At 44.1% G+C, this 127,433-nt stretch overlaps 1 long non-coding RNA gene across 2 annotated transcripts; it reads right to left on the bottom strand.

The window, feature by feature from the left end:
- Positions 1-52,665: 52,665 nt before the first annotated feature.
- LOC144369018 (uncharacterized) lies at positions 52,666-111,607 on the bottom strand. 2 transcript variants are annotated; one of them, XR_013428431.1, is made up of 5 exons: positions 111,285-111,607; positions 104,654-104,777; positions 57,924-58,057; positions 57,561-57,687; positions 52,666-53,969 (listed from the first exon to the last, which is right to left on the bottom strand). It is a non-coding gene; the product is annotated as an uncharacterized LOC144369018 (long non-coding RNA). The 2 variants fall into 2 exon arrangements; XR_013428430.1 differs by lacking the exon at positions 104,654-104,777.
- Between the last annotated feature and the right edge of the window lie 15,826 nt (positions 111,608-127,433).

Raw genomic sequence — 127,433 nt, 5'->3', positions numbered from 1 at the left:
ATTAAGACATTAATTTGGTATTTTCCATTCATTTTCAATATCTACACTATAGGAAATTGAAAATATCAGAAATAACCCAGTTTGAAATGATAACTTTCATGTCAAATAAGTACAGTTCTTTTTCACTATCACAAACATGCTTTATACTATTAATGATGTCGTTATTATTATTAACATGTAGCATTCATTAATACATTATATTAGGAGATATAGAAATACCAGTTGATTTCACTTAATTAGATAGAGTGATAAATGTGAAAGGATGGTATTTTGGTGAATTTTATTTTTTTATTTATTTATTTTTTTTTTGGTGAATTTTAATGGACATCTTCAGCTCTGAGAAAAGGCAGTGGTATTACCTGGATATCATTTGTCCTAAAAAGTTCATGTGCTGAATTCTGGATCATGAGTTTAGTGATATTAAGAGGTGGTACCAAATGAGAGGTAAATATGTCACTGGGGACATGTCCTGAGAAAAGGTGAATGATAATCTCATGAAATGAATTATATTTCACAGTAAGGGTTAAAAAAAAAGCTATATACTGTGGTGCACATGTGTACTTTCTTTGGCCCAGGAGGCTGAGGCTAGAGGATTGTGAGTTCAAAGCCAGCCTCAGCAATTTTGCGAGGCCCTAAGAAACTTGAGAAGACACTGTCTCTAAATAAAATATTAAAAGGGCTGAGGATATGGCTTGAGTGCTCCTGGGTTCTATTCCAGGTGCCTTGAAAAATAAATAAATAAAATAAAATGAAAAAAAAAAGACTTATGAATGTTGACACAAGGTTTTAATCCCAGAAACTTGGGAAACCTAAGCAGGAGAACCATAAAGTTGAGGTCAACTTTGGCAATTCAATGAAGTCCTGTCTCAAAATCTAAATAAATAAGGTCAGTGAGGTTGCTCAGTGGTACAGTGCCCCTGGGTTGGTTCAATACCCAATACCATAAAAAAGAAAAAAAATAAAGAAAATGTGAGTTGTCCCCAGCCTTTGGTTTCCTGTCTCATTTTGAGATCCTTCCTTCATATTTCCCTTTCTGCTACTATGTCATATTGTGATGCAGTCAGGATATATGGATTTTCCATCCATCAATATAATGACCCCAAAATCTTTCTTCTTTATGAGGTAACCAGTCTCTGATATTTTGTTATATTTAAATAAAACAAAGTGCAGATACAGGCTAAGGGGGTGGTTTCTTTAGAGCTGGATCAATTAATAGTGTTGTGGTATCAGAGTCCATTTGATTAAAAGAAATGAGTGAGGTTTCACATTTTCTACTATATATGGAATATAATTATAAACACACTGGAAGTGATTAAAGGGAGAATTTAAACAAGGTCATTATGTCAGTCAAGAATAGTTTTTCAAAGAAACATCAAAATATGTCAAGGACAAGAGCTCACTGGGAAGATAAGATCTGGGAAAACTAAGACACCTGAAAGTGGTGGGGAGAAGGGAAGAAATTTAGATGAAAATTGTAAATTGGAACAGTTTCTTAAAACAACAATTATTATATAACACTGTTTATGTGGGTTTGTCAGCATGAGTAGGAAATACTTGACTATATCTGATCTAATGATTATCAGGCAAGATTTCACATTAAAATAATCTAGGTAAACATCTCAACTATGTAATCCCTAAGACCTGTTGCAGAATCAAAATTTCAGAGGAGGTTTTTGTAAGATTTAGAAACTCCACCAGTGATACTCATATACACCCAGATTAAAAACTATTAATCCGATAGATTAAGAATGTTAATTGAAAGCATAAATTCTCAGAAATTTTAACTAAGAAATGAGAATCTGAGGGCTGGGGATGTGGCTCAAGTGGTAGCAAGCTCGCCTGGCATGTGTGCGACCTGAGTTCGATTCTCAGCACCACATACAAGCAAAGATGTTGTGTCCGCCGAAAACTAAAAAATAAATATTAAAAAAAAAACTCTCTCTCTTTAAAAAAAAGAATCTGATAAAATATCCTTAATAACGATTTTGATTATTCCATAGTTAAGTAAAAGTGTTAATTTTTTAATTGAATATATATAGTATATATATATATATAGCATATATATACACACATATTATATATGTCAATATATGTGTATATGTGACATATATACTATATATAGTAAATATATATAACTCCAATTAGTCAATTAACAAATGAAAAGTGGTATAATGAAACATTTTTGCAATATGAAGACAATCACATCTGAAGAAAAACAAATGTTCAATAACATTATCAAAGGTCTATATCAGTGATAATCAGGGTAATGATATTTAAAAATATAATATTTCACTTTATTAGCATTGACAAACTACATAGTGTTTAGCTTTGCATTGGTAAAGGTAGTGTGAAAAGAAAATATATGCACATACAAACTATAATGTAAAATGTTAAAAAAAGAATAACCCAATTAAAAAAGAGTCAATAGACCAAAATAGATATTCTTCAAAAGAAGTTGTAAAAATGGCCAACAGATATATTAAAAAAAATTCTTTGAGTTATGAACTCACTTCAGTAAGGACTATTTTCAAAAACCACAGAATACAGCAAGTTCTAGTAGGATGTGAAGGTCAAAGAAACACTTGGTCCCTGGTGACGGGAACGTAATTTAATGCAACCACTATGAAAAACAATATGAAGATATTTCAAAGAATTAAAAATGGTATAATCATATGATCCAGCAATACCACTTCTAGGTATATATCCAAAGAAAAAGAAATCATTATATCAAAGAAACAGTATGTCTGTACTCCCATATTTATTGCAATACTATTCACAATAGCAAAGAAATGGAAACAACTGAAGTGTCCACCAACTGATGAGTGGATAAAGAAATTGAGGTACATATTCTTTCTGTGGAATATTTTTCAGTCATAAAGATAATGGAATTCTGTCACTTAAAAGAACAGGGATGGAACTGGAGATCATTAGTCAGGCACAGAATTGAAGTCAGGCACAGAAAGACAAGAATTGCATGATCCCATTTATATGTGGAATCTAAAAAAACAAGTTGATTTCATAGAAATGAGGAGTAGAATTCCCCTTCCTGGTGGCTGGGAGAGTAGGGACAGGGAAGGGATGGGGAGGAGATGATCAGTGGTTAGTGAATTACAGTTAAATAGGAGTAAGAAGTCCTAGCATACTATTGGTCAGAAAAGTGAGTGTAGATAACAATAATACATTGTACATTTTGAAAAGTTAGAAGAAAGGACTTTGAATGATTTTACCATGAAAAATTAAAAAAATATTTGAGATAAATATATTTAACTTGAACATGCAATGTATACAAGTATCTAAACATCACATAGTCCCATTTTATTATGTGTAATTTTTATGTTTTATGTATCAAAAAATAAAGAGGTAAAAAGATTAATTTAAAAAACATTTTGTGGAAAAAAATTTATGAATTTATATAAAAAATTAAATATAGTAAATGTGAATAATTTTACTTCTAAGAAAATGTCCTATAGATGATATGATCCAAAATTCTGGAAAAGCACTTAATTCACATAAAATTAGTTATTAAGTATTTTCACATATACAGTGAATTAAAGAAAACCAGACATGTGTATTAACATGGATAAATGTTATGAATATATGAATGTATATAATATTGATAAGTAACTTAAAGGGATGCTATGTATTAACATGATAAATATTCAACATAATCCATGAAAGAGATGCTAATCAGCTGTTACAGTGTTTAATATGTGAAGGAGCATAGCAACATGATAAAGAATGAGTCATAAGTAATTGAGTTATAGAGTTATGTTTCTTGAAAAATTGAATCAAATACTGAAACACCTTATGACTTGCTTGAACTGAAGTGTTTGCTATTATTTCTTTGTAAGTTTTAAATTTATATTATAAAATATACCTTAAAAGAATGAGGACAGACCTTGGACAGCTCCTATAGGAATATAGTGAGCATGTTATTGCAGCAGTACCCTGTGAATTGAACACAATGATTCTAGAAGGGAGTCCAGCAACATTGACACTAAGGATAAAAAGAGTAACCTCTGTCTGTTGGGATTTCCTATTCATCTTAAGTTTCTTAGACCCATGATAAAATGAAGTTAAATGGGGATTCTCACTAAAGCTGGAACTACTCAGGATAAAGATTTTTGTCTGTTTTGTTTACTTCTGAGTCATCAGTAAGTATCTAAACATTTTTTGTCTTATAGTTGCCCTTCAAATATTTTCTGAATAAAGAAATCTGATAGTGAGAACATTCTATTTTAGTCCCAAGAACAAGGATCATTAAATATGTTTCTATGCATGTGGTTTGAACAGTATAGGAAAAATTCACAAATAAAATAAGTATATATGAAAAGTATATTTTAGAGCAAGATTTTGATGACCAAAAATTGAGTTTACATGCATTCCCAGTAGCTTAGTCCTATCACTGAAAAAGACCAGAAGATTAGGACTATAAAGACATACCTAGGTGCCCAAAACTCCTAAACGATATGTGACAATGCACTGATTGTTCTGGTTTGCATCTCAATGAACAAAAGGTAGCGCTATAAGGAGATTGTCCTGCTTTCCCTATACTTTATCAAGATAAATAAGGACAAGAGATATTTGAAACATATCCATTATCAAATTTCCTGTAGTGTTTAAAATAATGTGTAGACCTTGAACTTTTCAGTGTTTTCTATTCGCAAAATATTCCAAACTATAGAGGCAATTTCTTTTTTTTTTTTCTCCAAACAGACTTTTATTTTTGCAAACAAACAGTAACTTGGATCACGAATTGAAAGGAGGGACTCGGGTGAAATATTCACAAAAGAAAATCTGAAATCCACAAAGTCGATAATCTTCAGGGCAAAGAAGCAAAAGTTGATTATTTGTGAAGCCGACGGTGAATAATTTTTTAAAAAGTTATTCAAGCTGCAGAAAATTACATGGATTCATATTTATGTTTTAGCACCAGTAGTAAAATTACTTTTTCTTGTGAATCCACAGTTCGGGGTTTTAAAATATAGATCTCTTAAAATGCACCAAGCAACATTCCAAGGATTACAAGAAATGTTTTATTTATAATGTTTGCATGAGGCTAGACGTGGGCCCATCTGTCTTGTCCAATACGGTTTCAGAACCAAATGTGCAGATATTACTAGGAGACCCAGAGACGGCGCTCACTCTCCCCTGCCTGGTTCCGGCGGTCACCATGAGTTTGCTTGCTGGTCACCATTCCACACTCCGCCACACTGCCCTTCACTTGACGTCCCCACTGCTAGGTCTTCTGTCCCTTTTCTCGTAAATTCCTGCAGGGTGCACACAGCAGTGACTACTTATTCTACCGCCCTCTGCTTTACACTGGAACATGTCCCATGGGCAGGGGATGCGGAAGCCATCAAGGACAAGAAGGCGATCACCGTCATTCTCGTCATTCTGCATCTCTCCCTTAGGGAAAGGGCTCGGGGACAGGAGTGGTCCCCCAAAGCAGGCTTTCTCTGCACTGTGCGGTCTCTCCCGTGCCCCCGTTCATCCCTGACCTCCCCTTTCTCCTGCGGCCACTCTTCTGCTCTCCGGTCCACTCAAGCTAGTTGGGAGAGTGCCTCACATTCTTTCCTCCATCGTGAAGAGCCCCACCAGAGCCGGGGAGCAGCTCCTGCAGCCGTGACCCACCTTCCCAAGGACTCCAGGTCTTAGGAGCGCGGGGCTGAACTCTGAGCCAGGGGCACCGTCCTGCCTTCTCCCCAGGAACTGGAAACCGTAGGCTGAGGAAGAGCCCGCGATCCTCCAAGTGGGGCCTGGGGTGATCCCCAGTTGGCGGCAGGTCACCTGTCCATGCCACGCCCCCATCGAGGACTGAAGAGGAGAGGCCGCCAGGTTCCCTGAGGGAGATCTTTCGGAGAGATGGAGACTATTGGCTGGATTTTACCACAGAGGGCGATGGCTGAGTAAGTGACCCGAGGAGAACAAACGCCGGACACTCCTGCCTCTTGGGACTTTCAGATAAACCGTGAGCAATGGGGACAGGACTTCGGAGTCGAGGTGCAGTGCTGGCTGTTTAAACTTGGTGCCCCAGCCCCCCCCCAACACGAGCCCGCCTCTAGTCAAATCCAAATGGAGAGGCGAGCCCCGGGCTCCGGCCCCCACTGGCCAGAGACCTCCAAACAGGTCAGAGTCTCCTGACGTACATTCCCAAAGTCCACGGTGATGGACATCATGTTTAGGCCAATAAGTGAATGAATAAATCAATGAATGATAACCCACAGGTTCCCAGGACCGATCACCACCCTGGAGAAGGCGGCCCCCGGCCAGGCCAAGAGGTCAAGGAGGCAGCGAGGAGGAGCCTCTGCAGCTCCACTATCACTCCTGCTACTGTCACCTGAGGCTCTGAATCCCACTGTGCGGTCACCTCATTGGACACATTCTGCTTCAGGAACCCGCTAAGGGTCCGAGAGTGGAGAGGGGACATACAGGTTGTACCTTCCTGCCCGAATGCTTGGGACAAGAAGTGCTTCAGGTTTTGAATGTTTTCGGATTTTGGAAAATCTGCAGACTCTTCATGAGACGCCCTGGAGAAGGGTCCCACTTCCAGAGACGACACTCGCAGATGTCTCACCTGCTCACAGATGTCTCACCTGCTCACAGAAGTCTCACCTGCACTTGTGATTCGCAGCCTAAAGGCCATTTTATACAAATGTTTTAATCATGTGCAGGAAACAGCGTCACAGTGTGGAACCTTACCCCGGTGACACTATGTTGTCCCTTAAGAAGATCTGGATTGTGGATCCTTTCAGATTTTGTACTTTTGGGTCACCGATGCTCAGCCCGTGGTCATGATGCTCACTATTTGCACACCAGGCGTGCACACACACACACACACACACACGCACATATACACATTACCTTCAATTCTTACAACCTTCCAAGGAACGTGTCCTATTTTAAATGTAAAGAAACTGAGACCTGGAGGATCAAGAAATCCACGCAGATGAAGCAGCCCTGCCAACACCCAAGGGGCCCTGCTCCTGGGCCACCTTCTGCTACTGCCCACGGCCACTGTGCCGTCACCAGCAGGGCACAACACTCTGGCAGACCCAGAGTTCAGCCAAACTGTGACCAGCAAGGGGCAAGGGACCTGGGGAAATTTCACGCTGTTCCTATCAACAGTCCATCCGGCCTTCACACCGACATTAACAAGATGTTATCTAAGTTTATATGGAAACTCAAAATAAATAGGAAAAGCCAAGGTGGTTTCTTAAAAAGAACAAATTAGAGAACTCACTTTAGCTGATTTCAAGACCTATCTCAAAGACAGGGGAATCAAAAAGGAAAGACTTACCAATGAATGGAACAGAATAGAGTCAAAGACGACCCACGTGTACGTGGTGCACTGATACTGTACAGAGGTGCTAAGCGATCAGGAGAACGAGTCAAGTCTGTGTGTCTGTCCATCTGTAACAAACTGTGCCAGGACTGCTGAACATCGACCCGGGAAAGGAAGGATCACTCTACCCTCAGCTCATCCCATCCATAAGAGTAGACTCCAAATCCATCACAGAACTAAATATAAAAGCTAAAAACTATGAAACATTAGAAAAATAAAAGAAATCCTTGTGACTCTGGAACACTTCCTACTTAGACTGGACACCCACAAGCACGAATCACACAGAAAATAATGAGACATTTCTTCAAAACATAAAATCATTTGCTCTTTTGAGGGCCACGGCTAAAAAGAAAATGAAAAGAGAGGCCACAGACTCAGAAGAAATCCTTGGGATATGTTTCCCAACAGAGAACTTACATCTTGAAGGTATTTTAAAAACTCACACAGTAAAGTAGAAAATCCAGCATGAAATATCTGAACAGGGCACTTGGCAAGTGAAGAAATACCATGTTAATAAACACACGAAGGCAGGCACATCACTGGCCGCACACGCCAGGAGCGTGGCTAAAATCCAAGGCTGGTGACAGCAGGGTTGGCAGGGACGTGAAGCAACTGGAACTCTCGCACGCTGGTAGCGAGAACCGAAAAAGAGACCACCACTTGGGAACACTGTTGGGCAATTTCTTTAAAAAGTTAAATCACCTCCACCCAACCATGCAACCCATCCATGCCATTTTTACGTGTCTACAGAAGGTGTGTTCAAGGATGTTCACAGGAATTTTATTTATAATTTGTCAAAATCTTGCCCCAAAACTCACAAAAATGTCCATCAACGGGTAAATGAATAAGCTGTGGTATATCCATAAAGTGGAACACTACCCATCAAAGAAAAGGAATGGACTTCGGATCATGGCCACATGAAGAATCTCGCAATAGGCTGAGAAAGGAACCAGACAGGGGAGTACATGCTGCATCATTCCAGTGTGAACAGCTGGAGGAGAAACCCACCTGTAGCTCCAGGTGCAAACTGGCTGGAGCAGGGCAGGGCCGGGAGGAAGAAGCGTGTGCAGGAGGGAGAGGACGTTTGGTGGTTCCACAGCAGGGAACTCTGCCCTGCATTGGATCCGTGGACATGGAACCCAGACATGGAGGGCCAGCTGTATGTTCCTAACAGAAATAAGGCAGAGCACATTCAGAAAAGGGAGGGGAGAGACAGCACAGCTGTCCGTGCCGCTGTGGAGACTCAGGGATTGCAGTCACTGCCCTTGGGCATCTAGAGGGCCAACAGATGCAAGAGAAGCTTCTGGGAAGTCTCACTGCCCACACCAGGATGAGCTGGTGGAATCCAAAGACTGCCAACTTCATCTGAGAACAGAAAATCATTCCCTAACCCAGAAAAGAGCCAAAAATAAACCCAGCTGTCCTGCAGAGGGGCCCCCTGGTGCCGGAGGTGGTGCTGGGGGGTGGCAGAGGGACAGAGACCAAGGCCTGATGACACCTCTTCAAACTGAAGAGTCCAGGATTCTGCAGGGATGGAGCCTCTGTCATCCGTTGTTGGCCCAGGAAAGCCCAGAGCCAGGATCTCTTTCTTTCTCAGACCTCGATCCCTACCAAAGCCAAGGTTGCTCCCTACCAAAGCCAAGGTCGTGGGCACTGAGGGGCCGTGCTGCCTCTGCCTGGAGCCCGTCCTCCAGGGTCTGGCCCAGGAGCACTTGTGCTGAAGCTGGGGTCCTGGGGTTCTGCCCCTGTGCAAGGCACAGGCTGCTGCAAGAGGCTGGTCTGCAGTCGGCAGGGACAAGTGTGGCTGGGTGGAGACACCAGTCGTGACCTGTGGGACGCTGTCCCACAGCCTCGGATGGCATCGACCCACGTCATCACCTCCTGTGGGAATGCTGAGGGGGGCACAGTGACCAGCACAGGGGCTCATGCCCTCATCCCTGCATCCACTCACTCAGGAACAGGAGCCACTGGGGCACCAGGAACGCTCGTCCTGCGTTGACCCCGCTGCCTGGTACTAGTTCATGTGCTTTCCCTGACTTGGGGAGCAGGACGCTCGGAGGTGGGGACGCATTTGATAAAGGAAAGCAGAAGCCAGGCCCCCGGGCTCCTGGGATTCTCACACTGGGTCAAGGTTGGACTGAAAACCAGCTGCGTCTTCAATTACTAACTTCTGACTGCTCGGAGGGCTCGGGCGTCAGACTTCCTACTAAAACGAGACGCCGGCTGGAGACGGGCCCTGCACAGGAAGGAGCGTCCCCCCAGGACTCCAGCAACCCTGGCGGCCAAGCAATTTGCTGCGTCCTCTGTCCATCCGAGCTCTCCTCTGTGGACAGCTCAGGGGTCCTTGGCACCTCCACCCCGTGCCCAGCTGAGCCAGCTGTGGCCCCACGCCCTGCCCTCCAAGCACACTGGCTCAGGGGGCAGAGACGCAGCGCCTCTCCCAGTCACCAAGTCGAGGGCTCTCGCCAGCTCTGACCTCACCGGGCCTCGGTGTGAGGGGACAACAGGAGGCCATGCTGCCCTCGCTCCAGCCCCAGTGTGCAGTGGAGAGACCAAGAAGCCACCCAGGCGGGCAGGCCCCAGGCGTCCTGGATGGCAGAATGGTCCCCTTGACAAGTGACATCATCAGAAACAAAGGGTCGAGCCCCTGCCCAACAAGCCATGTCAGACCCCATGCGGCACCAAGAAAGACTTAGCCCCACGTCCAGGGGCGCTCTGCTCAGGGGCAGCACTGGGCAGTGGCCACTGTACAGGCCCCCGAGGTGTGACTGGAGGAGTCCAGCCGTGGTCACTGCCCCCAGTGTCCTCCTCTGGTCCTCATGCGGTTGGTCTCTGTACACATATTACAGGTGCCTGTTTTAACTAGAAAATGCAGAATTAGTCTTGCCCGACTTAGAGCCCATTGGAAAATAAACCATAAACTGTGAAGTGTTTTCTTCTTATATTTTATATCAAATTCATTTAATAAAACCTCAAGTCCAGGCTTTTCTATTTTAAATTTTTTTTGGTCTTTAGCTATTGTGCCTAACTTTAAAATATGGCCCCCAAAATAACATGACTTCCTTTGCAACAAGCCAGATATTAAGAGAAAACCAATTTTTTTTTTTAGATTAACAAAAGGTAAAATTTAGGTATTTTCTCAAATGCAAGTAATTTTATAGTTGAACTCATATCTCGGTTGGACCATCTGAATTAGATAGAGTTGATCTGAATTAGATAGAGTTCCTTTTAAAATAAATTCAGTATCATGACTTTCAAGGGCGTTCAATAACAAAAGGAAGTAGATAAGAAAAATTCCCTATCTGTATTTCTAACCAAGACGGCTCTGAAGACTAAATAAGTTTCACGGATAATTAATATCTGCATGAAGACTAATGTGCCTGAGGGAAAAAACTCTGTTTAAAGTGTCACACAGACTTCCTGAACATCCCTACTTGGGCCCAGAGTAGTGGCTGGCCCAGCCAACACACCTGTCCCAGAAACCACACAGGTGAGGGTGGCTCTTATCAGACACTCTGGCGTCTGCCCCAAGTTTCCTTCAACAAAAACCTGCCCGTTTTCTCTCATGGAGAGTCTTGTCTTTTATGTGATTATTATTTACTGTCTCATGATGAAAATGAAAAATAAAGTAGAAAACAAATATCATATAAATGTACGAACAACAATTCTCAAGATGAGAAATTCTCAACTGAGAGTGGCCGTGATCCCATCTGCCTGGCTGTCCCCAAGGGTCCTTTTACGTGCCATGTTCACATTGGGACACAAGCAACATGGGTGCTCGTCTTAACCCAGACTGGGCCGCTCTCCCCCTGGCTCGTGGCAATCAGGCCGGGGGCCGGGGTCCTGCAGGCTGCCCAGGGTCCCAGGAGCCCTGGGAGGTGGCTCGGCTGGGCTCCACGCTCATGCAGGCTGTCTCCAGAGGCTCAACGAGGTTCACTTGCCTTTGGAAGGAGAGCTCTTGCCTCGTGCAGTGAGCTTCCGGTTGCTTCCCGCCAGGACCTCACGACGCCTGGACGTCCCAGTCCTGGTGAGGACCAGCAGGCCCAGTAGATGGACTGGATTTCCACTCGCAGTTTCCCATCAACATCTCATCAGTACTTTCTTCCACGGAGAGCCCTGCTCCACATAAAACTCGCCTCTTGGTGGCAAAGTAGCAATTTCTCAAATTCAACGATTGCTTCTGAAGGGTACCACCTGCATCTTCATGAAGACGTCTTCCTTATCAACTTGGCCCACTTGGCTGGCATTTACATGGTTGTAGGTGGACACGATATCTTTATTTTTTATCTTTATGGGGTGCCGAGGATCTAACTCAGTGCCTCGCGTGTGCTAGGTGAATGCTCTGCCCCTGCACCACGGTTCTGCCCCTGCGCCACCGCTCTGCCGGAGCCACCGCCCAGCCTGGCTCTGTTCCATCTGTGCCAACCTGCAGAGTCAGGACTTGGGCCCTAGGAGCTCTGCCCCACCGTGTTGTTGACTGGAGTACATCCATGTGTATGTTGGCAGAAACGCCCTGCAAATACATATGTAAACAATCGCATGTTTGCATCTAGGTGCTCCACACCCCTTTCCGGCTGTTCCCAGCGTCCACATCCATGCACTCTGCCCACTGCAGACCAAAAACACTCAGAGAAAACCTTGCGTCTGTTCTGAGCATGAGGACTTCTCCTCCTGTCATCTTTCCTAAATGACACAACATAACAACCATTTACACAGCATGCTCATTGCCTTAGGCACAAGTTGACCAAGAGATGACCAAGCACCGGGTGGGTGTGCCCAGGCTACCTACAAACAGTTCGCCTCTCACCTAAGGAACTGAGCGTGTGCAGGTCTGGCCTGGTGGGGGGCCTGCAGCCAGTCCCTCATGGACACCAAGGGAGGATGCCTATTTTCTGATATGTTTCTACCAACTGTATGTATTGGTCCTTTTGATGCTCACATTGCCCAGATTCAGGTGGCAGAGCTCCTCGTCACAGCCCCTAGTCCTTCGACTGCCCATTCGTGTCTGCAGTCAGCAAACCGCCCAGCAGTCCCGTGACTGTCGTCTGTGGCTGCACGAGAGCTCGGCTTATTCCCTCATGAAGATGATCGATCATACACAGGCATTCCAGCTTTTAAACATTTCTATAACACAAATATCGGTGGGGTCCGTGCTGTATCAGGTAGCTGGATTGCAAAGACGGTTACGGCACATCGCCTGTCCCTCACAGAGCTGTGGATTAGAGCAGCCGTTTGTCAACACAGCATCAGGAGCCACCTATCACCTGCCTAGAGCAGGGAAGCTTGCAGAACACCAGGATTTTTCAAGAAGCCAATGGGAATGAGTTCAAGGTGAGCCCCACCATGCCGCCAGCATCACTGTACCCGGCGGTCAGCAGGCCCAGAGCAGCTGGAGTGCTCAGCGCCGCACAGGGAGGTGTGCGCCATATGTATGCATCACGGTCCAAAAGCATGCTGTCCAGAAGGGAAACGCGTCGCCAGAGAGCTGTGAGGAGATGCGTTCTCACAGCACGTCAGGACCGGAGACGAGAGTGTGGCCAAGAAGTTCTCAGCGAGGAGGGAAATGTCAGCTGGCTCCAAACAACGACAGAAACTCACCAGTGTCGCGAAGAAGGAACGAGAGAGGAGAGAGAGAAGGAGGGAGGGAGGGAGGGAGGGAGGCCGGCTGGACAGGCATCCTAGACAGGGAGACCATCTTCAGCCAAAGCATGGAGAGGGGACCATTTCCTGAGCACAGTGACAGGTTGTGTGGTGTGCTTGGAAGTAGCCGGGAAAGCTGGTCGGGGCCAGGTGCTGATGCCAGGACAAGAAGTCCAAGTCACTCGTCACTGGGCTCCAGGGAACCCCCAGGTGCCCAAGCCTAGTGACGTGGTCAGATCCAGAGGAGATGGGAAGACGGCCAAAGGGGAGAGGAAGTTGAGAGGAAAAGATGGTCAACGTCTACCAGGTCCAGATGAAAATCACTCCCCCAGGGCGTCCCCTGAGCCTGCCAGGGAGAGGAGGCAAGCAGAAGGTGCTTCCAGAAGCTCTCCAAGGTGACACAGGGGTGACTTAGTGAGTGACAAACTGTGAGAGACAGAGAGGAGGAGGTGCCAGTCATAAACAGGAAGTGGTTGAGACACCGTCCCATTTGCCAACCAGCCGGGTCGGGGTGCAAGCTGATCAAGAATTAATACTGAGCGTATTTGCAAACAGGCCTGTTGCAAAAAACCTGTCTCGGTGAAGTGAACTCCTCAGGATTCCATATTCGAAATACACTCAGGACAGCCGACATGTGCAGCCTCCGCATTTTAGATTTTTAATGTCCCATTGATAATAAATTATGGATGTCCAGGACGCCTGCAGGCCGTCCCTAAAGACAACTTCCACGCCCTATGCACATACTGAAACCTCACCCGAACCTGCCATCATGTATAATTAATACATGCTAATCAAAAAAAAAATTAAAGTTAAAAAAAAATAAGAGTCTCAAATCTGAGGTCTAGGTTTCCTAGCAACCAGAGTTCCCTTGAGCAGAGAAAAACTGACATTTTTTTTTCCTTCAGTAAACACTATGGGTGGCTCTGCCGCAGGGGAAATGGCCACTACAGGCTGTGACTCAGAGACAGTGAGGGGGTCCCGCCAGCAGGGGGCGTCCCACCCTCCTCCTCCCACAGCGGTCTCTGGGAATCTCGGGCTCATTCCCAGCCCTGACCATTCATTCCTCCTTCCTCCCTCTCAGGGCACTGGGGAAACTCCAGCAGCTCCTGCAGGTGGCTTCCTAGAGGGCCAGGGAGGAGGGTGGAGCGCTGCCGGCCGGAAGGGTCAGTGGGAAGGCGGAAGCCGGACCCCCCAGGGCGGCTGAGCCTGTTGAGGTGGGGTGAAAGCTGTGGTTGCTTTGGACAGCTGGGACCTGCAGGAAGGGCATCGTCACCCCTGTCAGGACTGCCCCTGCGTTTGTGGGAAACGGGGAGATTCTGGAGGATGAGGAGCACTCTGGGGGATCTCAGCCGGCATGACATCCGGTCACCTCGGCCTTTCACGCCACTCTCCAGCCTGTACCGTCACTGGACAGGGACAGCAAGGGATCCTGCCCACAGAGACGCAGGGATGGCACCCAGGACGAGACCTTGGCCCACAGCCTCCATCTGCAGGTCCAGCCTGCTTCCTTGCTGACACGGTGCTTGTTGGACTTGTCCTTGGAACAAGGCGCTTGCTGGCTCGGTGGCTGGCTGGCATCAAACCTCTGACGGCGCTCACTCTGCCTCTGTGTGAGAGTCCCGATGGCACATTTTATAAGTTCACCCGTCAAGCTCCTCCACAGAGATGTTGGCCAGCTGCTCGCTGTCGCTGCCCGCCGAGAGGGACCGGTTGAGGTAATTGCCCTTGTACAGCAGGCCGGCCGTCACGTGGTGGAACGGCATCTTCTCCCTCTCGCTGGGCCGGGGCCCCGCAGCCCGGCTGCCGAGGCGCCTCCGCGAGGCGCGGGGCTTCCTCTGAGGCCCGCAGGCAGGGGGCGGCCTATAGAGGCAATTTCATGAGCACAATTCTAACATTACTCCCATTCAAAGACAAGAATATAAAATGTCCAAATAAGGATTCACTAGAGTTCTGTGCTATCCCTGAGAATCTCTTCTAAATACCAGAAATGATGAAAGTATTAAAACTATGCTTAGTAAAAAAAACTTATAGGTTTGATAAATACATACCTATCATTAAAGAGATATATTAAATGTAATTAAAATTGTGCATTTAAAAATATTTATTTATTGGCCAACAAATTCATATTATAGTGATGGGTGTTGACCTTCTAAAAACTATTTTAAAATTAAATTGTACCTAAAATTGACATATATCCATATACATTAAATATATAAAGAATCTTTAAAGTGGATATCTATATCTCAAAAAATAGCAAAAAAGTATCCCTTAGTGTTAAAAAGCCTTGGTTTCAGGAATCTTTCCTTCTCATATCCTATGCAAATACTAAAATCTGCACTGTCCCAGGCCTTTATATTAAGTGTTGTGGTATTTGGATATAAGCTATGCACATCCATATATATATATATATATATATATATATATATATATATTACATTGTCCCCAGATTACACATGACACATAATACACTTTAAATACTTTGTGAATATTTTTCATAGTGTATAATTTAGGGATTAATGAGAAAAAAATGTCTATATAATATACAGACTTAATAAACTTAGTATTCTTTTTGCTGAATATGTTGTTCTGTGGTTGGATATATCTGGAGATACAGAACTCACAGATATATAGGGCTGACTTTGCACAGAAAAAATATTTCTCATACATAACATATTCCCATTCATAAAAATAAGTTTCTTAATTGCAATTTTGTTTAATACTATGTCAATGATACTCTCTGAATAATACCATCTTTTTTCTCCCTCAAGATGGTCTTTTGCATCTTTTTTTATTAATTCCTGTAAACTGTTCAAAGTTGATTTTTATGATTAATACATTTGAAAATACTGACACATTCAACTAAATCTTGTCTGTGGACCATGAGTTTTTAATTGATAAAACAGTCTGACCCACTTATACATTGATACAATAGAATTTCTTCTCTTTCTATTTCTCTCTCAGTCTTTTTTTCTTTAGTCTCCTCAGATATAGCCATGTTAATTTCTGCTTTGTTGTGATTGCTCTAGCCGGTCCAGGACCATGTGAATTTCAGACAAATGTAAACCAAAAACTACAAGTTATATTGGAAGAAATCTCACCTGGAACTGTTGGGGATAATAGAAGCTAAGTAGATTAGAAAAGGAATGAAAGGAAGGGGACAGGAACAGAAAGACAGTGGAATGAATGTGACATGACTTTGATATGCACATATATGAATACACTATGGTGAATCTCCACATTGTGTACATCCACAAGAGTAGGGTCCTAATTAGAATAAGATATACTCTTTGTATAAATAGCTTCTACTGTGATATATAACTAAAAGAACAGTTTTAAAATTCTTAAAACATAAACAAAAACTCAGCAGCAATGAAGTATGGGACTCATTTGGAAAAACAACAATTTCCAGTTTTTCTTTTCTGGGACTTGTGAGAGGATCTTGCTTTTATCTCACAGACAGAATAAATACTTCCAATTCTTGAGTGTTGGCAATGTGTGATTAGCCTTCAAACATTAATGTGCTCTCACAGAAATTGAAAACAGAGTGGTAGTTCCCAGAGAATAGGAGAGAAGGTGGGGCAAGTTCATTCAGCAGGTACTAAGTTATAGCTAGTTAGGTGGAAAAGGTCCTGGTGTACTGTGTATCTAAAAAACTAGAAAAATGAATGTTGAATGTTTCAGTGTTTTAGTCATTATGAAATTGTAAAGGGTTTAGTAGACAGGTATGATTGCCCTGATTTAATTACATAATGCATACCTACACAGAAAAATAAGAGGATCCCCCAATTTCTATGATTTTATGCATCAATTAAAATTTAAAAAAACAAATATAAAGATTGGAAATATTTTAAAAAACTAGAAGAAAAAATGAACAAAGACCAAGCATTCATAAATTATGGGGGTCAATTAAAAGTAAAAACTCATGGACAGGTCAGTTCAAGTAACCATGAAGTCTGGTAAAACAGGCCTGCCTTTGACAGTCTGGGTTTCAGTATAAGAATCATATTTAATTTCTTACATACGTCTCAGTGTGCTTAGTCTTTACTTAAGATTTTTTTTTCCTTTGGATACATTCCTCCCTGGTCCCCAGATTAAGTAGTTCTTAAACATATACTTGAAGTCACTTATTTATTTTATCATTCTTTTTTATTTCCCTCCAAACCCCTAAAATCCCTTTCTAAAACTGAAAAGAGTAAACACTCCAAGACTAAAAGATTTCCCCAGCTGGGATCAAAAACTAGCCTGACCCAAATAGCCTCCTGCAGATCTCAGCATGTTCTAATCTCTAGGACCAGACACCTTGGATAAAAATATTGCTCAACATTATGGATTCGACTTTACTTTGGCTGTCTGAATTTGCCATCTTTGAGGCCCTCTGAAAGTGGTATCCTTTATTCAATACTTACTGTCAGCCTAATTTTTTCCATGCAATCAACAGATTCAAGTATATATATATATATACTAATACATAACATTGGGGATCATTTTCACATCATCACAGAAATATGAAATATAATGTGCTCCACTTCAATCCCCACTGATTCCCTTTCCCTCTTCTCCTCCCTCCCATTACTTTTCCTGTACTTTGCTGGTCTTCATCATATTTGCTTACAATTTTTTTTTTCTAATTAGTGCTTATTAGATAAACATAAAGGTAAAATTTACTGCAGCATATTCATGTATGTACACAGGATATGATAGTTTGGCCAATTTTTTTCTGATAAGCAGTAGTCTTCACTCAGCACTTTTACTTGGAATAATATTTCATTGGTCTGAAAACTTTCCCCCAATGAAATATGCTTTACTTTTAACTTCCTTTCACAGCATGAAAAACTCCCCTAAAACAATAATGTAAATAAGAATTTTTTTAAAAAAATGTTTCATTTAAAGGAGCAAATGCCTTGTTCTAATTAGCAGTCACGAATTCCTAAAACCATTCTGTAGTAATACAAAAATGTCAATATATCATCTATTTTCTTGACTAATTTTTGATTCATGCATATTTTATAACCATATATTTTGAGGCGTATACCTTGTTAGCACTACTGGTTATTTTAAAAGGCAGCACTGTCATCTACTTTCAAAGAGAAACTCTTTCCAAGTGTTCTTTGCTTGCGCTGCTCATGGTGAGAATTTGCCATAAGAAGTGTTAGCAATGTAGGAGATGTCAAGGAAGCAAATGGTATTATTCTTCCAAGTAAGCAGTGTTCAGAGACAAGCTTTAACATTCACATTGGGGCCACTTTTGGTTTTGGAGGGACTTTGTGTACTTCTCTGTAATTTTTCTTAGAAAAGCTTTGATGCAATTCGTCTCCAAACTGTTCTTTTTTTTTTTCTTGCCCAGATTCCAATATTTTCATCTGCCACACAACAATATTCCAATCTTTGATCCCCCAGCTTCTTGACATCCAAGAAAGCCCTATTCCTAGCCTGTGGCCCTCATTATTGCCATACTTGCAGGTGTTTGTTTCCTAGATGGAACCCAGAATGACCACATATTCATTGCACTTCTAGAATGTAGGAGACTTGAATTCTCTGGATTTTAAGAATTTTGATGGTTGGAAAAAATTTGGAATTCTGTCCACAGTGTACTCAAAAACTGTGTATTTTCCCTCCCATAAAGCCTCAGTACATAATTAATAACCAATCAAGGAAGAAGTTTCAATATTTGTGCTAAATGATGAATTTTAAATATTGTCATTTATTAATATTTGCCAAATATATAAACAAATTTTAACAAAGTATTTGCTAAAAATATTGTTTTCCTCTTTATAAACTGTGAGTAAATTTTGAGTGTCAAACTATGGGATTACGAATGGGACAAAATATTAGATTCCCTCTAAACTGAGAATTTTTATTTGAAAAAATAATCTTTACTAAGATTTTCTAATGGTCAAAACACTTCAACATGTGCTTGCCCAGCATGTGTGAGGTGCAGGGTTCGATTCTCAAAACCATATATAAATAAATAAAATGAAGATCCATTGACTAAACAATATTTTAAAAACAATTATATTGTGAATATAAAGCATATCATTGGATCAAACTTTTAGTACAATGAGTTATTGGATGAAAAACTTGAGCACATAATTATTACTTAAAAAGACAATGCTCAGGGGAACAGATTTTTTTAGTTATTTATTGCATTGAGTGTATATGAACAAAATATAATATGACATAATCTGAGCACACCAGTTCATTCTTCTTTGTTATTTTATTCTTTGGATTTGAATGTTATGAACAATGGTGAACTGAGGAATACTATATTTTCTAAAGTTAAAAGTATCAAAATTAAAATGATCCAATATATAAGATTACAATGCTCTGGGCATTTGCAATAGAGTTGTTTAAACAGTCAAAAATCAATCAGAATAAAAATGATTTTCTCTATAATATATGGATAGTTGAATTATTCAGCATAAATGTTATAATTTGTGCTTAGAAAACTTAACAATATGAGCCACAGTTTATTTCATTATTAGAAATAATCAAGCACTACCTTCACCAACATTTAGTTTGTATTTTTGGTTGAAATTTATTGGTATTGACAAAACTTAGTCTAGAAGAGAAAGGAGATAATAACAGTAACGTTAATTGAATCACTACATACTGTTGTGAATAAGAAAATTTTTGTTGCTTCTTGAGTTTGGAATATTTGTGATATCTAATTATTCTAAAGAGTACATGTAAATATGTGATTTCTAGAAAATACATTTTTTCCAACCATTGTGATTTTTCAACTATCTTAGTGTGCTAATTACCTAATTAACTGGGATAGATAGTTCAATTATAATTCTGAAGTTCACTGTGGATGCATAATTATTTTCATAATCATTAACTTGGCTTAATCACCTTTAACACTAGTTTTGTAGGTCCTCAACTAATTAGTTTTACTAGCTAATTACTGAATATACAGAAATTTGACTTTCATTAAGATCTGATAATATCTATTGTTATAAGGATGGAAATGTTAGAACATCAGGTACAGGACACTAGACAAAGTCCACTGAAGGTCAACTTTTGTCAAACTCAGAAATTCTAAAACATAATTGATTTATAGAGACACAGATAGGTGCACAAACCAGGCTCTCATTAGTCTCTAATAGAATCTTTGATTGTGTCTACACATAAACTCCCTTCCATGTAAATTAAATATTTTTGAAAAGTCAATTTTGCAGCTTTAACTGAAGTGCTTTTTGAAAAAGTTAAACCATTAAGGGAAAAAAATGTTAATGGATAACAAAAACACTCAGTAGATTTTTTGGAAGTCAGTAAAATTTTAATCAAGTTTTTTCTATATTTATTTTTTAGTTTTAGTTGGACACAATATCTTTATTTTACATTTATGTGGTGCTGAGGCTCGAACCCAGATAGGTGAACACTCTATCAGCCTCAATCAAGTATATTTTTTAATTTTTTTAATGTTTTTATTTTACTTCTATCTCTGACAAATTTGTCATAATCTACTTTTTTCATGTTTTTATGCCAACACACACTTGAAAAACCAGTCATAACTGTTTCACTTTGCAATATGATATTCACTTTGAAAAGTCAGACCCTGAAAGTCATTTACTTTGGCAAATCATGTTCATTATAAATTCTGGAACCAAGTTCAATAGATATTTGTTCCCTTTGGATTATTACTTGGATGTAATACACTGATTTGGTCCCCAAAGATGAAACAAAATATTTACATATTTATGAAAAATAAGTAGTCAAATATATCTGAAATTATGCACATGAATGCCCAATGGCACATACACTATAATTTATATTTATAACTTCAGAAATATTGCCATCTGTCTTGCAAATAGCAAGAGACCAGCCTAAAACATATTTAATGTGATTCATTTATGTTAAACTTTACCATCTGTACATTAAAATATAAAATAATTCATATAAATTATCCAAACAATTGGGGAATTTAAAGTAATTTCCCCTTTATCATATTTGCTTCAACCAGAAAAAAAGGGGTAGTTTTTACAGAGAAGAATTTAGGAAATATTTAAAATATTTGCTAATGTCAAACAGCAGGAAGTCAGAACAATTAACAAAATATAAAGCAAAATCCAAATAAATGCAAGAGATATTCTAGCTGCCACTGTCTGATGCATAATTTGATTCTACCCCCACCAAACCCTAGTAATAAAGACAACATTCAGAAAAAATATTAAACAATTTGGTCAAGATCAAATGACCCCAAATCCATAGAATTTGTGCCACTTCTTAATTCCAAATTTTTTACTTCCACTATGTTGTAATGTTGCTTCTCACTCTGAGTAAAAATTCAGAGTAAAGAAATAAAAAAATGTGTCTTCCTTAAAGGAGGGATTTTATTTTATCACAAAAACTAAATGCAAGAAAAATGGCCTAAATAAGTAACAGAAAACATTTATAAACCATATTCATTAATGTAAGCTTAATCACACAAAAATTGGGGCCATTAATATGAATTAAGTGAAAGTTACAAATTTTGAGTCATTCTTTCACTTCTATATATCCAGATTACTTCAATTCAGAAACAAAAATTTTGAAATTTAGAAGATACATAGGAAGTATCCACATACTTAGAATTATTATATACTTGTCCTCCTTATTAATTCTAGTGGGGTAAAAAATATTCACAAATTATATTTAAAAATTCATATAAGTAGTGAGATACATAATACATGTCTGTGGTACAGTTTCAAGAAGTTTGAAGAGTACACTGTATATTGTAAGATCATAAATACTCTTTTTCTCAACATCCTCTTTCCCTCTCCAAAGGCAACCATCCACCTTCAGTCCTTGATTACTGCTATTGAAGAAATATCTACAAATGTATTAGTTTAAACTATTATAGCACATATCAAACTATTTATATTGCCTTCCACTTAGAAGTATTTTTCATGTAAATAATTTTCAGTGTGTACAAAATTTTTCCTTGCATGAATATTTTCTAATTAATTTATCCTTTCTCGATACATGCCTGATATTTTTATGATAGGCTTTATTTCTTGCTAAAAAAAGAAAAACTCGCTAAATAATATTATCCATATATGATAACACATGTCTAAGTTTATAAAAGACTGCATCAATCAATGTTGCAAATTTGTTGTTCTAGTTTGTATTTTTATTCTACTCTACAGATCATAGATGTTTAACTGTTTTGACTTCTTACTGTTGCCATCAGTAAAGTTCTCTTGATACTTAATCTCCTATACTCTTGACTTTTGACATGTACCTTTCAACTTAATATTAGTAAGGAGGTGAGGTTTATTTTCTCACTCTTAATTCTGAGCTCAGTGTTATAACTATGTGCCAAGGAGATGCTGGTAGAAGGAGATAAGCAAAGGCTTGAAAGACAGTTTCAATATTTTCTTGTATGACTACATTTACCATGAGAACATTCTCACAGTAGCCTTTTGGAGAGATGTGAGTGAAACCTGAGTGTTAATTGGGTCACTCCAGCCAGTAGCAGGCCAATAGATATCTGACTCAATAAAAGCACTGGAGAGCAGACTAGGTCAGAAGAACTAGCTAGCTTAAATGACTTACCCATAGATTTCAAAGCCAGAGGGTTGGGGGGATGAGAATGAGACTATTTAAACTATGTCACAGGCCCAAGGTAAAATTTGCAATTATTATTGCCTTAAGTCAGGTGGGAAAGGATACTATAAAAATAGAGCAACAAGGAAAATTTCTTTATGCATATTCCAATTTACCTAACAAATGGTTAGTTTCTCTTTTTGAGGGCAATGTTAGCTGTCATTCCAGAAGATGTGGCCTAGAGAAATTTTTAAGAGTACGCATCATATGGACTAGGAGGAGAATGGTAACAGTGAGTTGACTGCACAGAGTAGTGAATTTCTATGTTGAAGTTTGTGCTAAAACTTCCTCTGTATGAATTGTGGTATCATAACCAAATTTTTATTTAAACTTCTGAGTTTGATTATTCATTTTGACAGTAATGAGTTTTGAAAGATTTGGAGTGTCAAAGATATTTGTGTGATAATGTAATCGATTAGGATTACTTTGTGTAGGCAGTGGTTTTATAATCTAACAGTCATTTCCTAAAAGGCAACAGTAATTGAATCTCTGTAAAGGAAGTGATATTTCATTAAGTGGGTTAGCAAGATTTTTAGCATGCCTTTGATGGGAGATAAAATTTCATGTATAAAGGAAATTGTATTATAATTAATAAAAAATAAAAATGTGAAGTATCTTTAATAAAAGCAAATGAAACAATGAATTAACATCCTCTAATATAATAAACCCAATTCAAATTAAGTAGTTTTTAGTAGTTTCAGTCATATTATAGCGTTTTCCCCCCATCTTTTCTCTACATTGGCAATATTTTGCATTTTGATTAAATTAAAACATCCATCTAAACTTTTATTTCCTTTTTGTGTTAATTTATATTGTTCTGTTCATGTTGGACTATTTTCTGGCTCAAAAGATTCTCATAACATTTTATTATTCTTATATATTCTCTAGCTTTTCCTAATAAGTTTTCTACTTCATAAATATCAAAACTAGTTTATGGTATGTTCTTGAGACATATGCTTTAAAAAGCAAGGAAATCTTTGGAAATGAAATAGCTTGAACAATGCAAATGGAAATAATTTCCCAAATATTAGTTTCATTACATTTCTGTTTTGTTTTTAATTCTTTGCCTCCAACAAAAATATAGTCACTAGATAAGTAATATTCCCCCCAGAGAATTGCTAAATATGCTATTATGGATCAGGAACCAATTTATTCTAGTGAATCAGAATTTGGTACAGATAGAACTTGAAGAAAATAAAAAATGTTACTGAAAGCTCTTCCTCTGTGATTATTTAATACATCAAAATATGAGATGAAATTCAGGCATAAAGAATCAGTTAAGATAAAGTAACATTTAATGCAATATGAAAGTTTATCATTGAAATGATTATTACAATATATGGTTTATTACATTAAAAATGGCAATGATAATTTATGTTTATTGAGCCAAGGACAGTGCTAAATGTAGATAAGTAAAATTATTATCATTTATAGATTATAAAGTTATGTGATCAAGTAATTATATAAAAGGAATGATGCAACTGACCAGTGGATGAGTCAGAATTAAAGGGTATTGGTGTCAACAGCAGCAAGAGCTGTGTGCATGTGTGGCCTCTCATTACTGTATTACTTACCAGGCAGGGGCTGGCCAAGCCCTTTATTTGACATTTCATGAGGAGATTTTGCACATTGTAGCAAGATAGGTTGTTGATCTACATATCAGAAGATTGATTGTCACAGCATAGATGAACAAATATGTATAATAGGGCTGCAGTGTAGCTCAGTGGCAGAGCCATATATTTAACACGCCAGAAGTCCTAAGTTCAGGGCTTTTATTTACATCTCCCAAATAAAAAGTAGGGTAAAAGGAAAAGCAGAAAACACGTGAAAAGGGAAATCTGTCAAAGAAGAGTTAAATTAGATAGAAATAGAGACTATACAGAGAAAAGTACTACACGTTGTGGAAATTAGTATTGCACTTTTCCACATATTTTCAACATTTTTCTCCAAAACAAGTGCTAGATTTTCACCTCATATCCTCTGTGAAGTCAGATGCTTTGCTCTGGTTTGAATGTGTTCCTCAAAGCTTAGATGTTGCAAATGTAATTCCAGATGCTACAGTTTTGAAGAAGTGATTATAATATTACTACTAGGGAAATGTTTTGTCGTCGTGAGAGTTAATTTTTCACAAAAGTGAGTTCGTCTGCCTCTATCTTTTCTCTCTGTCTCTTTTTCCTTGACTCTGTCTACCTTTGTGTGTTGCCTCTGCCACAAGATGACACTTCATTAAGAATCTTACCAGACTTTCTAGCCTTCATGAGAAAAAAATGTGTGTTCTTCATAAACTACCCAGTCTCAAATGTACTGTTATAGTATGTGAAACAGACTAAGATATGATTTATATATTTATTTAATTTTTTTGAGAGAGAGAGAGAATTTTTTAATATTTATTTTTTTAGTTTTCAGCGGACACAACATCTTTGTTGGTATGTGGTGCTGAAGATGGAACCCAGGCCACACGCATGCCAAGCAAGCGAGCTACCGCTTGAGCCACTTCCCCAGCCCAAAGATATGATTTACATGACTTGTTTTTTAAAAGAAATGTAAGTGGAAGGTACACATGAATTCTAGGGGGAAGCATTAAGACCAGTGACTTATTTACAGTGCTTTTCCTCAATTCTCCTGTGATTTGTAAATATATAACTATGACAAACCTCTATGCTACCAAAATATACTAAACACATTGAACATACAGAATTCAAGGGAATATTCTAATTTATTTATTAAGCTTCAAAATATAAGAAAATCTGTACACTTACAGTGATAAAATTAGAAAAATCTAGGGAAATATTCACAGTTAAAAATAAATTTTAGTGGGCTGGTATTGTGGCTCAGCAGTAGAGTGCTCGCCTAGCATGGGCGGGACCTGGGTTCCATTCTCAGCACCACATAAATATAAAAGCATTGTGTTGTGTCCATCTACAAAAAAGATTCAAAAAATATATATATATTAGTTATATTTTTGTTATCATAAAATAAGAAAACATTAATAAATAATATATTAAGATCTATTTATTTTTAGATAGTTTTTAAAAATTTATTTTTTTTTTTTAGTTCTAGGTAGACACAATATCTTTATTTTATATTTATGTGCTGCTGAGGGTGGAAACCAGTGCCTCATTAATGCTAGATGAGCGCTCTACCACTGAGCCACAACCCCAGCCCTAGTAATTTTTATTTCATATCAATTTCACTTTACTATGTTGTCTACTCCAACACACTTATATAACTCAGAATTATAGAATTTGTTTTCAGTAATATGTATTTATAATAATTGTTATAGTACTTTAAGTATCAGGATACCCTATCCTGGTAATCAAAAGTTTATCCTGAAAAAAAATTATAGTAAAGGTTAGCTCACAGATTGACGAAATAGAAAACATCACTCACTGTCTCAAGTGAAGAATAAATGTTACATGTGTAAGAGAATTGTACTTCACCATACTATTTCAACATGAACACATGTTGTGTAACATTTGTGTGGCTAATTGAAAGATTAAATTGCTACTTCTTTGAAAAAAAATCAATACAAATTGTCGAGAAAATATAACTTATTTTACTTTCTTAAAGCCAGATTTGTATGGGATCATTTGCTATATTTTAAAAATCAGGAACAGACCAGTGTGTACATTTTTTTTTACTGTTCATAGTTGATTTTTTACCTAAAGGGAACTTTTTTCAAATAAATTTTTTATATTATGCACTCTGAAAAAAATAGATTACTTATGATTCATAGTGTAGCAATCATCAAGAGATAATTAGAAACAAATACCAGAGGGCCAAGGTTTGAAGAAATGCTATACAAAACTACATTTGGTTTGAGGGAACACTTTAGTCTAAAACTTATGAAGATTTACTAAAATACCTGACTTTTTTTAAAAAAGTATTCTTTCTACATATTCTTGTACATTATGTGAATTGCAAATTCTAAGTAATAATAAGAAAAGAAATCTCTTAAGCTTTCTAAGTAGACATACAAGCTACTTAGAATATAGAAGATTCAAATATATTAAATTTCTCATCTCTAATACCAGGAGCTAAAAGATTGTATGAAGAGACTCCTCTACTAAAAAAATCATAGAACAAGTTAGTATTATTTTTTCGTATATATATATATCACTTTCTCCAAGTATAAATATAATTTAATATATTTTCACTAATTCAAAATCTATATTAAGGTGCAACACACCTGCAGAAAATACTTAACAGAAGACAACAGAATAGTAAATTATAGAGAAAATGTTTTGATATGATACTGGAGACAATGAAGAGAAAGTTGAGTGGTGAATAATCAACCACCAAATTACAGGTAGTGTGTGTGTGTGTGTGTGTGTGTGTGTGTGTGTGTGAGAGAGAGAGAGAGAGAGAGAGAGAGAGAGAGAGAGAGAGAGAAAGTCAAGAAGTTCAAATTGATTAAGGATTAGAAATTCCAATGCCAAAGCAAATAAAATACTTTCTTTAGAGAAAATTACCACAAGAGGACTCAAAATTACAATCTAAATCTGAATATATTAGCCATCTCAGCAAAATATAGGAATTAAGGCAGTTTGATTAAAAAATGCTTTTAAATACAGCATAATGTGAATAAATTTATTGGAAAACAATTATCTTAGAAATCTTGCCACACACACTCACACTATATATATGTTTTTAGTTTGCGATCAGACTATTGTTTTTATTAAATCATCTGAATTTCCAGATTAAAACTATATGTCATATATGTTACAGAGGATCGTATGAAATTCCATCAAGCAGGCACCAGTTCCTAAAGGAAGCTACCATAATATTCTGTAACCAACACTTGAAAGAATCATTCTTTATTCTTTAACTTTGCAACGAGTATTTAGTAAACAAGAATAACTGCATAAACCATAACTGAACATGTTAATAAATCTCCACAAACTCAACACACTTGTGTAAAAAACAACCTGTCAAGAAACAGAACATTGGCAGCACCCTCAAAATCACCCTGAAACCTCTACAACAATGTGCTCAGAAATGATGACTATATTTTGATATCTGCCATATGTAGATTTTACCTGTTTTACCTTCATATAAATGGAATTAAATTATGTAAACTTTCTTTTACTTTATTTAGCTCAATAAACATCAATTTGTGAGCAGTATCTATATTATTGCACATACTTAAAATCTATTCATTCATTGCCTCACAGTATTTTATGGTATTAATATATAACAATTTATCTGTTTTGATTTGGAGAACTGTTTTGTAATGTCTAAGTGGAACTATTATAAATAGCATCACCATGATTTATATCCATTCTAAAAAAATATATGCATTATGGGAAGAACCATACATCTGTAATGATTCTTAATCTACAGAAGAGTAGTAGAAGATATTTAAACAAAATTTCAAATGATATTAACACAATTAGTTGATAAAGCATTGTACGTCAAGTATTAGCAAATAAGGAAAACATTTTAAATTTAAAAGGAAATTTAAATACATATTTTTATAATTACATCTTATTATAAATTCCTACATGCTTTAAATACATAAATTTTACAAAATTACAAGGATTTTAGCACAACTGGGAAGATATTTTTTGTGTTTTGGTATATAATTATGATCTCCTTTCAAATTTATACAAAATACAACCCTGGTATTTAGTCAGATTTAAAATGCAGAAAATGTAACTTGCTGTCATACCAACTTTCATCTTTTTACTATACATTTTTGGTCATCAAAGGCATTGATAAATTCCATAAGAGTTCCTTGTAAGAGCTCTGACTATATCAGTAAAGTTTTGGTTTGTTTTGTTTTATTAAAACTTGTTTCTGGATGGCATTCAGTTTATCCTCATGCAAAGGAAGTGACAAGGATCACTACTATGTTCATACATAAAAATGACCAAAAGTTAGAGACAAGGAAAAAAAGGGAGAAGGAAGCAATACAAACGGAATGGAGCTCTCATAAGGAAAAGAGGATAGAGAAGGTTGAGTTTAAACTTAAAATCAAAGGAGTACTGAGAGTTGACTTCTACTTTTGGTGGAATGGATGTCATAATTTTAGCAGGGTGAATTAATGGTGTGCTGGAACCAAATTCTAATTACAGAATTTTTATTAGAGAGTGGAATTTAAAAGAAAGACAGTCAATGCACTGTGTCCAGGGCCACTTAGATGTTTTGTTATAAGGAGAGTAAAGATAACTTCCAGTGAGCTGCAGGGTCAAAAGGAAACTGTAGAATAATTGCAGCCTGCTCCTGGTGATTGCCTGATGATATGAATATTCTAGAAGGAAGAGGAAAACAAATGGCCAAAGAGCAAAACAATTAAGGACCACACTTTCTTATTTATTTATTTAGGTACCCAATTGAACCCAGGGGGCTCAACCATTGAGCCACATCCCCAGCCTTTTTTTATATTTTATTTAGAGAGAGGGCCTCACTAAGTTGCTGATGTTGGCTTTGAACACTCCATCTTCCTGCCTGGGCCTCCCCATGCACTGGATTACAGGTGTGCACCACTGTGTCAGTCAGTTCATCCATTTTAACAGGAGAGAAAATAAACTGTAGGGGCTCAGTTGTACTCAGAGGAAAAGATTTGGTGGTGAAACATGAGAGTGTGATTTTGTTCCCTTTATTTATTTTCTTTGACAAATGAATAGGGAAGTAAGGTTTGAAAAAAAAATAAGAGGAAGAAGATGCTGTTTATCCATAAAGAGATGAGAAATAGTAAAAGAGGAACTCACACAATAGGAAAATAAGTTTCTAGATGTGGTCACAAATTGAAGCTAAGATAATTCACAATGATTGTGTCTCTCCCTTACCAAAACTCAGCAACAGTGTCTAAAACCAAAACTAAGTCTACTTGAAGTGAAAACATTTTGGTTTTCACTAACAAAAATTACAAATAATATTAACAAGATTAATAGATAAAGCATTTTTTGTCAAATATTAGCGACTAAGAAACTTAAATTTAAAGTTTAAGATGAAACTTAAATATATATTTTCATAATAATTATAAAAATATAAGTGATATTTTTGTTATTTTAAATCAACAAATCACAATAAGCTATACAAGTAAAGCAATGAAATTGATAAAAGTACAGTGAGAAATGATAAAATATTGTTACTAAATATGAAAATAAATTACAGGGATTAAATATGAGTTTCTTAAGAATATTTTGTACTGGGAATGGAATTATTATCAAGGGTATGTTATCTTCAACATATTTATTTAAATCCAAGGGAAACAGGTTAATTCCCATCAAAGTTTAAATTGGGCTGGGTGCCCTGGTTTATGCCTATAATCCCATTGACTCAGGAGGCTGAGTCAGGAGGATTGCAAGTTTGAGACCTGCCTCAGCAACTTAGAGAGAACCTGTCTCAAAATTCAATAAATACATACATACATACATACATACATACATACATACATACGTAAAAGGTGTTGGGAATGTGTCTGAGGTTACATGGTTAAGTGCCCCATGGGTTCAAAATCTAGTACCAAAAAGAAAAATAAAAACTTTAAATTAGTCCAACATAACAAAACAAAGTGAAGAGTCCTATGAAGATAATATTGAATGCAAAATAATTTTTAATGGATGTTTAAAATCACTAATCCAGAAGATATCTAGAAACATCTCATTAGATAATTAGGAACATACATTTCCATAATTATTTAAGTTATTTCAAACTTATCTCTTATAGATGAGGTCTTACCAAATAAAAATTTTTTAAGAGAGAATGACTAAAAGAAAATACCATATAGTAACAGAATAAAATTAAAGTTATTGAAAAATACCACTTTATCATAAATTCAAACACATTAAATCAGTCATAAGCTATTGGTGCCAGCATCATACCTAGATTTTATTCCTTATCATTATAAAAAGTATAGAAACATGAAAAAAGTGAATAGAAGAATACAAAATAAGACTTAAAAATAAAATATTACTTTTCTGTTTGTGAGGACTCCTGAGAGCCACGGCCGAGTCTGTATGGCGCCGCCGATTCACACACCCTCCAGTAACGAAAAGTATTCAGTAATAGCCTTTTGCTGCAACTTTTTTCCTGATAATCCTTCCTCCTCTGAACTTTCTTTTTTCTGCAGGCGACTGCGGCAGAATAACCGGCGGGTTGCGAGCAACTTGTGTACATTGATACAGCAGGAGTGGGAGCCCTTTTTTGTAGGACAGGAGGGGTATATATACATTCCACACAGCTTATCTTAATTAACATGAACTAGATACAGCAGTCAACCAATAAGGAATCTCCACACTTAATGGCTCGCTGGCATTACTTCACAAATCACTCCCTCTGGCAAAATTCCAGGCGCCATCTTGACTTGTTTACAGACCCTAACAGAGGACTGTGAGAAGAAGGGATTAATTTTATCAATTAAAAACTGATCAGAAGTCAGGTGTGGTGGAGCACCTGTAATCCCAGTGGATCCGGAGTCTGAGACAGGAAGATCACAATTTCAAAGGCAGCCTCATCAAAAGCTAGGCCATAAACAACTCTTTGAGACCCTGTCTCTAAATAAAATACAAAATAGGCCTGGGGATGTGGCTCAGTGGTTGATGTCAATCCCTGGTACCAAAAAAAAAAAAAAAAAAAAAACCACTATCAGAAAATCATGCCTAAATGATAAAGTTCCATTTATTAAGCAATAATAAATTGCTTTCAAATATATGTAATGGGTTGGCAAACATTTTTTCTTCCTTCCTCTCTTCCAATTCTTTCCTCCATTCTCCTCATAAACTATTTTTAAAGAATACATATTGTTTAGGTTTTCAGAAAAATTCATTAAAACTAATTACATGGTGTTTTAGTTTTTTTTTTTTTTTTTTTTCTGCTGTGACTTAAAGGACCTAACCAAAACAACTGTAGAGGAGGAAAAGTTTATTTTGGGGCTCATGGTTTCAGAGGTCTCAATCCATAGACAGTCATCTAGTCCTTGGGACTCCAGGTGAGGCTCAACACCATGGTGGAAGAGTATGGCAGAGGGAAGCTGCTCACATAATGATTAGAAAGCAGAGAAAGAGAATTCCACTTTCCAGATACAAATATATACCCCAAAGCCACACCCCAACTTCCATCTCCTCTAGCCACACCCTACCACTTCAGTTACCACTCAGTTAATCCTTATCAGGGGATTAATTCACTGATTGAGTTAAGACTCTCACAACTCAATGATTTCTCCTTTGAATCTTCTTGCATTGTCTCACACATGAGGTTTCTGGGACACCTCACATCCAAACCATAACTTGTAGCATAAGAGGAAACAATGGAGACTCTTCCCACAGTAGAGGGTCACATGTCAATGGACCCTAATTCCAAGCATGTTGAACTAGTGGACATGTAAACAGATTTGGAAAAGTGATATTCATCTTATACATCATTGAAAGCTCCATATGCTTTAGTATATGCAAAATATAGAGGGGAAAATTGAAATAAAAGAGGTTAAATTACTATCTCAATTCTTTTGTGGGTGTAAGGGGTATGGTCAATACATAAAATTGTCAGATTTCAAATAAAAACTCAGTCTTTACTGCTTTGTACTTATTATACCTTTTAATGATTCATAAAGGCATTCTTCTGATTTGAATGGTTCTGTGTTGTTGGAGCTCTGATAGATGTTTGTTGTAGCTCTGTGAAAATTTGTGGCTTTGCTCTTAGTAAACCTTAATATGCACCTTTAATTTTTTGGTATGTATTAGATATTTTGCAATATAACATTAACAATACCACAACTAAATTCCTTTGTTTTATAGACAAAGAAACTAAGATAAAAATCCTTAAAATAGCACCTGAATTTTCAGAGTAAGTAACTAATTTATATGGGAAAGAAGCCATTTCACTGCACATTCTCTCACTGCTTTGTTTCATTACCAAACCAGTGGTAACTAAAGGCCCTTGGCTGAGATAATTATTAGATAACAGTGAAGTTTTGACATATATTAACACAATTAACAAATGACTACCTTATATATACCAATGACATACAGTGTTCCAGGCACTGAATATTAGCCTTCAACAAAACAAATAGTAATAAAAGAAATTTTATGCATTAAGTTTTGCCACTACATACTCCTGAGCCTGGAGGTATAAAGTAGCTAACACTAAAGGTTGCAGATTAAAAAAACAAAAAATCAATTGTTACTTGAAAAACTGGTCAGACTCAGGTAAATGCTACATAATGATAAATTTGGAATAGTATTTGCTAAATTCAACTAACTGGAGTTTATCAATCCACCAGGCCATTTCTCACTGTAAGCATTCAATTCTGAAATGACAAACTAAAAAATTGACTGAGAAGGATTACTCTTATGTGAAAATTTGTGGCTTTGCCTCTATGAGTTTTGCCCTCACTAGTCACAGGAGCACTTCTCCTTTGTAGTGTCTACACCAGTAAATCTCCAAGTACTCTAAACGAATAGGCTTTCATTTTCCTCTTTGCCATTGAACCAAGTTTCAAGATTTTATTTCTCTTTTCTGAGTACATAAAAAAGACAACCCATTTTTAGTAGAATGTTAAGGTCTGTAAACAAGTCAAAATAACAATGTATGCAAGTTATTAGTCACCCCCCGGTTATTTTGCTGCAGCCAGACTGCGGCAGTAGAAGAGACAAAACATAAACAAATAAGCTTTCTACAGGATTTACTAGTTGGCAACAATATTACAAAAAAAGAAAAAGTAAAAAAGAGGTTAAAGTCTGTGCCTGTGAGAAGTGGCCATTTTAATTGGAAAAAGTAATGCTGTTCCCAGAGATTCAGAAGGTTGAGATAGGACGATCTCGAGTTCAAAGACAGCTTCAGCAACTTAGTGAGGTCCAGAGCAACTCAGCAAGACCTTGTCTCAATGGAGGGAATACAATTATGTTATGTACATGCCCAAATATGCTACAACACAACTAAATACTCTTGCAAATATCTCAGCAATACTTCTGTTTGGTTCATACAATTATAACTTCACTAAATCCAAAATCCATTTGTTTGGGGATCCATGGTCTAGAAAATGGGTTCAGGTTATGAGGTTGCAAGATGGGAGTAATATGCTATTAAAAGGATATCTGTCCTTTCCTCTCTCTCCTAAAAATGACAGTCTAAAGATGAAGAAATTGAACTTCCATTACCCCCTCGAAAATTGGAGGTTCCTTTTGACTGCAGCCCAACTAACTATATGATGAGACAGATTTTAACACACTGCTTTTAAATGGAAAAAGGGTCTTAATTGACTTATATTTCAAGGATCAATTGTTCACAAATCCTCACTAAAGAACATAATTAGTGTTATAAGCTGTTGACATTATAACAATGATTAAAAAGTTTATGTTGGTCACATACACTTATGAAGCAAAAAATTAAATACCAGCTGTGTCTGAATAAACCTGTATTGCTTTCTATTTGTAACAACTAATGAAAGCACAGCTTACAGAAGAAATAGAAAGTATTATTTTACACACACAAAAAAAGAGTCTGTTTCAGAATTCTACGTGATATATTGATTCTAATGTAAAATTTATTTCATGCATTATAATTTAATTTTACTTTCTCTTTGTTTATAGGGATTAAGTGCTGAAGGAGGGTATGATGATCTCACTAATAATTCTGGGAAGGTTTTGGAACATTTGCATTCTGAGAAATTCTTAAAAAAAAATTTTCAGTAAAAGCAAACTTTCCGAAGGAAAAAAAAATTAAACTGAAATTTAAGTAAAAGTCAAAACTGCTCTTCCTACCAAAACTAAATTCCCTTGCTTTTCTACTCAACTTGATTTTAAAATTATATCTATCCAGAGGCTGGTCACAAACCTTTTTCTTTTTCCCCTTCATATCTTTCACCTTAGGTGCTTTATAAAAAACAAATGAGGATTTTGTAGTTAGATCTTTCTTCTTCTTCCTTTGGCTTTTGCTGTAGTGTCTCTGAGAGTCTAGTTACCCTCTGTCTCAGACATTCTCAACCACATGAATCATTTTTCCTTCCTTCTCATGGGGTATGTTAAATATACCAACATCTTTTGGTTTTAGCCAGCTCCAGTTTCCTTTTACTTTTTCTTTTATCTTTACATCATTATACTTTTACAGTTAAAACACACATAACAGAAATACACCCACATGCATGCACAAGCGCACACCAGTGGAAAAACATCCACAATTCTCAACAGAATCTTTGGAGCAAGACATTTTTATAGTCCAGAATTTTAGTTTTTAACTTTCCCTTGCCATGGAACAAAAAGCAATCACCCAGTAACCACACTGGAGGATTGACTTTGAGTTACTATTGGGTCTGTGCATATTTGATTCATGTCCCACATGTGATCAGTCACCACAGCCACAGCCTGTGAACACCAACTCTATTGCTTCTTGGCAAGGGAGACAACATATAAAAACATTGGTAGCTTATTCTTGTGTCTAGGTTATTTCCAAGGAAGATTGCCATTCACCTATCTTAAAATATATATTTCTCCTTTGAAAATTTTGTTATCTTCTTTGAAATGTCCAATAAACTTTGGTGGCTAATGCATTAAACTGTAAACTCCTTAGTGCCCCACTCCAATATTTTCATCGACTATGACTTTTTGTTGTTGTTATTCTTGAATATAGTAACTACATCTCACTCTTTTACTTACAGTATGCATTTAAATGTGACTGGAATGTTATGTATTTCCAAAGTTTCACATACTCAACTTATTTAAGTTACTATATTCTTAAGTTGCAATTAAGTTTTATTATGCGGTTTGATTTATTGAACCAATTGCAGAAAATGCCTTTTATAAATTCATCTACTTGTCAAACTGAGGACACTGTACTTTGTACAATACTATGTATTGATGTTAATTCACCAATGATAATAAAAATTTTGTACATTTTAAAGAGTAAAATTCCTCATTTATTCTGACACTCATTTATTCTGTTATGCATTGAATTTTGTTCTCCAATAAATATTTGTTGAGGTCCTAAACCCTACTATCTCAGAATGTGAATATAGCCTTATGTTGCAGTTTGGATGTGAAATATCTTCTAAAAAGCTCCTGTTTTGGAAACATGATATCCAATAAAGCAATGTTCAGAGATTATATTATTAGATTACAAGAGTTGTAACCTCCTGAGTGGACTAATCCATTTAATGGATCAATAATTTGAACACAATAAGTGGGTGATAACTCTAAAGTAGGTGTGACTGGAGGAAGTAGGTCTCTGGATTTATGCCCTTGGGGGGTACATTTTGTCCCTGACTTTTCTGGGTCTCTGCTTCCTGGGTGCCATGAGTTGAGCAGCTTTCCACTGTCATGCCCTTCCATTATGATGTCCTGCTTCACCTCATGTCCAGTGTAACTGTGTCTGGAAACCATGGGCTGAACCTCTGACACTGGGAGCACAAATTAAAATTCTCCTCCTCTAAGTTGGTCACAGTGAAGAAAGATGCTAACAGGTTTGGGGAATAATAGTCTACCAAGTTAGTTATATGTTTGGGTTTTGTAGAACGTATTTAACCCATTTTCATTCAACATAACATTCTTTGGGGTTTTGTGGGTGTAGACGTATTTTCATTCTTATCCCTAAGCTCTTTCAAGGCTAGCTTTCACTTTGTGGTTTGTGGTTTGTGGCATGCCTGAACTATCAATTGATACACTTCCCTACCTCAAGGAATTTTATATTGGGGGCTTACTTATTCTTTCTCACTACTGAGTTTTGATTGTATATCTGTTCTACAGTAATGCATGTAAATCAAGATATTAGGCTCAAGGATAGGAGGTCTCAGATCCTTTTCTTTCATGAATCTAAAATGTAATTTATTCCACTTCTCCATTGGTGATATGGCCTATATAATAAGTTACTCAATAATATTTGGTAAATCCCTTGAAAGAAATATATCTTGTTACTTTCATATTCCTGAAGAATGAGTACCCATTCAAATGTCATTCAATAAGTGTCTGTATATTCACTGAAGTTTCTGTAGGATAGCTTAAGTATCCTCATGGAGTGTACATGTGTACACTTACATGGGCTCCACTATATTAGGTTTTGAAAAGCATATAATATGGCATTCATTGAAATAATATTTTTAACTGGATGATATTTTTAGAGGTAGCTATTTCAAAAGTTTCATAACCTCATGGATGACATTTGCTCAAATCAAGTCATTCACTCTCCAATAAATTCATAGACAACATTTGCTTCACTTATTGTAACAACTCAGGAAAGATATTATAAATTAATGTTGACAGTATTGATTGAGCAGAGCAATGTTATTCTTGGAATATAAAACTAGGTAGCATAATTCTACCTTGCTGAATAAATTTGCAAATGCTTCTTAAGATTATTTTTATGTCTCTCACTAGTAAGGTAGATGGGTGGCAATAATTTAAAATGTTTCTCTTCCTCTTGGAGACCAGAAATACCACACTTAGATTAAAATGATAAAATCAGGGATCCAAGGTGCCAGGCCAGAGGGAGGCAGCATTCTGTGTTGTTCTGTGACCTGGGAATTAAGAAGTGAGACTATTGCTTCTCCGCAAGCCATATTCCTATTTCTGCATAGGAATCACAGCCACCCTGCCCATGCAGAACTCCAGGCCTCAGCATCAGAGTAGGTATCCCAACTACTTGCCCACACAGGACTGCTGGGTGCGCGAGCAGGATCATCAGCATCAGCACCCACACAAAATTTTGGGTACCCACCCGACAGAAATCTCACATGCAGTTCCCATACAGGATACCTGGCAGCTATCCACGTGCAGGATCTCCAGCCATCACTCCTTTGTGGACCCCCATAACCAACATGGGGTTCCATGTCACCTCCATCTTAGGAATCAGCAGCAATGGAGACAGTCCTCTACATGCCTTAGCCTGCCTGCACTGAATAACTACATACAGACTCTGAAGACAGCTACGTCCACAAGCTGCATGCCATCGACCTAGTCTCTTAACTCATTGTCCAATGCCATCGCCCAGCTCCCCCAACCCAACCCAACACCTAATCACTGAAAGCAAATGCCTCCATCTTGGTTCACCTTCATCACCATCATTAGTGGGGGCAAATACCATTTTGGAACTCCGGCTGGCTAGGTACCAAATTTCTAACTCCCCCCTCTCCCCAGCAGCCACTACCTGGCACACTGACTGCTCAACAAAAAACAGCTCTCAGCGGGGCAGCTGTGGAGTGCCCCAAAGCTACACATACAAGAGCCCAGGACAGAATGGTCCCTTATTAGGAAGCAGTAAGGGAGAGAGTGAATGTGATACAGTTTAGAGACTAACAGAGACCAGGAACTGGGAGGACCAGACACTCACATTAAAGGAGTAGGCCCCAAAATAGATCCCTGAGGTGCAGTCTCCCTTCAGAGACCAGTGGGTGCCACAACCTACTTGTAGGTGCCCTCACCCAGGACCATCCCTTCCCCCCTGAGGGCAGAAAGTCCACCTAATAACAGATGATCCCAGCAGGAGAGATATGAATCTCCAACCAAAACTATCCTTGTTTTTTCCTTCAAGACATTTTTTTAAAAATCTTTCATTCTTTCTTTTCCCTCTATATTCTTCTGTCCTCACATCCCTAACATATGTGAAACCAAGTGCTTTGAAAGAATTAGGACATTGAGGTCAGAGATAACTGAATAGTATATTACAGTTGTGTTCTACATTCTTTTCTTTTCTTATTTGATTTTTACTATTTTAACATTTTTTAAAATTTTTTCTTAATATATATGTGTGTTTGTTTTATGTACTTTACTGTCTTCTCTCTTACTTATCTACTCAAAATTACTTCCTCTCTATTCTCTTGCTACTAATCTTCCTCTTTAGATTTCTCTTTCACATTTCCCAGGATATAATAACTCTATATTCTCACCTCCTACCTCCTCAGCATATCTGTCTACACCTCACCCCTGGCTCTTTGACCAGCATTGGAAACTGTAAACCCTATTACAAGCCTACTGATTAAATTGTAGATAATAATTAAATCCACCATTGCTATAAATTGCGACCAAACTGTAAACATCTATTAGCAACTATTGGTTTTTAGGTGATACATTTTTACGTTAGGATCTGTTAGCATTGTCCTACCACACAAAGGATAGGTATTGTAAAACTACAGGGGCACTATAAGCCTACAGAGTAAAAGTGGTAATGCCTTGGATCCATGGTGCTAAAAGTGAAGACACAGGAGCACCATGAAAAGACAAGGGAAGAAAGTGCCCCAAACAAATCAAGATACTACAATATTAGAAGCCATGGACAGCACCACAGATGAAATTACAGAGAAGGAGTTCAGGATGTACATAACTAAAATGCTCTGTGAATTAATGGGTGATATAAAGAGCAAATACAGACAGCAAATGATCATATTGACAAACAGCTACAAAAACAAATGCAGGAAGTGAAGGGTTATTTAAATAGGGAGATAAAGGTTCTAAAGAAAAACCAATCAAAAATCCATGAAATGAAAGAAACAATAAACCAAATATATTAACCCCTATATTTAACATGAGTAAGAAATAATCCCTTTGCTCTTTGAAATTATAATTTATATTGAAATTATAATTTGATCCGGAATAGAACTACTTTGTAAATGAGTGCTGTGCTATTAATTACTATACTAAGATAATAGACATATACATGGACAGTCCTGAGAAAATAGGATGGATGTGTACCTTATTTACATAATACAGTTTAATGAGTTAAAATTCTGAAAGACATATTACCATTTTAAAAATATATATGAAATTTACTCTTATTCTTTTCCACTGCCTTCTATTCATTCTAATTAGGTCAACCCTTATTTGGCTTCTATAATCAGTGTATGCTAAAAGTTTAAGTGAAAGCATCACCAACAGATTAGACCATTGGAAGACAAGACCTCATATAATACAGACAAAATATATAATCTTGAAAAGAATACAGACTACACAATTAAAATGGAAAGAAAATACCAGAAGAATATTCAAGAATTATGGGATAGCAAAAAAGACCAAATTTAAGAGTTATTGAGATAGAGGAAGGCATAGAACGCCAAACCAAATGAATGAACAATCTATTCAATGAAATAATATCAGAAAAATTTCCAAACATGAAGAATAAAGTGGAAAACCAAATTCAAGAGTCTTGCAAGATGCCAAATGTACAAAATCACAGCGTATCTACATCAAGTCACAATATAATGAAAATTTCTAACATATGGAATAAGGAGAGAATATTAAAAGCCATGAGAGAAAGGAATCAGGTTACATATAGAAGAAAACTAATTAGGTTTTGTGGAGGTTTTTCAACCCTGAAAGGTAGACAATTATGGAACAACATATGTCAAGCTTTGAAAGAAAGTGGATGTCAACCAAGAATCTTATATCTAGCAAAATTAACCTTTGGATTTGATGATGAAATAAAAACCTTCCATGATAAACAAAAGTTAAAAGAATTTACAACTAGAATGCCTGCACTACAGAACATTTTCAGCAAAATATTCCACAAAGAGAAAATGAAAAACAATAATGAAAATCACCAAAGGGAGATTACACTAAAGAAAAAAAAAACAATCAAAGGAGAAACCAAGTCAACTTAAATAATAAAAAAAAATCTAGAAATACAAATCATGTCTCAAAAATAACACTGAGTGTTAATGACCTAAACTCAGTAATCAAAAAATAGATGCTAACTGATTGAATTAAAAAACAAAAGAAAGGGAAAAAAACCCAACAATATTCTGCTTCCAAGAGATGCATCTCATAGGAAAAGACATCCAAAGATTGAAGATGAGAGGTGGGAAATATCATACCACTCACATGAACTGTTGAAGCAAGCAGAGCTTTTCATCCTTGTATTAAATAAAGTGGACTTTAAGCTAAAGTTAACCAAAAGGGATAAAGAAGGACATTTTCTACTGGGTATGGAACCACCATTTGACCCAGCTATTCCTCTCCTCAGACTATAGCCAAAGGACTTAAAAACAGTATACTTCAGAGAGAAAGCCACATCAATTTTTATAGCAGCACAATTCACAATAGCTAAATTATGAAGCCAACCTAGATGTCCTTTAGTGGATGAACGGATTAAAAAAATGTGGCATATATACACAATGGAATTTTACTCAGCATTAAAAAAGAACAAAACCATGTCATTTTCAGGTAAATGGATGGCTTGAAGAAGATAATGCTAAGTGAAGTCAGCCAACACCCCCAAAACAAATACCAAATGTTTTCTCTGATACAGGGAGGTTGACTCATAGTGGGATTGGGAGGCAGAGAATGGGAGGAATAGATGAATTCTAGATAGGGAAAAAGGGGTGAGAGAGAAAGAGAATGGGCAGGGGAGTAACAAGGATGGTGGAATGTGATGGACATCATTATACAAAGTTCATGTATACAGACTTGAACTGAGTGTCAGCATACTTTATATACAAAAGGTGTGGTATTTATGTGTATTAAGAATTGTAATGCAATATGAATAATGTTACCTTAGATTAGAGTGAAAGGAGGGAAAGGCAGGGGATGTGGGGATAAGAAAGATAGTAGAATGAAACAGACATTATTACTGTATGTATGTATGTGATTGTATGATCAATGTGATTCTACAATATATATATATATTCAGAAAAATGAGAAATTATATCCCATCTATGTATGATATTTCAAAGTATATAAGTGCATTCTACTGTCATGTATAACAAATTTTAAAAAATAATAAAAAAAGAGTTTAAGAATTATTGGGATAGAGCAAGGCATAGATCTCCAAACCAAATTAAAGTACAATCTATTCAGTTAAATAATATGAGAAAATTTTCATACTACTCAAGATAATCATACACGAACAATAAATAAAAAATTATAAATATATATGCCCCAAACAATGGAGCATCTATTTTAATCAAACAAACTCTTCTCAAGCTTGAGAGTCAAATTTACCACAACACAAAATTTCTGGGTCATTTTAACACACCCTTTTCATAACTAGATAGATCTTCCAAACAAAAGCTGAGAAAAGAAACGAGAATTCAATTATACAATCAATAACTTAGACATAACTGACATACATAGAATATTTCATTCTTCAATGAGTGAATACACTCACTTTCTTCTCAGCAGCACATGGATCCTTCTCTAAAATACACCACATATTACAACACAAAGAAACTTTTAATAAGTACAAAAAAATAGAGATACTACCCTGCATTCTATCAGCTTACAAAGGAATGAGTTAGAAATCAATGACAAAATAAAAGATAAAAGCTACTCCAACACCTGGATACTAAACAATATCTACTGAATGAACAATGGATTAAAAAAGACATCAGTGAGGAGATTAAAAATTTCTTAGGGGTAAATAATAACATTGATACAACATATTGAAATCTCTGGAACACTATAAAGGTAGTATGAAGAGCAAAGTTGATTGCATAGAGTTCATTCCTTAAAAGAAGAAAAAGTTACCAAATAAATGACCTAACATTACATCTCAAAGACCTAGAAAAAAAAGAACAAATCAACATCAAAACCAGTAAAATATATGAAATAATTAAAATCAGAGCTGAAATTGAAACAAAAGAAACAATGGAAATAATTGACAAAACAAAAAGTTGTTTCTTCAAAAAATGAATAAAACAGACAAATGATTAGCCATGCTAACAAAGAGAAGGAGAGATAAAACTCAAATTGCTAATATACGTCATGAAAAAGGAAATTTCACAACAGACATTATTTTGAAATTATTTTGAAAACTGGTACTCCAATAAAATAGAGAATGTCAAAGGCATCAATAAATTTTTAGAGGCATTTGACTTGCCCAATTGAAACAGGATGATATTCACAATTTAAACAGAACAATTTCAAGCAATGAAATAGAAGACACTATCAAAAACCTACTAACCAAGAAAAGGCCAGGACCAGATGGATGAACAAATGAGTTTATAAGACCTAAAAGAAGAACTAATTCCTATACGCTTTAAATTATTTTGTGAAATAGAAAGAGAGGGAGAACTTCCAAGCTCATTATAAGAGGCCAATATCACCCTGATTCCAAAACCAAGCAAAGACATATCAATGAAAGAAAAATTTAGACCAATATTTCTAATAAACATAAATGCAAAATTTCTCAATAAAATTGTGGCAAATTGAATACAAAACCATATCAAAAAAGATTGTGTACCATGATCAAGTGGGATTCATCCCAGGGTTGCAAGGTTGTTTCAACATAAGAATATCAGTAAATGTAATTCATCACATCAATAGACTTAAAGAGAAGAATCATATGATTATCTCTATAGATGCAGAAAAAGCATTGGAAAAAATACACCATCCATTTATGTTCAAAACACTAGAAAAACTAGGAATAACAAGAATATATCTCAACATCTTAAAATCTATCTTGCTAAGCCTTAAGCCAACATCATTATAAATGAAGAAATATTGGAAGGATTCCCTCTAAAAACTGGAATAAGACAGGGATACCGTTTTTCACCACATTTATTTAACATAGTTCTTTAAAGACTGGTCAGAGCAATTAAACTGATGAAAGAAATTAAAGGTATACACATAGGAAAAGAAGAAGTCAAATTAACACTATTTGCAAGCAATACGATTCTATACCTAGAAGACCCTAAAAGCTCAAATAGAAAACTTCTAGAACTAGTAAATGAATTCAGTAAAGTAGCAGGATACAAAATCAACACACATAAATCAAAGGCATTTCTGTCTATCAGTGACAAATTCTCTGAAAGGGAAATCAGAAAAATTATCCCACTTACAATAACCTAAAAAAAATACTTGAAAATACATAAAACAGGAGAAAGGCCTCTATACAAAAATTTCAGAAAACTACAGAGAGACATTAAAGAAGACATTAGAATATGGAAAGATCTCTCTTGTTCTTGGATAGGCAGAACTAATACTTTCAAAATAACCACACAACCTAAAGCGCTATATAGATTAATGTATTTCTGATAAAAATACCAATAACAGTCCTCATAGAAATAGAAAAAGCAGTCATGAAATTCATCTGGAAAAATAAGAGACCCAGAATAGCTAAAGCAATCTTTAGCAAGAAGACTGAAGCAGGTGGCATCACTTTACCAGAACTCAAACTATACTACTGAGGAATAGTAACAAAAATAGCATGGTATTGGCTATAAAAGACTGGTAGACTGATGGTACAGAATAGAGGACATAGAGACTAATCCTCATAGTTACAGTTATTTTATATTAGACAAAAGCACCAAAAAACATTCTTTGGAGAAAAGAGAGCCTTTTCAAGAAATAGTGCTGGGGAACTGGAAATATATACATAACAAAATGAAATTGAACCCCTATCTCTCACCATGTACAAAACTCAACTCAAAGTAGATCAAGGACCTAAGAATTAAACCAGAGACACTGCGTCTATTCAAAGAAAAAGCAGACCCAAATCCCCATTATGTCAGATTAGTCCTCAACTTCCTTAATAACACTTCTATAGTGCAAGAATTAAAACCAAAATCAATAAATGGAATGGATTAAAAACTAACAAGCTTCTTCTCAGCAAAAGAAATAATAAGTGAGGTGAATAGAGAGCCTACATTTGGGAGCAAATTTTTACCACTTGCACATCAGATAGAGCACTAATCCCTAGGGGGGGTGTGTCTGTATATGTATGCATATACATATGCATACATATACATATACCCAAAAAGCTAACCCCCCCAAAAAAACAAATAGTCCAATCAATAAATGGGCCATCAGAAGGTGTTATATAATCAATCAACAAATACATGAAAAAATATTCATCATCTCTAGAAATTAGAGAAATGCAAATCAAAACTAAGATTTTATCTCACTCCAGTCAGAATAGTAGCTATTAATAACACCAACAACAATAAGTTTTGGTGAGGATGTGGTAAAAAGAGACAGACTCATGTATTTCTGGTGGTACTACAAATTGATGCAGCCAATATGGAAATTCCTTGGAAATTCCATAGAGTATGTAGATTCCTTGGAAACCTGGGCAGGGGGTTAGCAATGATAGTGAAATGTGATGGACATTATTATTCAAAGTACATGTATGAAGACACAAATTGGTGTGAATATACTTTGTATACAAACAGAGATATGAAAAAATATGCTCTATATGTGTAATAAAAATTGTACTGCATTCTGCTGTCATATATAAGTTTAAAAAAAATTTAAAAATAACTCACAGCAGTTCAGGATTCTGAAGCAGGAGGATCTCGAGGTCAAAGCCAGCCTGAGCAACAGTGAGGCACTAAGCAATTCAGTGAGACCTATCTCTCAATAAAATATTTTAAAAAGGACTGGGGATGTGTATCAGTGGTTGAGTACCCCCCAAGTTCAAACCCCCCCCAAAAATGATATGATACAAAATGAAATGGAGAGTTCCATATATTAAAGATATTTTTATACTAATGTTTAATGTTTAATATTTAGACAATATCCCCTGTTTTTTTAATAATCTGGTTTCTTGTCATATACAGGCCACTCTCTACTTATATTGCTAAACTTATTATATTAGTATATAATAAAAAATTCCATATGTGTGTGGTTAATTAATCCTTAAATGAATCAATAAGGAAGCTAGATTATTTTGAAAGATACCAAACATCATTTTAATAGTGTTGTAATACTTTTTCTGTTATATTCTTATTTGCACTGATGATCACAGTTTGAAGCTGAAAATTTATGGAAATAAAATATAATACACTTATATATCAGGAAATTAGAAAATAGTCTTTAAATGCATTTTATTATGGTATTTGTCAATTTTAATTATAACTTTTGATTATATTTCTTATTATAAAAGTGCTTAATCCTGTGGCTGTATATTATATTGATTTTCTTAAAGTGGACCCCACAAGTTGTATAACTGTCAGACTCTACAAATTTTGATAACTTTGTTTTAGACACTGTTCTACATGAGCCTTTGTGGAGGATTATGACCCGGTATTAGTTGGCATGGCTACACCTAGACCCAGATTTTTCACTTTATTTTCATCTAATTTTTCATCCACTGTGTCTGCCCACTACTTTATTGTTTAAATTTCCTTATAATTATATCATGCACAGGAAAGTTTTTTCAGTCAAGGAAGCTAAAGAGCTGGTGTATTGCTTTCATGACAAGAGGTTTTAATCTTTGCCCCAAATCTTTGTTTATGGCAAGTAATCTATTCTTTATTAATTTCTAAGTAAACCATTACTGCAAAACATGTAAAATCATCTGCATCCTGTCATAAAGATCAACATACTATTTTAAAGTATATAATATCAAAAGATATGTTTTTATCCATCTAGTGTAGTTTCTACTTATTCATTTTAAATTTCTATAATAATTGTATGGTTAAGGAGCATTGAACCATGATAACTTTAAATTATGAATAATTGAGTATGCATCTTAGGGTATATTTGTTGTCAATATAGGAAAGCTTTTAAATGTATTTTGAGGTTGTCTTCCTACAGGCAAACACTTGCATAAAATTTTCAATATTTTCTTGGTTTCTTAGCAGTCATTGAAACTATGCTACCATATGCTTCAAATGTTTGATGTTTGACATTTTTTAATCATTTATACTGTAGGCATCATAAATGTATATTTTACCATCATTAGTTTAAGAAATTTAGCAAGCTGCTTTATAAGAAACAGCTAATATTATCTAACCAGGTCTCCATATATCTGTTTAGAATACTAACCACTGAAGTCACTAAAACAAAGGCAATAATTCTTATGATTTTCAAAATATCATCAGTATTTTATTTTTCAACAGTTTTTTTCTTAGAATATTGAATTTCACTTGAAAACTGATCCTAATTTCTGGGGAATATTTAAAGTATAATATACATGGATAGCTGCCCTCTTAAAGTGACTGGTGTTCAATTCTGACCTAACATTCTGAATGTTAAGTCACGTGCACATTTAGCTGGGAAAAGATAATCTCTTGTGAATTGACAAAAGTTTTATAAAGTTTCTTTCACTGTGACAATTTTTTTTACCTAAAATAGTGTACAAGTTATGTTAAACACTCCCATGAAACTAGAAATCTATTACCTCATGGCTATATTATAAAGTTTCAAGATTCTACCAAAAACATCCTCACCTTAAATTCTATGGCACACTTAATGGTGCAATTTGAGCCAGATTGAGCATGTCTACATCAGAAGGGCTCTCTTTATCATACCAATATGTACTGCTACAGTTTGGATATGAGGTGTCCCCCCAAAACTCATGTGTAAAAAATTCAAGAAGGCCTGGAGGTGAAATGATTGTGTTATGAGAGCCTTAACCCAATCACTGTATTAATTCCCTGACTGGTAGGGTGTGACTGGAGGAGGTGAGTCATTAGGAGTGGAGGGTGTGCCTTTGGAGTGTATCTTTGGTGAGCTGAGCTTTGTCTCTCTCTGCTTCCTGATGTGTTTCCTGAGCTGCTTCCCTCCACCACGTTCTTCCACAATGTTATATTGCCTCACTTTCATCCCCAAGAAATGGGGTCCACTTTCTAGGGACTTAAATATCCAAAATCATGAGCCCCCCAAATGAACTTTGCCTCCTCTAATTGTTCTTGTTAGTTCTTTTAGTCACAGCAGCAAGAAAGCTAACTAAAACATGGACCCATGAAATGCTTCCTGAATCCTTAACTTTAAATACTGATTCGCTTACAGTGTTGTATGTTGTCATCCCTTCTGCCCATTCTGCTTGTCAATGGAATCTAGAGATCCCCAAAGCAGTGCTTAGGATAATTCAAAAGACATGATGGACAAACAAGGTGGCATACAGGAGGTGATGTAAAATGCTAGAAATCTCTTATGAATAGGTGATGGTCTTGACTCTTGCCTGGCTCCAAATAATATTTCATTTATTTATACAGGCCCTTTCTTAAACCATTAAAAAGAAAATTCATTCTCTTCTTTTGAGGAGCTTAACAGAAATGAAGAATCAACCTTCCAAAACTCCTAAGTTCTTCACCAGAGGTGATGGGTACAAAAAACCTATGTCACAAATTTTATCTTATATACCAAGTCTCTTATTTGTCCCTAACATGTCCTAAACTATAGATGAACTATGTATTATTAAAATTCCATATATTCTGGATGGTATTACACATTCAACAATTATAAAAAACCAAAATAGTGGTCAAATTTGATCATTATTTCTTTGTTAACAAAGCAAAACTTTGATGTCAGTGGCAAAGTTTTATATACTAGAAGAGTATTGATAATATGGTTCTATCATATAATCTATACTTCAGAGGTTTCATAAGGCAATTCACAAAATCGCCCTTGCATGTATTCTATACAACTAAAATTTAGATTCTGATTATCTGTACTGCTACAGTTTCTAAAAGAACAATCAGAAGGAGATGAACAACAGATAGATGATATGTAGAAAGGTAGTTGATAGATATATGATAGGTAGAAAGGTAGTAGATAGACAGATTTTGGGGAAGAGATTTGCTCACCAAACTACTTAGCCTAAGTCCCTAAATCTGCTATACATAGTGAAACATGGTGGTAGAGTACTAATTTAAACCTGAAGACCTGAGTACAAGAAGAACCAAAGAAAAACACCAACCTATCAGAAGGTTTAATAACAGGGAAAAAAAGGAATCATGTAAATCCAAGTCTGATCCCAAAGTCCCAGAAACACTCATGTTCAAGGAAAGATATGATGAATGTCCTAGTTCCAGAAGCAAAACAGTGAACTGTCCTTCTTCCATTTTTTTTTAATGCCATCAACTAACTGGATGATGACAACCTGCCTTGACAAATGTGAGCTTTATTCTATCTACTGATTAGAGTGCTAATCTATGTTTTCAAAATTCTTGCAAACACAAATAGAAAAAATATTTTTATTTGTATATTCCTTATCCCATTCAAATTGGCAAATAATATTAACTATCACATTATCTATATGTTCTTCCTTTACTGTTTGTCTTTGTCAATTAAATGTTTAAGTTTATGCTCCTTGACACTGATATTAGATCAATTTGTTTTGTGCCAAATACTTCGAAAAGTTCACATTTCAATATTGGTTCCATGAGATGAACAGAGAAGGTAGGAAAATTGTGTTTATGTGTGTGTGTGTGTATATATATATATATATATATATATATATATATATATATATATATATATGTGTGTGTGTGTGTGTGTGTGTATATATACATATATATATATGTGTTTGCATTTACATAATATATGTACTATATATGCACATATACATAGTTGGGTGATAATTACTGCAGGATATAAACATATCTCAAAAACTGGGAGAAAAGTAACTACGGATAAAATATACCGAGTTAAATTGTGATATATATTATATGAAATTATAGAGTCTGGTAACTATAGGCAAGTAAGCAAATAATTGAATTATCATTACATTTATGCTTTCTGGTGAATTTGTGAAAATGAAGTTTAAATAAATATATAAAATATATCTGAATAGGTGACACCTATGATATTAGTAAGATAATATTTTTTAATTTATGTTTTGATTATAGTTTGGTATCAAGCTATAGAAAACAAAGCTTATGAATACACAAGCTCATTTGTGTAACATAAATTAAATGCTATTCTATGTAGTGTTCCTTTCTTTCTTAAGTCAGGAAATCAAAGCCAGGGTCTTTTGCATGTGAAGCAACTAGTCTACCATTAAGCTTGATTCTCTGTCATTTCTATTTTAAAAACCTCTGGTTTTGTTTCTGAAATCTATACAAGTTTTATTTTCAATGGTATACTATTCAAGTTATTAGAATCCCAATATCAATATGATGAAGATTCAAAAGAAACTACTTATTTTTAAAATTCAAAAGAAACTACTTATTTTTAGTTAATCTGTTCTGTCAGAAACAATCAATTAGGCATAAGAAACTTGATTCAGAAATAATTATTATTTCATATTAGATAAGAAATGCCATGGCTTTTGTTGTAGTCTCCAAGGAGAAGTAGATCAACAAACCTAAATTCTTCAAATCAGAGTGCACTAAAATCACTTATTTGAGCTATTTCAATTATTTTTCTCAAGGCTTATTACAACTTTATAAACTGAAGTGTTTATTACACAGGATTAAATATAGGTTCTAATAAAGATAATAATAACTACTTATTTCAAAGTCTAATGATACCTTTTTTTTAACTATATGAATGAAATTTGCATGGAATGATTTTTAAAAAAAAGCAAGTTTTGGGGTAAGCTAAAGAATGAAGTTAAGAATCACTATGATCATAAGTAAATCTTTTAGGTGTTTTTGCTAGGCTATAATGATCTGAGAAAAAAAGTTCAAATAATAAAAAATCATTGCATTTAATATCATAAAAAACTCTATTCATTTGGTGTATGATTTTAAACATTTCAGGCCTTGCTCCTCTAGTCTGTTGTAGAGATTTTCTGAGACATGCTGGAGTTGGAATTTCATATAATTTGTGTAATCTCAAAAGAATATAATTTTTGTGAATTTTCAGTATCACTGACATATTATGTCTTTTTTTACATGAGCAATGATGATGGTACAACAATGATGGAATACTTATCAAATCTGAATTGTACACTTTAAATTGTTAAGTAGTAAAATGAAGGTTAGATTTATTTTAGCACATAAAAATAGTAATGTTTTACTATGAAAATAAAGTTTGAAAAATTAAGCTTTGGTATCAGATTAACCAGTTTTAAATTTTTGTTTCAAAATCAACTTTTTAAATGAATGTAGTCGTTACTTAATCTTTTTGACTTCTTTTTTCTTCAACTCTGGAGTGGCTTGATTTAAGCCTCTATCTTAGAGGGTAGTTGTAAGAATTAAATGAGATATAAAAATTATGACTTTATATTAAAGACTCCATAAATGACACAACTCAAAATCTGAAAGATATAGCACACATTTCTGTAATACAGAATTTGTTAATAACTTCTACAATTCCATCATAAACTCTAAGTCGTATACATGTTTCCAAACATTTAATGTTTTTATTTTTTTGAGAATGAGAATCAATGTTTGATGACATTGTTGTTCTAAGGATCACTTCATCCTCTCAGAAACTCTATGTATGTAATAGAAATTTGCCTGAGCAATTGTCAGTTTGTGTCAGTTTGTTGTTTATATAGGTTAGAAAAATGTATAGAATCCCATTTGATATGATGCTATATTCTTAGGTACTGCACTAGTAAAATGATGACCAAGAAAGATAATTTTGAATTATATAGTAACATTCAGTTGTATCCATGCAGATTTTTGCTCTGTGGTCCACTCATGGGCACCAACCAAACATTGTGTGCCTTTATTGCTCAGAGCAACTACTTGGGTAACGTTCTGGAAAAAGGCCATCAAAATTATATTTTTACTACATTTATATTTCCCAGTTTCAACATCTATCTCTTGAAGACTTTCCTGCAAAACAGGTCTAAAGCAAATTCTGTTCTTATATTTGACCAGTTATCAAAATTAATTATACAATATGAAAACTAAATTCATTTTATGTGTGAATGCTCAAAATCATCTGCACATTATTGTATTGGGATCATGATCTCCATTTTAATAAGAAATGTATCAACTGACCAGTAATTAAGAACAAAAATATATGCAACATCTGAAAATGTGCCAATAAGAAAAACTCAACACACTAATTTATAACATACTATAAATAAATAACAGAAAGATCAGTGGAGAAGAGGAAAGGAAACAGGAAGAGGGAAGAAGGACAGAAAGGGGAAGTACTGGGGAGTGAATTACATCAAACTATATTCCGTGCTTTTATAATTATGTCAAAATGAATCCTATTTTTATGTATAAATAAAAAAGAATCAATAAAAAAAGAAAAACTGCAAAAATATTAGTTTTTAATTCCTTTGTGAAGCAAAAATTGTTACTATTTATGTGGTTCTTTCCATGATTGATAGATCAAATGGTAGAACATAGATTCTTTGCCCACTGATTTTAAGATTTAAATAATGATTAACAATGGACTTTAGTGTAAATTTTATTTCAATATTACTGCAATTTTATGTGAAAAATGCTGTTTAAATTTTGAACTTTTTAAATTTATATAAATCCCTAGATTTAAAAGAAAGTTTAACTTTAAAAGTCTATGCTTAATCAAATGTATTTTAAAATAATAAATAACTATATAATTGTTTATATTTTTGTACATACATTTGGGTATGCATGTATCTATATAGTGAATCGCAATATTTATGACAATTGTGCTCTATAAATTTGCTGCAAACACTGAATTTGTAGATATTGAGCCACTAGTCCTATGGAAAATAATTTGGGGTTTGTAACATTTTGTCAGTCAGTCAATATATAACTTTATTTTTATATATGCTTCTGTTAAAAAAAAACTTTAATTAATATAAATTGCTGGCATATTAATGTTGCACTCAAGTCAATAACACTATAACTAATGTCCTTATTAAGCTTACCTAACACACATATTTCTTCGGTGAGGCATATCACAGCCCCCATGTGCTTAGGAAAATTAGACAACACTTATGAACTGTGTTGGCCATTTCACAGTGAATTTACTACCAAAATCATCAATTTTAAAAAGCAAAAAAACAAAAACTAAAACCAAACCAAAAAAACATAATTTTAATTCATTTATTTAAAATACCCCTGTTTGTGGTTTGAGATTTGAAACAAAAACAAAGCATTACCACCTCAACTGGGAAGTTCCATGCGTCTGTTGTGACTCAAAATTATCACCACAGTAAGCATGTCTGCCTGTGAATGGCCCTTACAATGCCCCACGCTTTGATCTGGTGGTTCCAAATTAATTTTGAAGAATACAAATTTGCAAATATGAAATTAGAGAATGATAAAAATAGACTGTCACATTATAAATAAATTAGAACAGTACACTTTAGAAATGATATTTTTCTTTTTAAATAATATTTTTTATAATTTTTAGTTGTACATGAATACAATACCTCTATTTTATTTATTTTTATGTGGTGCTGAGGATCAACCACAGTGTCTCACACACGCAAGGCAAATGCTCTACCAGTGAACCACAATCCCAGCCCTACCACTGAACCACAATCTCAGCCCTAGAAATGCTATTATTCTTTGATACAACAAATGTAAACATAATGAAAATGTTGGGGGCAATAGAGATTATTCTATGATTACTAAATATCCAGATAGTAAGAAGCCAAAAATACCTATTTTATTTTTATATTTATTTTTTAACTGCAGTGTTTTATTCTGAAAATTTATTAGAAAGGCTTTTAATACAAATACATTTTCAGACTATTGGAACACTTTAAATAATTGAGAAAATTTATTTTAAACAGCTGTATCATTTCCCCACAAAGGAAGGCTAACCATTTAGTCTAACAACAGCAATGAAATCTAGTCAGATGCAATTAGAAAGAAGGGAATCTTGAATAAAGTATAAGAATGTTTTCCCAGACCATTTATTCTTTTTAGAAATAAAATGATATAATTTAAAGCCTGACATAATTGCTAAGAAAATTAATAAGCATTGATTAGGAAAGTTCAACCAATTTCCAGTGTCTCACTTTGTCTTTTCATTAACACATTTAACTGAGTAGCAGAAAAAGATATTTCTAATAAACAACAGTTCAGTAATTTCAAAACACTTGCCTCATGAAAACATGTCTAATTTACAACTTAATAAGAAGTATTGTTAGAACGTTTCGTGGCAAGAATGATAATTATCTTAAAGCATGTTATTCAAACCAATGTGGAAATATGAGGTAATTATTGATATGCTCCAATGTATAGAATGAAAATATTTGTGCAAATAATTTAATTGATGCTCAAATTATTTTTGGAGTCAGAACATATAGATACACAAATAACAATTTTTTGTTAGACCTAAGTAATAACCAAGCAAACTAAATTTTAATATACTGAACAACAAAATAATCTAGGTCAGGGGACAAAAATCAGTAATGCTCTGAATTTTAATGTCATTTGTAAAGGGTTAATATTAATGTTATAGCATGTATTTTTGATAATTAGATATTTATAGGTATTAGAAACAAGAGACTATAACTTACAGGGAAATAATGAAAGATTCTGTAAACCCAATGCAATTATAGTCCAGCCTAAAGACTCATAATTAAAAAGTAAACAACTATATGTTAGAATGAACTTTACTGCAATTCTAACTTTACCGTCAAGCAAAAGTGTTATAGTTTCTATTCAAATAGAATTACAAAAATACATAGCTGTTACTAGGTTTCATGGAAAAATTTATCATGAGTTTTGTATACACAAAGAAAAATGTTTGTTTTTCCATAATTCTTCCTCTTCCTCTTCCTCTTCCTCTTCCTCTTCCTCTTCCTCTTCCTCTTCCTCTTCCTCTTCCTCTTCCTCTTCCTCTTCCTCTTCCTCTTCTTCTTCTTCTTCTTCTTCTTCTTCTTCTTCTTCTTCTTCTTCTTCTTCTTCTTCTTCTTCTTCTTTTGTAAGGAATCCATATACCAAGCAGTCAGGTAACTTATTTCATGGGATGGTCATGGAAAAATCAACAAATTTCACAGTTTTAGATGAATTAATGAAAATAGTTTTAGATGAATTAATGAAAACAACTGCAAAAATACAAATAATGTCAAATGCCTTTCAGATGTTTCTAATGAACACAATGGAAAAACTAGTGTAGAACTTCACATTTCTTTTTTCTTTCACAAGGTCATACAAAACTATACCTTAGATTTCTGAATGTTAACTATTTAGCTATAAACTAACTTCTTAAAATGCTACTTTCCTGTCAAGAATATATTATTATTGAAAATTTCACATATTTATATTTCTAAAAATAGTATATGTGTGTTGCTTTTGATTTGTCAGTAATTTTCAGTCTAAGCTTTCTTTTGTATTATGCCAGTAAGTATATTTTTTAAAACATAGAACAAAAAAACCCCAAAAGCAATAAAAGCACTCTTTAATATTATCAAGTTAATACCCTGGTTTTATTAGTAACCATATGAACACATATAAACATTTATTTAACTCAGGAATTATTTATTTATCTATTTATTTATTTAGTGGTGCTGAGGATTGAAACCAGGGCCTTGTGCAGGCAAGGCAAGTACTGTACCAACTGAGTTATCTCCCCAGCCCAGGAATTATTAACTTAACCATACAATTCTATTAAATCTAGCAATAGAAATGAAAGAAATTACTGTTATATGCTATTACATGGATAAAACTTGAAAACATGTTAAATTAAAGAAGTAAGTGGGCAAAACTTACCAATAATATGACATATATACATGTACATATATATATGTACAGAGTCTCATATATAGATATACATTCAATCTCTGCAGCCAGAAAGTAGACTAATATTTACATATGGTAGGGAGACAAGGGTGTATGATAGAGAAGGAGAGATCAGAGTTAATGTTGATGGGTATGAGAATTTCTTGGGAGGAACATTGATGATAATGTTTTAAAATTATTGGCAGTATTTACAAAAATCTATGAATGGACAAAAAATTATTAAATTATGTGCTTTGAATTGGTAAATCTTACATATGGGAATTATACTTCAATAATGCTACTTTCTAAGGAAAAACAGAACATAAGATGTAGAACTATACACAGTCTGTCAATAATGGCAAAATAAAGTTGCTAACAAATAAATGTAATGAAAAATAAAATTGTAACCATCTGATTACTACTTAATAAAAATAGGTAAGTTTGCATGTAACTTAGTAATGGGTGTACTCCAATCAAATAGTAAATAGCAAAACCAACTAGATATTTTTTTGAAAAGTTAATAATCATATATCTGACTTATTAAATCTTTCCCAGTAATATATATATAAACACATATACATACACATACACACACACTCACACACACACACATATTATGGAAATTTCTTCACGATCCTTTTTCCAATTTTTGATTATATTTGATTCTTTATCATGCACAGTGCACTAATTAGTACTGTCCAGAGATAAAATAGAACATTTAGATGTTTTGTGTTTGTTATTAAATATAAAATAATACATATGTATAAATTATACATATATGTATGTGTATATATATATATATATATATACACAATGGGAATTAGTATAATAATATGAATGCATGATCATGGAGGCCAAGTAATCCCACAGGTAGTCATCTGAAAGTTGGAGAAACAGAAACCTCAGTGGTGTTATTTAATGAAAGTCTAAAAAACTGAGGACAGGAAAAGGAATGTTAAAAGCTTTAAACCCTGATAAGAGTCCAAAGACTCAGAAACCAGGAACTTGATGCCTGATGACAGGAGATGAATACTTCAGCTGAGAGAGAGAGAGAGAGAGAGAGAGAGAGAGAGAGAGAGAGAGAGAGAGTCAGTCATTTTTGCCTTCCTTCACATTTTTGTTCTGTTCAAGCCATCAATGGATTGGATGATCTACATCAACAATGGTAAGGAAGATATTCTTTACTCAGTTTGATTGATATCCTAGTATCTTTAAAAAATACTTCATAGGGCTGAGGATATAGCACAGTTGCTAGAGTGCTTGTCTTGCATGCACAAAGCCCTGAGTTCAATCCCCAGCATGCACACACAGACACACACACACACACACACACAGAAAAACATAAACAAACAAACAAACAAAAACTTCAAAAATGTGGTCAGTAATAATGTTCACCAGCTATCTAGGTCTCTTTTATTCACATAAGTCAAATGTAACAATCAGATGCAAATACATACAGAGAGGATATTGGTCCTACTTTTCTTTGTATAGGCTCTAACAAATTGGCCCATCAATAAGTTGTAAATTGATGTATACATCTTTGTTTACTCTTATCATTTTGAGCAAAGTAAGATGAAAATATTTCTGGAAACTTTCTGGAAATTTGTGCAAGAAATCTGATTTAACATTTAAACTATCTTTTAAATTGCTTCTTCCATATCCAGGTTATGAAACAAGATTTGAGAATATTTCTTCTCCAAATTCCAGTCAACTACACATAATTTAAAGGGAATTAATATCCTTTTGATCTTTCACAAAATTTTGAAGTCCTCTGCACTAACAGAATGTGTTCATCTTTATAAATTCTGAGGCTAGATTTCTGTAATTTAGACACTGAAAAAATGCGTTAGTAAGTTTCTGTAGGCATTGAGTCACATAAAGTAAAACACTTGTTTATCAACAGTCAGCTTATCAAAACCCACTGAGCTTTACTCTTCTTATGGACTTTCAGGTTAGACCATGTTTGCAGAATTCTTTCCAACAATTATTCCCTAGTAGAAAAATATTCTTTATGGCAACACTAACAAAAAATAAGAAAAGGGAAGTGATAATATAAAATATAATTTAAAATTTGGCAATTAAAATGCAAAATTAGTTTCAAACTACATAGAACATAAAAGTGGAAAGAAGAAAATGATAAAAAAATGAATTAGAAGAAGTTAAGAGAGAACAAATAGGAAGAGAAAGAAAGGTAAAATAGGAGAAAGCAGAATAATGAAAGAGAGAGTATATCTAGTTTAATTAAGAAAAATATATTAAATTGTCTAGAACTCTATGAATGATGGGGGGGACCAAAATAAACCTACTCAGAAAACAATATAAGCAAAATAAAAATTAACATAAAAATATTATATATTCCTCCTTGTCCATATATTTTAGATGGAGAGATTCCTTTTAAAGACTTTCAGATTTGGAATCCTCTAGGCATTGGAAGTGTAGTAAATGTTCAAGTCCTCTGAATGTCTCTAGTCATGAAGGCTGTGACTAAATAAAACATCTTTTGTGAGACACCATGTAATAATTTTTCCCATATAGAGATTAGCACTCTGTTTCAAGAAAATGCACATAATTCATGCATGTGAGCCTATCTACATGATCCTCACACTGTCAAACTCTGGCATGGTCAAAGTAATTCTGAGAAACTCCTTTATGGGTCCAGTTCCTGGACCACTAATATCAAAATTGAATGCTTGGGCTACAGTTGTGGCTCAGTGGAGCACATCTGAGGCACAGGTTCGATTCTCAGCACCACATATAAATAAATAAAATAAAGATCCACTGACAACTAAAATAATATTATTTTTTTAAAAAGTAAATGCTCTTCACCTTTCTCTGCTTTGCAGATAAGCAGAATGGCAGAATGCATACTCCAAACCCTAGAGATGTCAATGGATCTTCGACACAGCCTCTTTTTTGGACTCATACTGAATCTTTGGGTGGGTTCATACTCTCCCTATAAAACATGAAAAAAGAAAGAGAAACAAGCAGAGCCACTGCCACATCATTTGTGGGTCCTCGGAATGACTGTGTGTGGGAGAGGTGGCTGAGCCCACAAGGATCTGTTCTGGGGTGGTGGCTGTGGACTCTCAGCCTTCCACTGAACCCAGCAACAGGATCCCTGGCCCTAGCCCCCTCCTGAGTCCATATAAAAGAATCTAGCTTAAACTGAACTTCCTCTTGGTCACTAACCTCAGACTGCCAGTTCTGTTTGTAAAGCCTCTCTGCTTCTTCCCACTGTGCCTTTAGTCATCCAGAGATGGTAGATGGATTTGTCACAGTCTCTCTTCTGGCCCCAGAATGAAGTGGTGTAGACATGGTCTGACCTAGTGAAGAAGAATTAATTTTAGGTCTTTTATATTGAAAAGTTGCTGAAGTTTCTGATTTTCCTTGCTTTGAAATAAATACTCTTATTCTTTTGAAAACCAGTATTTCTGGGATTCACCTAGTAATTGCTTCTCTAGCCTTTTTTTTTAATATTTATTTATTTATTTTAGTTTTCGGCTGACACAACATCTTTGTTTGTATGTGGTACTGAGGATCGAACCCGGGCCACACCACTTGAGCCACATCCCCAGCCCCTGCTTCTCTAATCTTACACTGATATTCTCTTTCATGGCCACACTTCTTCATTATGAAGACACACACCTATTATTTGATTCAATATCCCAGAGCAGTCAGTATGTGCTGGTGCCCCTATTCCACCATTTGCCTTCCCTCACACCTGAAGTTTTAAATGTAACTAAAGATGATGAAATCATATTTTAGTTGACCCAGAATGTAACCTAATTATCAGTCACTTCTGTAACAATTAGAATTTTATTGCATCCGTACAGTTTGTACAATTATTTAATTAAATAATGTTAAATATTGTGCATTAGTAATTTCAATTTATCTGATTCATAAATTATTATTAGAATTTTGGAAGTCAAGCACAACCAGATTTGTTATTACTAAATAAAATACTATGAAAAATATGCTTCAATAATTCCCCATATTAAATCAGAGAAGGGCATTTTTATGTATACTTATTGAATTATATGCAGCAACAAACCTATTTATATGAATATTTATATTGACTCAATTTATATGAAGACTATTTTTTTAAAACATTTGTATATGTAAATTGCAAAAAGTAGCTGGACATCACTGGAACAGTTCTACTTTTTGGTACCAATTTTTGTGTTTGTCAGATTTTCATCACTAAAAGAAATATCTGAGATAATCCATTTTAGAAGATAAAAGGTTTAATTTTGCTCATGGTTTTGGTAGTTTCAGTTCATGATCAATTGGTCTTATGGTTTTGGATCCTGAAGCGAATGAAAGCACCATGGCAGGAGGATTTGGCAGAAACTGCTCTCCTCAATGCCATAAAGCAAAAGAAAGTGAGTGGCAGAGGAGCAGGCTTCCCATTCTCATTCAAAGCCATGTCCCAGTGACATCAAAGTCTCCCACTAGGTCCCACCTTTTCTCAATAGTGCCAACAGAGACCAAACTTTACACCAACGGGCCTTTGGGGTATATTTAAACTATAACAGTCATATATAAACAATGGTATTTTTATGCCTGGGTAAAAGGATCTGGCTTAAATCAAGAATTACCTTAAGTAAAGGGAGACTTTTATTTTTGTGTTTATTAGAGTAATTGAATTCACTATTAGACATTTATAGTTAATGAACAGGAAAAATCTCTGACTTGTGCAAAACTCTACTATATTTCCATCATTATCTTCTAAATTATCTTGAAAATAGGGGACCATTTTAAGATGTCTTACTTGTGTGTCTTTTACTTTAATCTCTTTATGAAATATAAAAGTAAAACTTTTTTAGTCTCAGATGTGTCATAGGTAGTTTAATAATGTTATTTGATTTCCAATCCAATCAAGAGTCTTCAGCAATATGTAATTTTGAATATAATTTTGAATGCAATAAGTTTGTGTAAATTTTTTGTTTCTTTGTAATAGGGATTGATCCCAAGGGTACTTAACCCTTGGGACAAGGTTTAGCTAAATTGCTTAGCGCCTCACTAAATTGCCAAAGATGACTTTGAACTCACAATCCTCCTGCCTCAACCTCTTAAACCATTGCGATTACAGGTGCATACTGCACACAGTAGTTTGTGTTAATTTTAAAAAAATTTAAAGGAAAAAGTCTCCTTACAAATTAATCTGTCTTTAGAAAGTATTGTTTAAATTTATATTTCTTAAAATTAATTTTGAGTTCTATCTGGTATTGAGAAACTGGACTAAATTCATAAAAGAAAAAAAGCATAATATAAATTTGGAAAATGCATAGGAACAATGACATTATATAAAACAAATGCAATTTCCAATGATTCAAATTAAGCTTTTAACTTTATAACTTTGCAAAAATGCTATTTAATCAGTAGACGCCATTCATTGAATTTTGACACTTGTTCTCCTCCTGGGCTTCAACTATCCATTAGCATACTTTGTGGTGTTTCCCATGTATATGCTAACATAAATATTTTGAGCATGTTATGGGCTAGACTGAGCTATGATGTACAATATGTTAGAAGTACGAAAATAATTAATGTTATATTCAAATTAATGATGGATTTATCAGGACATTACTGCATCAGAACTTGAGGGGCATGTGTATACAAACGTGTATTTGTTTTATAAAAATACATGTAAGTATAATAATACATATACAATGAACTATTAAAACTATGATTCAAATTATACTGTTTAAAAATTAAATAAATCAAGACCAACTGTATTATGGAGTATTCATTCCCAAATTTAACTTCCCACACTCTGATGATCTTTCTAGATTCATACACATAAACATACGTACACTTTAGACCTGCTTAAATTTTACAACTCACACTTAGTTCCTTTATCCTACAACAGAATAGCATAAGGACATTTTGAGTTAACTTATTATTCTGGTTAATATTTTACCCCTATAGATGTAGAGAGATGTGAATAAGCCTGAAGGTTCCAAGAGTTGGTTCTACTTTAATAAGTTCATATATGAAGATCCTACCACCATCTCATATTCCCTTACATTAAGGCAAAAAAAGTCAATGGCAGTTCCTCTTTCACTGGGATTACACTTCTCAAAGGTTTTTGTAGTTATCTTAGGAAATATCACTTTGCCATGTTGAATGAGTTGAAATTAATTTAATTAATTGATTAGATTAAACAATTAATTTCACCCCCATCCCCTATAAAAGCTTGATTATTCCTGGAGGTATAGGTACAAATATACCCAACAAACTATCAAACTCATTGTTCTGATCCAGGCAGCAGATGGTCTGCACTCCTTTGAATGTATGTGGCTAGTCATTAGAATGCCTATAATTTCTTAAATTGACATTATTTTTCATAGCAAAAGATTCTGTGTTGTTGTTATTTTCTTCAGCCTAGGAGAATAAGAGGAGTTTGCATTAGCCTTTAGAAGTGAGAAGTGAGTGATGGTTTTTTTTCTCCTTTCTTTATTTAATTTCATTGGAAAACAAATTATGGAACCACAGTTAAAAGTCCAAAGACCAAGTGTGAAGAAATTCTAAAGCCAGCTCAATGGTGAGTGTTATGTTAATTAGAGTAATTAAACAAAAGCATATATATCAAATCTTTATCCTCCTGCTTTTTTTCAAGTAAATAAATAATTACATACAAAATATTCTTTAGACTCATTCATTAGAGGGATGCAATAGTCCTAAGATCTACAAAAGATTATATGAGTGATGCTGTCCCAATCACCTTGTCACAGGTACTTCCCATTCATATTCCAATCACTGGCTATAGAGGGAGTTATTGGAATGTCTTGCATATGTTTGTGAATTTCTGTAACTTCTATTTTGTTCCACTACTGTTTTCTTATATTCAATAAGTGATTAAGTGCTATATCATATTGACATTTTCTCCTGATGTTAACATTGGTATGGTGATAATAAGTGAGAAAATTGATAAAAATCTGAATTATTTTCTTAATACTAAAAGAACGTTAACTCTCATGATAGACTGCCTGCCAGTGGCTCAAACAAGCATCCCTAATTAAATCTGACCAAGCCAGTGGGAAGGGGATGATGAATCACTATTAACCCAGTAGAACAGTTTTGCTTTATGGAAGTTGTGGGAGTTTTAGGCAGAATTTTTTATTGTTTTTTAAAGCATCTTTAGACATAGCCACCTGTATAAGAAAAAATTATAAAAAATCGTTTTTTATTTTGAAATTTACTTTAATGACACTTTAATTGAAACTAATGATACCTCAATTAATGTTAATGTAAATTTTTTCATTTGCAGATAGCATTATAAACTTCTGGAATGTTGCTATGATATTATTATCTGCATTAGAATGAAGAAATTTTACTTAACAATTCAATCGGTGTATTGAGAAGGTGCATGTTTTTATTGGATATCAAAATACATCTTTGTATTACTTATTATGTAAGAAAAACTATACAAGTGATGGAAAACTAATGGAGTATTTCATAAAAGAAAAGAGTAGGGGCGTTGGGGGACACAGAACAGTTGGTAGAGTGTTTGCCTCACATACACAAGGGCCTGGGTTCAAATCCCAGCACAACAAAAAATAAAAAAAGAAGAATAGGCTTCTACCAATTATGAAGTGGGAAATTTGATAACGAAAGAGTAAAGTTGCCATTATTTAAATTTGATAAGATTTGTCCATGAAACTCTAAATTATATCAAATGCATAGAAATCATTAGAAGCATATATGCACAATAATTTGAGAAATAAAATTATAATATTTTACAAAGTAACCTTAAGCAGATTTGTGGGTAAGAAGTTTTAATATCATAAATATCCTAATTATCTTATCATTTGCCCAGGTTTAATAAGTTTGATAAAATTTTAATCAAATTATCAGTAGAAATTTATCCAGAAATTTAAATTTTGATTATAAATATTATATAAAACAAAAATGTACTGAAATTATTTATACCTCTGGTCATAAACAAAGTGGCAGTTGTGGTTTGTCATTCCAACAGTGGAACTGACATAAAAGAATAAAAATTAAAACAATGTTGAATTGTAGGAAAAGTTGTACTTCTGCTTTACCTAAAGGAAGCTCAAGGAAAGATTTTAAGTTCTCTGGAACTTTATATTATGATGTATTAAATTTGTAGGTCAATGTATGATTTTTGTGTTTAACGCAGATCATGAAAAATATTATTGAAATGAAAATTAAGTGTACCTTGATGCAAATCCGATGCATTTTATATATAATACATCAGTAATATAATATATACATGTACTTCAAACAGATTAAAACTTTAATGTTGAAAACAAACTTTTAAATATCTAAGTAGGAAATATGTTTAATAATAGGGTAGGGAAGAATTATTTTAAACTTCTAATTCAACTGAGAATATATGGAAATTTAATTATGTTTAAGTGGATACTATTTTCATAAAAAGACACCCTGTGGAAATTGAAAAAAAAGGAACACATGGAGAATATATTTCAATTTTTAAAACTAAGAACATTATTACTAAGATATGATTCTTTTAAATTTTTAAAACAATCAGAAGCAGTAGAAATCTAAAGAGAACATGGGCAAAGGATATTATTAAAAATTTCAACTAAAAAGATTATATGAGCAATACATATTTGAAGAGGTGCATATATTGTCCAATACTTAGGGAAATGCCAGTCAATGTCATTATAAAATAAAGTTTGATATTCACTGTACTGACAAAAAAATAAAAGTGTGAATGTAATGGTTTATTATTGAAGGCATTTGAAAAGTGACTCAAAGTAAGAGCCAGGGTGTAGCTCATTGGTTGAGTCTGTACTTAGCAGGGGCCCGAGTTCAACAATAAATAAATAAATATATAGATAAATGGTAAATATCTGAATGAATGATGTATAAATAAATAAAATCACAGACTCAGTAGCTTAAACAATGCACGTTTAAACTTTTGCAGTTTGGGAGATCAGAAGATTCACAGGGCTAAATTCAGGGGTTTGCACTGTTGAATTTTGTTTTAGAAGTTCTAAGGAAGAATATATTTTCTTTTCCTATTTTGCTTTTAGAGATTACCATGGTTCCCTGGCTCATGTTCAGTTTTTTTTTTGAGGGTAGGGGCAGATACTGGGATTGAACTCAGGGGCACTACTCAACCACTGACTATATCCCCAGCCCTATTTTGTATTTTGTTTAGAGACAGGTTCTCTCTGAGCTGCTTAGTGCCTCCCCATTGTTGAGGCTGGCTTTGAACTCAGGATCCTCCTGCCTCAGCCTCACCAGCCACAGGAATTACAGGCATGCACCACAGCACCTGGCTTCATGATTACTTTTTGTCTCCTATCACAGCAATATTGTTTGTGTCTTTTTCTCATCAAGTCACTCTGGTGTTGTTTCCCCTGTTCTCTCTCACATATGTAAAAGGCCATAGTCATTAAACTGGATTGTAGATAAATGAAGATATCTTCTTACATTAAGTCCAGAATATTAGACACCTTAAGCCCATATTCACTCACATGCACCATCTTGCCCTGCAACATGGCATATTACAATATTATGGGGATTAGGTTATGGAAAAATTGAGCTGGCCTTTTTTTTTATGCCTATCACAGCATCCAATACTATATATTGGATGTGTCTATATCTTTCTTATTCACTATTGCTAGAGTGTCTTTAAGATAAAGAATTTAGTTTATTAGGATGGTGAGAATCATGGTAATAAACAACCTTGTTATCATGGTAGCCTCGAAAACTATTTCTTGCTCAACAAAAATAACCACTGAAGTAGGGATAAAAACATTTGTAAAGATGTAGACTTAGAAAACCCTGACACATTAATTATGCTTGGAATTTTGTATCTAAAATAAATTTATGCATATGTGTTTAGGGAGATGTGCAACAGCTCTTGGGAGCAAAACCCTGGAACCAAACACCCATCAAACTGTAGAATATTCATGCAATAAATATCGTACCTCAGCCAAATGGTACTTCTCAGTCACAAACTGATAAAAAAGGTACAAGGAATTTCTTGGAAAAGTCAGTTGTTTTCTCATGCTATGTCAAATTCAGTCTTAGAGTGGAGGAAAATATCGAATAATTCCCTTCAAAGGAAATACATATTTATAAAAATAATATTTTTAGTATAAATAATTCACCATAGTATGTTTTAAGACCAAACCCAGTTATCATTTCACTTGGGAGTTTTTCAGTTACCACAGGTAGCTTTTGTTTTCATGTTGCCACCTCCCTACCGCTTTCATCATACTCACCTCCCTGCATTATGTGTCTTTTTATAGATATATTTCTGAAACTTTATTTAGTCAGGACATATAAAGAGATCAAAATAATATTATTTTTTTATATTAGTCCCAGTTTCTAGACTATAGAGCTTTAATTATCTATATGTTTTTCTATAAAGAGTTAGGTCATAAATATCTGGGCTGTAACAGCCACATGTAGTCTGTGTCACTGCTCCTCAGTTCTTATATGCAGTATGAAAGTAAATATAGAAAATACACAAAAAGATGGGTGTGTGTATGATCAAATAAAACTGTATTAGTAAAACCAAGCCCTAGGATGGATGTGGCTCAAAGCTATCCTTTCCCCATCACTTCTCCTGGGAAAATGGAATCTAACTTGCAGACAAAGAAATGTATTGTTGGTTCAGATAACTGATAGGAAAATGGTTTTAGCATATCTGAACATACATTAATTCATATTGATATTTTTGAAATGTTTTAACAAATGTGTGAGCAAAAAATCAAGTTAGGATGAAAATCAGAGTTCTATCAGCTAAATTTTATAAATTAATATCTTAGTTTAAGTTAACGTAGAAGTGACTTGCCTCATGTCTGTATTAATATATAATGTAATTAATCTTCCTAAACCTGTTTGATAATTGTTTATTGATCATATATTATTATATTTGACATTTGAGACCAAATTGTATTGAAAGCAAACTGTACTCTATGCTAATTTTATATGAACAATGATATTCTAAAGTGGATCATCACTATTTTCACTTTTTAATTTTCAATATTCTAAATATGCTTTTATTTATATTATATTGTGTTTTTTAATATCTAATTGGTAATTTTGATTATTTTTGCATTGGTTGAATTTAATGTTTAGTGAATTAACAAATCCTATGATAATTCCTTAATATCCTCTAAAATATCCCAGCAAACTTAACAAAAAGTAATTCATAATAAGGAGCCAATAAAATAATGAACTATATCCTTAAATAGCCTCAAAAGAGAGATAAAGATATTTTCATTACAGCATTAATAGACTTTTTCAGGTTATTTATGAGAACTACTAGATAATGGTTTTTCATTTTTGTTTATATCCATAGTTTAAAAGTATATGGAATATCATAAATTGATTGGCATATATTATACAAAATAGAGCACTCTGATATTTTTATTCTCTTTTAATGTTGGCAGTTCTATTTCACTTTTTAAAATTCAGACAAAATCTATTGAAGTAATTATGTAATTGAAAATAAATGCAATGCAGTATTTGAATTCCTGTTAGAGCACACAGTGACATGAAGTTAGTGGTGCAAAGGCTTTTCCACATGTTCTCTGTTGCAAAATTTATTTACTTGTCATGCACTTATACTTTTAAAATAATTAAGTACTAAGACTTTAGAAAATTGAACAGTTGTTTGATTCCAAAAATTCTGGAGAAATAAAAAGATGTTATATTGTCTTTCTAATTATTTGAAAAAAATCATTATTCTACTGAATTCATTACATCAATGTCAATTATTTATCCTGTAATTCTTTTTATAAAGCTTTCTCAATTTTCTATGTTATCAGGCTAGTCATATTTGCTTTTTAAATGATATACTGCTGATACTACCCTGCTCAGATTCATTAAAATATTGATTTTTATAAACATCTATTTATGTGTTTCACATTCATTGAGGAATAAAAGAAAATCCATTCTTGTGAATTGATAGCACGTATTGATTCATTTAGATTTATTTGAATCAATCTAGTTGCATCTTTTATGGGAGAAGCAGTTTTACAATTTTATGATTTTATTCCCAAATCACACACATTTCTGGTCAATTCCCACAGAGAGGAATTAATTTTCTTTTTTATTTCTTTTTCTTGGAGGAGAGGGGAGTTGTAGTATAGTTAAAAATTGGTCTGCAGCTAGCACAGTTAAAAATTGGTCTACATTCATGACCTCATGTTTTTTTCTTTTTTACTTTTTGTTTGTTTGTTTGTTTCTGTATGATCTAGCACAGCACCTGAAATGTATTTGTCATGCTACCAAAATTTATTGGTTTAAACAATGACCAAGTATTTTCAAAGCATTGTGACAAACTCTGTATAAAACAAGATATTGTGTTGTATCCAAAATAATGTTGATTCAATCAGATTCTTTACAAAATAGGAACTGTTAAATGAATAGATGCTTTCAAGAACACATGAAACCAACATAGGAATAGTAGCACTGTTTTGTAAGGGGAGTTTAGGAATTGCAATCTGTACTTTTTTAATAAAATCATTTTTAATTGAACATATAATAATTTCATATGTGAAAAAATTAAATGTTTACAATAATAAGATATAAGTATCTATGTATTAGAATGGCCAAAATCTAAAATATGGACCATGTCAAATTCCAACAGGAATTTTCATTAATTGGTGCGAAGGCAGAAGATTTCAGTCTCTTTGGAAGAAGTTTCCAAAACTGACCATAGCTTTTTATAACATGAAATATCAATCCCAATCCTAGGTAGTTTCTTAAATGAGTTAGAAACAGGTCCTCCGAAAAACATGCACATAAAGATTTGGAGCAGATTCACTCATAATTCCCCATATTAGAAATAACCATGATGTTTTTCAGCAGATGATGGGATTAACAAACTATGGTGTATCTATAGAATGGAATAATCATCTTCACTAAAAACAAATGAGCTCCCAAGAACAAAAAGACATGAGCAAACTGTAATTGTATATTTTGAGGTGAAAGACATCAGTTTGAAAAGCATAAATGCTCTGATTCCAACCATACAACATCTTGGAAAGGGCAGAAGTAGGGGCAAGCACTAGCTTCCAGGAGTTGTGGGGACAGAGGTGGGATGAAGTGGTGAAGCCTGAGCGTTGGGAGAGTAGTTTAAATATTCTATATGATATTCTAGTAGTAGAGAAATGATATTTGACATTAGACAAAACAGAGAGTACTATACACACACATGAAATTATGGACTTCAGCTAATAATGTATCATCTTTGTTCATTAATTGTCACTAATATATCACATCAATGCAACATGTTAATAAGAGGACCAATTGAGGGCAGGGAGAATGGGAGTATTTAAGAGGGAACTCTGTACATTCTGCTCTGTTTCCTGAAAACCTAAATCCTTTTATAAAAATAAAGATGACTAACTTTTAAAAGCAGAAATTAGAAATATTAAATACATGGTTTATGATCTTTTTCATTGAAAAGGGAAGTGATAACTCTTTATATCTAACCATTATAACCTCTGTGATACCTTAAAAAATCACAAACTTATTTTATTTCCTTCAAGGCTATTTATATCACCCAGAAATAAAAAAATAAAGATTTAAAATTTCTAGGAGGGATTTTTCTGATGGATTGGCTATTGTATCATGACTTAATGGGCTCCTACAGCCCACCCTTTGCTCTATAAAGTTGTAGTTACGTCCATCTCTGGTCCTGTGACTTGCTTTGACCCAAGGAACAGAACAATTAAATGATAAGCAGAGGTGTCCAAAGGACCTCCCTTATTAACATGGCAAATATATCAAGACTTGGCTTTGCTGAAGTATGAGAGAAAACATGAAACTGGCAAAATGTAGTCTCAGATATCAAACTAAATTAGTAAGAGGCAATTGACTTAGAGTTATCTCTACAGTTTGAATTATTATATATTTAACAATAACTTAAGTTATTAAGTAAACAAACTTAAAATTACTTTTATATGTAGTTGTATAACAAACAGCCAGGTTGTAGTTAGTCATAAAGGCAGCCAAGCATCACAGGCAGCCAACTGATCAGATCACACCCAAAGAAAGTAAGCACCTCACCACACCATATCTATCTAAGAAATATCCTGCTGCATTCAATTAGAACATGTCTCTATTTGCCTTCCCCTTGAGAATATAATGTTTCCCTTACTTCTCATGCTACCAGGGGAAGCTCTCTGAATGTCTTTTAGTTTTTAGTATTGCGCCATTAAAAAGAAAGAAAAGAAAGAAAGAAAGAAAGAAAGAAAAAAAGAAAGAAAGAAAGAAAGAAAGAAAGGAGGGAGGGAGGGAGGGAGGGAGGGAGGGAGGGAGGGAGGGAGGGAGGAAGGAAGGAGAAGAAAAAGGTGTAATCACTTTGGAAAGCAGTGTGGAGATTCCTTAGAAAACTTGGAATGGAACCATCATTTGACCCAGCTATCCTACTCCTCAGACTGTACCCAAAGGACTTAAAATCAGCATATTACAGTGATGCAGCAACATCAATGTTTATAGCAGATCAATTCACAGTACATAAACTATGGAACCAAACTAGATGTCCTTCAATATATCACAGTTTCTTAATATATATATATATATATATATATATATATATATATATATATATACACACACACACACACACTGTATATACATACACACACACACACACACACAATGGAATATCACTTTGTATTAAAAGAGAATAAAACTGTGGCGTTTACAGGTAAATGGATGAAGTTGAAGAATAGCATGCTAAGGGAAGTAAGCCAATCCCCAAACACCAAAGGACAAATGTTTTCCTCTGATAAGTGGATGCTCATCCATAGTTGGGGGGTGGAACAAGGGAAAAATGGAGAAACTTGAGATTGGGCAGAAGGGAGAGAAGGAAGGGGAGGGTGTGGGAGGAATTTTGTGGAATGAGATGGAAATTATTAACCTAGGTTCAAGTATGATTGTATGAATGGTGTAATCTACATCATGTACAACCAGAGAAATGAAAAATTGTGCCTCACTGTGTAAAAAATTAAATTTTAAAAAATCATCCTTTTGGTCAAAAGTCTCTACTAAATTTAACTTACATAAGATTTTCTCTTAACATATCTAAATGGACTCTATTCTACACACTAGTCCTCAGCAAACTCTCTGCTGACCATAAACATGGGAGCAATAGCCACATGGATTTGCTGGGCCTTGCCCAAATTAATAGATATTACCCAGCTAATGCACTGATTTAAGAGCAAAAACAAGTAGTTAGTTTTGTAAACCCATTATACTTTGGTATAGTTTGTTATGCAGCTTTATTGTGTCAGAAAATTAATTTAGTTTCTGTTGAAAAAAATATTGCTTGTACATTTTCACTAGAACTGTATCACAGATTAAGACCCTATGTATGTTTTAACATCTTCAAAAACTGAGACTGGATATATGGAACTATTGTTAGATTAACTGTATATTTCAGTTCTAAGGGATATATAGTATTTAAATACCTGGCAAAAATAAATGGATTCTTTAGGGGAACAAAATGTCTGAAATTAATCCCACATAAAAAAATGGAGACAATAGAACAATAATGCACTAATTGTCCTTGGAATAAGAAAAAGAAGTAAATAATTTACCATATAATCTTCACAATAGAGAATTTTAAAAATTTAAAATACATTATTGCATTATATATAATATGGACTATAGTGTGTCAACTTTAGGTAAGAAAGTTTTATGTCTGAGGCCCTCCTACTCTAAGAAAGCCTATTATTTTTGCCTAGTAATAAAAATAGTAGTTTAATGTATTATCAATTAATCTTAAAGGGCATAATTTCAAGATAATGCATTCTGAATGAGGCAATGATAAGGATGTATAAATGTTATAAGTGTGCTCTAAAAAAATCAGAGTATTATTCTGACATTTATCATTAAAAATCTAAAATAGTTAAGATAATGTCTTAAGAAAGCCAAGGATTGTAGACAATTTCACACTGACACTAATTTGTTTGCTCCAAAATTCCTGTGTTTATAAGAATATATTTTCAAGAAGTAGAAGCCATTTGAAATATAATAACTTCTTCAGAATATTTCTTTTACTTTCAACTGGACTTTTGCCACATTATACTTTCCCATCTTTTATTCATTATAATGCCCTCTAGCATATTCCCCAGAAATATTTGGCTGAACATGAAAAGTAACTCACCCTGGGTAATAAAGAGTTCTCTACAATATGCTCGCATCACATAAAAGTAGATTGTTTAAAGTTAGTAACTCCATCATCTATGGGCAACTTTGAATAATATAGGAATTGTAAAATATTCCAATGGGTAGAATTTGAAAAATATATATTGTGGTAAAAAGCCAAAGTCTATATCAAATCTTAGAATTGGCTAAGTGTTGAAAAGTTATTTTAAAACATGTTTTTCACCTTTATAAGGCTAGGAACTATTCAATTGTATGTTACTAAATAATGAGAATAATGACCCAGTTAAAGCCTGCCTCTATGGGGACATGAAGAGGGTTAGGTTAGTAATCACATAAATATGGCTAGGGAATGTAAAATACAATAGTATAAACAGGCTGATTAGCACATTGGTGATGGTTTTCTTTGAACAAATCTGAAGTTTGAGCTCACTGATATTTACTGTGGTTGTCAAATAGCACACTCTAAATACAAAGATTTAAGTGACCAAATAAATTTGACGACACATTATTGGACTGTCAGTTTATTGCTTACCTCAATTTGTCTAATTCTTTTCAAAGAAACAATGAGGAAATGTTCCACAGTGGTAGGATTTCAGACAATAGAATTAAAAAAAAAACTGGACTTTTTCTAATCAAAGCCTATAGGTATTTCAAATCTGACCAATTTTTCAGCAGTAATGACCATTCATGGGTCTTCACCATTGTCTTAACATGAAAAAGCCAGTCAAATACATTAGGATAGGAAGAATTCACTGGACTACTTTCATCATAAAGAAAAAATCATGATTATTTTAGTGACATGGCCTGGCTTCTTACATTTAATTCATGTCTACATCTTTCAACATGGAAAGCGTACAATATATTCTCATATTATATTACATAATAAAGCCTTCATCAACAAACTAAATTCACAGTAAACAAATTTACATATATATATATATATATATATATATATATATATATATATTATAATTTCTCTACCAACTTGATGTTTCTTAACTCTGCATTTTATTTTCTTTCTATAGTTAGCTGTTATTGTTGTTGTTTTGCTGCTGGAAATGGAATCTGTTGCTTCTCTCATGATAAACACCTGCTTACCACTGAGTTAAAAATCCAGACCTAGCCAATAAATTTTTCCTACTAAAAAGGAGAGATATTAATATTTGTCAATCAGAAAATATTCTGCTTCCTGGAAAGCATTGATCTAACTATGAAGAATGTTTTTGATACGATGGTGCCAAAATTAACAAACAATTTTACTATTCTCTTAAAGACTTGATTACATATTATTGGATGCATTTGAAAGTCAGTGCCTGTCATAACCATGCACAAACTATTGTACATTCAGTAACATAAAAATGCCCTTTACTTATTACAATTCTACACCAATGCTTTATTTTTATAAAAAGTATTTTTTGATTCTCCAGATGGTGATATAAATATTATAGGCAAAGAAAATCAGGGCACATTTAGTGATATATGAGTTCTGGTGATTGGAATCAATGCATCTTCCCCATAAGTAAGCTAAATTGTCACCAAATGGTTGTCTGGTCCTTGCAAGGAACTTTGTCCAGCTTCTGTCTTGGATACTGTATATGTAGGAGTTGAACTTTAACCAGTGGCTGTAGCTAGATCCCACTGGACATTACAGAGCCCATTCTCTGAACAAATTCTGACCATTCAACACTGTAAAATCAGACACTCAGCTCATGATCCCCATGCTGTCAAACCCTGAATTCTGATGAGTAGCAGTGTCTAACATCCACATAATGTGTTATTCTGTATTTTTCTAATTAATGTTATAAAGTCTAGCTAAGAAAATGTTTTCCATTATTCTGAAAGAGTCTGAATCTGTGTAATTGTCAATACTTTTTAGATATCTATGTATTTTTTAAAATTTTTGTCTCTTTTTTGAACATGCATGTGTCCTATTGTGACATTCAAGGTACTTGCCAGTTTCTCTTCATAAGTCCCAATTAGCTTCATGCCATTAATATGTGGATGATCATTGGGTGTTTGTTAAGTATCATTAAGATGAACATTCTTTGAGTCTAATTTATGACTAAAATAATAGAGTTGAAATATTCATAGGGCATAATGGTGAACACTTACTTTTTATGCCAATTGAAAGCCAAGGATGTTTTATATTCTTTATTGATGCACATCAATAACAACATTTTTTACAGATAATTAGAGATGATTAAGTGCCAAAGGCTAGGTTATTCTACTACAGTCAGCTACCACATCTGGGAAAGCAGCTGTGATTTGGATTATAACCTGAAATTTTGTCCTTGGTGTCATTTACCATAATTCAGATATTTTGCACTGCTCAACATTGTGATAACATCTAAATTCAATTTGTTGATAAAACTAACCTCTGTAAAGTTTTCTGGAAAGGGAAACTATTTTTATTTGACAATGCTTTACTTTATGGTCTTAATTCTACGTTAGGAAAAACCAATGTAATTTTTCTGCTATTTGCTTGTTATGTTCATTTCATTACATACTATGGGACCAGATAAACTCCTTCATAGTACTTTGGAAACATGACCCCCACTGTGAGTTTTGGACCAATACTCCACTGGTCAAGTGGTCTCTGTAACTCTCTCTGCAAATGAAGGTTATGAAGAGGCATGGTTTTCAGTCCTTTAGTTTCATATCACTTCAAATCTCCCATTTAAGCATTATAATATCTACAGATTATTTTCCCTCAAGTACAAATGTATTGTTGTAAATTTATAAGGGAATAAATAACACATGAATACATGGTAGTGTTGTTGGGTTGCTTCTCATGGCGATATGACCTTTCCATATTTGAGTGAGATCCAAGTCATTAAACTGACATAGATCAGAGAAGGAAAAAAGATACTCTGATTCTTCAGCTGAGAAAGTTGACATCTTATTATCTTGTTTGTTGGTCTTATACAAATCTAGCAAAATTCTCCTTAACATCTCTTCTATATTGAAACACTAAGATTTACCATCCTTTCCCCCAAATATCTGCTGACTAAGGCACTGTTTATAACCCTGGACTTATTACACCTTAGAATAACTGTATTCACTTTGTCTTCTTTGTCTCTAACAATTAATTCTTATGAGTAGGTTCTTTGGTTTTAAATTTCCATAATATATTGCTGATAATAAATAGTATTAATAATAAGTACTCATGATCTAAGGTCGATGAAAATATCTCTTTCCTCCATTCCCAGCCCACATAGACAATTAATAAGAAAATTCTTATGAATTGGGGTCTTGCTTTGTTAGCTCTTTTCCTTATTCCTTACTAATTGTGTCTAAGGAGTTTCTTCTGGAGCCATCCAAGATATGTAAGTGAGGCCGCACATCCCACCTAGAACCTCCTCTTCTTGAAAAATATGTCTGTGAATCTCTGACATTTCATGTCATTTAAGGTTAGCCAGTTGTTGTGCCCTATCCCAAAGGCAATTATCAAAAGATTGTTAGGATTTTCTCTAAGTTTCCTTTCTTGAATAAATAATTCTAATTCAGGGGCAGTTGTCCTCTTATTTAAAACAAGATTTTCTAATTCAACCTCATATTTAGCCCCATGAGCCATGGTGCCACCTCATGCAATGCCCTCCAGCTTGACCTGAAGTCACAGCCCTCCTTTCCTGCTACCACGTATCAGCCAGTAATATAATTTCCTTGGCATACTTGACATATTTGCTCTGGAGGAAGAATTTTAATATCTTCTTCCTGCTGCTTTGACACAGATAATTAGTTCAAGCAAGTTAGGGTTATAAAAAGAACAAGGTTCATTACAAAAGGGACCAAAACTGTGGTAGTATTTGTAGGAAATAGAGGACGGCTCCATGAAATTTTTATCTCAAAGCACACCAAATAATAGAAGGGGCATTTCGTTTATCATACTTTTTGGCAATGACAATCAATGTTCTTTTCCAATGCCAATTTCAAATTACAGAATATCAAGTGGAACACAAAATATTTTGTTTTCTGTGCATGTGACAGGAAAATGGTATCAATGCGAACATGCTGTTTATAATGCTTCTCTGTTTATATTTTTCACATTTTAAGGCCTTCATACTCAATCTTAGTTTGTATCTAAGTTGCACTGTGTTATATACTTTTTTATAAGTATAATAGACTATGTTATCCATGTGTCCTCGTAAGGTTGAAGGTTGTTAAGTAGAAATGATCAGAAGGGTCATACCATTGAAAAGAACAGTGACAAGAGGAACAAGTATGTGCATTGTTGTGATGTGCCTTATGTAGCTTGGCTCATGATGATTGTTTCTGTGCTGAACAGACATTTTTTCTCATTACTGTCCTCTAAACAATAGAGTATATGATCTTTACATAGAATTAAGTATTGTAAGTAATGCAGAGATAACATAAAATACTGCACATGGGAGGATTCAAAAAATTGTAGCATTTTATATAAGGGACTTTTATATAAGGGACTTGAGCATCTGCAGACAAGTGTATCCACGAAGGGTACTGAATCAAATCTCCCAAAGATAACAAAGGAAGACTGTAACTTAATTTTAACAATAAAAAATTATCTTCTAGGCTTATTAATCAGGCTCTTTCAAATTGTGATCTATCATTTAATCTAATGTGTTCCATTTAAAGAGCTTATTTGTCATTGGTTCTTATTTTCTATCTTACTACTTTCAGAAAAAAAAATAGTAAAATGATAGAATCAATTACTTTTAACACAGTACATATTTAGTATCAAAGCATGGCCCCTTAGTTTATAATAATGCAACAAGCACATCAAATAAATCTGTGTTCTTCTATGATATTTATATAAAATCATGCAACAAAGTTTCCATATTATCTATTGACCTGGTTTATAATTATGAAAATGCATTGCTTTTGCAATAGCAGATTGAGGGAAAAACCTCATGCACGAGGCATTAATATAACTAAATGTTCTGGGCAGAAACTTCATTCATTGGATTTCAAGAGATCAATGACCTGTTAAACTTTATTTATTATTTTGAAAGTATAAAAAGAGCAGGTACATATAGTTTCATGATATAGGATTACATCACAACAGCCAACCAAAAGAGCACATTGATATTCAAGTCCTAAGTTGAATAAATTTAAAACAAGTAAATTAAACATGTAACTATTAAATAAACCACAAAACAATGTTAGCCATGTTTTCCTTTTATTGTGTAATTAATATACCAAAATCTGATCATCTATTCATGGATTACACCACAAAGCAGTTTGTGGGGTGTGTGTGTATGTGTGTATGTGTGTGTGTGTGTGTGTGTGTGTGTGTGTGTGTGTCTGTCTGTGAGTGTGCATGTGCATACATGTTTATGTATGTTTAATACCTGTCTGTGGCTAAATCCATAACCCAGAACACTAAAATAAAAGATGGGGAGAATGCAGGTGAGTCCTGATAGTGTGACCCTTGCCTGCTTCTATGAAGAATTTTTGCTAGGGAGAAGCTCTCTTTTTATGTGAGAGGTAAGGATATAAATAAGTAGCATTTACGTATAATGCAAAAGCCCCGTCTTTCTAGACATGTGCAATTTAGGTCAGAGTGTAGGATTTTGACAGTGGGCTGAATGTAAATACACAGTTCACAAACTGAATACATGTTAGAAATAACAAAGTGCAGCAAGAAAACAAACATGTCCTTGATAATGTGTGGGAAAAGCAAAAATACTTCTTTCAGAAGGACATACTACCAAAATTCACTACTGAGTGAGCCTGGGTGGGCATTTGGCCTATATATACATATATATACACATACATATACCTATTTATATACATATATATATACACATACATATACCTATTTATATATCTATTAAAAGGCTACCCTTCATCTTAATTGGAGGACTCAGGGGTACAATCTATACAACTGGCTAATTTAGAATTAAGGCAGGCAAAAAGGAATGGCTATAACTGGATCCAATTAAGGCTGAATATTATACTGAAAATGGAGCACCAGACTTTCTATTTTTCACACCACATATAGTAGCCTGATCCATTACCCTTTCTTGCATCTCTGGAACCAGGCAATCCTGAAGCCATTATATAGTTGGATTTAGCTATTACTAGAGTTAGTTTCCCTTTTTGCTCACAAGAATTGGAAATCTCTTGCAATCAGTTGAGTCTTAACATTTGGTAAGTGGAAGTGGAATTCTGTGTTAAATCTTAGAATGTGCAATTGGTTGAACCAATATTTGACATGAGATGTATATTTATTATGTTATAGCTGACTAGATAGATAAATTATGGTTATTGAATATTGGAACTGAAACAAGGGTTTCTATGAATGCTTAAGTTTAGAGTTAGGTAAAATTATTTCATCTATTTAACTTTAATTTGCTTTGGTGAAAAGGCTTTTAAATAAACTGGGAGAAATTTCAGTTGAAATCGAATAATCTCACATATGAATCAGTTTTTTGAGACAACTATTTAAGGCTAATTTTTACTGAAATAGTTAGTTGGAAGTAATTTATTTCTTCCATAGTTCGTTCTCTTTCAAATTTCTCTGTTATTAAGTAAATTTTGTTGTCATGTTTAAGAATTTTTTTCTACCATTATTTTTGCTAAATACGCATATACCTTAACACATTTATTTAAGGATACATTATTGACATTTTCTTATTTTCATAATTTTTAACATATTAATATTATATATTACTCTAATATTTTATTTTATAAAATTTTTTTTAAATTTTTCTTAATTTTTTTTAATTTAATTTTTTTTTCTTTTTTTGGTATTGCATACAGATTTGGCCACCTCACTTAAGTTTTATTCACAAAACAATTACAATTCTGCCAAGATGGTTTGTATTCTTTCTTCACGTTTAGAGTCTATATTTCAATCCTCTCTCTTTCTCTGGCTCTCTTTCTATTTCCATATCAATTATTTTATTTTGGTTCAAAGTCTGGCCACATATTCTTTGGGGTTTTTATTGTCTTCAAGTTGTTTTGCTGACTCATCTGATTTCAATCATATTAAAAATTAAAAACATTCAATAGGTTTTGTAGAAGAATTTATACCTCAATATATACACTTTGTTGTTAGTCTCCTTCTAGGGTCCATCCTCAGCTTCCATGTTACTATCCTAGTAACTAAAATCCACGATAAAAAACTGGAGATATTGATGAATAATGACCCAGAAGAGACTCCTAAGATTTGTCTTTGAAAGTTTTGCTTCCTCTTTTCAATTACCCATAACCATACTAATCAGGCAGTTCATTTCTATTATTTAAAAGTTTATAAATAAATAGTAAAAAAAATAATTAAATTCTATCTGAATTTTCCCTAAATCTACCAACAGAAAGAAACATAAATATTAACAAAATGCTAGATCAATAATTTTATGGTAAGCAGGTGTACTTTAATTTGGAGCATTATAAGTACTACTCAATAGTTATATTTTTACTAAAAAGAAGGAAATATACTTCATATATCTAAGCAGAAAGTATCATTTTCTCTGACTTTGATAAACTGGTTTTCAGCAAGTGTGACAGGGCAATTCAGTTGGGGACATAATGCTCTTTTCAAAAAATGATGCTGGCACAACTGGATACCCACACACAACACAGAGGAGTTGGTTGTCTACCCCATGCCAGAGACAAAATCAACTCAAAAAGGTGAGAAGATCCAGACAAACACAACCGTAAGACGCTGAGAGGGAAATGGAAGGTGAAGTCCTGGAGTAGCCAATTTCCTTAGACATGAGACCCAAAGGATAAGCCACAAAATGAAAGGATTGGGCCTCATCAAAATTAAAAGCTTCTATGCTGCAGAGGGCACAATCCTGTGAAAAGATGCTCCGAGATGGTTAAAAATCCTCTTTTCAAATCTTGTATCTGACAAGGTTCTAGTATGCAGCATATGGAGGTGGCTCTAAGGCTGAGAAATAAAAAGGCAGATGAGCCAATTAAAAAATAGACAAAAGACTTTAAATCGACAATTTTTTTCAAAGAAGAATCAGAAATGGCCAGCAACATGAAGAAATGCTCAGTAGCTCTAGCGTTTGGAGGAAGGAGCTCCGTGAGATGCCACCTCCTACCCACCAAGATGCCTATCATCCAGTCTAACCACATCACGGGGCGCACACTGATCCCCGCCCGGGGGCCAGGCTGTGGAGAACTGCACCCCTCACTCACCGCTCGCAGCGGTATAAAATCGTGCAGCCTCCTTGGAAATAGTCTTCAGTTCCGTAAAAACGCACAGAGAGACTGACCCTGTGAGCAGCCCGGCGGGCCCTCCAGACGCCCACGCAGGGTTCTCACCACTGTGACTGTGCGGAGGAGACCAGGGTGTGGTTAGATCACCAGAGCCACAGGTTTAGTTAAGGGAGAGGTGACAGGGGTGCCGAGGTCAGAGAGGAAGGAGGAGAGCCCACGGCCGGCCCAGAGGAGGAGGAAGCAGCCACATACCAAGGAACATGGTGGCCCCAGGAGCTGGGCAAGGCAAAAAGCAGACTCTCCCCGGAGCCTCTGGAAGGAGCAGAGCTGGTCTGTTCGTACCCCTGGCGTGTAGTGCAGATGCCACAAACTGAACAAAGACATTTGTAGCAGAGGTAACAATAAAGGACCAGTATTTCAAGTGCTGTATCAGCCCATTGACTGTCATTATGGTGGAATAACTGAAGCTGTGAACTTTATAAAGAAAAGAGGTTCATCGAGTTCACAGTTCTAGAGGTTCGAGGGCATGGCTCGGCTCTGGTAAGGACCGCATGGCAGATGGCACCATAATGGAGGGGTGGGAGTGAGAGGAGATCCCATCACCAGACAGGAAGCCAAAGAGCAGGGAGGAGCTGGTCTTGCCCCCTCCACCGGGCTCCACGGGCCCCAGTGTCAGGTGCCACCACGGCTCAGCCCCACCACACGGGGGCTCAGCCCCAGCCCCCAGAGGGAACCACTCAAACCAGATGACAGCCCCAGAAGATGCCCCATAAAGGTGCTGCACCAAGAGAAGAGGAAACCAGACAAAAAGGATCCGTGGCCATTTGCAAAAAGGAAACAAACCCAGCAAACACCTGAGGTAGAACACGGCGGGCAGGGGGGGACTGACCTGACAGGACACTCACACATGTGGCCAGCAGGCGGCTCTGGCACCCACGGGGACAATGTGACCGTCCCACTGAGGTCGCAGGCGCACATCCAGTGGCCGGCACTTCTGCTCCCACTAGAAACCTCCTGCACCTTCCGACAGGCAGGGAGGCTCCGCAGCAGTTTTCCTTGCAAAAGAAAAAAGTCAGATGGAAATGAAATGTCCAACCCCAGAAAACAGATGAACTCGTCCCCCAGGAAACCACGCTCACGAGTGTCGGGGATCCAGCCCACGATCCTCAAGACGGGCAGCTGGGAACACGCTGAGAAACCTTCAGAAGGAGCCTGGCCACCCAGCCACCGCGCCTGTCCACGGCCAGCTCCATCCACGTGCTCCCAGCCACAGAACACCACGAGCTCTGGGCCATGGGACACCCACGTGCTCCAGGCCACGGGAGTAGAGCCAGGACCCCAGGTTTAGCTTCAGCTACCCCAAGTTACATTCCTGCCACTTTCCTCTAGAAGCGCCCAGTCTGTGGCCTCCTGGACCAAGGTCACTTCTGGACCACGCTGCAGGGTGGAGCTACCGTTTCCCAGACAGTGACACACGGGCGCAAGTGCTGCCCATCAGCCGTTTCCTTGACCCCGGGGGTGGCCAGGGGCCACTCTGTAGACGTCTTGCCTGGGTTTCCAGAGTGTCTGGGAGATGCTTGCTGATTCTTGGCCTCTTGGGACCATCCACCTCTGGAACAGGGTGCTGAGGTGACTTTGGCCTCCGCGTCCCAGACTCCTGAGCAGGCACATGTGCATCCTGTCCCTGCCTTTCCTCACATTGGTGAAGGGTCTGAGACTCTGCCAACTGTAGATGATGGAGGAGGCTTAGGTACTGGACACCCGGGGTCTTGGTGCATGTGCCTCAGTCCTCTGAGTCCCTCCTGTCACTGCAGGGTATGAACACCAGCTCTGCAGCCATGCTGGGTGGGAAGTGGCTGTCTAGGGGAGGGGGAGCCTGTTACCTGTCCTGGAGTCCTCCCTCTTGCCTCTCGGGACCCCTGCGTGGCAGACCACCCACTCAAAGCAGGGCACCACGAGCAGCCTCAGCGTGTCTCCAGAGCCACTCTCACGTGGACATGGTCGAGGACAGCTGGTCCCAGCCTCCTGCTGTCTGCGGCTTAAGCTTTTGCTGCTGGTGATTATATTGCTGCCCGTTACTGTCCGTGGATAATGGGCAGCAGTGCCCAGTTCTGCAGAACTGCCACGTGGCCACCCAGAAGCACAATCCTGGCGGGCAGTCGGGCCATGGAGAAGCCCACAGGATCCTCCAGACAGTGGAAGCTGAGTCTGGCCCCTGGGGACATGAGCCGTAGGTCTGCGGAGGGAGTTGAGGGAGTCACAGAGGTGGGGCAGGTGGCCCGGGAAGCAGGCCCCTGTGACCCATGTTATTCTGTGGGGACATTCCACCTCACAGCTCTCCTGGACTTATGACCGAGGGTGGAGGTCATTTCTGGCTGTCTCCACCAGGAAAGGGGAGCGGGGACCCGCATGGTGCCAGCTGGTGAGGCTGCAGACAGCGTGATGGGACCTGACGGGGAACAGAAGGCCAGCTCTGGGCAGGCGAGGGTGGGAGGGGCAGAGGTGGTGCCTGCCCTGGGCTGGACAGATGACCAGCCAGGCCGGCCATAGCTAAATCTTACCCCGTGTTTTCTGCATTTCCTGGGGAGGAGGTGGGGCGGCTACTAACATTCTGAGGAATCAGACGGATGCCGTAAAAGTCGCTGGCGACCCTCGTTATATTAAAGGGAATAATTGCAGGGCCCGGGTGGCGTCGCCTCCACCTTCCCACGTGTGCGTCTCGCCTTCTGTGCCCAGCCGTGACCGCCTGGTGGGTGATGGCCGTTATAAAACTGATGGACAGCTGAGGTGGGCCCGAAAAAAACGATCACCTTCTGACACTGCTTCCTTAAGGGACACTGCGACAGGGGACAGTGACGGGCTTCTGCCTCTCTGCCAGGTGACTTTTTTTTTTTTTAATCTGTTTGGTTTTGTTTTGTTTCTAAAGGAAAAATGTTCACAAGCACCAACGTCTCTCGATTTGCAGAAAATTAATTCCGTAGATGATGTGGAAATGATGGCCGATGAAGTTAATGAGATATTACCGAAGGCTGGGTAAACAATTAGCAGTATTAGCCGGGAAGATAAACCAGCACCTGTGGCCATCGCACAGAACCGCACTAATTAAACTAAAATTACAGCCAGCCAGGGAGACAAAGGCGCGGGACGGCTGGCCATGGACGGAGCTGATATTGCAAAAGCCAAACTGATATTAAAGATGAAAGGGGGAGGGGCGTTAAAGCCACCATCTCCCCCGCCCCTGCATTGTCCCCATGAGCCCAGGTTCTGCATCTGGCCATGCTGTGGGTCTCTGGAGGTTTTGAGTCTGCATCTCCTCATGTGCATCACCTGCGTGAGTCATGCCCACCCGAGGAAGAAGCCCCTTTCTGACCCCACAGATGGTCCACCAATTCCCTGAAGCATGAAATTAGCTTCCTTGTTTCTGAGCATCAAGAGCCGCAGACCTTCCTAAGAAAAATTAGCTGCGTTCAAATCTCAGCATTACACATTAGACCTGAGACCCTCACATCCTGTCCCTCAGGGTTGCGAGGCTGCAGTTCTCATCATCATCATCATCATCATCATCATCATCATCATCATCATCATCCTATCCACAGTCTTCCTGCTTAGGAGCCTGCTGTCTCCTCCTCCTGCCTTGGGAGCCTGATGGAAATGGAGATGGGTGGACCCTGAGGCAGGTGGCCTTCCACCCAGCAGAGCCCTGGGTGAAGCCTGGGGCCTGGCTGCTGTGCTGGCCCCTGGCCTGCGCCATGGTGGAGGGATCCCGGAGAACCAGGTGTCTCTGTGAGACCCAGGGTTGGCTGTAGAGGGACACAGGAAGAGCTGGCCCCTCTCTTGAGCCCATCCAGCGTTCCCAGAGCTCTGGGTCATCTACGCCCGTGTTTGCTGACTCAGAGTCCCATGCATACGGAGGGGCCCCATGGCCACCTCTCTCCTGGGATAGCCAGGAAGCCTGCCTGGGCAGTCCCTGCATAGCCCAGATTGGTCACCAGAAGAGGGACAGGACCAGAGTCCTCTGAGAGGATCTTGGGAGGTCAGAACCAGCTGGGCTGCGTGTTCTCAGATCTTTATCCAACGGCAAGGTCCAGGGGCAACCGAAGGGTCACCCTGCACCAGCCGTCTGAGGGTGACCGTCCATGGCTGAGTGCACCTCTGCTGCCCGTGCGATTTGCTGGATCTGGGACCGGAGCCTGAACTCCTAATGCGACTCTTCCTCTAGAACGCTGCATCCTGGCTGCACAGACCCCTCCCGCCCAGGCCTGGAGCCCTTTCTGTGCCACCGTAACAGGGGCGTCGGATGAGGCTGGCTTCCTCTGCAGGCACACCGCTGGCTGCTGCCTCTGTCACATCTGGTCTTCTCCTCCCTAGCTGGACACTCATGGGTCAGCCATCGAGACTCTTCAGACTGGGCCTTTCCCTCCGGTCCGGCCATCCCCACTCTGGCTCATGTGGCTGCTGCCTCCCAGAAGCCGAAGCCCAGCTCCTTCTGAAACCCCAGAGCTCTCCTGGCTGCCATCACAAGGCCAGTTTTCTGTCTTGGCCTTCTGTTGGGTGAAGGCCGGCTGTTGAGAATCATCTGGGGAAGACATGCTGTCCAAGGGGCCAGTGGACCAGGGCTACTGCCATGTTTGACGTGAAGTCATTTGACAACAGTGTGCAGGTCTGGGCTCCGGGCATGCTGCCGTAGCCCTGGTGGGGTTGGCTGCAGAAGGCAGGACGTTGGGGACAAGCTGGAGGGGTGCTCAATGCTGAGCAGTGGCCCTGAGAATCCCACCTGAGTAGTTCTCCAAGGGCAGGAGCCAGGGACTGAGTTTCCCAGGTGTGATCCGGTCCCGCCAGGCTGCACAGCGCCCAGAGACAGGATCAATTAGCCCTCGTTAGTGACTCCTTTATCAGTGCAGCCTAAGATGCCCGCCAGCCCAGAGCCAGCACCCATCTGTCAAACACAGCATCATTTCAGGTCACAGCTGTCGTCTGCAACATTGGCGGGGCTGGAGGGAAAGCTCTTAGCGACTTCCAGCACCTGAGAACAGAGCTGAGAGAGACCTCCAGGTAAGCACTGTGATTCTGCCAGTAATTAAATAACCTTAAACTGACTCATTATCTTCAGAGTTACATGTTAATAATTTAACTGGCAAACATTTCATAAGTTAATTCTGAAGACTTAAGCAGAGACAGATTTAATTAATTCCATATTTACACTGTTTTTGCGCTTTTAACTTCAAGTGATTTCCTGCAAAGTCAAGGAGCATCTAGGCACGTTCCAGAGGTGGCAAGATGCCAGCAGCGACCAGACTGTGGGGGGCGGGCGCTCCTCAGTGGGCGAGGCCAAAGGAAGAGGCTCCTGGCAGAGAGGGCAGGTCTCTCGGGAAGGGCAGGTCCCTGCTGGGAAAGCAGTATTGATAGGAGGGTTGTCCTGTCATCTCAGCTCGTCAGAAGTCGCAAGGTGCCATGCCATAGGACATCACCTGGTGCCTTTCCACGTGTTTGTGTCCCCAACATGCTAAATGCTGGACACTGCGCTGGTGTCCAGGGATGGTTCTCGGTGTTCAGGGGAACAGGGAAGGTGGGCGCCTTATCCTTTGTCCAGAGAGCTTCCAGTGTGCAGCCTCGAGCCCTTGCTCCTCCCCTGCAGCCCACTCTGGGCCAGGGAAAGACCCAGTGCAGCTTCAGCTGTACCCAGGATGTCCCTGGAGTCACCTCCCCTGCACTCCCAGGGCATAGAGCCTCCCTCCTCTCTAGCTGGTTCCGAGTCTTCTCCTTTGTCCTGAGCGAGTCTCTGCTGAGCCCGGTGCTGGGGCTCCCGGGTTCCCTCTGGTCCTGGTGGAACAAGCATGCCCCTCTCCCCACCGGAGCACCACGTGGGCAGCAGCCGCCAGCCCTTGATCTTGTCTCCTGTCTTCCTTTGTTTTAGGAAAGGATAGACTTTGGCTCCTAATTAACCCAAATGCCTTTGCTTTAGTGAAAGCCTGGGTGAGGTTAATGATTCGACTCTGCCTCTACACGTGTTCTTTCAGAAGGTAACCCAGGCACGGGAGGGGACTGGACGGGAGGGGACTGCAGGGCATAGCAAGCCCGCTGCGGGGGCAGGGCACGGAAGCCACTCTTACTAAGGCCCGGGGAGGCTCGGATCTGCTGCTAATCACAGACACTGTTCCAGGATTGATGGACATTCAGAGTCAGGCCACAGCTGTAGGGGAGAAAGGACACAGTGGGAACCAAGCGTCAGATGTCCACGGCGGGAAGGGGGCATGGGCTGGGCTGGGTCGGTAATGACTGCCTCCTCTGCCACCTCTTCACTTAGGGCCCAGACTGAGCCCCAAGGAAGGGAGCAAAGGCGTGGAGCATCCCAGGCACGGCTGCACCGCCCTCTCTGGGAGGCCGAGGACCTGGGGGTCTGCACCCCGAGCTCCCACCCAGGACCTCCCGCTGTCCCCAAGAACACCCAGCTCCATCGTAGATACGCACCATTTCTGGGCTGCATTAATTTTTAATCAGCCGGTTGCATCCAATCTAATCATACTACTGAGGGCAGTTTCTATATTTCATAAGCACAAATAAATCCCTTCCCCATCTCCCCCGCCCCTGGTGGCAGTTTGCAAAGACCTTTGGGTAGCGGTTTTCAACCTCCATCTCCTGCAGGCATCCCCGGCTTGTAAGTACCTCTGAAAGATTCATTGTTGCTTAAATAATTGAATCTATTTAAAGAAATGAAGCCAATTAACTTTTCAGTTTATGACTAAGAAATAATTTCACTGTGTGTGGTCAGATTCGAATAAGTATCTGGGGATTCAATTACTGTTTAGAGGTCAGAAAAATGCAAGTAGCATCCTAAACTATGCAGGACAGAGCATTCGGGGCACGTGGCACGGGACACGGGCCCTTTGCACAGGATTCATGGTAAGACACCAGGCAATTGGAACTCTGTGTCTAACATCCTCAAATAGACTTTTCTACCAACATCCTGAGGCTATACTGGCCAGTGAAGGCTGTGCCCTGCTCCCGTGACCTCTGTGCTTCCTCCTGTGCCCTTTACTTCCTGCCGTAAGAAACCCAGTCCCCTCCTGGTCTCTATCTGATCTTAGGTCTCTTCTTGGGCTCTCTGTTCACATCAAGCTGTAAGTAATGGATATAAGGTAAGAAAAATGTAGAAAAGCAGGTGTCCTCCTCCACCTCCTTCAGGACAGCCCAGCACAGAAGGCCCATGCTGACCACCAGCCACACTGACCTCCGATGGCGGCCACAGCCATTCTTCCCAGCATGCACCTCTTCTGTGCCCATGCCCAGGGCTTCCGTGTCTGGTCCTGGACTCCATGCTGGGGATGGCCGAGCTCCTTTGCCCCTGAGCTTCATCCTGTGGCCGTGTGGCCATCTCTGCCACGACTCCCAGTCCAACTCTGCTCCAGCCCTTCTCTCAGATCCAGAAAGGTGGCTCAGACATTTGTGTGGCTGTCCTTCCTCCCTTCTCAAACTGAATGCCCCAAAGTGGACTCGGCCGCTGCTGGAGGCACTGCCCCCCCCCCGACCTTCCCAGCTGCCCAAGCCCCAGGTGTGGCTGCCGCCCGGCTCTCCCACTTTGTTCCGTCTCCTCGAGTTCTCTCATCTGACCCCGCCGGGTCACTGAAGTGGCTCTGTGGGCTCCCTATACCTGCTTTTGACTTCTCCACCCTGGTCATCCAGCAGCCTCCGTGGGGGATCCTCCTCCCTGCAGCCTCCTCGCATCTCCACCCACCAGGGTGCCTCTGCTCAGCCATCCTCTCCTCCCCTAGGTGACACGTCAGAGTCACCAGGGAGCCTGTCTCCACCACCTGGCCCTGCTCCTCCACACTGCACTCCCCCCGCCCCCTGGAACAGCGGATCCCTGGCCCAGGCCTCCATGTGAACAGTCGGCGGCACTTGGCAAAGGCAGAATCAGGAGACACCTTGAGGCGGGCACCTGGCCAGCTGCCTTGTTGTTCTGCAGAGGGACAAGGGAGGTGACATTTCTGGGAGAAGGGCCGAGTGACTGCGTTGTCTCCTGCAGGATTGGAAGGGTGTCAGGGTGGGGGCCTGAGGCCCAAGTCTTCATGCCATGAGATTTTACTCTCAGGGATTCCTCTGGAACACCCCCAGTTTCATGTCACTGGGGGTCATGGGACCACCCGCAGGCAGCCCTAACAAGGCAAATGCATCTCACTACCCGACAGGGCCAGTCTCCTGGAAGGAGTGCCTGTAAGTAGAGGGACACAGGGACTGACCCACAAGGCCACAGACACCTTCCCTGCCTCCAAGGCCTTCAGGACCCGGGACCACACCGTCCAGCAGACAGCAGCACGGCTTCCCTCCTGCTCCAGGTGGGCTGGGGACCCACCAGGCTGCTCCTGTGGCGTGGATTTGGAGAAGGGTCCCATCATGGCAAACCTTTTCTAGAACAACCCAGTGGGAGTGGCCGCTCCTTGGGCTGGAAGGGTCAGGTGTCCCCAGACTGGCTGAGGTCAGCCGTGCTGTGGAGTTGGGGGGTACCCTGGGGAGGGGAAGCCCAGGGGCCTCGAGCAGGTGACCCTTCCTCCCCTGGGGTCCAAGCAACGTCAGTCTCCTCCTCAAACAGTCGACCACGGGGAGAAATGACCCTTGGCCACAAACTGGAAGTTAATTGGCTCCGTTTCATTAGAGGATCTTATTATGTCAGCGCTGGCCCGGCTCTGGGCCAGAGGAGGGAGGGTGTGTCCATGGCCCTGCCTAGGGACCCTGGCACCCTGTGGCCCGGACCAGGGAATGCAGCTCCTAAGCAATGACAAAGTGGCCCTGGGCAAGACGCTGTGGCCAGGGAGGAGCCGGCCAAGATCCAGACAGAACAGCAGCCCCCAGAGCACAGTGCCTGATGGAGAAATCCAAGTTCCTCCATCGCCGAGGTGGAGATGGAGCCTCACCCCAGCATAAGCCAAGGCGAGTGTCCCCAGAGCCATGGCCTGGAAAGGAGGCCTCTACCCCCCAGCAGCTGGGTAGGTGCAGCCCCTGGACATGAGTCCTGGGCGGAGGCTGCTGGACATGTATGGGCAGCCCTGCGCAGGATGGGCCCTGAGCTGGGGGGGGTCCCCTCGCTGCAGAGCCCCTGTGGCCCCTGTGTGAGTCACAGGCCCACACACTTTAACCCACCAAGAATGGCTGAGCATGAGGCGACTGTCCTCAGATCTCCCCTCTGGGGACAGAGCTCACCTGTCCTAGGTGTGGCCTGGGCTTCTTGGTGCAGTGTTGACTGATGTTCATGTTTCCCCCCGAAACAGGCCACTAAAATCCCGAACGTCAGTGGACTCTTACCCCTTGGACCAAGCCCCACTGATGCCCGCCTAGGTCATGGGCGCACTCACTGGAAGGTGCTTTGTGTGTGTGAGATTGAGGCGGGCACGGCCGGGTGAGGGGTGGGCGCACTTCCACCCCAAGGGCCTCACTCTCTGTTTTCACACAGTCAAGTGGCTCCAGCAGCTCAAATGAGGACGACACCAAATCCTCGACGTTTCTTTAGAAACAGAAAGTGGCCTCAAGACCAAGCCGTTGGAGAAGCACTGTGCAGACGCGCCACGTGGGGGTCACAGCCCGCAGCCCCCCGCCCCTGCTCAGCACTCCCCTGTGGGGGGTGGAGGGGCCCTGATGTTCTTGCCTGGGACTCTCCGGAGCACTCAGGAAACCTTTTCCACTCTGCAGAAATGACTGCCAGCGCTAAACCGCAGCATTCCAGCCTGCGCGGGGCACACACCAGGAGATGGACTCTGCTCTCGCCGCCTTTCTTTGGCAAGGACTCAGACAGAGCTCTACTCCTGAGTCCCGAACAGAGGGGGTTCTGGGGAGACCAGCACTTTTGGAGCAAAGGTCATGGTAACCTGAGAACTGAGGGGCCTCGGTCAGTCCTGGTTGACCTTGAGGGAGGTCACAGCCCCTTGGTGACCCCTGTACCTGGGGAGGCTGTGAGGAATCTGTGGCTGTTCTACCCATGGCCTTTGAAGGTAGGACTCCATGCCCGACCAACCTCCTCAGTTTGCCTCTTGAAGCACCCAGCGACAGAGCTGGACGGAGCCTTGGTTTGAGCTTTGTCCAAACCCTCATCTCGCTGGGCCATAATCAGGTCCCCACTGCCTACTGTTCACATGAACATGCAGGACCATGGGCTCCCAGCTGGCTTTTCGGGGGCCCTGCAGGTGCAGGCCACCTGGCAGGAGGGTCTGGTGAGGTCCGTGAAAGGCCAGTTCTCTGCGCTCTCACACATACCCTGTGCCTAGTCACTGCCACCCCAGCTGACCCTGAGTCCCCAGGTCTCTTCCTGGCCTGGGACTCCTCTGGTTTGGCTTCTCCACACCTGGTGTCATCTGCTGAGCACACTGTCACTCCTCGTTCCCTGAATGATGGAGAGAAGGATCGCAGCAGCACTAACCGGGTGGAGGTGGGGGTGTTAGTGCAGCAGCACAGGATGGGGTCATCGAACCCTCTGGTCCTCTTAATGAGCTCCGAAATGACTTCTGGTCTGTCCTGAGACATGTCCCTCCACAGCAGACCACACGCCTTGGAGTCCATCCATTTTTGTTGGAACTGTGGACCGGAGTGGATGGCCCCCAGGGATTCCACCCGACTGAAGCACCCAGAGGCACCCGAAGGCTCTCCGAGTCATGAGTCCAGGACTCTGTGTCTTGAATCCACTTCATTCAGTCGTATTTACCGGTATCCCCAGCATGCCAGACCCCGTGCTAGATGCCACATTCCCAACTCAGGGCTCAGTGTCCTGTTGGGACAGCTGGATGGCACCAGAGATTAGGGAGACCAAGGGCGGACCCAGCCCACCCAGCCTCGGGAAGCTGCTGCTACGGAGGGGCTGCCAGCAGGACCCGAGGCTGGGTCCCAGGGAGCAGGCACGGGCGCAGGGACGGGCACAGGGCGGGCGGGGGAGCGGACTGCTCTGCAGCCAGGGCACTCAAGGAGAGCCACGACTCTCCACGTTCAAGGATGCTCTGTGTCCATTCTGGCAGACGGCCACCTCTGTGCTGTCGTCACCTCTCTGAATGGTGCAGCGTGATGGGGAAGGGTGGGCAGAGGAGAATTTAAACCCTCCCACCTCCACGTTTCCTGACCAACACCCCCAGGGCCAAGCGTCTTCCCACCCATCTCCTCCTGACCCCCCCCCCCGAAATTATAGAAAAGAGCTGAGCTGGACACACTGTGACCACAGGCGTGGACCGAGGTGGTCACCTGATTTCCCGGCCTGGCTGATTGGCAGCCTATCCCCCCTGCACTCACAGCCGGCCTGCCAGTTACAGCTTCGTGCAGGAGACCGATTTATCAGGGACAGGACAGTCCTGATGGTTATAAGAATCTCTGAGGGTGCTGTCTGGATGATATTAAGTGGAGCAAAGTAGGTCAATATTGTGTGGAATAATGAACTCGAGTTTAATCAACACATCATAAGCAAAATTATGTGGAGAAGCCTCGCATGTTATTGTTGCTGTTTGGTTATTTGACTACTTAATCTTTTAATATATGCACTTAATAATAAAATAATTTTACATGTAGATAGAAATCATTTTTCGACAATCATGCGGTGTACTTAACAATATGTTAATAATGCATCTTGCTGTATTTGTGGGGAAATGTCTTTGTACCGTTGGGAGACATTGGGGGCACACCCGTGGACAGCATGGTGTTCCACATGCACACAGTAGGAGCTTAATAACTTGGGCAGAGTGGAGTTCAGGTGTGTGGCTGTGCCCCGGGTCGCCAGCTGGACCTGCCCCAGGGAAGGACTTCCTGTTGTTCTGTGACACAGGGATCCAGGGAAGACTAGTTCTGTCCACTCAAGAGGCCAAATGTGACCCTTGTGCTTTAGAGGGGCCTCCTGGCTGGCGACTCCCGAGGCTGCTGCCCCCCTGAGCCCAGCCCCTCCCTGGGAAGTGAGCTGGCTGCAGTGAGCCCCGGAGTCAGGACAGGCCCGGTCAGCACCTGCCATGGATACTGCTCCTGCCAGCTAAAGGAGGTGTGCCCATGTCCAGGGGCATTTGACCCGCTGAAGCTACACCATGCCCTGGCTGACCCACCTGCACCCTGGCTGAGGGCAGGGCGGTGCGTTCTGGAGGGCGGCCTCCCTCTGAGCCTGCTCTCTCTCCCTGGCCTCTCTGGTGCCCGCCGTCTGTGAGACAGCAGAGGAGGGAGCACGCCCCTCTCCAGGGAGTCGGGCATTGGCTCTGGCCCAGGGATGGATCCTGTGCACCTAGGAGGCCAGAGCCTGGCCGTGTGGTCAGCAGCCCTCATCATCCCACCCGGCTGCTCTGCTCCCCTCTGAAAGTGACCTTCAGAGCTGGTCCATGGGCTGCAGGAAGCCAGATTGCTTTCTAGTAAAGCACAGTTTAGGCTCAGTTTCTGGGATTTTCTGGGTGTTTTTATCTTCGCAGAGAAGCCATAAAGACTCCGTGGCAGCTGGGCCGGCCACGGAGCTGACGCTGGCTGTGCTTATCACGGGGTAATGGCCTTGCTGAGCCGCGCTCAGCTCAGGCAGCGGCAGACGCAGGCGGGCAGCTTGATGGATGCGCTTCATCAGCGCCTGCACCAGGCGGGCGGCTCTGGGGTTTCGGGGGGCCGAGGTCCCGCTCCAGGGGAGGGACGGGTGGTTTCCAGGGGTCAGGTGCAGAGGGCCAGGCCAAGGGCACCAGTGGGCCTGGGGGCAGCTGAGGGAGCCCGGGGCGCTGGTGGGGAGCGGGGTGAAGCCCTTTCTCCAGCTGAGCGGACGGTCAGTTCTGACACTGCCCTGGCTGTTGGGTTGATGGGATTCGTTGGGGGAGGCCGTCTTGGAAGCCGGGCAAATCCCAGTTTCAATCTCAACTTCCTCGTGATCTCCAGGCCTCAGCAAAGTCCACGTTTTGAGCCTCATTTTCTCTGTTCGTCCAACCAGGACCCACAGGCTTCTCGTCACCCTTTGCCCTGTCACGAGCCACCCCAGACTTAGAGGCTGACCAGGAATTTCATACTGTCCTGCAGGTGGGTGGACTGACCGCTCAGCAGAGGGGGGTGGTGTGGCTTCTCTCGTGGGTGTACTCAGGTGGTGGCTGTACCCAGCCTCTCCACTCAGCCTCTTCACTCACTGATGGCCAGGGCGGGGTCACCTCTCCCTCCCTGGTGCCTACCCTCCCGGCCCGGCTGTCCGTCTCCTGGTGGTTGGTTGCTTACATGGTGAGCGCTTTTCCCAAGACTGTGCAAAGAGGACGCAGACAGAGGCCACAAACAGACCCCAGGGCTCCTGCCACAGCCTCCTCCCCAGCTGGATGGACAGCCCACCTCCACCTGGCTGTGGGAGGAGTGGCCGAGCACGACTGTGGCCATCTTTCCCCATTCTCCAAGGACTCCTGAGCACAGTAATGAGGGAAAGACGCCAGGCGCCCTCCAGCCCTGACACCGGCTCCCAGGAACTGGCCGCTCCTGTCCCTTCTGCCCGTGTCCTTCCCTAGGCCTCTAGAAACAAGAGCTGTGTCAGCAGCACCAGAGGCCCATGTCCAGCCTGTCCTCCAGCTGGCCACGCAGTGGGGAACCTGGACACCGAGGCTTTGAGTGAAGATGGCTGTCTCCACCCTGGCTGCACAGGGGGACCCCAGGGGGCCAGCACACAGGCCAGCTCCTGTCCCAGTGCCGTTCTCATTTGGTGGTTATGCACGGTTCCCAGATCTACTTCAACGCCAGCCGCGAGAGGGCAGCCCTTGGGCTCCCCAGGGAGTGCACTGCTGAGCTAGGACCCAGGGGGAGAATGCCGAGGGAGACCCCAGACGACGGGGCCCAGGTCGCAACGTCCCATGGGCACCTGTCACCTGCGCTCTGGCTCTCAAGTTCAGCCAGAGGGCACAGACGGCCATGCCGCATCACCCCGCCTGCCCGTCTCCTCTGGTGAGCGCAGAAGGCGCTTTTCTTCTCTGGAGATTCAATGCCACAGTCATAAAAGCAGCATGGTCACAGAGACCCCACTAGGGAGGACGCGGGCATGTTCGTTTCCGCAGGCCCGCCGCGGGTGATGGATATAAATAGCCGGCGTTTCAGAGGGGAGCGCTGAGCAGGTGCAAATATCACCACATCTGAAGGAAGGTGCTGCGAGCGTATTTTTCCTGGGTAATTGGGGTTATGAGCAGCTGCCCTGAGAGCGGGAGGGGTCTGCTTCTGCAGCCAGCGCCTCCAGGCTGAGTTAGTGCCGCCCCTTGCTGCCGCCAATGTCCACCAGCCAGTTAACCCTTTCTAGCTGCTGGGCGAGTGTCCCCCACCTGCACCTGCCCAGCTTCCTTCGCCCATGAGAACTCCTTCCCTGCCCACGGTCACTGTCTGAGGGTGAGGACGCAGGAGGCTGCAGGAGTCAGGGTGGGAGGCGAGGTGACTCTGCCGCAGGAAGGAGAAGGCAGGCGAGCCTGATGGCCGTTTCTACACAGAGGCACAGGTGGCCCACTCCACCCTCCCGCCTGCCCACCCCTCAGGCTGGGACAGGCTCTGGAGGGACCCTCCACCTAAGCAGGCTGCCCAGTTTTCCGCTGGCATTGGGCGAGCTCAGGAGTGGCCTGCTGTTCCAGAGCAGGAGCGGGCAGCAGAGCCCAGCTGGGGCAGTGTCTCTGGGCTCCCGGTGTGTGCGTGACCCTCCTTTGCCTCTGCTCTGGATGCTGATGCAGTGGGGAGGCCTGGCTGGGTCCTGGAGCGGGGAGGCCACTTTCCAGCAATCTTTGAAGGTCCCAGCAGGTTTCACCAAGTCCTGGGTCACCGCAGGGCTTGACAACGCCCGACCCTTTCCTGAAGAGTTGGTATTTGGAGAAACTAGATTCTGTCCATTCTGATGCAGCGAGCAGCCGATTGGCAGCTCCCGGGTCACCTCTCAGGGACCTCGGCAGCCTGGACAGGGGATGTGGGTTTATGGGAAACCTCTCTAGCAGGGCTGGGGCCTGGACAGGACCCTCCACCCTGGGCTGAACAGGGTCAGGGTCAAGTCCAAGATCCAGGTGGGGCAGGGCGGTGACCCCTGTAGCCTCTCCTTGGTTTGCAGAGAGTGTCTTCTCCCTGTGTCCTTGATGGCTGTCCCTCTGTGTGCTGAGTGTCCCGTGGCCATCCCTCTGTCTGTCCTGATCCCTTCCTAGGAGTACTGCAGTGATGTTGGGTCAGGGCCACCCTAATGGCCTCCTTCTAGCTTCATCAGGTAAGGGATGCCGGCCCTCCTGACAGCACGGTCAAATCTGAGATCCTGGCCTAAACTTCAGCCTGGGAGTTTAGGGGGACACTGTCAGCGCCCAGTCTGTATGGTCACTCAGCCTGGCCACATGACGACGAGGGGCCAGGGCTGCCGGTTCAGGAAAGGGATGCACCTCCAGGTAGCGACCTTCCCTGGCTAGCCACGGCCAGTCCCCGCGGCAGCTGTCCCTTCTACCCCTGCAGCCTAACGAAGACGGATTGCTCCTCTCACGTCTAAAGGCTCTTGAACAGAGAGCAGAATCGATTTCATATTTGGAGGCGGGAGCGTCCCCTGCCAGGCCAGCACGGGGTGCACTTGATGACAGAGTGCCACCCTCAGCAGATGCTGCTATCCGGGAGGCCGGGTGTGCGCCTGCCCCCGAGCAGAGGGCAGCGCGCTGGCCTCGTGCCCCATCACCGCCCCAATGGGTCTGAGTCAAAATTTTTTTCCCTCATCATTTTCCACGGATCTGCTGCCCCTCAGTGAAACCGTTTGCAGGTCATGAAATAGGACCCATCAGCACTTTCAGAACTCATTTCCTCCACGGCGTCTCCGAGCTGGGAGTCTCAGCCTCATCAAGCACTTCCCTTGCTCAAGAACCTTCGGAGGCTCCCCATTGCCTGCCCTCCTGCAGAAGCCGTGCTTCCTCCCCTGTCTGCAAATGGGACTTACATCTCTGAACAGCTCAGCTACTCCCCACCGCACCCCCACTTCCTGGGGGTGCAGTGTCTCACCTTCTGCCCCAGCTCCCTCCAGCTCCCTGCCTCTCTGGGTTCCTACTGCTCCTGCAGCCTGAGCCAGTCAGAAGGTGGCTACTCCGGGATTGGTCTCACAGGCCGGAGCTCCATGACGCCATTCTTCTCTGGAGCTGCAACAGGCAGGCAGTGAGGAAAGGGCTCCCACGTTCTCCAGGAAGTCACTAGGGCTTTGGCTCTGGCTGGACAGGGGTCTTTTCAGGCCACAGGATTATTTTCTACAGTACCAATCATGGCTTTGAAATCAAGGCATTACTTATTTATCTAAAGCCCCAAATACTTTAATCTGCAGGCTTTCTGCCTCTGTGACTCAGCTGTTTCCTTAAACAAGGGTGCTCTAGGACAGTTGTGTCCTTTCTCTGCTGTGACCTTTGGGGCCGGGAGTCTTACGTTGGTGTAGAGAGGACAGATGCCTGCCACCCGATCCCGGAGCAATGCCCACACCGTCACCAATGGACTGCTGGCTTTGTGAACTTTCTCTGCAGAGTTCCTCAGCTTCGGTTTTTCAGGGACACTGTGTTTGGTTTTGCAAACTGCAGCGTAACGTAGGGGTCAGCGTAGGAACCCTGGAGCCAGCATCCTGGTTCGAGTCTTGGCTCTGATGCTTGCTAGCTGTGCGGCTTAGGGCAAGTCACCTCACGTCTCTGTGCCCTGCTTTCTTCAGCCGTGAGGTGGAGGCTAATCAAAGCACCTGGCAGAGACAATTGCTTCAGGGGCCAAGAACAGGGTCCTGTGGCTCCCTGACACAGCCCTGGGAGCAGAACCCTGGATTCAACCCAACTTCCCAACTTGACTTTACCACTCGTCCCAAGAAATTCTGGCCCCAGAGAGAGGCTGTCAATGAGTGAATCACTGGTTGTCACCTTCAGCCATGTCCCCAACGTCCCACTCTCGTGCTGCCTGCTGCACCTAAACCCCATCCCTGAGCTCCCGATCAGATCCACGTGTGGAAAGTCTGCGCCCGAGACTCCCCTCGCCCACCTCAGGCTGCTCTGGGGGCTTGGGAAGGGGCCGTTGGAGCCTCTGCGTGGTTTGTGATGTCCAAGGGGCTCACACCCTGCTCAGCCACCACGGACCTTCCTGGGGCTCCTGTGTTGATGATTGTGCGTGTGTAAAAGTGGGTAGTTTGCATTCTTTACGTCCTGCTGATGTTAGACAGGGTGTCTCAGTGCCCCAGTGGGACCAAAGAGGTTGTCTCCCTGGTGGAGAGAAGAGAAGCCTCAGCAGAGCTGCAGGAGGCCAGCTGCAGGACAGAGCCCAGCAGCGGCCATGCCGCCCCCTCGCTCCTCCCCCCTCCTGGAGCAGAAGGGTCCTGGCCGCGAGGGACAGAGCGGGACCAGGCAGGGCTCAGACCCACGTGCCCCTGCCCTCTGGCCCTCTTACATGACTTCCCCTTGCACCCCTGTGTCCTCCAGAAGCCTGGCCCTGCCCTCCTGGACAGGAGGTGAGCTCAGAGGAGACCACTGGGTAAGGCAGACAGGCAACATTTCCAGAATGTTCTCTCCCGCCACCCTTTCTAATATCTCATAATTGGATATCAATGCTTTCTGGCGAAGGACATCTCAAGGACGCTTCCTGAGGAGTGACAGGTTTGGGGGGACACACCCCCACCCCGTGACTTCCTGCTCCGCGTGGTTTGGCCAACCACAGTGATTGGTGGGTGCTGCCATGTGATGGTCTCTGGTCTGACCTGGGGCTGGAGAAGGCTCGGGGGGCACGGGAGGGGGGCCCTGCGGTGGAAGCAAGCCAGCTGCGAGGTGACAGGAGAGGCCCAGCCACACTTTGCCCCAGCTGCCCCAGAGAGGGAGCTCAGGGGACTTGGGAGGCAGCCACCTCCTCCCAGGGGCAGCCCAGCTCCTCTTGGAGCAGGATTTCCACCCCCTCTGTGCTGGGCTGGGCTGAGCCCCTTCCTTCACTTTCTTCCTTCTTTGGTGTTTAGCATACAACAAAGCCACCCCTTTTGTCCCCGGAGCAGATCTCCTTACAGGACGTGATGACCTCTCGGCCCTGGGAGTTCTTCCATAGTGCACGCCCTTGGACTCCCACTGAGGCTGTTCTGAAGGTGGGCACCCAGCCTTGAAGGCAAGCCGGAGCCAGAGCGGGCGCTGCAGGGGCACGGGACGCTGCCTCCGGGCCACCTGAACCTCAGTCCTCACATCACAGAGGCAGGGTCCTCCTTTCCCGTTCTGGGGCCATGGCGGGGGCCAGGTGGCCCTGAGACTCAAAGCCCCCCAGACTCGCTGGGCCAGGAAGTGCTAAGACTCGTTTGTACCCACGCTGTGAATCTGAAATTCAGGAAAGTTCAGAGAGGGCGGGCGGCTGGGAGAGGAGGGTTCAGGGAACAGATCCCTAATGCAAGTGGGCAGGCGGGAGGGCAGTGCTCCCGTGGGCAGCCTGCGCCTGGACAGAGGCGCCCCCCCATTCACATCCCCATAATCCATTTGCCAGTTACCAGCCTGCCCTATCTGGGTCCACTGTACTGGGCAGCAGGGGCCTCACATGGCCAGGACAGCGAGGTGCTTACAGCTCAAGAGTTATTTGCTGATTGAAGAAATGAATGTTTCTTTTCTTTCTTTTTTTTTATCGAAATAAGCCCTGAAGGGGAAACACTTGATTCTGGTGATCAACTCGCTGCTGACTGGCTCATCTCCATTTCTTTTAAAACCCGCGCAGCCTTGGACTCATTCCTAATCCACATTAGTGGTTCCCAGCGGGAGCCGTCTGGCCTCGGGAGACATGTGGCAGGTCTTGAGAGGCTTCTGTTTGTCATAGGTTGGGGGTCATTACTGGTGTCCAGAGGGGAGGACCAGGTGCTGCCAGCACTCCACAGCTGCTGGACGTCTGGCCCCACGGGGATGGCCCCCGCCCCCCGTGGAGTGGGGAGCCCTGAGGCTGTGGTCTGAGGTTTTCACTGTGGCTCTTGATGCCCCTGGATATTCCTGTCCATCTCCTCAGAATTAAGTGGGTCCAGGTCAGGAGCTCCAGAGGAAGCTGATTCTTCATGGTCACAGGTGGATGGATGGCCAAGAGGGGCAGGGCAGGTGCAGCCTCCCCCAGGTGGATCCGTGTCCAGGCAGCATCTCCTGCGTGCCTGGAGGGGGAAGTACCAGAGGACAGTAGGGGTTTCCAGAAACCGCAGGTCTAGACAGACCCTGGGGTGCAGCACAGGCTGGACAAGTGCTGGTGTGGTGCAGGGATTAAGGCCTGAGCCAGAGAAGGTTCTGGAATGGCTCCTGCTCAGTGGCAAGAAGTGGACTCCTGGGCCATCTCCTGGCTTAACAGATGGCCCCTGGGGTGGACGGCAGCTCACTGCAGTTTGCCGTGCTCCGTCTGCCTGGCCAGCCGTTCCATGAGAGGCAATTTGGTGGCTAAGAAACTGCTTGGAAGCGTGTCCCATGCCGTGACGTGGAGCACATGGCAGGACAAAGAATTGCAGAAGGTCGGGGGTTGGCCTTCTCCAGAATGCTGGGCAGCCAGCCTCCTCCACAGTCCACGTCTGTCCCCCCTTCAGGGTCATGTGGGGTGACCTGGGGAGGGGGTATCCCCGGTGTGGGCACTTCTGTGATCGTGGACCTGGAGTGAGGGGAGGTGGCCACAGGCCGCCCCTTCACAGCCGTCTCCACCTCGCGGACGCCGCCTGCACTGGTGAGCCTCGGCTCCCCCCGCTAACCTGGGCCCAGGGAGCCTGCCCTCCTGGCCCGCAGTGAGAGGGATGGCCCCGCAGACCAGGGTAGAAGGGAACAGGCGAGGGACGCACCCTGCAGAGAACGCTGGCCCCCAGGACAAGGCAGGTCTCCAAGCAGACCTAGGCCAGGGCTCTGTGACGAGGAATCCCAGGCAGCAGGAGCACGGCCATTGCTGAGGACGTGTGTGACATCCTCAAGGGACAGACAGCGCGGGACACCATCCAGGCTGAGGGAGGATGTCTCCAGCTGCCCTGGGGCAGGCAGAACTGGGGCCACACCTGGTGGGAAGTGGCAGAGCTGGGGACAGGGACGGTGGAGGTGATAGCAGGTCCCTTTGTAGACGCAGGTCTCTGCTGTTTGGAGCGAATGGTCTCACGCTGGTTCACATGGCACCGTCACCCACAAGGACACAGCTTGAGGACCTCCTGCGACTGAGCACATCCGTTTGCATCCCAGGGCCTCCAGCGCCCCAGCCCACCATCCTCCTGCCCAGGGCGGCTGCTGTCCTGAGTTCTGAAGCCGTGGGCAGGTGGCCTGCTTGTGCGTTCACAGGGAAAACGTGGGATGAGCTGCTCCTCACCCGCCCGTGCGCTGCCCCTGGGGAAGGGTCACCCTCTGCCCCCAGCAGCCGCCCACACGTGGCTGCATAGAGCCGCGTGGTCTGACCTCCTGTGTGCACGCGCTCTGCAGTCCTCTGGTGGTCACCGTGAGTCGCACTGCAGCTGTTTGCCGGCCCACGGTGGCCACAGGGCTTGTGCCTGTCCAAGGTCAGGGGCTGTCGTCACTGCTCCACGGTGGCTGTGGCCTCTCCCGCCACCAGGCATGGCTGTGGCTTCTCCCTGCTCAGCCCGAGGCCTGATCTTGCCCTCTCTGGTCAGTCTCCGCTGGTGATCCTCGTTTCCTTCCCGCGGTGATCGATGAGGGTGAGCGTCTCATGGCCCATTGGAAGGTCCTTGTCGGCCAAGTGCTTGTTTGGAGCCCTTGGCCCTTTTCCACGGCGCTCCTGTCATTTTTAAGTGCTGAATTTGTGGGTGTTTATTTTTAAGTTCTAGAGTTTGTTTGATCAATTTCTACAGTTTTCAGTTCTCTGCCAAAACTCCGTTTCTTGCTCTTAAATCTCCTGAACGTATTAATCAGTTACTCACGAGGCGACGTCTGAACTCCCAGCACCTCAGGGTCACTGTGGGTGGCCTACTTCGTCTGCTTTTCTCTTAATTCTGGCATTTTTAAAAGGCAGCCCGCAGGAAATGGACAGCACATGGACAGGACATGGACAGCACATGGACAGGACATGGACAGCCGTGTTTCCCAGGGCTCTCTGTGGTGGGGGTCCTGAGCTCCGGTCGCCTCCCCACGGTAGCCTCCTGCCTCAGTTTCTCCCTGGTCCTCTGATCCCTGGACTCCTGGTGGGGACCGAGTACCTGCCTGGACAGCAGCCCTCACCGGTCCCCACCTGCTCCTGTCCTCTCTGGAGCCGAGCGGGTGGCTTGAGCCGTCTGCGCGGGCGCGGCTGGAAGCCGAGGTTCACATTGTCTTTCTTTCTGTTGCTCCTACTCCCCTCGGTCCCCCTTTCTGAGGCTCGGCAGGACGGCCACCTCCAGCTGCTCAGTCCTCGACCCCAGACTTTCCCGGGTCCTCGGTGGCCTCCAGCCTGTTGGCTGTGACAGCTCAGTCCAGGGCCTCCTGAGCCCGCCTGCCCCGGGTCCTGCAGAAGCTCTGCGCAGCCGCACGGCCTGCCTGCGTCCCCTCTGTGTGTGGCCCCCGCCCCGCGTCCCTGCTGCCCTGCTTGGACTCATGTACCTTCAAACAGGGCTTGCTTCCCCCCAGAATTTTCTGTTCCATAGATTTTGTTTACGACCTTTTCTATCTGAAGGCTCTTCTGTCCAAAAGGGATCATTCACAACAAATTTGTCTCTGGTGCCGGGACGTGGACGTCTGGGGAGCCAGCCAGGCCCCGGAGAGGGCCTGTGGGACGTGGTGGACAGCAGTGGGGGACCTGAAGTCTTCTCTAACTGAGAGATGCAGTCTGACCTCTGCCGCTCTCACATCTAGGGTCAGCCTGTGGCTGGCCCGAGGGTCTGCCCTTGTCTGGTGTGTCCCTTCCAATTAGAGAAGCACTTGGGACCAGAGGGTGCGAGGTTCCCTGGGCACCCCTGAGCGGGAGCTGGTGTCACCTGCCCCGATCCCCAGGGTCCTCCTGTCCGTGAGTCGGAGGTGCTGGGGCAGGGCCCGTCCCGGCAGGTGTGAGTGCGCCCTTCCCCAGTGCAGAGCCAACACCCCCAGAGGCTGCTGGTTGCTTTTGGAGAAAACTAGGATGAAAGTTCAGAGTCTTTTCCACGTGAGCTCATTCCCGATCCGTCCTCATGTGGGTGTGCCCAGCTCCCGATTCAGAGACCCCTGGTCCGCAAGGCTCCCAGGTCTGGAATCTGAAGAGGGGCTGGGGGTCTCAGGGTTAAGGCGTGGGTCAGGCTCTCTTGCCCAGGGCCACACCAGTCCCGCAGGACCTTAAGAGCTGCTGACCGTTCTGCTTCTAGGTTTCCAACAACAGTGACCTCCCCTGCGCCTCACACAGAGCTCCCACATTGCCTCGTGGGACAGACCCTCATCCCGGGAGGCAGTGACCTCTGTCCCTGGGCCCCAGGCAGCTGCCAGTGCTGTGCTGTTAGGGTCAGGCCACCTGCTTAGCACACCTCCGGATGCGTGCTGTGTGAGCCCTCTGCCTCTCCTGTGCAACACCGCTTGGGCAGGCCGGGCGCGTGATGAGTGTGCCGTGCGCAGAGGTCGTCCTCCGGGCCTCTTTCCTCTGCAGCCATTGGAAGGCGGCCGGCATCCCGGCTTCATTAGCGGGCCTCTGATGGACTGTTGGGTCCAGGTCCTATTCAACCGACTCAGCAAATAATCAGAGCGATTTCTAATGCTTGACCTGGCACTGCACAGTCTCTGGAACAACAGCCACATCGGGAAAAGTAACCAGCCTGTCTGACACCGTTCTCCTCCGCTCGGACGAGCACCTCCTCCCCAGGCAGAATCTACGTCCTTAATTGGTGATTATCAATGGGGTTACTCTTCTTCCAATTTTTACTCTGTTTCGAGATCACTAAGCCAAACACAGCCAGTCCTTCCTATCTGCAGAGTCCCCATCCATGGGCTCCACGAACCTCAGACTGAACATACTGGAAGGAAAGTTATATTTGTACTGAACATGTGCAAACGATTTTCTCTTATCGTTTTCTCTGAATGATACATAGGGACTATTTGCATAGCTTTTACATCCTACTCCGTAGTAAAAGTAATCCCATTAGGCCTTCAGCTGATGGGATGAGGCCCACCCACATTACGGAAGGCCTCCTGCCTCACTCAGGTTCGCCTATGTTAATGTTTATATCCAAACGCGGCCTCACAGGAACCTGCAGAATAAGGTTCCACTGTGTCTGAGCGCTTTGGCCCAGCCAAGCTGACACATGGTATGAGCCAGTCTGCCTGGGGAATCCTAACCGTCAACACCTCTGAGGCGTCCTGGCAAGTTCCTCACCTGCTGTTGGGGCCTCTGTGCGGATATGTGGCTGCCACTCGTGAGCCATTTCCAGGAATTGGGGAGAAACCCTCTGCATCCCCACAAGATAACCTGGAAGCTCCTTCCTACCAGCACAGGCTCCGCTGGGCCTGCAGCGGGTGGCCTGGGTGCGAGGCATCTAGTCCCCAGGGGCTTCCCTAGGAGACACGGCCCACCTGCACCCCTGTCTCCAGTGTGGGCCCCCGTGGCTCGTAGGGAGACAGCAGCTATCCTCTGGAGATCTCTCCTTGCTCAGGGCTCGGGGGACACAGGCCCCGCGTCTCTGCCGAGTCCATTCCAATAATCTAATTTGAAATCCTGTTTCTGGAACACAGCGGGCTTCCTGAGCCCGGGCAGAACAAAAGAGAATGGAACAGGGGCCGTAACGGGAAGCATTCCGGGTGTTTGCCGACTTGGAAGTCAATAATCTGTTCTCTCACGGGGGCTCTGACCTCTCGTTTTGAAGGGAAACAGGAAACACAAGCCGGGTACAGACAGTAAATATTTTGCTCTCACCAATCCTCCCATCTGGGCTGACACACGCCTCCCCTGGACCCTGCACCCTCCCCCGCCTTCCAAACGCGACTTTGGAGATCAGCGTGAAGGTGGATGATGGAAACGAGTTGGAAACGCGATTTATCACCTTTGAAGAAACGTCAGCTGCAGACGCCTGGTTCCTGGCAGGGGAGGAAGGGCGCGCTCCAGGGCTTTCAGGGAACCCTGGGAGGGAGGACGTCACCTCCTCCCCTTGGAAGCCTCAGTGGGTGGAAGGATGACATCATGGGGGTGCAGATCGGCCCTGCACCTCCACTTTAGGATCCTCAGTGACCCCTGAAGGGTCAGGGTCTGCACAGAGCGCCTGGTTTCCGGCCCCCAGAGGCGCCTCCTCCTTGGGCATCGGAGGCCCCCTGGGCCACGCCCCACCATGGCCCGCGACACCTGTGCCTCCAGACCATGGGCATCTCCTTCCCCCACAGCCCTGGGGAGCCCCAGAAGGCCTGGGGCGCAGGGGACACGGGCAGAGACAGCGGCGAGCAGGCTGGGCTGAGTGGCCGGGCCATGGTGAGGGTTGCTGTCTGTGAGTAGCTTAAAGACATTCAACAAGAGCTTCTTCTTCTGGGGAAAACCTGAGACAAATTGTCCATTAGGGCATAACTACCAGGAGAGGTTTCTAAAGTTAGAAAGTGAAGGGTCCACTGATGGCCCGGGGGCTGCTGCCCCGGGGCCAGTCACCTAACCACAGCCCACTTCCCGCTCCCTCCCCACCCTGGGGCAGGAGAGGGCTTCTGTCCCCCAGCCTTTCCCCTCTACCTGCTCCTCAAGGGGTCACTCTCCAGGAAGCCCAGCTCTTCAACAAGGCCAGCAGGAGTCTGGGCGTCTCCCAGGAGGCAGGGTAATGGAGGTGCATGACAAAGGAATCCGCCTGTGGGGACAAGCATGTCCCCTGCTCCAGGAGAACAAGGTTTGCAAAGAAAGTAGAAATACCTTGCACTATGGTGAGGCCACCGAGACAGGATACAGGCTGAGAGGGCAGGGCCAGCAGCCCGCAGGGGGCGCTGAGGACACCCCACCGGAGGTCAGGGTGAGCATGGGGGGGAACGTGTGGCAGGGCCAGGGCAGGAGGAGGAGCCCTGGTGCCCCAAGGAAGGAGGTGAAGGGGACCCCAGGGGAGCAGGCACAAAATTGGCAGGGAAGTAAGGCAAGACCGTGAATGGCACTCAGGCCTCTGAAGTAGGGGCAGAGACACAGAGATGCAGAGACACAGGGACACAGAGACACAGAGACTTAGAGACTTAGAGATGCAGAGACACAGAGACACAGTGACTTAGAGACGCAGAGACAGAGACTTAGAGACTTAGAAACAGAGAAACAGAGCCACAGAGACGCAGAGACTTAGAGATGTAGAGACAGATGCAGACACAGAGATGCAGAGGCACAGAGACACAGAGACTTAGAGACGCAGAGACACAGAGACTTAGAGACGCAGAGATGCAGAGACACAGAGACATAGTGACTTAGAGATGTAGAGACACAGAGACTTAGAAATGCAGAGACACAGAGACACAGTGATTTAGAGATGTAGAGACACAGAGACTTAGAGATGCAGAGACACAGAGATTTAGAGACACAGGGATGCAGAGACACAGAGACTTAGAGACACAAAGACTTAGAGATGTAGGAACACAGAGACACAGAAACACAGAGACGCAGGCCACTCCAAGTGAGTGGGGGGGCAGAGAGCAGCCCCGCCCACCGTCCATGGCGGCCCAAGGCCCATCAGGGATGCCCTGGCTGCAGCCCCCACACTGCTCGCTCCAGCAGCTCCCATCCTGCGGGGCAGAGTGGCGGGAGATGCTCTCCAGGCCTCCAGGGTCCCTGGTCCCTGCGTCCAGAACCCCAAGGACACTCCAGCCACTTTGTGCCACACCGACCTGCCTGGACCGCTGTGTGAGTGCTCGAGGTTCCAGGGTGATCTCGACCTCTGCACGTCTCTCAGGCCAGCTCGGGGTCCACCCAGGAGAGAAGGGTCCACGTCGCCTTGTGGAGGAGCCAGCACTGGGGAGGAAGGACAGGTGTGCGGGCCACCAACTCAGGCCCCAAACCTGCCACAGGCCACCATCCATGCCCACCAGGTGACGCCAGTCAGGGGCAGCTCCTGGCCCTGCAGCTGGAAAAGAGGTGACCAACCATGGCCTTTCCTTTCCTCCTTCCTCATCCTCCAGGGACCAACAGAGACCCCTGGACCGGCCACGTGGCCCCGCCAGATGGGAAGAGTGGAAATGGGGTGGCTTCAGACTGAGTTTGGCGCTGTTTTTCAGAAGTGTCCCAATGCCACATCAAGCTGGGGTCACCTTCATCCCTGCCCTCGGCAGCGTAGCTGAGCCTAGAAGAGCATCACTATCAAACCCAGACTGGGCCTAGTGGGTCAGAACCAAGCTGCAGACCAAGGAGGGCCCTGGGACGAGGACAGACGCTTTTCCCTTTAAGCCCCAAAGCTTGCCAGTGTGGCCCCAGAAGGACACCAGAGGGTCATCTAGGACAGAGCGGGGTGCGGCAGGTGCCTGGCCTCAGCACAGAGTCGTGTGGGAGCCAGGCGGGGGCCCCGCTGGCCTCTCTGCAGGCCTGGCCTGGCTCCCAGGTGCTGGGTGAGCCGTCCTGGGCTGCAGCCCTCGGAACACTCCTGCGTCCTGGCTGACCCAGCTCAGTGGCCCTGCCGCCGTGGGCACCAAGTGGCTCAGCGGGAATCCTCGGGCTCCCGGAAGTCGGCCTCACCATGGAAAGCTCTCTGGTTTGGAGTTGGGCTTGTGTCCATCTGCAACACCGTGACGCCACGGGCCCTGCGTGGACTGCTGAGTTCTGAGCCTGGTGACCTCCGCTGGCCGGGGCTGCTCCCTGCAAGCCGCTCCCCCTACTCAGTCCACTGGGCCGGGGAAGCTGCCCCAGCCAGTTGGTCTTCATGACAGCTCGGGGCTGTCACCTGCCAATCTCACCATGGCCCCAGCAGGGCCAGCTCTGCCACCCAAGCTCCACTTCTCCCTTTGCCCCGGCCTCTGGGTGTTCCTTGAGCACTCAGTCTCTCACCACAGGGCCTTTGCACCGGCTGATTCCTGTGCCCAGTGCCCTCTCACCCAGAGAGCCCTATTGTCCTCGGCAGCTTCTCCTCCCCTCCTTGTGGAAAGGGGGCTCCCGGCCCGTCCTCCCTCCAGTCTGTCCGTCTCTCCCAGGTTACTTTTCCACTAGTGCTTTTCCATCTGACTTGCTCTGTGTGGACCTGGGTTCTACTTCCTGTCCCTAGAACGTGAGCTCCCTGGGCAGGATCCCACTCTCCTCCCAGGGCAGAGCCTGCACATGGCCCGTGGCCGAGGCTCAGTGAAGGTCTGCTGAGGGGCTGAGAGGGTTCAGGCCCTGTGGGTGGACCGACCGCCTCTGCTGGATTCCCGCTTCCTGCCCCCTTGCCCACACGTCCACCTCCACCTGATTCTAGAACCCTGCAGAGCCTGGCCTCTCCTCGCCAGCTCTGCTGTCCTGGAAGAACCACGGCTAAGGAGTCTGAGCCTTTCTCCTAAAAGCAGAGAGCAGAGGGGACAGCTACTCCGGGGGCCATTGGTGGCCCTTCAGCAGTCCGGCTTCCCCACTTCCTGGAACCCTGCACTGCCAGGAAGCAGAGGGACACCTGCTTCCAAGAACTAATTCCCAGTGGATTATCCCCTCAGCCCCGCCCGCCTCCGCACACGGCCACCCTCCCAGGGACAGTGCTGCACAGCCTCCAGGCAGCTCCAGAGATCACACGCAGCCTCCAACGTCTGAAGGGGGTGGAAAGGAGCCCAAATGATGAGCTGGGGCCACAGAAGGAGAGCCTCTGAGGTGGCCTGACCCTTTGGAAATAGGCTTAGGCTCTGCGGGCCCGAGGAGGCTCTGGGCCAGGACCCTGGCTCAGTCGAGCTGGGCTGGCCAGGGGACCCGGCCCTCCTGCCAGCACTGGGCACTCCCGGGCGCCTGAGCCCTCTAGTGGAAACTGTGGCCATGGGAGTCCGGAGCACATGTCCCTCCCTGGCCATCTGCACGCCCTGCTCTCTGGGGCTGGCCCCTGTGCCTGGGCTCCTCCGTGTGCCCAGACTGGGCAGGGAGGAGAACCTAGGAGAACCTAGCAGACCTGTCCTGGCATTTGGAGGAGCCAAGGGTTCATGACCTCCGAATCCCGGAGCCCGAACTCAGCACCAGTCCATGTGTTGATGTCAGCTCCGGGGGCACCTCCTGGCAGGGGCAGTGTCCCCGCTCACCCAGGAACAGCAGGGCCCAGGCAGCTTTGCCCTTGCATAGACCCTGCAGCATGCTTGGGACCCCTGAGGACACACATCCTCCATGGGTGGCATTTAGTAAAATAAAGTGGGAGAAAGTAAAAGCAGAGAAGCCCAATGCACTGCCCATAGCACTCACCTGTGCATCTCAGACTGGGAATAATAGGCCAAGTGTCCAAATCGAACTTCAAAAACCATGTCCCACGTCACGTGAATGTGCCCATGAACCTTGGTCAAAAGAAGGGCAGTTCCACCTGGGCCCAGGCCACAGGGGCCAGAGAGTTGGCATGAGTGATCCCCGCTGCCACCCCGGCCCGAGAAGCAGGCCTGGCACACGACAGACGCCCAACATGTGCCCCCGGCATGAACATCCCCCGTGTTGTGTGCTGGAGAAGCTGCGGCACCTGTGTCCAGGGCCAGGCCTGAGGAGTTGGCCACGTGTCCCCAGCACCCACCGGCCAGGCCCCTTGCCTGGGTCTTCTCTGGGCCTCTGCTCCCTGCTGCAACATGGAGCTTGCTCAGGTTCATGAAGCGTCCCCGAGGGGTTAAGAAGCTCTGGGAGCCACATCGTGCCTGGCCCCAGAGACTGCCCAGTACCGTGTGCCTCAGCGGCCAGGGACAGCAGCAGTGGCTGCAGAGGGAAGTAAGGAACAGCGGGCCACAGTAGGTCCAGGAGAGGAGGCTGGACGTCCGGGAGACACTCTGGTCCCCAGCTCTCTGGGCACGGATGTCGTTGCTTGGGCTGTGTTAACCCAGGGGGCCTGCAGCTGCCACTGCCAGATAGGGCTCCCCACTCCCTGGAGGAGGCCCCCGACTTCCTGCCATCTCGGCACACGTGGTGAGTATCACCCTGGGACTGGGGACGTCAAGGTCACCTGCTACAGGCTGAGCATGCCACGCCAGCCACAGGGTCAGCACCCCGGCCTCCAAGGACCAGAGGCGGAGGCCACAGGAAGCCTTGAACTTAAATTACAGAGTAAATTGGTTCCAGATTCCAAATTTAGGTCCTGGTGGGACTGCCCTCCCTTTGAACCAAGATTTATGGTGACATTGCAACGACTTGGGACGCAGTTCTTGGAATTTGATTTGAAAACATCCCTATTATTCTTCAAATTCCAGAATACATAGGCGACCTTGTATGCTCCAGTGGGTTGGGCTGCTCTATTTTTATTTGACACTATCGTATTTTATAGCCCAAACTGATATCACAAAACCACATTCGAAAGCCCCTGAGTCGTTGGTGAAGACCCTGCTGTCATCAGGCCCACTGGGAGGGGGCCAGGGCCTGCAGCAGGAGAGACTAGTGCTATGTGGGCAGATGTTCTCCTAGCGCAAGCGGAGCCAGGGGCTGGAGCCCTCCTGCTGGCCAGCGATGGTGTCCATCCTCCTGGTCACTGGGCTGGATGTCCTGACCTCACAACCTGCCCTCCGTCCAGCGAGGGCGAGCCGCCCTCCCACAGCACGAGGCCGGTCCTGGCGTTCCCCGCCCTTGCATGTGGGCTCTGACCAGGACAGGAGGCAGGGGGTGCTTTGGGGCTCCGCTCCTCTCTACAGGGACCCACAGCGGGCAGTCCCCTGTGCAGATGTCACCACAGGAGGTGCTGCAGGCGCCCGAGGAGCGTGGGAAGGCAGCTCACCCTCCTCTGCCAGCTGCCCCCACGTGGCCCGGCCCCCTCCCTGCAGACACAGCTGGCCTCCTTGCTCGTGGCCCCTGGAGGAAACCCCAGGCTCAGGGTCGTCTAGTGTAAAAGTGTGCACAGTGCCGGGGACCCCTACACCCCGAATGCATGAACCAGGGAGGCCCATCTCAGCGTCCTCCTCCTCTTGAGTCAGGTGGGCGTCAAGCGGTGCCTATGAGAAGTGGGCCACTCCTGGGAGAGTTAGAGGCCAGGAGGATGGGCCCCAAAGCACACAGAGAACCCTCTCTGGGGAAGAGAGTGCTTGGACTGAAGGCGCACAGGACGCTGTCAGAGGCCGCGGTCAGCCAGCGCTCGTTCCCGACAAGGCATCCAAGCAGCGTTTCTAGAGGGTTCTATTGATTCTGGATAAATGTCTCTGCTCTGGGCAGCCCTGTCTTCAAAGGTTCCATGGTCCAGTGGGGGAGTGGGGACACGTCCACCCACGCACACCCCCCTGGGGTTGACATCTGGGAGGACGTGCCTCCTAGTCCCACCTGCTGTGTGCAGACATTGGCATCCTGTAGAGTTAGTTTCCCAAAGAGGTAAAGTTCTAATCATGGTGTCAGTTTCCTGTTAATGCCTGGTAAATGACGAGGTATTTATTTATTTGTCAAGTGCTGGGTATTTGGTACCTGCTATTTAAACACGGGCTGTGCACCACATTTAAGCTTATTAAGCGCTAGGCGTCTGAATACCTGCTACTTAAACACAGGTGTTGTATTCAGATCCTGAGTGTTTCAGTATCCAGTACCTGGTGTTTAGTGCCTACCTCCCGTCCCCCAGTGAGTGCACATGGCCCGGCAAGGTGCCAGCCAGGAGGTAATGAGGATGAGCAGCGGGCGGGGTGCCAGGCGGCTGCTGAGCCCCCACCTCAGCTGCCAGGCACACTGTCCCAGCCGCAGCTTCCTCATCCACAACTTAGGCCCAAGCCCCAGCAGGATTCCAGGGATGGCCAAGCCCAAGTTGCCCGAGGCCTTTCCTCAGCTGTATCTGCCCTGACGCTGCCAGCCGCACACTGGGGAGGCCCAGGAGGTGTCCCTGCAGGGCTGCCGTGGACGGCTCCAGGACTGGAGGGGAGCTTGGGGGAGCCAGGTGGCAGCCTTCCAGAGGGCGCAGAGTGTCCTGAGGGAGAGGCTGCATGGCCTGACTGCAGGGCAGGAGAGGAGAGTGGGCGGAGAGCAGGTGGGGACACCACAGTCCTTCCCTGGAGGCCTCTGGGGGAGGTGGGAGGACGCCTCGTCTGGGCTCTGGGAGCGAGGTGCAGCTGGCTTGGCTGAGGTGTAACTGGGACGGGAGGAGCGCGTGAGGAAGCTGGGGTTCAGAGAGGGCGAGTTCTGAGGACCACACAGCAAGCACATCAGGTCTGGGGCCTTCTGATCCAGGGCCCCAAACCCTCTGCTGGGCGGGGATGGAGGCTCTGCCTTCCAGGCCCTCCTGCTGGGGAGCGTCCTCTCTGACCTCCGGGCAGCTCTGGGCACCTCCTCGCTTTCAACAGCCACAGGCCCTCTTCCCCCTCCACAGCCCGACACATGAAGAACCGCCAGGTGCCTATGCGGGGTGCTGGGTGCTCAGTGCTCACGGTGCTCAGTGGGTGAGTCCCTGATAATGGTCCTTCATGGCTTTCCCAGAGAGGGTGGGGGCACACCACTCTTGACCCAGCCACACTGAGAGGACAGACAGACAGACAAAATCCAGCACCACTCCACCCTCACCGTGGCCCAGGAGGCCAATTTGCCCCTCTGCAGGGCAGCCGTGGGGCTCCCAGCTGCTTCTCAACTGTGAAGAGGAGGAAGCAGAGAGAAGGTCCCTCACCCAGCAGCTTCCCATACTGTCTGCTCTACCTGCTCCCCACCACTCACGGAGGGAGGTCTGTTGGGTTCCCATGTGTCCCTGGTGGCTAATGAAGCAGGCATGGGTTGTCACCAGCCATGTCCCAACCAGGGCAGTTCTTTCAGGATGTGACCAGTTGCAGGACAAGGGTGGCAGTGTCTGTGGGGGCTCCCCTACTGGCCACCACACCTGGCAGTCCCAGGGGCTCGTGAGGGCCCCTGCTCTAAAGCTGGGAGAGCACGGGGCAGGGCCCCTCCTGGATTCCCCGGGGCTGCCTGTGCCTTGGGCTCATGTTGCAACCTGCCCCGAGGACAGGAGGACACTGGCAGCTGACCCCCCTCGGGCTGGGTGCACTCCGAGCCCCCAGCCCCGGAGGAGCAAGCCTGCTCCCCAGGGAGCCCCAGAGCCTGAGGTGCTGCCCCTCACTGGGAGGCCAGGGCTCTGGAGAGCCCCTGTCCCCAGCACCAGGGCTGGCATCTCAGGCTCGACCTTCTTTCCCCCAGCACTGGGGTTTCCTTGGGACAAAGTCTCTACAGATGGGCCACGAAGCGTTGGCGTCCCCAGCAGCTCCCAGGCCACCTTCCCTCCAGCGCTCAGGACTGCGTGAAGGAACTCTCTGGAGAGTCCCACGTCCCTCCCCTGGGAAGGGCCAGGCCCACGCGAGCCTCCCCAGCCCTGCACAGACCTGTCCCAGTGGACGCCTTATCCTCCCGCCGACCGAGACCGCCCGCCCGTCTGCGTGGTTTGCTCCTCACCTGTCGGCCTTGGGTTCCGCTGTTTCTGCAGCGGTCTCCTGTCTAGAGGGCAGGTCGGCACCACTGGCCTCGTAACCCAGCACGCGCAGCAGGAGGGCTCCTCTTGGAACCCAGGACTGGGCTTCTCTGGGTGGCTCAGGGGAGGGCCGAAGCAGACAGAAACAGGCAGCAGGAACAGCAGAAGAGAGGGGTCGGGGCAGCGACGGACCCTGTGACCGGACGTGGCCAGCGAAGGCGGGCGAGAACCTGAGCCCCGGCCCCGGCCAGCCAGGGAAGCTCGCGGGGTTCCCCCGGCGCCTGCGCTGACAACTGGCCAGATCGACTTCTTTGGCACATTTCAACCGTTGAGTCATCTAAGGGTGATTTGCCAAGGGCCTCTTGCCTGGACTCTCGGAACAAAGCCCAGGCCAGGACAGCGGAAGCCAGGAGCCTGCCCTCCAGAGCACCACTGTGGAGAAGCTTGTCACCCTGCCACCAGGGCAAAGGGGAACCGTGGCAGGGGACCCGGTGTGTGCGAGCGGGGGCTTGAGGACACCATCGCGGCTCCACAGGAGGAGGCCCGGGCGGGTGCACTGGGCCAGGGCAGGGCCTGGGGACGGCAGGTGTCTCGTCCCTGGGGAGGCAGGACAGCAGGGCTCACTGCCCGTAGGCAGGGTCAGAGGAATCTGTTTCCTGGACGAGGCTGGCCAGCCCACCTCCTGCTAGGTGCAGTGAGGGTTCTAGTGGGGGACATTCCCAGCCTGGCCAGAGCCAGCTGTGGGCACGAGGCCTGAGAGCAAGGATGTCCCCAGGGACAGCAATGGCTATAGGCTGGGGCCAGCCACCCCCCAAGCACCCGCTCAGGACCCATCAGCACCACCTGGTGCAGGACTCGCCTTCAGTGTTAAAAGTTCAGCCCTCGGCAGTAAACGGGAAAACGCCGGAATCTACTGTTCATGTCCAGCTCTACTTGAGAGTGTCCCCTCAGTGGGTGTCCAGCGAAGTTCCCCAGCTAGTCTTCCCTTGGGGCAGAGTGAGGCAGCTTCGGCTTTGAAGTTGGTGACTACGTGTGGATACGATTTAAAGTCCCTGAATCAATATGCTCACCATGACAGTGACATAAAATACACAGATTTAATAATTGTGTCCATGAAAGAGGTGAAGGAGCCTTTGAGCCGGCTGATCTACCTGGGGACTTTACCGACCTCAGGTGCCCTACGAGGGGACTCGGGAACTCGGCTGCAACTTGCAGAGGTGGTCTGGAGTGTGCAACACAGCAAACTGTGTTTAGCACCCCCCCCGCCCCCCCTGCCCCCCCCCCCCGCCACATGAGACTCTGAGCTTGGAAAATGGTGACCTCAGGTTATCAGAGTTCTTAAGGAGCCTGCACTGGGGGCCATCGGGAATAGCAAGTTGATTATGTGGCTCCCACGTCACCCGGAGAATTTGCTGATGGAATTTGCAGCTGGGGATCTGTACCCTCGGGGGAAGATGTTCCTCACCTGTCACGTAGGCTGGTACTTAGGACAGACCTCAAGGCTGACCGTGTCAAGCGTGACCCGATCATCACTTGCTCTCAGGAAGCGTGGCGGGTGTGACGGATGCTGCAGGAGCCCTGCCGAGCTGTGGGTTAAGTGGATTCCAGGAATTGTTTCGGATTCTCAGCAGCAGCGACCTGGCTGGCATGTGGTCAAGTCCACCCTCACTGCTAAACACCAGCCTTCTCAAGGTCGCCCGGGACATCCACGCGACTGGACCTGAGACGCACCTGGTCTCCCCGTGCCCCGGCTTTCAGCTCGGGGGGACCCTCAACTCCCTCCATGTTTCCCGCCGTCCCCTGGGTCACTTCCTACTGCAAGGTCCACTCCTGCCCACCTCCTGAGCTGTCTCTGCTTCCTCAGCCCAGGAGGTGGGGAAGGGAACACTCAGTCCCCCTGGGGGTGATTCACAGTGTGGGCTCCTCCAGGGCTCTGGGCTCACACCGCCTCCTGCTCCCTCCAGTCCACACGAAAATGCACCAAGATCTCAAGGTGCACCGTCAAAAGGGAGAATCCCAGGTTGTCCTTCCCTGACCTCCCTCATCTCAGGGAGTCTGACCCAAACTCAGGACCGATTCCGATTCTTCCGTCCCCTCCCCTCCTCCGTCGCCATCACCCAGTTCTCTGGTTCTCTCTTCTCACGTTCTCTCTCTGAGCTCACAGCGTCCCAGGCCCACCCCTGCTGACCGGGCCAGCCCCATCAGTGTCCTGCACAGCCCCCGCCCATCTCCTGTTGTCCTTGGGCCTAGTCTCCGCTTTACAAGCAGCAGGATGACCGCTCTTGGGCTTGTTACTCCGAACCACGTCCATGGCTCCTTAAGACCTTGCCAGGGTGCCCGAGTCCTCAGGATGAAGCCCAAGCCCTGAGTGTGGCCAGGAGACCCTGGGGCCTGGCTCTGCTCCTGCCCCAGGCAAAGGATCCACGGGGAGGGGTTGTCATTGTCATGTCCCTTGCCAGGAGGTTCCACCGGTCCTAGGCAGAGCCCTCCCCCCCAGCTGGCCCTTGGGGAAGCTCTCCTGCCGGCCCCACCTCCATGAGGGGGTGCCTCTCCTGTGCCCAGAGGGTCCGCCACACTCCCTCTGTCCCTCCAGCTGCACATCCTGTCCTCTGTGTCTGTCCCAGCACCCCCTGTGCCCCTCTTATCAAGCTGTGCTGGTGGCGTCGGGTGCCAGCTGTTCCGTCCAGGCTGAGAGCCTCGTGCTCGACCGTGTCCGTCCCTGTAAGGAAAGGCCGGCCACACGGGAGCCCCGAGGAGGGAGGTCCACCTGGCTCACGATCTTGGAGGGTCAATCCATGGTCGTGGGTCCACTGCCTTGGGGCCCGTGATGAGGCACAGGAGCAGGGTGGAACAGGTGGCAGGAGCCGGTCACTTCCTGGTGGCCAGGAAGCAGAGAGTCAGGAAGGGCAGGCCCCACCTCCCCTTCAAAGACACACCCCCAGGGACCCCACTTCCTTCCACGGGGCACACCTCCTGAGCTTCCACCAGCTCCCAGAACACCAGGGCCGGGACCAGGCCTTTGGAGGACACTTCCCCAAGCCACAGCAGCCCTCCGTCCAGGTCCTCGGCTTGATGGAATCCGTGTGTCCAGGGTGACCTCCACTTTGCTGTCCCAAAAGTCAGCATTCATGTGTCCAAGCACCAGGATGTGGTCTGCTTTGGGGCCACCTTCAGGCCCCTGCACACTGTTTCGTAAGCTTCTTAAAGAGACGCTGTTTCCCGCGGGGGCTGGGGGCGGGGGCTGCTGTCTTAGGCGCTGGTCAAACCACTGGGATTAGCCAAGGGACATTGGGTGGCTTTTCTGTTTGCTCTAGGAGTATTCTCAACAGGGAACCACAAGCCTGGGGTTGTGCAGACCACAGAGCTCCGTCTTCAGGACAAGAGGGTGGCCCTCTGTGCTCAGGAGAGGAGGGCCAGGCCTTGGGAGACTTGCTTCCTACACAGTGGTCCTCCCCTGGACCAGCGTGAGTGGGCATCTGGGCAGGCAAGAGTGATGAGGACCTCAGCACACAAGCCAAGACCTGCCCATACACCAGGCGGTGTTTCTTGGACAGACCCAGCGGAGGTCCTCTTGTTCCAGTACTCAGAGTGGGGTGCAGCAGCCGGCTTGTCCTCCCCACCCACGTGTGACCAATGCCCTCCCGTTCCTCCTCAAGCTCCCGGGCAGCCTCCGGTGGCTGGGGGAAGATGCTGGCAATGGCTCCCTGCTGCTCCCTCTCCACCCTAGGTGTCCTCCGTTGGAGGCTCAGCCTTCCCACCCAGGGGGGCCCAGATGCCCCCTTCTCCCTCCTCTCGTTCTCTTTGAAGGCCAAGCACGGTGCCTGAATTGTCCACAGGACAAAAGCTCAAATTAGGAGCATTAAGAAATCACGATCAATCTCCCCCCAGGAGTGGGAAGGACGGACCCCCAGCATCCCAAACCCATTTCCCTTCATTTCTCTCCTGATGCTGCTCCCCTCCCCGAGGAGGAGTGAAGTGAGACTCATTTCATTTTTGGTGTGAGAAAAACAACAGGCAGATGAGCCCCGGGGGCCCTCTTGGCTTTAGTCTGGGAGAACAGGGCTGCGCAGTCCTTGCCCCGGGCCTTCTCTGTGGCCTCGGAAGGGCTGTGACCACGTCCGGGCTCCTTCCCTTTAAAGCCTGCAGAGGGGAGGCAAGGGTTGGCCAGACAGAGCCAAGGGTGAGTTTTAGAACCAACAACTGCATTCAGACCCCACCCAGACCTGCGATCTGAGCTCTTCTCCACCTAGCTCCTGAGCTGAACTAGACCCATGATGCCAGGCTTACTGGGTCTGCTAAGAGAATCCAACTGGAAATGCACATGCCGACTCTGGCCCTGTGGCACCCAGAACCCGCCAGCTCTCCTTTTCTCCCAAATGAAACCAAGGACTGAATGATGAAGTGATAGGTCCAGCCCAGGCCACCCTTGGAGAAGCGACCCTGAGCAGCAGGAAGCCGAACAGCTCCTTCTCCATCCATGGGAACACAAGGTTAATACACTTTAGGAAGTTGAGTGGAAGGACAATGTCAGTATGTTAGAATGTTGCTCAGAAATCATGCATTTCCCCCAATCGGCTAAGAGGAAAGATGGAAACGTCTTCTTTGAAGCCTTGCTCTCTAAGTGCCTCCCAATGGTCTGACCAGCCAGAGAGGGTCAAACCACCTCTGAATCCCACGAGATGTTCTGTAGTGAGCTGCCTTTTGCTTACCTGGCCTGGGCCTGGCCTCTCCCTGCCGATGGTGAGACTTCACGAGGACCCCGAGGGACTCTGGAGGGGGCTGGGCTTGCTCGTGGAGAGGGAGGGGTGCATGTGCTTGCTCCCGCCCAGCCAAGTGTGCCCTGCCTTTATTTTGGAGATGTGTCAGGTAGGACTCTGCTGGTCATAAGTCACCAAGACCACTTCACAGTGGCAGGAGAAAGACCAGGCATCTGGGAACCCACCGGCTCAATGGTCTGGCCAAAGAGGGAGAAGCCCCCCCAATATCCACTCATATTTGATGAGCTCCCTCGGGCGTTGCAAGCAGGTGGGTGGCCGGAGACGCCAGGTGCGACTGTGACAGCTCTGGAGCTGGACTGGAGCCCCCAGACGGGGTGTGCACATTGGTGGGGCACAGTCCCTCGAGGGCACCAGGGAGGGTCCTTCCCAGGCTCCTCTCCAGCTTCTCGGGGATCCTGGCATTGGGGGGCCCTTGTTGTGTGGCCACCCCACTCCCTGCCTCTGTCTTCACATGGCCTTCTCCTCCATGGACAGAGTCAGCCAGGTGTGGTGTGCACAACCGTGATCCCAGGGGCTGAGGAAGTGAGGCCAGGCTCAGCGACTCAGCAAGGCCCTGTCTCAAAATAGAAAAATCAATAGGGCTGGGGAGTGTGGCTCAGTGGTTACGTAGCCCTGGCTGATGCCGAGACTCAAAACAAAAACAAGGGCCGGCCGCATCCGGTCAGCACCCACGCTGCCCCTCATCTTAACCACCCACATCTGCAGTGGCCCCGCATCCTGGGTTCCGGGATGCATGAGTTTGTGGGGACGTGACAACCCAGGCCCCCAAATCTGACTTCACTGGCCACGTCTCCCTGCCGCCAGGTCTTGGCCAAGGCTGGTTCTCCCACGTCCTTGTTGAAGATGGTCAGCACACTGGTCACCAGCTGGGCCCTTCCTGGACCTGATCTGACCCACCTGTCCCAGAAGATGCAGAAGCTCACTCAGACAGGCGTCCCTGGACATCTGCCCACTGCGAAGGGGCCCTGTGGCCGGGATGGTGCCCTTCCCCAGGAGGAAGGGGACAGTGCTCACTGCTGCACAGAGGGACAGCTCCACGGTGAGACAGTGATGAGCAGTGGCAGGGGGCACCTGGCTGCGCCATCAGGGTGGGAGGGGATGTGCCTCCCTGGCCGCTGCAGCTGACCAGCCCTGAGTCAGATGGCTCCAACGCTCTGAGTGATTAATGGCCCCTCAGAGGAGCCCTGCTGAAGGAGTGAACCGGACTGCTGACCCCACCCACAGCCCCTCTCAGCCCTGCCAAGGAGGCTGGTCCAGCCCTGCCCACCAAGGCTGGTCCAGCCCTGCCCAACGAGGCTGGTCCTGCGGCTCTGTCCTCCACTGGAGGTGGCTGCCAGGTCGCTGCTCTGCTTTGCTCCTCACCACAGCTGAGTGTTTTCCTTCATTTCCAGATAGATGAACCGGAGGAGACAGAAAGTCCTTTCTCCAGCCTTCGGGGAGGGGCGGGGGGGAGGGCGGCCACCTGGCAGGACCAGGGAGCAGCCTCGCAGTCAGCACCCCCAGCTCCTGGGATCCAAGGGGTTCTCCAGGGAGAAGAGAGTGAGAGAAACCAGAGAGGCCCCGGGTGGGCCTGGCACTGACCCTCTAGGGTAGATGAGAGGACGAGGGGTCCTGTGGAGGGGTCTGTCTTCTGTGAGCCCCATGAACCTGCAGGATGGCATCTCCCCGGCCTCCGCCCCGGCCTCCGCCCCAGCCTCCTCCCCGGCACCCTCACTGATCTGTCTGCGGGATCAGCACATCAGGACAGCTGCCTTGACAAGAAGGTCGAAATCCTCGGCGCTCCGGGCTGCTGGGTGGGTGTGCTTTGCACAGGGACAGTCAGAAGGGCCCAGCAGCTCACCCTGGAAGGCCACCCCTGAGAACGGGAGGCTCCTGAGTGGACTTCTGGAGATTCCAGTGTGCACTGAGCCTGGGCCCAGGTGCTGCGTCCCGGGGCACCACGCAGGGCCACTCTGCAGAGGCCCTGTCCCTCAGACCCCCACCCAGGACCTCCAGAAGACACCACCATTGGAGGCTCTGCTTCCTCCTCCACAGCAGCTGGGTCTCAGGAAATCCTCACTCAGATGGATAGAAAGACAATGTTGATCCAGCCCTGGAGGAGGGCGGCTGAGCGGGGACACACACACACACACACACACACACACACACACACGCACACACGTTGGTGCCAAGTGCAGGCTGTGAATCACAATTCACTGTAAATCAGATTATGCTTTGCACTTTACATGTAATTGTTAAATTGCTCTAAAAATAAGTCACCAATGAAATGAATAATGATCCAATTTGCCTCATCCGTGACTCGGTCTGAACCCAGAGCTGATACGGGCCCGGCACGTTCACGGGCCACTTGGCGGCAGCATGGAAAAGGCTCTGGATCCACTGACATGGCGGGAGGGTTTCCATTCAGTCGGCCAGGCCTCGGAGTGCAGGCCTGTCCCTGCCCTGGGCCATCGGATCTGCACAGGTCTGCAGCCTTGAAAGGCCTCGGTGAGCGGAGCTCTGCCCTTGGGCAGCTGGTCCCCCAGTGTCTGGAGTAACAAGGTTTCCTGGGCTGATCTTTCCGTGGGGTGCGCCCAGGCCTGCTTTGCTCCGTGTGTGTGTGTGTGTGTGTGTGTGTGTGTGTGTGTGTGTGTTGGGGGGATCCTGGTACAGTCACCCTGCTGCCTGGACTTGGGAGAAGAGCCCCAGACCTAACATCTGATTGACAGGCTTTGAAACCCCAAGTCCCCCAGCCCACAGGAGGGTGGCTCAGGTCCTGTCTGCCCCAGGCCCCTCTCTAGCTGAGCGGCCCCTGGTGTCCTCAGGGGGCCTTCGGGACATAGAGTGGCAGGGTGGGGCCCAGAACCACTAGACCTAGTCCCCAACACACTGTCACACTAGTCCCCAACACCCGCGTCACATGACCCTTCTGCAGGAAGAGGATGACAAATAGCCTGCCCAGCGTCGGGCTGAGCCCGTGAAGGCCACGAGATCGTGGGCAGGCAGCCCCACGGAGGACCACAGAGCTCCACAGAGGCACCAAGAGAGCCACGGGAGGCCTGTGCATGTCCACCTGGATCACACGTGGCAGGAAGCAGGCGGGAGGTGAGATGGGCACCAGGAGACGGCCCAGCACTGGGCATTCCAGACTGACCAGGCCCTAGTGCAGGCCTAGCACTGCCCTGTGTGAGAGAAGCCTCAGGCCAGAAGCCATGTCATGGTTTGGATCTTCAGTGTCCCTAAAGGCCATGTGTCAGAGGTTTGTCCCCAGCTGAAGGTGGCATTGGGGGGTGATGTGCCGCAGTCCGGCTGCAGCAAAATAACCGGGGGGTGATGAGCCACTTGTGAAGGTTGATGCAGCAGGAGTGGGAGCCGTTTATTGTAGGACAGGAGGGGTCTATATACACTCCACGCAGCTTATCTTAATTAACATAAACTAGATACAGCAGTCAGCCAATCAGGAATCTCCACACTTAATGGCTCGCTGGCGCCACTTCACAAACCACTCCCCCTGGCATTTGCCAGGCGCCATCCTGACTTGTTTACAGACCCTAACGGTGATGGACCTTCAGGAGGGGACCCAGTGGAGACGTGAGCTCGCTGCCCTGAAGCAGGAATCGGGACCCGGCCCCTTCCTCTTTCCTTCTTCCTGGTCACCGTGAGTTGAGCAGCCCTCCTCCGCCACATCCTCCCACCATGACGGTCTGTCCTGCCACAGGCCCACAGCCATGGCCCAGGGGGCCACAGACTGAAAACTCTCAAACCAAGAGCCCCAAGAAACCTTTTCTCTTTGTCAGTCGCTTATCTCAGGTACTGCGTGCCAGCAGCAGAAAGGCAGCAGGACCCTGGTTCCAGTGAGGTCGTCACTGTAACTGCCTGACGCTGAGGTTCGGAAGCCTTGGGGTCGGCTTGCAGGGGGGATGTGGAAGAGTTTGGAGAAGGAGGACCCCAGCTCCTTCCATTCTCTCTCTGCTTCCTGGCCATGAGGAGGTGAACATATGTCCACCACACGCCTCGCCATGGTGTGCTGTGCTGCCACGGCTCTGTTGATCTGGGGTTTGAGACGTTTCAGCCCGTGGCCACTGGACTCTCCAACTCTGAGCCTAAACCTTTCCTCCTCATGTGCTGTTTATCTCAGGCCTTCTGTCACAGCAGTGGCAGCCGGCTGGCACACTGTGTGATGCACAGCCAGGGGGCTGGGCGCCGTGGAGGAGGGGGCCTCCATTATCAGGTGCCCGGGGACACAGGGAAGCCAGAGAGAAGCCGCAGGGAGAGAGTAGGCAGGAGCCCTGAGCCCTGGAGGGAGGCCGAGGGGTGGAGACGGGGACAGGAGACACAAATGACAAGGCTCGAGGGAGACATCGGCAGAGCGGTCTTGGGACCAGGCTGGGGGGAGCGGGAGGCGCCAGGCCCCAGGCTGCAGGGCAAGCCCAGGCTTGGCGGGCCCATGTTCAATGTCCTGCAGTTGGGACCTGAGAAACGAAGCTGTGTCCCCAGAGCCCCCCACGACCCCGCTCCCGCAGGGGGACAGACAGCAGACACTACCCACAGTCCCACGGGCTGGGTGCAGCCAGCGCGTTCGGTCAGGGCCAGGAGGGTCTGCCTGTCCAAGGGGCCACTGTTTGGGGACAGTCGAGGGGAAGAGGGGATAAGGGATGTCCCGGAGGAGGGAGTGAAGCACGAGGCCTCCCGATGGAGGAGGAGCGCGCATGGCAACAGCTAAGCCAAGAACCAGGGAGACGGGCAACCACAGGGCAGGGGCCTCCGGGAGGGCTGGCCTCTGGGGCTGCCGTGGCTGCTGCCGACGTGGCCGTGGGTCCTTCTTCAGGCCAGGGCGCAGGCTCTCTGGACCCCCGCTGGGCCACTGGGTCGTATCCAGGCTCCCCTGACATGGTGCTGGGAAAGGCGGAGGGGCTGAAGAAGAGCCATCTGCCTCGAGAAATGGAGCAGTCCCCAAGGCCCTGGTCACCCGGATCCAGCATCAGAAACCAGAGCCCAAAGCAGGCCAGGCAGCCTGCTCCCCGAGAGAGGCCCCCAGCCCGCCACACCTGCGAGTGGCGCAGGAAGCCATTAGCAGGCTGTTTTGATTGGCTCGTGTCTGGGGGCTCATTATTTTCACAGGGACAATTTCTAATCATTTTGCTTGTCACTCAGGCCCCTTGCTCCTCGCTGAGCTGCTTAGGCCATTATGAGTAAAAGATCACACACGGTCGACGGCCTTCGCAGGTAAAAATGATTCCTGTGGCGCATACTCGGCAAAGCGCGGGCGCGGGCCAGGTTTCTGGGGAGTCACTCTGGGCTTCCTGGAGGGCGGGTGGGAGGGAGCAGCGAGGCCCCCAGGGCGGGCTCCAGGAGAGAGGGTCTCAGAAAGCCCCCGTCCCTGAGCCAGGAACACGAGCCCCCTCCCCCTCCCCTGGGTGGCAGCAGGGGTTGGAAACGCTGAGGGGAGACTTGGAGGTACCAGGGCTGCCAAATACAGGGGTGTGACAAGCTGGTGGCCCCTGCTCCCCCTGCCAATGGGGCCTCTGGGGTTAGGGCCAGGTGATCCTGAAGCCCAGTCAAGAGTGGGATCCTGGCAAGGGGTGCGGACAGCCTCCTGGACAGTGGGGGAGGAGACAGAGAGAGACTCCAGTCCAGTTCCAGAAGCTTCTAGCTGGGGGGTGTAGGAGCCCAGCTTCTGAGCCTGGTTTTCTCATCATGGACACAATTAGACTGGCCACGGAGGGCTGCTTAACGTTGAGCCTGTAGGGCAGCCCTCCCTGGGCACTGGGGACTGCCTAGAGGGCAGCAGCCACGTGGCCGACATCTCCACGACTCTACGCTGGCCGACCACATGGCCGACATCTCCACGTCTCCACGCTGGCAGACCACGTGGCCGACATCTCCACGTCTCCACGCTGGCCGACTTTCTGGGTTTGGGTTTGGGTCAGGTGCTGAGGTGAAAGCCCAGCACTTCTGGGACCGTCAGTTCCTTGGTACAGAGAAGGTCAGAGCTAAGGCCAGAGACAAGTGAAGCCCGGAGGGGCAGGGGACACAGGGGAGCCACAGAGCCCCTTGGGGTCCCAGGAGAGGACAGGATTCCTGAGGTGTAGGTCCCTGGTGTGTCTGAAGAAGGACAGCGAAGGCAGCAGGAGGGGCAGGGCAGCCATGGGCTAGGGTGGCCGGTGAGGCAGAGCAGGACAGATCTGTGCGAGGTGGTGGCAGACTCCCACGTGGGTGGGCACCTCTCCTCTGGAGCCCCTTCTCCTTCATCTCCCACACGCTCTTTTTACTGAGCGCCAGCCGTGGGCCACCTGGGCCAGCCCCACCAGCTCAGGGATCTCCCCCCAGCCTGGGCTCACCTGGCCTTCAGGGGTCAGTAAGGGAGTGACCACCTGCAGGTGGCCTGTGGCCAGCTGGGCTCTCCACCCAGCAGTCTCCACCCGGCTCCTGCAGCCGATGTGCTGCCACGGCTTCCCTCGCCTTCGACTTACCGCGAGGGACTCCCCAGCTCCCCCATGAGACCCCACCATGAAGGGCATGGCACCACGTGGGACAATGACTAACTCCAGCAGGGCCTGTCCTGCTGGAGAGCTGTCTTCCTAGGGTCACGGTCTCCTTCTTTGCACTTGGCGACCACTGGTGTGACAGTCCTGAATTTCCCATCCCAGCCTCAGCTCACTGGCCAAACCCCCAGAATCCCCAGGTGCCCCCTAGGACTCCACGTAGCAGGGCAGAGCACCCACACGGGGGCTGCCCGTTTTTCCTGGGCCAGGATGGAGAGCCCAGATGTGGCTGACGGGGGCTCCGGCTCTCTGAGAACCCGAGCCTCTCTTCCTGTAAAGACCCCCCAACACTGGTCACTCGCCCGGCGGCTTCGCTCATCCCAGCTGGTCTTGCCGGGTGCCCGTGTCAGAAGCCACACGTTTGAGGCAAAGATTCCCCAGAACCTTCAGGGATAGGAGAGGCCAGGAGACCGGGCAGCAGGGGCAGAGGCCTGGGCAGGAAGTCATGGTGGAGAGGCCCAGGCTGAAGATCAATCAGGACAGGCCTGGAGAGGACGGCGTCAGCCCAGGGAGGAGGAGCCCCCGGGGCGCCCTCTACGCCCTCCCTGCCCACGCATGCCCCTGTGAACTGGCAGCCCCTCTGCTGTACCGTCCAGAAGTGGCCGCCAGGACTCTGGGGCCCCAACCAGGGCCCAGGCTCAGGTGCACGTCGGGTCCCTGCAGTGAACAGGGCAGAGGGGAGCACAGACCAAGAGGGCACCCCATGGCATGTGCAGGTCCTCAAACAGAGACCTCGTGGGGACCAGGGTCTGCAGTGGCAGAAACCAGAAGAAGAGTGGCCACAGAGGGGCGGGACAGCGCTCTCCTGGGAGAAGGACGGGCTGCTTTCGTGGCTCGGTGCTGGAGACCAGGGTGGATCGGCACGGGGACGCTGATGGGGTCCCCAGCCTGAGATCTGGGCTCAGCTGTGCTGCCACCAGGTCCAGCCTAGTCAGCAGCCTGGGGCATCTGACTCGGAGGGAACAGGCCGCCCTGGGAATGGCCCTCCTAGACCCATGGGGATGACGGCTGAGACAGTCAGTCATTCACCCTGTCACTAGAGGAAGACCCCAGAGCCAAGGGGAACTGAAAACACTAAATATGCAAAACATGTATTTACACATTAACACACTCAAATGTCTCTATTACACCTTCATCGTAACATGCTTAACATTAAACACGTTATGTGAATAAGAGAGAAAAATAATTAAAGTCATTTATCTTTGGACAGATAAGTTGGTTTCCGTAAAATGACTAACCCGTTGGAATTTTTTTTTCCCCATAAAATTGCTGAGGCCTTCTTCAAAGTTATATTTTTTGGGGCAATAAATTTGAAATTGTTGACACCTTACAGCAGGTCCTCTCTGTTGGACCGTGACATTTGTAATTGAGACAGTGTGCTCTCTGCAGGTGCCGAGGTGCCTGGTGCGAGCAAGGCAAGTAAACTCTGCTCTGCTGAATACCTTCCGTCACATTAGAATGTGCAACTATTTCACCCAAAGGTGTCCACAGGCGGGCGTTGTGCCTGCTGCCCGTGGCCTTCAGAGGAGCGTGAGGGGGCCACAGGACTCCGTGAGCGATGGCCGCTAGCTACGGTCTATTTTGGAGTCGTTCCGTATGTTTCCTGTGAACGCTTCTCAGATCTTAGATCCCGCAGACTCGTAGATCTCGCCGCATGCTGGTACAGTCTATAAATTTGTTTAATTAAAAATAGGGCTTTATTAAAAGATGCTTTCCATGCATCGGAATCCTCCAGGGCACAGTCCTGTCACTTGAGATTGCATCCCGCCTGCGAGGGGACCTGGCTGCCTCTGGCTGCCTCCACCTGCCTCCACCTGCCTCCACCTGCCTCCACCTGCCTCCCTGTTGGAGGCGGGGCTCACTGGCTTCCTGTTCCCCAGCCCTGGATTCAATAATGACCATTTTCTAGAAGCTTTGAAAGACGAAGCTGCTGGTCCTTGTTGCTCTAGTCATCGAGTCGGTTCAGTAATCGGATGCCACCAACCTTGAGGTTTGTTTGGAAGGGGGTTCGTGCCATAATGGGCCCCTTGGTCTGGCACCCAGGGCCCTGGATTCAGCCCCGTGAGGCCTCCTGCAGGTTCTCAGAGGCTCCACACCAGCTTTGCTCCAAAGTGTTGCAACTCAGTGATCAGGACTTCAGCCACCTGGGCAGCCGAGACTCGAATTGCGGGACGGTCGGGTCGTCCCGACTGGGCAGGGCTTTCAGTGGTCATGCAGGTCACTTCCTGTGTGGCAATGTCACTTTCCCCCTGAGATGTTGGTTGAACACGCGCCACGTTGCCACCAAGTGAAGCAAAGGGCGCCATCCTCTGTGTGGGGACTTGCAGAGCTGTGAAGGGAGAGAGTCCCGTCGTTTCCCTGTGCAGAATGGAAGGCTGAAGCTGCACTTTCCTGGGAGGGCTCGATTCCAGGTCAGCATGTGGCACCCACGAGGAGGCCCCATGAGCTGGGGCTTGCTGAGGGGACAGGAGCCGCCGTGGGGCTCCAGCCTGCTTCCCCACTCGGGGCAGATCCATGTGGGTGCGGCTTCTCCTGGAGCCCCCCCCCATGCTGGATGGGTCCTCGGGCTTCCTCAAGGCCAGTGTCCCCAAGCCAGCAGCACTCTGCCCGGGGGCCCACTGCAGCCTCATCGGCTGAGGGAAAGTTCAGCACCGGCTTCTGCATTATAAAATTTAAACATCATCAGGAGACAGTAGAATGTCTCGCTGTGGCTTGACCTTGTGGCAGGAAGGCGCACTCCTGGCCTGTGGGGTGGCTGCTCAGCCCTGAACTTCACCTGTCAGTGTCCTGCCACTGCATCTGGAGACTGGGACATCTCAGGCGTGTGCTGAGAGCCATAGCTGAGTAGGAATGAGCTTGACATTTTTGGTTGAGATGATAATGGTTCAGATGTGCATTCAATTGGATATTAGACCCCTGCTGTCCGCCTCCACCTGCTACTTCGGAGTTCTCCAGGGGATTCCCGGAGAGGGAGAGTTCCCATTGGTTGGGGAAGTGTGGGAGGAGGGAATTCCGGAGGAGGGATTTCTGGATGGTGTGGTGTGTCCCGGGAGAAGGCCACATGCGTGGCGTTTGTGGGAGTTTTGGAAATAAAGTTTGTTCCTCCTTGAGTGGCTCGTGATTTTGTGCCCAGCCACACTGCGGCTTTTGGTGGCCCATATGGGGAACGCCTGAATCTTGGGGTAAGTGAAATTGCTTGCCCCTGAGGGAGAGCAAGAGCTCCAAAGTAGCAGGCTGAGGCGGACAGCAGGGGTCTAATCTCCAATTAAATGCACATCTTAACATAACCATGATCATCTCAATGGCTTGCTGGAATCACCTCTCAACCAAAAATGCCCTGCGTCCTCAGCAGGCTCTCAGCAGGCGTGGCTCTGGGAGGGCCAGGGAGGGCTTCTCCAGACACGGCTGGAGGTCTCCCACTGCAGGTTCCACTAAAGCCACCCTCAGCACATGGCCCAAGGTTGGCACCTCAGGCATGCACAGGCAGGGCACTGCCAAAGCCGGGTCGAGGTGGAGGCCAGCAGGCCCGAGCTGCTCGCCCTCACCCAGGTGACCACAATGTCACTTAGTTCACATGTGAGGAACTGGCCTAAGAGCAAAACCCACCAGGGGTGGGCAGCAGGCGCTGATGGCACTGAGGGCCACCTGCTGAGGGCGGCTGCCGTCTTCCCTGAGGTCCTGAAGCAGAGGGCCATCCTCAATGGGCCACGAGCTGGGACAGCTGTCCCAGCCCCAGCAGAGGAGGAGCACCTGCTGTGGTGGAGCTAGGCTGGACGCTGTGACAGGGTGTTTCTCCACACTCATGGGGCAGGGAGGCCAGAGCCTGCCTCTGTGTCTAATGCCAACCACAGAGGCCCATCCTGGGAAAGCAGAGTGACCGTCTGTGAGAGCCGACTGCGCGGCAGAAGCCAGTGTCCTTCCAGTGGCACCTCGTGTCTCGTCCTCCAGGAGTCACCGTCCTGGGAGTTTCAGGGGCTTGTCCATGGAGCAGACTCCTTCAGTGTGCGGCGCTTCCATTTTCAGCATGCTGTCCCCAAGACCACCTCCATCCCAGCCAGCAGGTCAGGAGCCCCCTCCTACCTCGTGAGGTGGTGCTCCGCCAGGCCCGGGGTGGGGTCCTCACTCTGCCCATCTTGGGGCACCCACAGCCACCCCCAGAAAGGGCTGCAGGAAGTGAGGAGGAAGGAAGGTCCTGGAGGGTCCAGGGCAGCGCCCACCCGGCCTGCGTGCCCCCTCAGGCAGGGCTGCTGGGAAGCCGTCACCCACTGCTCACCAGCCAGCCTGGTCCAGGAGCCAGAGCACCCATCAGCTGCTTGGCAGGAGCCTGGACTCCGGGCCAGGCCTCAAGGCTCGGCCAGCTGCAGGGCAGGGGCGTGCTGTCCCACGAGCCTCACAGGAGAGGGCGCTGGGGAGCAGCCTGCCCAGGGTGTAGCCCTCAGGCCAAGGGGCTCGCTGGGCCAAGGCATGGAAGAGCACCTGTGTATGGCACTGGTGGAGCAGGGCCTGGCTTGGCCCCACGTGGTCTCCAGGTCCCACGAGCAGGAGGGAAGGAGGCCAGGGCCATCCATGGACTGTCCTGCAACAGCCAGGGTGCGAAGGGCAGCTAACTAGCCTGCTCATCAAGACCCACCAGGGAGGCCGTGCCACACCACACCCTACCAGGCTGAGCAGGTGACGTCGCCTGCTCCCCTCCCAGGTTCCTGGAGCTGGGCAAATGGAAAGCTGGACATCTCGATGACTTGGTCAAGGCCACCGGCTACCAAGTTCAGGCGGCGCCTGCGGGTGGTGCTGCGGTAGCCCAGGCCCGGGCTGAGGCAGAGACCAGGGCCTG

The sequence above is a fragment of the Ictidomys tridecemlineatus genome, chromosome 12 (assembly GCF_052094955.1).
Source record: "Ictidomys tridecemlineatus isolate mIctTri1 chromosome 12, mIctTri1.hap1, whole genome shotgun sequence".
Taxonomy (NCBI): domain Eukaryota; kingdom Metazoa; phylum Chordata; class Mammalia; order Rodentia; family Sciuridae; genus Ictidomys; species Ictidomys tridecemlineatus.
The sequence above is the reverse complement of the archived record's forward strand: the minus strand, read 5'-3'. Positions and strand labels throughout refer to the sequence as shown.